The 102,758-nt window shown below is 36.4% G+C and overlaps 11 protein-coding genes, 1 long non-coding RNA gene and 1 pseudogene across 17 annotated transcripts; 11 read left to right on the forward strand and 2 right to left on the reverse strand.

The window, feature by feature from the left end:
- Window positions 1–6,069: 6,069 nt before the first annotated feature.
- Window positions 6,070–7,918, forward strand: LOC137741092 (uncharacterized). The gene is made up of 3 exons (XM_068480897.1): window positions 6,070–6,253; window positions 6,471–6,618; window positions 7,658–7,918. The coding sequence occupies exons 1-3, from the start codon at window positions 6,199–6,201 to the stop codon at window positions 7,728–7,730; spliced, it is 276 nt and encodes a 91-aa protein (XP_068336998.1). The 5' UTR covers window positions 6,070–6,198; the 3' UTR covers window positions 7,731–7,918.
- Window positions 7,919–8,537: 619 nt separating this feature from the next.
- Window positions 8,538–12,948, reverse strand: LOC137739016 (T-complex protein 1 subunit zeta 1). The gene is made up of 15 exons (XM_068478488.1): window positions 12,652–12,948; window positions 12,486–12,549; window positions 12,004–12,139; window positions 11,661–11,812; window positions 11,469–11,516; window positions 11,228–11,320; window positions 10,674–10,780; window positions 10,353–10,467; window positions 10,160–10,246; window positions 9,805–10,009; window positions 9,532–9,626; window positions 9,354–9,422; window positions 9,171–9,278; window positions 8,961–9,079; window positions 8,538–8,875 (listed from the first exon to the last, which is right to left on the reverse strand). Exons 1-15 carry the CDS (start codon window positions 12,783–12,785, stop codon window positions 8,800–8,802), a joined length of 1,608 nt encoding a protein of 535 aa, XP_068334589.1. The 5' UTR covers window positions 12,786–12,948; the 3' UTR covers window positions 8,538–8,799.
- A 3,792-nt stretch (window positions 12,949–16,740) lies between these two features.
- Window positions 16,741–17,877, forward strand: LOC137738867 (probable carboxylesterase 17). Its single transcript, XM_068478338.1, has one exon. The coding sequence runs from the start codon at window positions 16,753–16,755 to the stop codon at window positions 17,800–17,802; it is 1,050 nt and encodes a 349-aa protein (XP_068334439.1). The 5' UTR covers window positions 16,741–16,752; the 3' UTR covers window positions 17,803–17,877.
- A 4,313-nt stretch (window positions 17,878–22,190) lies between these two features.
- LOC137739407 (uncharacterized) lies at window positions 22,191–24,131 on the forward strand (annotated as a pseudogene).
- A 1,486-nt stretch (window positions 24,132–25,617) lies between these two features.
- Window positions 25,618–30,659, forward strand: LOC137739813 (DEAD-box ATP-dependent RNA helicase 42-like). The gene is made up of 4 exons (XM_068479529.1): window positions 25,618–25,684; window positions 25,922–29,231; window positions 30,227–30,273; window positions 30,463–30,659. The coding sequence occupies exon 2, from the start codon at window positions 25,959–25,961 to the stop codon at window positions 29,229–29,231; it is 3,273 nt and encodes a 1,090-aa protein (XP_068335630.1). The 5' UTR covers window positions 25,618–25,684; window positions 25,922–25,958; the 3' UTR covers window positions 30,227–30,273; window positions 30,463–30,659.
- Window positions 30,660–32,716: 2,057 nt separating this feature from the next.
- LOC137739409 (protein ALP1-like) lies at window positions 32,717–34,601 on the forward strand. The gene is made up of 3 exons (XM_068478977.1): window positions 32,717–32,722; window positions 33,833–34,058; window positions 34,135–34,601. Exons 1-3 carry the CDS (start codon window positions 32,717–32,719, stop codon window positions 34,599–34,601), a joined length of 699 nt encoding a protein of 232 aa, XP_068335078.1.
- An 18,639-nt stretch (window positions 34,602–53,240) lies between these two features.
- Window positions 53,241–82,525, forward strand: LOC137740222 (NADPH-dependent diflavin oxidoreductase 1). Of its 6 annotated transcripts, none has more exons than XM_068480062.1 (11): window positions 53,328–53,375; window positions 53,476–53,553; window positions 53,677–53,781; window positions 53,929–54,020; window positions 79,771–79,955; window positions 80,268–80,359; window positions 80,493–80,570; window positions 80,676–80,786; window positions 81,028–81,147; window positions 81,266–81,602; window positions 81,702–82,525. In XM_068480062.1, exons 2-11 carry the CDS (start codon window positions 53,548–53,550, stop codon window positions 82,229–82,231), a joined length of 1,656 nt encoding a protein of 551 aa, XP_068336163.1. In that variant the 5' UTR covers window positions 53,328–53,375; window positions 53,476–53,547; the 3' UTR covers window positions 82,232–82,525. The 6 variants fall into 6 exon arrangements, with proteins under 6 accessions (XP_068336162.1, XP_068336163.1, XP_068336164.1 ...); XM_068480059.1 differs by lacking the exons at window positions 53,328–53,375; window positions 53,476–53,553; window positions 53,677–53,781; window positions 53,929–54,020 and adding exons at window positions 78,795–79,022; window positions 79,117–79,194; window positions 79,318–79,422; window positions 79,569–79,660; XM_068480065.1 differs by lacking the exons at window positions 53,328–53,375; window positions 53,476–53,553; window positions 53,677–53,781; window positions 53,929–54,020 and adding exons at window positions 78,795–79,022; window positions 79,117–79,194; window positions 79,318–79,422; window positions 79,569–79,660 and having other exon boundaries at window positions 80,692–80,786; window positions 81,028–81,067.
- Window positions 54,944–56,096, forward strand: LOC137740227 (uncharacterized). Its single transcript, XR_011069148.1, has 3 exons — window positions 54,944–55,130; window positions 55,375–55,892; window positions 56,008–56,096. It is a non-coding gene; the product is annotated as an uncharacterized lncRNA (long non-coding RNA).
- Window positions 70,821–73,370, forward strand: LOC137740224 (uncharacterized). Its single transcript, XM_068480067.1, has 3 exons — window positions 70,821–71,249; window positions 71,400–71,561; window positions 73,116–73,370. Exons 1-3 carry the CDS (start codon window positions 70,958–70,960, stop codon window positions 73,295–73,297), a joined length of 636 nt encoding a protein of 211 aa, XP_068336168.1. The 5' UTR covers window positions 70,821–70,957; the 3' UTR covers window positions 73,298–73,370.
- A 418-nt stretch (window positions 82,526–82,943) lies between the features above and the next one.
- LOC137740225 (small ribosomal subunit protein cS23-like) lies at window positions 82,944–84,520 on the forward strand. Its single transcript, XM_068480068.1, has 2 exons — window positions 82,944–83,322; window positions 84,090–84,520. Exons 1-2 carry the CDS (start codon window positions 83,035–83,037, stop codon window positions 84,369–84,371), a joined length of 570 nt encoding a protein of 189 aa, XP_068336169.1. The 5' UTR covers window positions 82,944–83,034; the 3' UTR covers window positions 84,372–84,520.
- A 336-nt stretch (window positions 84,521–84,856) lies between these two features.
- LOC137740223 (ubiquitin receptor RAD23d-like) lies at window positions 84,857–89,442 on the reverse strand. The gene is made up of 11 exons (XM_068480066.1): window positions 89,220–89,442; window positions 88,402–88,563; window positions 87,958–88,011; window positions 87,502–87,590; window positions 86,770–86,992; window positions 85,991–86,146; window positions 85,845–85,910; window positions 85,705–85,752; window positions 85,501–85,610; window positions 85,321–85,399; window positions 84,857–85,213 (listed from the first exon to the last, which is right to left on the reverse strand). Exons 1-11 carry the CDS (start codon window positions 89,283–89,285, stop codon window positions 85,097–85,099), a joined length of 1,170 nt encoding a protein of 389 aa, XP_068336167.1. The 5' UTR covers window positions 89,286–89,442; the 3' UTR covers window positions 84,857–85,096.
- A 1,988-nt stretch (window positions 89,443–91,430) lies between these two features.
- Window positions 91,431–93,243, forward strand: LOC137739869 (uncharacterized). The gene is made up of 2 exons (XM_068479598.1): window positions 91,431–91,512; window positions 92,015–93,243. The coding sequence occupies exon 2, from the start codon at window positions 92,055–92,057 to the stop codon at window positions 93,054–93,056; it is 1,002 nt and encodes a 333-aa protein (XP_068335699.1). The 5' UTR covers window positions 91,431–91,512; window positions 92,015–92,054; the 3' UTR covers window positions 93,057–93,243.
- A 5,882-nt stretch (window positions 93,244–99,125) lies between these two features.
- Window positions 99,126–102,537, forward strand: LOC137738829 (cytokinin hydroxylase-like). Its single transcript, XM_068478302.1, has 5 exons — window positions 99,126–99,418; window positions 99,504–99,730; window positions 99,962–100,206; window positions 100,715–101,093; window positions 102,112–102,537. The coding sequence occupies exons 1-5, from the start codon at window positions 99,139–99,141 to the stop codon at window positions 102,535–102,537; spliced, it is 1,557 nt and encodes a 518-aa protein (XP_068334403.1). The 5' UTR covers window positions 99,126–99,138.
- Window positions 102,538–102,758: the final 221 nt, after the last annotated feature.

Genomic DNA, 102,758 nt, shown 5'->3' on the forward strand with positions numbered 1-102,758 from the left:
AGGTAAGCAACCAGACAAAGGTTTCAGGCAATCAGTTCCAGATCAGGAGCTTGATTCCATATGGTGACTAATTGCTCTTTTTCTCCTTATCATGCAAGTGAGAACAAAGACAAAAGAAAGGATAGGGAGATTGCATGATATGAGATACTCTTGCTCTCGTCCCTGATGATATAAGATATTATTGTTATGGTGTGACTTGTTTGAAGAGGTATTCTCGAAGAGGAAGAAAACTGAGTATTTCAAGGTACTTTGTTAAAGATGCATTATCGGAGCTGAGGAAAAGTTAGGTATTATTGCAGGTCTGCTTTGTTATGAAGAACAGAGGCCAACATATATAGAGATTTTCCAATAGCAAGTAGTGGTGTTGTGTCTTTACTCTTGTTAGCAATTGTGGTGTAATTAGAACAGTAAGATTTATCATTTTCAACTTTGTCAGAAATCTTTGACAAAGTTGCATGTGATATCTGGAAAGCTGAGATTACGTATGAGAAATGTTGATGAACCTTGATCCAGGAAATCCAGCTTTTGAAATTCGGAGAGCGGTGCCTTTTCGATCTCCGGACAAATGGCTATGTTGCCTCTTTTTTTTATAGAGGCATCAATTGTGCTCAAAATGTATGCTTGAAAAACTGCTGCGTGTAGAATTTTCCCCTTCTTGCACTTTAGAGATTTTATCTGACCTCATTTTTCCTTCATCATTTCTGAAAATGGCTTACCCATCTAACATTTGTTTAGATTTGAGTTTTAGGAGTGATACAGACGAGCAGCGTCAAGATAATAAATGGTGCTCGTCCTTCTTATCTTCTAATGGTCCTTTTACGGTTGGGGACTCTGTGATGAAAAATAACATAACCGTTACAGTGGTAACTAGGAATCTTCTCACTCCAAAGGATAACAGAATCCTTTCAAAACGATCTGATAAGTCGGCCGTTCAAGACTCATTGACTCTTAACGTTCAGTGTGCTGCTTCTATTTCCAATATGGGTCAACGCCTACTTGCTTGAACTCGTCAAGTTGAATCATTGATAGCTGAGATGGCAAGTCTTAAACAAGAGATCAGATGGCTCAAACACGAGAATAGAGTGTTACACATGCTTACAAATAATTACTCAACGAGCATAAAAAGAAAGCTTCACCAGCTGCTGGAATCCGAAAGTCTGACTCAAAGTGACAATCAGAGGTTCGAGGCTTTATTCTAATGGCACCTATTGCCTTCGTCATCCAGAGTTTTACCAAGTATAAAGGCTCCAAATAATCAACCTCCGGTGTCTCCCCTTTTTGGGGTACTTCCGAGTACTGAGGCATCACATAAGTAACCTTTGTGAAAGTTCCATCCTGTTTGTTTTAACTCATGTGTATGTACATGTCTGTAATTTCTCTGAGATATCAATAGATAAGTTTTATTTCATTCAATGTATTGTGCTAAATATAATAAAACATATACTTCACAAAGATATGGTACTTTTGGATTAAATATCAATTTATCTTTACCCTCGCGAAGATAAATGGTCATTCTTAGTGTCTAATTCATTTGAGTATTCAATTCATAATCTTCAATCCATATGATTCTTTAATATCATAAACATCATGGATAAAATTCGTGTTGGTAGATTGTTCGATCTGCAGTTCGAGATAATATTTCTCTCAACACTTTATAATATTTCTAAACTCTTCAGGAGTCCCAATCTAATGTCATCGACTATTGCAAGAGATTTTAGTATGTTGCAACAATATCATAGTGATAGTACTCACTAAGGCAATTTATACCATCCATTGGTATTAAGTACATAATTTATGTTTTACCTTTTTCAGGACTTTCTTCAATCAATTTGAATCATTCAGGGATTTTCTACACTTTATGACACATTTTCCTTTAGAATTTATACAGAGCAATTTGCTCCCATGTATTCTTGAGGGATTTACTTATAAAAATATGATATGGGCTACGTATAACCCTTTGTATATAATTCTCCATTCATAGGAACTCATTTACAACCTTGTGTCATATCATGTGAGTGTATTTCACGGTATTACAAATGCCCATATGTAACCTTCTAAGTTCAACATCTTTTGGCTATTTGTATTGTATTCAAGTATATAGGTCTATTTTTTCACGTTCTTACAAAATTGTAATGGAATTGCCTTTCTCCATTTTGGCCAATAATTTTGTTGACGGAAAAAGAACAGAACTCAATATCATATACCTTATTGATGAATTTAGTAGCTACTTATAAAAACCAACATTACCATTGGTTATCATCAATCTGTGATCTCATATTTTCATGTGCATGCATATGCATAAAAGCTTTTCATTTCTTTGGATATCCATTACCTCTTCAAGAGCATTACACTATCTTTTCTAAGATAATCATAATTTAGAGAATGCAGATCATAACCTCCTCTTAAGCGTTATAAATCTTGAATTTTAATCTCCACTTCAGGGGTTGAGTCATTGGAACATATACGTTTATTATGCTTCATGCATGAGACATCAACATTCTCATGTTCGCGGATTGTCTTTTGTGGGATGTGTATCTATACGGCAACTGGCATGCTTCCGGCATATAACAGTTATGCTACGAGAATGTAATAGTTTAGTAGTGTTATATTATTCTTCTTTCGAATGACTGAACCTTTTGAGTCTAAGGATTTACCATGCTTCAGGCATGCAACATATAAATCATTTACTGCATCATTATTATTATTTTTATTTTCAACAGGGACATCAATTCTTGTAGGCACATTTGCATCAAGTATATGTGATTTCATCACTTTTGTTGCATCATTAATCATTCTCACTTTATTTTTCTCATTGATTGTTTCGTGAATCAAAATAAGACAAATTCTCTTCGTTTTTCCAGAACGGTATTTTCTCATCATTCTTCTGGAATGATATTTTCTTTTCGTTCTTCTGAAACGATGTTATTTTCTCTCCCTAAACGGCAAGAAAATTGTCTTATCAAAATGATAGTCCGTAAACCACGTGGTAAACATACCCCAGTCAAGGGTTCTAAATATTGAATGATAAATGGTGTTCAACATCAATGCCCAATCTGCAATGATGCCTCATTTCAGTACGTTGTGCCAGTGCAATAGGCACATAGATAACACAACTAAAAACTCGTAAATATATAATGTTTCGTTGGTGCCTAAACACGAGTTGTACTAAAAAGTATTGATGGTTGACAACAGATCTTAACTGAACTAATACTGCATCATGCAAATAGCATGTGCTCATGTAAAAACTGGCAATTTTGTTTTCATAAGTAGAGCGCGAGTAATCAATTTCATCTGTTTAATGAATGCTTCTGCTAAACCATTTTTAGTATGGATATAAAGAACTTCTGGTGTGGACTGAGACTCTTCTGGTCTTTATTACAGTTAAGTTGAGGCACTGCGGCACTTTAAACTTACTTTACTCATTAAGGAACTTCATGTCCTGATTTGAGGATCAAAGGACTTCATGCCCAATATTTTTGTATGATGGCACTTTGGGACCAATCATTTTTATATGATGAGGATCAAAAAACTGCAAGTTCTGATCTGATTAAAGAACTTCGGATCCTTATTATACTCATCGTAACAAAAGATAAGTAAAATAAATAAATAAATAAAAGTAATATGCGGTAATTCCAGCCATAGTGAATAAATTGCATTTAAGCAAACAAAACTTGTGACAAGAGCTTTAATTTAACACCATTCACATAAATCAAAACTTAAAGAAGTAGGCGGTAATACCGTCCATGATAAATAAATTGCTTTAAAGTAAATAGAACTTGTGAAAGGGTTTTAAACCAACACCAATTCACATAAATAACAAGAAGTATCAGAGCTCCTTTTATTTATTATTATTCTTTCTTTTGTCAGCACTTATTCAAACCTTGTTATTATTACTTTTCTTATTGCTGCAACATAGTGCCATGCACCAATAGAAACCTTTATATTTGTTTTATTTTATTTATTATTTTGACCAAATGGTGTTGTGGACCCTTCAAATCCCTTTATATATATTTTTTTTTTCTTAGGGTGCAGTCAACACCACACATTTCCAAACCTTTTTTTTTTTTTTTTTTTTCACATGTGCCTTACCATTCCATCAATCCCCCTTTTCTATTATTTTTCTTCCTTCTCTGCCAGTCTCGAAATGCAGGGCCAGTTGGGTTGTTGTGGAGGTTGCCCAAATTCAATTCAATCCAAAAGGCAACCAGAGAATGACATTGTTCTTGCATGACCCAGGGAACATGGCATCGCAAAGCAAGAACCTCCATACAGAGACATAGATGACAACGAGGTTGATGAAAGCACAAAAGAGGGAATCCTGTGTGGATTCAGTCCTGCCATCACCATCTCAAACAACTGAGGATTCATGGGAGTCCTCGAGATCTGTTGAAAATAACGCGATCTGAGTTTCTAAGTTTGATGAGATTCTTCTGGATCTCTAGAAACCAGTTGTCAAGTATGAGTTTTCTCATCTCGTGACGACTGCAGGTTGTTGTAAATTTCAATTCTCACATGAATTTGGTGGGGCGTTTTTGGTGCGGTTGGAGAGACAGAAAATGGACATACATTTTATTCTGTGAGATTTTAGCTGACGGATGTGAGAAGTAGATACTTCACCGGATTTATGGCATTGTACTTTCCACTGACATGAGAGCTTCTCGTGCTAATAACTTGTTATAAAATCGACGGTGTGTGCAGTGGAATAAATAAAATAAGACACAAAATTTACGAGGTTCCTCTACAGTCAGTGTGATTGGAGTATGTCCTCGAAGCAGCAGCAGTGGTGCTTTCATTATAATTTAGAATAATAGAAGTACAAAATAACTCTCTCTGTTATCTCCTCTCATTTTCCTCTCTGTTATCTCATCTCCTCTTCCTCTCTTTTCTCTCTTCCTCTTCGTGAACTTATTGCTTTGATGTTGTGTGAAGTTTGTATTTTATAGAAAATATGGGTCGTATGAGGTAAGCTTTGGCAAATAGTGGAAGGGCCCATTATTTTATTCTTTGAGTGGACATCTACTGTTCTACAATAGGCACCTCTTTATTGTTTTCGTACTTTTCAATCATTTTTTTTTTTTGTCAATGATCAAATTTTCAATTGTAGCATTTGACTTCCCACTTGTTATGTAGATATGGTCAAGCAAATCAAAACACAATCCCATAAGCTCTAACTTAAATGAAAAGGCAAAAATTTTAAAAAAAAGAGAAAATTGGAAAAGTTGCAAATGGATGGCCACACTTGAACAACCGTGAAGACTTAATAGGATCCTAGTCAAGCAAACCAATCAAAGCAATTATTAGGCATCATCAAAAGAGGGAAACCATAATTCGAAAGGTTAGGGATCAATCACGGGTCGTTTAATCCCAAAGGCTAGTCAAAAACATAACTGCCCCTTTGCTTATTCTGTTGCTAAACTAAATATAAGATGTCTGGCCATATTGAGAGTGAACCTTGATGCGATGAAATGTTATTTTATTGTGACTGAAAAATCACATGTTGGCCTTTAGTTGCCCTCTAAATGTCTGGCCATATTGAGAGCAAGCCTTGACGCAATGAAATTATTTTATTGTGACTGAAAGGTCACATGTTGTCCTTTGGTTGCTCTTTAAATGTTTGGCCACATTATTGGTATAAAACCTCTTAAAAACATGAGACCTTTTATGTATTTTGTTGCCGTTCGAGCCCATGCAGTCCTATACAATACGATAGATTTTAGACTCGTTTAGAACTGCTTTTAAAATGGGTGAAGTGCTTTTGTAAAAATATTTTTAGAAGAAGTACATAACTGTTACTTCTTGTAGGAAGCACTTTAAATGCTTTCGGAATACAAAAAAAAATTCTTCTGAAAGCGCTTTTAGTCATTTTAAACGTACTTCCAAACGAACTATTCATAATTAAGCACCCTTGCTTATTTTTTTAATTACTTACTTTTTTCCCTTCCCTAACCCACAAAAAAAAAAAAAAAAAAAAAAACATATTGGGCCACCTGGTTTTAGGTTTTAGGTCCAATAAGAATGGATTCAGTGCAAAACAGGAGGCTGAAGAAGCCCACATGAAGCTCAGAGCCCTAGCATTTTAGACCTGGACTATCATCACCTGCCGGTAAAACTGCGAGCCCATCTCTGCCTTTTCGCCACCGCCATTCGGTACTGCTCAGTGCTCACCATCAAAGTCCGTCGTCCTCTAGAGAGTAATCAATGGGATACATACAGGAAGCACGTGAGAATCACGTGAAGAAGAAGGTTGAAGAAGGTACGGTTGATGTACGCAAAGCTCAAACTCTAGGACTCTGAGTCTCAACAACTATTTTTCTTTAATTTTGTGCTAAAAATGTATAATCTGTCGTTTTGTGCTAAAAAAACGTATAATTTGTTATTTTCCTCTTAATTTTTTGTGCTTAAAAATGCATAATTTGTTGTTATTGTGCTAAAAAATTCATAATTTGGTGTTTAAATTACTGTTGAAACAGCATTGCGGAGCAAAATGAAGCACAAGGCGCTGCAGGAGTGCAAGGATTTGGCGTCAAAGTACGCCGAGTGCTCGTACGGAAGAACCATATCGGTCGTTTGGCAGTGCCGGCAGCAAGCCAAGGAATTGAACGAGTGCCTTCACCAATTGTAAGCCCCAATTCCTTGATTAATTTATTAATTACTTTATAATTTCACCCTGGTGATTCAATTTTTTCACAAAAAAGAGCAAAGAAATGTTTTTTATTTTCAAACATGGTCTTATAAGAGTATGAATGTTAAATGTTCAATGTGGGAGTGCGCTTACCAGCATTGTAATGGCTTTGTTGATGAGGGTTTGGTGTGATGCATAAATTGTTGTACCACTTGGGAAATTAGTTGGCTCCGATGTTTCACGAATACAGATTTGAAGAATCGGATACAAATGGGGGATGTATTGGGGGTGTATCTTAGTGTCCGAGTATCCGGACATATCTAGGGTGGCTCTGTATTTCTTTTGTGTAGGATGAGTCTTGACGGGCCATTAGAAAAGTACCCGATGTATCATATTACTTGTTGTTGATATGGTGCTGCATAGTTTACTTAGTTTGGAACCAGTTGAGATGGTAGAGTGGTATTCTGGTTATGAGATTGGTAGTGGTGTTTGGGTTTGATTTCGATAAGTATGGTGACATTCTTCATTTCCCATGTTTTTCTCCTTTATTCAGAGTTAAATTTGGCTTTTGGGTTGTTTGCGTTGGTTTTCCAAAGTGTTTTCAGGCAACGGTTTTGGAAGCCTTGTGGGGAATTAGAGTGCTAGGCACAGTGTTGCATGAATTGTTTTCGTGTCCTATGTGCTGCAGTACCCATGAGTCGCGGAGATAGAAAAAGAATTCAGGGTTTCATGCAATCTGTTTCAACCGGGGTTTTGAATTTGATCCTTGGCATTGAATTGTAGAGGAAGGCACTCTAGTTATAGAACAGGAAAAGTATCCCGTCTTTCTTACATCTGTTTAAGAGAGCACGACGAGAGAGAAGAGAACTTATGTTCGGTTGGCGCAGAGATGCGCGCATGTTGTTTTTGTTGCTACTTATGACCCTTTTTGTAGTCTTTGAGTAAGAGAGACAATTTTGGATTGAACTTTACGCATATCCAACATACCTGTGCTTCTGCTGATGCATGTGAAATGCGTTGTTTTGATTTTTGCAGCACCAACGATGACGTCTTGGAGGAAATGAAGAGAGCGTACATGCTTCAACAAGACGGGAAGGTGCCTGCATAAGTCTCAGATCATCACTGGTTCATGATTTTGATGTAGAATTTTGTTATCGGAATTCTGGCAACGTCACTGGTTTTTTATTTTGATTTCTGTAATTCGGTTGATGCCAGGGGGTTGTGTTTGAAATATCCCCCGATGAACTTAATAAATGTAGAGATTTCACAGAGTAAATTGTAGCAATGATCTCTCAACTTTAATCCAATTGAAGCAATGGTCCTTTAACTAAAAATTCATTACCATTAAACCTTCAACTCATCAAAATGTGCGGCTATAGTTTCTCAGCTAAAAATTCATTATCAATGTTCCCTCAACTTTAATACAACTAGAAAAATGATTCCTCAACTTTAATCCAATTGGATAAATGGTCGTTTAACTTTAACCTAATTGTACCAATAGTCATTTCAACATAACTTATTTTGACAAAATTCTAATGAAGTTGACGAAAAAGATCATAGCTACACGTTTTGATGAGTTGAGAGACCAATAATAATGGATTTTTAGTTGAAGGGTCATTACTCCAATTTGATTAAAGTTAAGAGACCATTACTACAATTTACTCAGATTTCGCATCGATTGGGTAATATTTTCTCGAGTAATTTATCTAGAAATACATAAATAACTTCGTCTTGTATATATCGACTACTTTGAGTGCGAAAAATCCGAGCAATTCTGACTTAAAAAATTCTGCAAAACATCAAAACATGATCTAGCCGTTCGTTTGAACGACGTATCTCACACTACAATGCATGGTAGAAAAATGGACGGCTAGATTGAAAGACAGCATTGTACACAATGGTACAATTAACCCGAATAGTAAAAACTCGAAATTCTATTAATTGTTGAAAATTCAAGAACAGAGGCCAACAAAATCATATAATTCTTTTCCACCAGGGTTGAACCGATTCAACCTCGAAAACGAGTGGAAAATGCGAACCTCGAAAAGTTTTAGCCACAGCAGATGAATAAATTACACAAATTCATCATAAGAAAAAACCCAGAGCAGATGCAAATTCAGATTCCCTCTTTAACAATCCTCAACAACTGCCCTCGGTCAGTTGCATTAAGCTAGTGTTTAAGTTGGCTTCCGCATGTTACGCCCAGCACGAATTACTTCATCGACCAACAACAGCTGAGATGCAATTACGGGCCTGCATAATATAGAAACGAACACCAGTGAGTTGCATAAACCGAAAAAGATCCGAAGAAAATGAGTTTAAAAATCATGCCGCGTACCCTGAGTTTATAATCTGTCGCTTCACAGAGTAGTTGTCAAAGATACCCTCCATCTGTGGATCAAGCGGTTCTCCAGTGTTGTGATTTAGTCCCACGACATTTCCCCGATCATGCTCTCCCTGAACAGGAATCCACATGTAATTATATTTCAATCACCTCTGGCAGGATAACGAAATGAAAAACTGAGGAATTTTAAAGAAGTTAGTATACCGTAAGAGCAATTATCACATCTTGTGTATCGAGGCCAGAATTCTCAGCAAGTGTTTTGGGCACCACAAGAAGAGCATCAGCAAAAGCTTCAACACCGAGTTGAGCACGCTGTTTCAAATAGAAAGATAAGAGGAGCTTAAAAAATTAATTCCCATAAGGGAATTTAGGAAAATATTTACTTACCCCTTTAACAGTTTTCTTTACTTCATTCACTAAATATTGTCTGGCTGCAACTTCAAAAGCTCCAGCACCCTGATTCACATATGAAAAATGTTTCGCGCATCACAATCTGATGTACATTCCAGAAGCCAAACTTACTAAGAAAAAAGATACGATGGGGAACTTTCTAGCTCAAACTTACTAAGATGACAGCTTCATCTTCAACTGTGTTTTTAACTGCCCTCAGGCCATCACGAACAGCATCCTTAATCTGAGCAATTGTATGGTCATTAGGCCCTGCACCATTAAGAGGAAATAAGGATTACATCACCACAGGACTTGCCAAAGGAAATAGAATGACTTATATCACGTAATCCTTACTATGAGATGGGTGCAGCATAAATTACTAACTCCCGGGTAGAATAACCAAAGAATATTTATATTTTGCAGAATGGTGAAAATACCAATGGAGTACCTTTGATTAAGATTGTGCAAGAGTGGGGATTCTTCACATTTTCAACAAATGTATACTTCTCTTCACCAAGGACATGCTCGTATACAAGTCCAGCCCAACCAAGGCAATCAGGAGTTAAATCATCTACGGAGTTTACAGCCTCCCCGCCACAAGCCAAAACCAACCGTTCCATATTTCTCCTCTTTGCTCTTCTCAGGGCAATAATCTAAGAAACCGCGAAATTAGAAAAGTACCAAACAAGTTGCACTGAATCAGTGAGTGCAAAACGCAACACCAATAAAAAATGTGGTGTCTATCTGATATATATCTTGGAAAATAACTGGAAAGAAATCTAAAATAATGATCCATGACTTACCCCTGCCCTTGCGAGAAGGTCCAGAGATGGGGGATCAATCCCCTTCTGATTGATAACGACAAAGTTATTATCATTACCAGAGCAAACCTGCAAATCATCCAATGCAGGAAATATTTCAGAATATGTAATGTCGATACGCTAGGGTGAGTGCTAAATCAATATCAAGCAACCAGCATCAATAGCAACACTCTACCTTATTTTTCAGGTCAATGATTTTTTTAACTCTTTCGTCAACCTGGCGCCTTTCAGCTAAAACCATTGCTTCTCTCTGCTCCGCATTTGAATAGAAAAAGCCTGAGTTTACTTCACTGAGATGAAAGCCATCAAATTCATAATGATCAGGAAATCATATCCAATATTCAACACGCCTTTGGAAAAAAGCACAGTTACATAAAGACATATTCTAACATTATTGTGTTAGTGAAAGAGAATGAGTGTGAAAGTGAGAGGGGGAAGGGTGAAACTATTGATGAGAAAATCTAACTATCATTTGAACAAATTTCTCTATATTTACCTTTTGTCATATTCCAAAGATACATTGCTTGTCAAAATGAAACAATTCTCTGCTCTCCGCTTCATATCAGGATGCCTAGAACCGTGATCGAGAACAAGACCCTCAACCTACAAGACAACATGAATGAGATGAAAAACCACAGGATAATGACATTCTTCTATTTTGTAACCAAACCTATTGCACCATGTTCTTAAATTAAAACTTAAACTGGTCCTAGGCAGTACTATATCATAATTTACAATTTCATCATTGGTACTTGGAACTAAGAAAGAAAAACTAAAGCACTATGAAACCACCAACATAAGTAGAAAGGAGGTGAACAAATGAATATGCTTCTGCACAAATTATTATTCAATGTTACCACCAAAAGAAACAATTATAGCACTACGATACCATCAATTGACGCAAATAGTAACACCAGAAAATATACATATCATTTGCAAAGCCTTAGCAGAAGATTGAGGTCCCAATGTCCATATAACTGCCTCTTAGAATTCATCAAGAGATAAGGAGCATCTAAAAAGTAGAATAGAGGACATAAGATAATAACATACCAAGCGTGTGTCTACATCAAATTTGTGTCGCATGTGCATAATCTCCACCATGAACAGATCAATGGGCTCCTCAGGTTTGCGGATGCAAAGAACCTGTCATTTGTAAAACCCCACTTTTGTCAAACATCAAGATGCAAAGGTCTATGACCTATTCCAGATTCCACAAGAACGAATACAAAATTAGAAGCATGTGTGCAAAAGCAACCTTTCAAGTATTCTTACATAAACCACAAACACTCACCGAATTAACAACTATGTCAGTCAATTGATCTGCCAATGCTTCATACAACTGCACAACAGAATATGTCATATTCAATATATAATGTGTAAAAGAATTCCATTTTCTCTGAGCTGCATGAAAACCTAGGAGTAAACCTCACTCTGCCCAAAACCATTTAGACAGAAAGAATAATACAAACAAAATACTACATACCTTTGTTCGCAATGTTGTTCTTGCTACCATTTTCAAAATCTCTTTGTCAGGCTCATCGCCCATCACCACAGGAGTTTTGAATTTCTCAAGAAACTGCAGCGTTGCTCTTTTGGCTATCTCAAAACCATCAACCAGGACACGGGGATGCATCCCTGGAACAAACATAAACTCACTATTATGAAGTGCACAAAACATAAAAATAAGTAAATTAAATAAATAGACTGACTCGGGGAACATTTCAGAACCACAAGGTGCAAAGATATAGACTTTTATCCCTATATGAAGAACCAGGTCAAATTGTCCGTAAATGATTACAGGTAATGGTGAGTCTGTAGCAACCAACCTTCGTCAATATATCGTTCTGATTGTTTCATAAGCTCGCCAATGAACAAGACAGTAGACGTGGTGCCATCTCCGCTAATGTCATCTTGGGCAACAGCTGTACGCGCAATCATAATTGCCGTTGGGTTTTGAATTTGCTGCAACCATTTGACAGAACATCAATGAATACACCAAACGCAAAACATATCCAACAATAATAAACATATTTAACACTAAACCGCATACAACCAATTTCAGAAAACCCTAACCTCCGTCGAATGCACCTCTGTATTCTCACATTTGAAGCAATCAAGTCAATAACAAAAGCAATCAACTTTGAGAGTTTCGAAAACACATTAAACTTCTCAACAAAACCATACAGTGCCGTTGGATTTCGCATTTCAATCAAATCGATAAATCCTTAAACCCTAATTTTAGCACACTCCAAACAACTAATGACCGCACAAACCAAAGATCTACGGTTTCATAAACGAAAACCCATACCATTTCTTTGAGCAGAGTGTTGCCATCCTTAGTGAGCTTAATGTCTCCGGCTCCGCCAACAAGCCTAGAAAAATTATCAGAAAAATGTGAGAAAAATAGAAAAATTTAAATTAAAAAAAATTAAAAAAGAAAAAGAAAAAGAAAAAGCAGTGTGAGTTTTGCTCACATTTTGATGGTGCCCTTGGGGCCGAGGTTGGTCTTGAGGACGTCCTGCAAGCCCTTGGCGGCGTTGATGTTCATGTGTAGCGCCGCCGATTTGTTCAGCACCTCCGCATTCGGATTCAGCACTCGAATCGACATCCTTTTACTTCTCCTTCTCTTTCTTCTGCTCAGATGAAATCCAAGTGGCGGAAAGTGCGAGTTTCTGAAAGCTCTTGGGAGTTCCGGAAGAAGTAGAAGCTCGAAAACTGTATGCTTTTATGAATCGCAGAGTGCGGGATTTTTTTAGGGCTTTCTGGAGTGGGGTGTGTGTGTGTGGTTTTTTTTTTTTTTTTTTTTTTTTGAGTTTTCTTTTTAACTTTTTCCTTTTCTCAAAACGTTGCCGTTTACGCTTTTTTGTAACGGGCCAAATGGATCTTTCAGTTGGTTTACAGGCCGACTAAATAGACCGATCCAAAAATCCAAATTCCAAGGAAAAAATGGGCCACCAAAAAAAAAAAAACCCAATTCCTTCTCTCTTCCGATTCTCCTCTTTGTTTGTCAAGGCTTCGAAAGAACTGTTCGATCAACTCGATCATTTCATTCGTGACAACACAAATCTCTGCAAACTGTGGCTTTTTTTAAGAAGGAAGCCGTAGGACCGACGAAATATCTGTCGATATATCTGTAAATAGGGTTGCCCGGGTGAAGCAATATCCATACATTACATTTTTACCAAGAAAATTTGTTGTAAGGTAATTTTAATACTTGGCATTTTTGTTTAGATGTGTTGCAAGTGTACTGTTCAAAATTCGAAATTCAAAGGAGGACAAAGAAAATTTATGCATAAATTAAATTAGGGATCTCAATTAACTTTTATAACTTAATTGAGGGGTATGATGGGCATAAGATAAGAACCAAAACATTAATTAACAAATAAATGAATTGGGGTTTTCCCATAAACTACTGTTAAAATCCTTTTCCAAATTAGAAACCCTAATGTCGTCCCTAAAGATTGGAGTTGCTGTCACAAATCTAAAACCACCATAGACAATAGTAAGCGGAGAATGCTTGCAACCTTTTCATACATTCAGATATAAATCTTTTTCTACTTTTTTAATTTTTTTTTTTTTAACAATCCTACGATGTTGCTTGATGATAACAACTTAATCTGGTCTAATAATATCGTTCATGACATAGAATTTATCAGTATCCAGCTCCCTTCATTGCGTGATGCAATAGTGGGATGGGTCAAAAAGGAGGAGGAGAAGTGAAAGAGAGAGAATAACTTCAAAAGATAAAGATGGCTGCTCATCCATTCCTTCATGCATGGTGGGGGATGAGAAAGACTTGTTTCTGACTTTCTGTTAGGAATTTGAGGATGAAAGAATCTGAAACTTTGACCGCGAGTAATAATGCATGTGACTTATGAACAATGAGAATATGAACCATCGTGTGGAATCCGTGTACATAGATTTGCTGAGGTGGGAAGAGATTTACTCCGGATCTCTCCCACCAAATATCTTAGGGATCCAAAGATCTGGATTCATTAAATTTGGCTACAATTATTATAACTTTTAGAAAAGTCTCTGTTTGTAGTCGTTAGATCAAATTTTAAGAGTCTGAATGAAGAGATTCGGAAGGGATCTGTTCCCTGCTGAGTTATGTGGATTTATGACGACTCAGTTCAATGGGGTAGAATATAGGTTGTAAATATATATATATATACATATATATATACATATATATATATATATATATGTCTCTCTCTCTCTCATCAAAGGTTAGATTTTTCTGGCCTAGTAACCGACTTAATGTTGATCATTTTTTAAGGCAAGGTTCGTCTTGCTCGAAAATTCTGGAGTGGATACCAATCCTTATCATAGATTAGGTGCATGAACATCTGAATGTACCATGAGAGTGAATATTATATCAAGATTTTGACAACAAAAAATATCATATCAAGAAAAAGCATTTTACATGTGATTATAAGACAATAAAAAAATCTAACGGATAAGAATTCTGATAAATATTCTATTATCTGATCTATATTAGAAGGAAAAACCTCTCATTTTATTTTATGTATTTAGTAATTTTTAGATTTTCGGCTTTAAAATTTTGTCACATAGGACTCATATACTTTTGCAAAAAATAATTTTGTGTTATCATTTTAAATAATCTACAGTAACGAGCTTCGAACTTAAATATAGAAAATAGTCTATATTGTTGAGAATGAGTCCCACATTGATGAGATGAGCGACCTTGCATATGCTTATAAGAGGTTGGGTTACTTCCCATTATTGACAATTAGTTTTATGATGGAACCTCAATTTTCTTTATGGTATCAGAGCCAGGTTGTTCTACGTATGAAGCCAAACGGCCATCGACACTATGGGGAATAACTCAATCTCTTATAAGCTCATACAAGATTTCTCATTCCATCAATGTGAGATTTATTCTCTACATATACAATTTCTAAAATAATTGACTTAACTCAAGTAAAGTGTCTATAATTTCAAAAGAGAATTATCAATTGACAACTTTCAAATTTTCTATGAACCGTACGTTGTATATCACCATGCACGAGCTTTATATAAAAGTCTAATAGTACTGTGGAATAATAATGACGCGCATGCATAAAGATGGACGGACGGCAAATATTCCAGCTGAGGCAAGTACGATATATATATATAAAGAACAAAATCTTAATTCCAAGAAGTTCCTTCCAAATGGTATTGATTCCTTTCCACTTATGTGTTCTCTTCGGTCCTTTTCTTTTTTCCTTTTTTGGGACAACTTGAACAGAAAGATACAAATATACGTACGTGTTGTAGCTGCAAAAATTACAAATAGTCAACCAAAGTTCGATTTCCAAATTCCATAAACTGAAAGATTTATGGAAGAAATTCAAAATTGAAATTAAGAAAAATGAGATGATTAATTGCAATATTGCATGAAGTTACAGAGAACTCAGTTCCAATAATTACTCAATAAATTTGGAATTCTTTTTCCGTTAAACTCCAGTAGATTTCAAGTTAATAAAAAATGAGGGAATATAAGTTGAGCATAAAGACTAAAGAGTCAGAAAGCAAGTGATGAGAAGATGATAAGATATTTGAAGAATAAAATTGACTGGGCATTTGCATGTGGGTTGAATTTTAAGAATATTCATATTCTAGAAGGAAAAAAAAAACATTAATGAAAAATGTTTGAAAATTTTGAGTTTTAATGATAAGGACAAAATAAAGAGTAAAATGAATAGTACCAGGATTGACTTTTTAGTGTAAAAATATGATTTTTCGTTAAAGTGAACAGTACCATAAGTTTTTCGTTAAAGTTCCCAAAAAAATATGAAGCAAGGCAACTTTCCATTACCAAACAACCAGAGATTTCCAGGAAAAGGGTTAGTTTTAGTGCGTGTTTTTATCCTTTTTCCAAGAATTCTAATGCATGTTTTGTGTTTCGAGTTCACTAAAAAATTCCATGTTTTGATGAATTGTCCGACTCAATCGTCACTTGTCATCCCACTCTTGCAAACCACTTTCAGGTATCAACATGGCTGATTATTAGTTGACCTTTTATTTCAGTTTTTAGATAACTTAACGCTTTAATAAAATCAATGAAAAAGAAAACTTGGTGAGGGAAGTGATGATAACTTAACGCTTTAATAAAATCAACAAAAAAGAAAATGCTAACAGAATAATTGGACAGCATAAAGTAGAAGGCAATTTCGTTGTCTTAAAATATCGTTACCTTGGTGAGAAGTTTCATCCGTTGACTCTAGTCTCTTTATCTTTGACATCAATCATCAATGTGAGTTGGACCAGTTAATTACAATAGTGTGTTCGTCTTTACAAACAACTTTAAATCTCCCTCTATGTAAAACAAAATAAGAAATTTTTAATTTTGAGAGCTGACTAATTCTAGCTCAGATTGGATGAGAATAATCTGCATGACAACTAGCATATGCTGAGTTAAAATCCCACTTTGCAGATAAAAAGAAGGGAAATTTTAATTCTTAGGGAAACTTTAATTCTTTCAGATGAGTGATGCTTTCTCATTTTCTATATAAGGACCTTGTACGTGCCGAAGTAAACCACATTCACATCCCCTGATCCACAAACATCTTATGAAATTTAGAAGAAATATGGCAGCCATATCTCTTGATCCAAGGCTTAACCTCCAAGCAACTAAAAACCCTAACCAACATGGAGTTATACTCCAAGAAATCGAAGGCCTCATCCGAGTTCACAAAGACGGATACGTCGAAAGGCCTCTGATGATCCCAAGTGTCCCCAGCACTCTAGCTCTACCACCTGGTGTTACGGCCAAAGACGTTGTCATTGACAAATTTACCAATTTATGGGCACGCATTTATGTTCCAAGCCACCCGGGAAACCTCCCCGTGATTGTCTACTTCCATGGCGGCGGATTTTGTGTTGGATCTGCTGCTTGGAGCTGTTACCATGATTTCCTAGCCAAACTTGCTTCACAAGCAAGTTGTGTCATCATCTCTGTGAATTACCGTTTAGCCCCTGAAAGCCGTCTCCCTGCTGCTTATGATGACGGATTCAAAACCCTTATGTGGGTAAAACAACACGCTCTGAGTGAGTCTACTGAGCAAAAATGGTGGTTAAGTAAGTGCAACTTGTCCAGCTTGTTCATAGGTGGTGATAGTGCCGGGGCTAACATAGCTTACAATGTCACCACACAGGTAGGTTCATGTGACCCCTCCATTTTAAGGCCATTGAGTCTCAAAGGCACCGTCTTGATCCAACCCTTTTTCGGAGGAGAGGGTCGAACTTGGTCTGAAAAATGTGCAACTCAGCCACCATACTCCGCCCTAAGTCTGTCAAGTTCAGACACATATTGGCGGCTGTCTCTTCCGTTAGGGGCCAGCAGAGACCATCCGTGGTGCAACCCTCTAGTGAACGCCGGCGTGGCCAAATTGCGCGATTTAAGGCTCCCAAGCATGATGGTATCCGTATCAGAATTGGATATATTGAAGGATAGGAATTTTGAGTTGTGCAGCGCATTGAGTAGCATTGGGACAAGGGTGGAAACTGTACTGTACAAAGGAGTTGGCCATGCATTCCAAGTTCTGCATAACTCTCAGCTCTCTTATTCACGGACACAAGAATTGATATCTCACATCAAGGCCTTCATGATCAAGCAATAATAGCTATTTCATGGATTTCTTTTTCTAGCTATTTCATGGATTTCTTTTTCTAGTTTGATATTTTATTAGGGTATTGTTTGTATATTATGCTGAAAGTAACTTATTATTGAAACTTGTTAATTAATGTATTACATAATTTTCTTCTCATATACAAAAACATATGTATTATCTTCTATATATGCTTAATTATAATATAAACATTGGTCTCTTGATTCTTTTATTTTTATATTACATAGTCTTTACTTCGGATGCAAGAAAATAATATTTATGTCATATATGTCGATTAAATTGTTATTTCTTAAACAAAAGTGAGACTAAAAGTAATTAGTGGAAAGGTTTAGTGTCAAAATGTTTTGGTGGATCCAATGGTTTTGTTAATGATGGGTTTTGGCGGATCACACATGTATTATTTGCAAATTTATTAACGGTCCCTAAAATATTGTTTTATCCAAAATAGGCCCAAATTATTAAACCCAACAAAATAACCGACCATAAAATTCAAGGAAAACTTGATATAAGTCCAATTTTTTGAGCCAATAGTAGGAATAGTCCAATTTATTAAAATAAGTCCAATTCCTTAAATCTTATTATTCTATTATCAATAATTATCTCTTAAATGATAAGATTTATTATAAAAATCAAATTTCTTCCTAATTATCTCTTTGATTATTTATTTTTTTTGTTCTTTCTTGTTCTTTAACCCCTTTTGAAACCCCATTTATAGATTTTATTTTTTATTTTTATAATAAACCTATATCACAGGTTAATTATATTTATCTACCTATATGATATATTCTTTTTTATAATCAAGTAAGATTCATGTGTCTTGCTTGTAGATATATTATGTTTGTTTTCTACCTTTTAGTTAAGTTTCATATCTTACTTAGAGCAACTCCAGCGTTGGAGCCCTCCCCCTGGCAATACACTATTCAATCCACCTAATGAACAGTAACTGCCCTTAATGAACAGTAAGTAGCCCTGACAATAGAATTTGCATCTTCACCGTTACACTTCAATAGCCCTGGCAATAGGCAATAAAATATTAGTATTTTTTTTATTTATAAAATAATACAAAATAATTTTAATTGTGATATCGGATAAGATTTTTAATCGTTCTCGTTGCGCCACGTGTCATTATCCGAAGTATTATTAAATAATACAAAATAATACAATTATTGGTGATGGATTTCTGATAAGATTATTAACCAATCACGTCGCACCACGTGTCATAATCGGTTCACAATCTTTGAGGATAGATTTCCATTAGATTTTTAACGAATGACGGCATGCCACGTGTCATAATCTGTTCACAATCTTTGAGGATAGATTTCCATCAGATTTGTAACGAATGACGGCATGCCACGTGACATTATGCACAACCTAATCCTTTCTGAATCCTCTATATAATCCACCATCCATCCTCACAAATCTCACACCAAAATTCTCAAGATCTCTATCATTATTCATAGTTTCTGCTTCCTTATTCACAAAAATCTGTATCATTATTCATAGTTTCTGTTTCTTTCTTTCAATGTCTTCTTCTTCTTCCTCAAGGATGATGTGGGAATTCAATCAGGAAGAGGAAGAATTGTTTAACAAATCAGAAACAATGTTCAATCACCAGGGGATAAGAAATGAGAGGGAAGAGGATGAGGAGCGTCAAATGAGAGATGACGAAGTAAGAAGGGGCAGAGCCTCACATTCCCGTCGAATCATCCAAGCTGCGGCTCAGATCTGCAGGCCCAGCCGTTCCGGAAACCTTGATATAAGCAGGCAACGACGAGGTATGGAACTCTTGGATGATTATTTTGTTCATAATAGTGCATTCCCTGATACGTACTTTAGACGTCGTTTTAGAATGGAACGACATTTGTTCAACAAAATCATGATTGCTGTTTGCAACCATGATTCTTATTTTGTGCAAAAAAAAGATGCTTTTGGTTTTATGGGTCTACTGCCTGAGCAAAAAATTACTGCTGCCTTGCGGATGCTTGCATATGGAGCATTTGCAGACCAAGTGGATGAGATAACGATGATGGGGAAATCAACCATTCTTGAGTCCCTAATGAGGTTTTGCGGAGCAATTGAATCTATCTACACCGCTGAGTACCTCCGCAAACCTACACACATGGACTTGGAGCGGCTGTTGAAGAAGGCGGAGATGCGTGGCTTTCCTGGGATGATTGGAAGCATTGATTGTATGCACTGGACGTGGAAAAACTGTCCAAGTGCATGGCAAGGCGCTTACGGGGACAGAAAAGGAGCAAAAAGTATCATTCTGGAGGCGGTGGCATCTTTTGATACATGGATTTGACACGCTTTTTTCGGGGTCCCGGGAGCTCAAAATGACATCAACGTCCTTGCCCAATCCCCAATGTTCAACGATGTCCTGCAAGGAAAGGCACCAAAAGTTACGTATGAGGTCAACGGACGTATGTACGACGGGCCATACTACCTAGCTGACGGCATCTACCCGCGCTGGTCAATATTTGTCAAAACAGCGTCTTTCCACGTACTAAACGATTGGCTAAGTAATTTCCAATGACTGGACATCGATTCTTTGGTTCTTTTCCCACCAAGTTTCTCAAGAAAATTGGTATGAATAAGACTCCACATTTCTTGCAACTGCATCTCATTACCCGTAAGCGAACTACGAGTAACTTCAACCCAGCTAGTACACAACGCAACATCTTCAATAAGCGACCAATTCGTACATGCACCAGTGGTCATTTTGTTGAAAAAAAATGGATTCAAACTTTGAGACAAAGAAAGGAATGTGATTGAAAGTAGTTGAGAAAATATGAAATTGTTGTGTAAGGTAGATGATAATGAGAAGGTATTTATATAAAAGTAAAAACAATTTTTTTTACAATTTTTTTTCAGATTTTTCAGATATTTTTTTGAATTTTTTTGAATTTTTTACAATTTTTTTTAAATTTTTATTCAATTAATTAATCTCTGCCGTTGGATATAAAAAAATTTGAATTCCAACATTTCAGATTGTGCCATGTGTCACAACGGTAACTTTTCAGATTTTTAAAACTATTTTTTCATTTATTTTTTAATTTATAAAGCATTTTAATATCCACCGTTGATCTCAGATCAAACGGTGGATATTAAATCTGACTTATTATTTTTTTTTTACCGTTGAGATCTAACGGTCCACATTAAGTGACCGTTAAGATCTAACGGACCGTGGGAAGCCACGTGACTTCCCAACGGTAACTGACATTTTTTTTTTCTTCTGATTTTTGTGTCGGGACGCGCCCCCACGCGCGGGTGGGGTGCACGCGCTTGACACAAAAAAAATTAAATAATGCGCTGACGCCACCCTGGCGTCAGCCTTGCGTCACCCCACCTCGGGCTCAAGGGCTGGCAATCCCTCACGGGCCCTTTGCTCGGGCCTCCCCCTTCCATCGGGCTCCCCCACGCTGGAGCCATGCCACCGGCCCTCGGGCCATTGTTTTGGACCCCTTCCCCCGAGCAATACCCAATGCTGGGATTGCTCTTATAGGTATGATATACATTCATATATTTGTTACTTGAGTTAGGGTAGAATGATTTGCAGATAGATTTATATCAATATATTATTTTTTTTTGTTATAAGATATTAATTAAATTTTTTGGGGTTGAAAATTCATAATATTAGAAGATTCTAATTGATTTTTAATATTTTAAAAAAATATAAAATGAGCATTAAAAAAAAAAATACATATAATTAGGTAATTGGACTCACTCTTAAAAACCATCTATGTTTTTAGACCTAGATCTAAAAGCCCCAAAATTCAATTATTTGGAGACAAAGTAATCAATCTGTACCCTAAATCTCTGTGTTCCCCCTGTCGTGATCATCTTTTCAGTATCAATATATCAGGTAATCAATCTCTACGAATGGAATAAGATCTAAATTTAGAAAATAATATTCGAAGTCGTTTTACATCTGATTGAACTGGGATTTAGGGTTGTGTGTTTTTAGTGTTTCCTTGTCTGAATTGTCTCCTTTTGTTTTGAGTTCGTCTGAGTTGTATTTAAGTCAGAAAAAGGAGTGATTTGTTGTGTGTTACGTAAATTGCAGAGGATTATAGGTTATAGTAGGAGGAGCTCCAATGGTAACGAGGTTGAAGGTAATTCGTGCTTTTATTATCCGTATTCTGCTGTTTGAAATTTTTATTTTTCGGAATTGTTTTTGGACTGGGGGGATTGATTAGCATGGCTATGGCTAGTTGCAGATGGGTTTGCGGATAAAGACATCAACCAAATGATAAATGATAGGCGTTGGCAGACAACACCTTTGGATATCATGGAGAATATCGTGCCTCAACTTGCGTGATCGGATTCGCCTAACCTCTGCAAGTATTGGAGTTCGATTGCTATGCAAAGAGACATCCATGGACTGCTCCGCAATTGCCCTGGTTAGTACTCACCCAACGAAGTCCCGAATACTTAATGGCTTGTTTGGTATCCTATTTGAAATTTTTTATTATTAACATTTCTTGAAAACAATTTTCTGTAAGACTAAAAAACTTGATTGGTTTGCGATTTAAAAATTTTAAATCTTACAACTTAAACGAGATTTAAAAAGAGAGGTCACAGGAGAAGGAGAACGAGAAGAGAGGAGAAAAGAAAGTAAGAGATGATTGAAGGAAGGAGAAAAAAAAGAGGATCAGAAGTGATATAGAGGAAGAGGAGTGAGAGAAAGAATCAAGAATGAAGAGAGTGGATTGGAAGAGAGACGAAAAAGGTAAAAAAAAAAAAAAAAAAAAGAGGAGAGAGAAAGAAGAAAAGATAGAGAGATAGATTTGGAGTGAGAGGAGAGGAGGAAGACAAAGAAAGATGTGAGTTTAAGTTTAAAAACTCTAAAAACTCTTTTTATTTTTTATTTTTTATAATGTTTTTAGAGAATAAACTATATTTTTGAGTTAGTCTTGAGTTCAGTTTTTGAAAATAGTCTTACCAAACAAGTTTTAAGGCCTAAAACTTGAAAATTGTTTTTGAATTTAAAAAGTTGGATTCAAATAGAGTACCAAACAAGTCCTAGGAGTTCTCCAGCGCATATGAGCATAAACTTATCAAGTTAGGGTTGCCTAAGCGAAATGAAGGGCGGTTTCTTAGTTCCCGGCCCTAAAGGTTGGTTGATTATGGCCGAGGAAAATAACTATGAAGTATTTTTACTAAACCCTATTTCAAGAGCCAAACACAAACTTCCTTCCTTGAGAGAAATTTCATCTTTCCACAACCTTTGATTCTTATCCAAAAGCCATAAGTATCGTATTGATTCTTATCCAAAAGGCAACTGCTTTCTTCGTGAAATTGCCTTATCCAGTTCAAATATATCAGAATGTACAGTAGCAGCAATTTTTTCTTCTATGGAGATTGGTTTGTGCAGGCCAGGAGAAAAAAAGTTGGAGAATCTATCAGATGTTGGATTGTAAAAAGGATTCTCCTTCATCCCTATTCTTTTCGTCTTGTGGCATTCTATACGCCTAAAAATGATGAGATTAAGAGTGGACGCGTTATAACTCGCACATCACAGTTTGGAGATGATGATGATGAGTTGGAATTGAAGTTGGTTTATGACAACGAAGAACCACGGGACTACCGGTCATCATACTATGAATTTCGTTCACGTCGTAGTCCCTTGTTCGAGTTCGAGGACAAGTCATATTTGACAGAATCAACAACCAACAATGAAGTCTAGTTGATCCATCAGATGAAGGATCCATTCGTGTACAATATGCAAACTTGTTGAAAGACTTGTGATTTTTTAATTTACAAGATTGAGTCGAAGAATGGTGGCAACTTTCTCGTGTTACAGAGTTTTGGAAACCAAATATTGTTTGTAACAAGCCGAGGTTGTTCCTTGCCATTTCCAGTGAGTAATTCCGAAGGGTTGGGAGCGATAGCATTCATTTCGTAGGGTTAGGAGGAATTGAAAACGTGTTTGACCTTTCCCATCTTTTTGGATATAGTACCCAAGCCGCGTCTTCTACTTAGATGGTCGGAAATTCGGAAGATATATTGAAATTCATGATGCTTCAAAATCACCTAACCGTGAACAAGATTGTCGGAAATTTGGGATGGTTCAGTCCAAGTTTATAGTAACTAGAGATGACATGGTACAATTATTCTTTAATAATTCAAACTACTGAGTACTATACAAAATGAACGATCACGATTGAATTAAGAAAATACTATTTTCCATCGTCAATCTAATAAATAAAAAGCACGACAACCTAGCAGTCCGAACTAAAAACAAATCCGAGATGGTGAAGTTGAACGGTTTGCTTGAGAATTAACTTTTGTTCTTTTTGTTTCAGTGCATGCAGTAATAGTATTTACACGTTGCCAGTGTTAAACTCTTCAATTCATTGAATTAGTTTATACAACTACTATTTCTTGTATTTCTTTTTAGTTTGCAAGAGCATTGTGAAATCTCAGATGCAAATTTTTCAATTTTCAATTGGCAAACATGTACTCTCTCTAGATCTCTATGTTGACTCCAATTTCATTATCTTTTCACTGCTTGGTATTAATTATTAATTTGAGGAAGACTTGAATTAGACCAGTTAGTTTGGTCAGTGTGCCCGCTCATTGCATCCTATTGGAATCTACTTCTCTTTAAATTAAAGTAGTTTAGAAGATAGATAAGAACATTACATTGTCAAACAAAATACATTGTTAGATCTCACACTTCGCGCATAAAAAGTAGTGGAAAAACTTCAATTCTTTCACAACGAGCACGCCAGCCGTTCAATTTTCTTGTACAAGCTAAGTATATTATCCATCTTTGTTTAATTGTGATAAACATTGGTCTTTCCTTCTATATTCTGCAGTTTTAGAATCTAATGTTTCATAACAGTTTATCAAGCATTGTCGCAAGGGCTTCTACTTTTGGTGCTATGTAGCGTTAAATGCTACAAGCATTAGATGGTCTCGATAATAAAAGCAAACTCCTAACTAATCCAATCGATCAAATTTTCGTAGCATTTAATAGTTTGTAAGATGGAAAATTTTTCCGCAATGAACACAAAAAACTAGTTTTTCGCTTATCATCTGATTAAAGTGCAATAATTTATTCAAATAAACTGTTTTCCTACATTTGTGGTATGTCTTGTTTAACTTACCATATAAACATTTTTTTAATTTATTGATTTGCTTCATTTGGGTAATTTATTCTTAATGTTAAAAGAAGTTTGCTTATTAACTAGTAATACGGCATAGTGATATTCATGTTCACTTATAAGTGAGAGGTCTCAAAGTTCAACTCACGTGAATAACGATGACGTATTTACTTGTATTGAGTTCGATGCCTAATAAGTGGTTGATCACTCATTGTGTGGTCTAACTTGATCCCTTTAAATGTAGAATCATTGTATAAAAAAAGAAGTCCAAGTTCAAATTCTCCTTTCTACGATGATAAAAAAACCAACTTTACATAAGAAACTAATGAGTCATTAGGTAACCATTTCATTTTCAATTTTAGTTATTTGAAAACTAAAAATTGAAATTTTGTTTGGTAACTACTAACATGAAAGTTGAAAACCAAAAAGCGAAAACTTAATGCCAAATTTTGAAAACTTAAGAAAGTAGTTTTTCAGTTTTTTTATTTTTAAATTTAAAAACTGAAAATAATTACCTGAAAATGAGGCTCATAAGAGTTGATAAAAATAAAACTAAAAAAAGATGAACTTTGAGGAAATAGGACAGTGAGTCCATCAACATGTTTTTATCCAAAACCGGCCCAATTAAGAAACCCAACAAAATAACCGACCGACCGACCATTAGCCCAATTTTGATCAAATTCAATTAATTGGAGGCAAAGAAATCAGTCTGCCCTAACTCTGCGACTTCCCCCTTTCGCGAGCTTTTCTGTATCAACCAGGTAATCAATCTTTTCTGCATCGAGTTTTCTTAAATTTTGAAAAATATTATACGAATCTGTTTTCTCGAATTCGGTTTGCATTTAGGGTCTGCTTTTAGTGTCTTCCTTGTTTGAATTGGGTCCCGATCTGAATTGGTTTCCCGGTCTGAATTGGTTTCCCGTCGATTAGGTTGGTCTGAATTGTACAAAGTCGGAAAATTGAGTTATTTTTTGTGGGTTTTGTTGACTCAATTGCAGAGAAGTGTTGTTGTTGTTATACAAGGAACTGGAAGCAATGGTAGAGGGGGTCAAACATAAACCTAGGAAGGAGCGAGAATCGAAAAGGATTAGCGGTCATCGAGATGGCGAAAAGGAGAAGAATGGAGAGAGGAGACATAGGGGAAAAGATAGAGATTTTAAGAGAGATGGTGATTCTAGTCGTTCCGCGAGAGACAAGTTAGATAGAGATGAGAGAGATTGTGATTCTAGTCGTTCCACGAGAGACAAGTTTTGTGATTCTGAGGACGAGAGGTATGAGGTAGAGAAGCGGCATCGAGGAGATAGGGAGAGCGGTAGTCATAGGAGGACTAGAGATAAAGAGATGGAGAGGGAGAAAGACAAAGAGAGGGGGAAAAGAGAGAGGGCTAGAGAGAAGGAAAGGGACAGAGATCGAAAGAGAAGGGTGCGGAGTGATGATGTAGATGGGGAGGAGGAGGAGGAGGAGGAGGAGGAGGATGTTAGGGAGAGTGATAGGAAACGGCGTAAGAAAGATGACAAGGAGAATGCGGAGAGAGTGAGGGAAAGGAGTAACAGCAGGTCAGATAGACATAGGGATGGTCGAGTTGAGAGCCCGGTAAAGAAGAGTGATGAAGATGATTCAGTTAAGAAAGAGAAGAATCCGATCTCTGAGGTGGTGGAGGAGGATTTAGAGGATGAGCAGAGGAAATTAGATGAGGAAATGGAAAAGCGGAGGAGGAGAGTTCAGGAGTGGCAGGAGTTAAGAAGAAAGGAGAAAGAAGCTGAGGGAGAGAAGCACGTGGAAGGGGATGTTGATAAACACAAGTCTAAAAAGACCTGGACACTTGAGGGAGAATCTGATGATGAAGAAGAGACAGGTATGGACGTTGACGGAGAAGCCTATCTCACTGACAAAGAGGATGGAGCCGTCATGGAGGTTCATTCTGAGAATGAAACGGGTGCACCTGCTTTGCAGGATGATGAAATTGATCCATTAGATGCTTTTATGAATTCTACAGTGCTGCCTCAAGTTGAGAAGCTGGCCAATGCTGCAGATCAACCAGTAGTTGCTGGTGAAAAAGGTTCAAACAAATCTTTGGGCAGAATAATTCCTGGGGAGGATTCTGATTCGGATTATGGGGACTTTGAGAATGATGGCGATCCCTTAGAAGACGAAGACGATGATGAGTTCACAAAAAGGGTGACTAAGACAAAAGTGGATAAACTTTCTCTAGTGGATCACTCAAAGATAGATTATGAACCATTCAGGAAAAATTTCTACATTGAGGTGAAGGAGGTCTCAAAAATGACCCCAGAAGATGTGGGTGCATACCGAAAACAATTGGAATTGAAGATACATGGTAAGGATGTCCCAAAGCCCATTAAGACCTGGCACCAAACTGGACTTACAAATAAAATCTTGGAAATGATAAAGAAGCTCGACTATGAAAAGCCAATGCCAATTCAGGCTCAGGCAGTGCCTATAATTATGAGTGGACGAGACTGCATTGGCATTGCAAAAACTGGCTCAGGCAAAACCCTTGCATATGTGCTGCCAATGCTGAGGCATATCAAGGATCAGCCACCTGTGGTAGCTGGAGATGGGCCTATTGGCCTTATAATGGCACCAACGAGGGAGCTTGTTCAGCAGATTCACAGTGTTATAAACAAGTTTGCCAAGACACTGGGTCTCAGGTGTGTGCCTGTATATGGAGGTTCTGGTATTGCCCAACAGATTGGGGAGTTGAAGCGGGGTGCTGCAATTGTCGTCTGTACCCCCGGTAGGATGATTGACATACTTTGTACAAACGGAGGGAGGATAACAAATCTGCAGAGAGTAACTTACTTGGTTGTGGATGAAGCTGATCGAATGTTTGACTTGGGTTTTGAACCTCAAATCAATCGAATTGTTCAGAATATTCGGCCAGATCATCAGACTCTATTGTTTTCTGCCACGTTCCCTCACCAGGTTGAAGTCTTAGCACGTAAAGTCTTAAACAAACCTGTGCATATACAGGTTGGTGGTAAGAGTGTTGTAAACAAGGACATTACACAATTTGTTGAAGTGAGGTCCGAAAATGAAAGGTTTGTTAGATTATTAGAGATACTTGGGGAATGGTATGAGAGAGGAAAAATTCTGGTGTTTGCCAAAGCACATGCAACGTGTGACACTGTGCTTAGGGATCTGCTTAGGCATGGATATCCTTGTCTCTCGCTTCATGGGAACAAAGATCAAACAGATCGTGAATCCACCATATCTGATTTTAAGAGCGATGTGTGTAATTTGTTGATTGCAACTAGTCTTGCTTCTAGAGGGTTAGATGTTAAAGGGGTTGAGCTGGTGATCAACTTTGATACTCCAGATCACTACGAGGACTATGTTCACCGTGTTGGTCGTACAGGCCGAGCTGGCAAGAAAGGTTGTGCTATAACGTTCATCTCTGAGGAAGATGCTAAGTATGCGCCAGATCTTGTCAAAGCATTGGAACTCTCTGAGCAAGCTGTTCCAGATGATCTTAAATCTCTTGCTGATGGTTTCATGGCAAAAATAAAGCAGGGACTTGAGCAGGCCCATGGGACTGGTTACGGGGGCAGTGGCTATAAATTTAATGAAGAGGAAGATGAAGCAAGGAAAGCAGCAAAGAAAGCACAGGCCAAAGAATATGGTTTTGAGGATGACAAGTCAGATTCAGAAGATGAAGATGATGGTGTCAGAAAGGCTGGGGGTGACATTTCACAGCAGGCTGCCCTTGCTCAAATATCAGCTATTGCTGCTGCCTCTATTGGTGGTACGGCTTCAGTTCAGACCCCTGTCTCTGCTGCCCAACTGCTTCCTAATGGTGGATTACCTGTTTCTCTTCCCAGTGTCCTTGGTGGTGCAACATTGCTAGGAACAGCAGCTGTTTTTCCTGGGATGGGTCTGAATCTTGTTGGACATGAAGGGGCAGCTCGAGCAGCAGCAATTGCAGCTGCCATGAATTTGCAGCATAACCTAGCAAAGATTCAAGCTGATGCAATGCCCGAGCACTATGAAGCAGAGTTGGAAATAAATGATATTCCCCAGAATGCTCGATGGAAGGTTACCCACAAGGAAACTTTGGGCCCTATATCAGAGTTGACTGGAGCTGCCATTACTATTAGGGGTCAACATTTCCCACCAGGCAAGGTTCCAGGGCCAGGAGATCGCAAGCTTTATCTGTTTATTGAGGGTCCTACTGAACAATCTGTCAAGAGAGGTAAATCAGAACTAAAACGCAAGTTGGAAGAAATCATGAATCAGTCATTATCACTTCCCGGCGGCGCTCAGCAACGCAGATATCAAGTTATATAAGTGAGAACTTGATTCCAATTTACTTTATGCATAATTTTATCTGCTTATGCTGAACTCAACCTGACTCTCAGTTCTTTGTTTATTGTTTCGCAATCACCTAATGAGTTTCTATATTGAATTGTTCTGGTTAATAGAATATTTGTCTTTCCAAATGTCCTATCTATCCTGCTAATCTTTCATATCCAACTTGTACGAGAACCTGCCCTGTTAATCTCTAAATGAAATCTCAGTAATCTAATTACGGTTAACGATTGTTATTTAGAACTCGTTTTATTTTTACTTGGAATAGTCAGATACATGTTGGATTTTACTATGTACATAGTTATGATTTGTTGTCTTGCTTTGGACAATTTTCAGTCCCGCTTTTGATCTTTTTTCTTTTCTTTTGTTTGTCATTTCCCCTGGTGCGAGGGACATTATGTGCTTATGCTCGCATGTTCAATATTGTCTCTGCCCTTATGAAGCTGTCCAAAAGATGCGAACGTGGTGCGATTCTTCAGTTTGAAGGGATGTATGTGCTTTAGAATCTACTGGTGGATGTTGTTTTTATATGTTCCATGAGTTGTGGGACCAGTGAATTCATTCATTTGGGTTCTTTCCTTGGTGCTTATCCAGGTTTTGTTTGGGAGTTGCTGGAGCCGATCAGCTGCCCTATAAAATGGATTTGCTTTTGCGGTGCTATAACGGGTTACTGAGTTCTTTCAGAGATAACTAACCCTGCGCACTTTGCTGTAGTTTTGCCACTTTTGGACTTCACTTTTTGATTGTCATGGTTGTTTTATTTGTTGCAAATGCCTTTTATGATCTGAATTTCAAATCGCAGGCTATGCCTTTGCTTTCTAGTAAAGATTTTCAATTTTGGTTTGTTTTTACGTTCTCTTGATTTTCATTAGCAGGTTTAATTTGTCGTCTTTCTCGTGGAGGCGATCTTATAAGGAACATGGTAGTTGACCAACACATTGATGATATACTGATGTCCTTTTTGTTCTTTTCAGCTTGAACTAGCAATGGATCATAAGCCAGTGGAAATGTCATGCCAAAGGTCAGAAAACCCCCTCGTTAAGTATGCTATCATTAGATTGTTATAAGAAAAAAACAATCGAGAGTAAAATTAAATTATAATATAATTGGAAAGGAAAGGTCAAATATATATTGTAGTGGATTCTCTTATTATAATTTTGATCCTTACTTTCATGGAGTTCCATCTCATACATCAATGTTTTCGATGCAGTGGCCGCAGAAGACATCACGGGACTGAAACTTTAATTTCCATGGCAGCAATCTGTTTACCTGCGTTCTGAGGAGTGTTCTTTTATACTATATTTGGCATGTAAGATATCTTCACAATTTTTTGCAGAAACCCAAAATTTACTCAAAAGTGAAAGGTTCAATGTAAAATTCATAAATATGAATGTTTTAAGAAACAGCGTTCTTGTTCATACCGGTGGAGATTTTGAAATTCCGACTGTAGAAAAAAAAAAAAAAAAAAAAAAAAAAAACTTGTTTGATACGATGCAGGCATCTCCTATAAAACTTTTAGCGGCGAGTTTTTAGTCGCTGTGACAGATGACTTTAGTAGCGGCCGGCCACGAAATTTATCGTCGTTAAAAGCCTTTTTGCTGACTTAGCGGCATATTTTGGTCTCTAAGGGCGCGTTTGGTATGTGGGATGGGACGGAATGGAGTGGGACGGACGTCCTATGTTTGGTGCGCTAAATTATGTGGAACGCACTGTCTCAAGGAATGAAAATGGGTTAAATTTTCGTTCCACCTCCCCCGTCGTTCTGTCATGTGGAACACAAAAATCATAAAATTTTAAGACAAAAATACCCCCTAACTTTTTCAATATTTACACCATCTAAATCATACAACAAACCCTAACTATCATCTTCTCTTCTCTGCCACTGTGAACTTCTTCATCCCTGCATCTCCCATTCGCAACCTTCCTCCTCATCCTCTTATCCGTGAACTTCAGCTCTGCATCTCCGTTCTAGGTTTGATCTGATTGTGATTGTGTAGCCTCTCTTTCTCTCTTTCCTTGTATTTTGTAGTACTTTTTGTTTCTCTCTTGGTTTGGTGTTTGCTATTGCTTTGAGTATCTACATAGCTTTTAGTCCTCGTACCATTTTTTGGAGGCTTGTAGTCGGAAACCCCATCCACTTGGACTGATTGAAACTAAACCCCATACCATCCATGTGACAACTGTCGAAACTAAACCCCATACTCTTACAAATCCTCCAATCTTAACTTTAATTAATTTTGATGTAAATTTGAAGTGGCATTATTATTCTTTTCTGATTTGCTTGTTTCGATTTCATTAACACCCAGTTCCTAATTTTGTTGACTTTCTTTGTATTTTGTAGTGCTTCAATTTCTTTGTATTCTTTTCTGATTTGCTTGTTTTGATTTCTTTGTATTTGGTAGTGCTTCGATCTTCCCAATACTGCATCTGCAACCAAAGATCTGCCACTGTTTATCTGCTTCCACTCCTCCTATTGAGCAGTAATGCATTCAGAAGTATCTCTCTATCTGGATTCGTTTTTTCAGTGTTCAAGTTTTGATTTTTATGTGCTGAAATCTATAAATATGATGATGTCTTTAGGTTCTGTTGGATTGGATTGGATTGGGTTACATGTTTTGGATTTTCCTCTGTTGGATTGGGTTCTCTGTTGGATTTTCCTCTGTTGGTTCATTGCTGCTCAAAATATAGTCATTTTATATCGAGTTTTCTGTACATTGACCTTCTAAATGTTAAACAAAAAACACAGTGACTATTTTAATTGAACAAAGAATCGTAGTGCTCGATTTTGATTCCCCTCATCAATGTATATGATTGTTGAGGATAATTGCTTGGCTTAGAAGTTTTTGATTTCTAGGAAGGGGAAAAAGCTAGAGTTTCATTGGGGGAGAGAGAAACAGGAGAGTAGGGGTGGAAGAGAAAAATGGCTGGGGTATTTTATACTATTTTTTTAATTTTAATTTTTATTTATTTGAGGTTTTGTGATAAGGGAGGTTGCTCTACTGCAGCAATAGAAAAATTAAAAATTGTTTCAAGGAGGAGTGAAATGACTCCAATTTTAGGAAGTTTGTGCTTTTGGTTTGTCATGAGAAAGAGAGAACACGAAGTGGGAGATGAAGATACAAAATAGTAAGTTTAATTGTAATTTAAATTTTTTTTAGACTGTTAGTGGAGGAACCCACTGTTGGGTGAAGTGGTAAGTCTAAAAATGGATATCATCTAGTGGAAGAACCCATACGTGGTGTTTATTTTTACACAAGATGGGAAGATGTAAACAGTTGGAGGTTCATACCATTTTTCAAGTTCTTTATTAATGTGAATGTGTTATGTTATTCTGATTAGGAACTTAAGTGAATAAATCGTTTTCGAATTTGTAAACAAATAATTGCTTACAAATTCATAAAACTTTCCACCATAGTGAACTCCGATCTGCATCATAAATGCATGAACATATTAAAGGGGTAAAAATGCAGGTACTAATTGTTAGCAATAAAGGGCAAGGTTAGCTCCAACTTGGAAATTTCATGGATATATCCAATTCTTAATTTATCATGAGCAATTGTAGAATGCAAAGAAAGACGAGACTTTGTTTCATCTTCATCCATTTTCTTTATAATATGTTTAATGAAAAAATTTTAGAGAGACCAACACAAACATAACACGATCTTGAATGGCAAAGAAACCGCTCAAAGATAATTTAGCAAAATTTTACAATTTGCAACCCCATCTATATGTGAAATCCAAGCATCTTCGTGACTTCTAATTTGTTTGCTTGTTCTGACAATTAACTTAATTTTTAGGTAATCACAAATTAGAAACTTCTTTAATTACATTACAAGCTAATACTGATGCTGCACTCAGATTTTCAGTGTATGACAAAGTTGATGCTGCACTTTAAGAATTGCAATTAGGATATGAAGCTCCACTTTGTTTTACCATTTAATCATACACTTGGAATTGAATCCTGCTTATGTTGATGCTTCATTCATTCATGTGTGATGAATATGAGACTCAATTCTTTGTTCTTTTGAACGTTTGGATTATAATGGCACAAGTCTTTACTATGAATGCACAATTGTTGAGGTATAGACAACAACAAAGGAGACAACGGGAAAGAGCTAGTTTAGAGTAGAGGACATTTGTTAGACTTCACGTTAGGAGAGAGGAAATAAATCGTATCACGCGATTGAGTGATACTAACTATTTGTGGGAGCTGCGAATGGATAGGAATGCATTTGCAGTTTTATGTGATTTACTACAAATTTGTGGTGGGTTGGTAGATGATGGTCATGTTACAATAGAGGAGCAAGTAGCTACTTTTGTTAACATATTAGCCCACCACAATAAAAACAGGTCAATGCAAGTTAGATTCATTAGGTCTGGTGAAACTATTAGTCGGTATATCCGCAGAGTATTGTGTACGTTGCTCAATTTGCAAAACGTGTTGTTTGCAAAACCAACCCCTATCCCAGAGGATTGCACGGAATCGAGATGGAAATGCTTTAAGGTAAACATCATAGTAAAATCATTAATAACAAAAATATTTGTAGTTGGTAATTAATATAAGTTTTTCTTTTGTCTAGGGTTGCTTAGGAGCGCTAGATGGAACATACATAGAGGTCACTGTGCCTGAGGTCGATAGACCAAGATATAGAACAAGGAAGGGTCATATAACAACTAATGTGTTAGGTGTATGCACACATGACTTCAAATTTGTATATGTGTTATCCGGTTGGGAGGGATCATCTACTGATTTGAGAGTTCTTGGTGACGCTGTTACTAAAGCTAATGGCCTCAAGGTCCTAACCGGTAAGATAGACAAGTATCTAGTATTCTTCCTTACCTTTGTTGGCCAACAACTAAAATTTATAATCAACTAATATAGGTACATACTATTTGGTTGATTTCGGATATACGAATGGTGGGGGTTTTCTGGCACCGTATAGAGGCACTAGATACCATTTGCAAGAGTGGGAAGACAATTCACGTGCACCTAGGAATCATGAAGAATATTTTAATATGAAACGCTCACGTGCTAGGAATGTCATTAAGAGATGTTTTGGCCTCCTCAAAAGACGTTGGGCTATCTTGCGAAGTCCTTCCTACTATCCAATCAAGATTCAGGGACGAATGATCGCCGCATGTAGTTTACTTCATAATTTTATTAGAATGTATATGGCGGTTGATCCTAAGGAAAATGCAAGGCTTGCATTTGATGAATTGCCTATAGGGGAAGATTTACCAGAAATATTAGCCTACATTGAAACCGTTGAGTCAAGCCAGACATGGACTCAATGGAGGGATGATCTTGGAAGAGAAATATATGATAAGTGGAGAGGAAGGAGGACTTGAAAATTGGTTGACATGGTAGTTGTTGTAATTGTCTTTTATTGTTTGATGACATTTTACTGAGATGATTGCTGTAATTGTTTCTTATTGTTTGAAGACTATTGAGATGTTTGTTTTTTATTGCTCAAATTATCCGCAAGAAGAAAATATTAACAATAAAGTAAAAGACAAAGAATAAACATTTAGCAAAATAACTTGCAGCAAACTTTGCAATGGTCTTTTCATTTCTTCATATTGTAGAATCAAGCATATGAATATAAAAGACAAAAAAAAACGCTGGTTACAATGGCCTTTTCATTTCTTCGTTTTAGTCCCTTCTTACTTGCCGTAAGTTGTCTTACTAGCTAATACTGATGTTGCACCTATTTATGCTGCATCACTGATGCTTTCAGCCTACTGATGCTGCACCTACTGATGCTACATATGAAAACCAAAGAGTTGCAATACTGCCCAAAACAACACTGAAAAAAAAAACATATATATTGTTCACTAGATTACTTTTTCCACTAGGAAGTAATTTAGCTTTGTAAAAAGTTGTAGGCAGATATTAACTTAATTGCATCATGTTTGCTCCACTAACAATATGTTTCTTTGTTTTTCATATGTAATATTATGGCTTCTTTGATAGATTATAGGGCCACCTCACATAATTAGGATGTACTGCTTACCATCCTCGAGGAGATGGTAGTTGATGGTGTTAGGTGTGAGACCGGCAGATTTAAGGCTAGTACATTTGTAATGGTTGCCACCAACATGAGGGAGATGATTCCGGGCATTAATATAGAGCCAAAGCATATACAAAATAAGCTGAAGCATCTAAAAGAAAAGTATTCCTCTGCATATGACATGATGAATACCTCTGGATTTGGTTGGGATGACCAAAAAAAATGTGTTGTTGTGGATAGTGACGATGTACTTCAGCTGTGGGTGAAGGTACATTTTGTTTCTTATTCTTTTTCAATTAGTTGCTTTAAAAGTCATAACTTTGATTTCTTTGGGTTCTTATTGTAGAAACATCCTAATGCATCTTACAAACCAAATAAGCCATTTCCGTTGTATCCACGCTTGTGTACGGTGTTTGGGAGAGACCGAGCCACGAGTAGTATGGCTGAATCAGCAGCAGATGCAATCGAAAATATGAGATTGGAAAATGAGGATAGCGATGAGACATTCGAGATGCCTCCGACTTCACCTACCTCATCTCTTTCTATTGGTACATCCAGTGCATCTCAACCTATTAGGAAGAGGAAGAGGAAGAGGAAGAGGAAAAGGAATAAGAATGATGCTGATGTAAATATTGTAGCTGTTATCCGTGAAGGTTGGGATAAAGCAGTTACTGAAATGAAGAATTTAGGTGAAAGTTTTACTTTGAGAGAAGCAAAAGCCAGGTTACCTTCTCAGCTTCAGGCCATGGGTCTCCCATATGATCAGATGCTGAGAATTTCAATGAAATTAGTGAAAGATACTGATATGATGAGCATTTGGTGTACCCTGGATGACTTTCACAAGGCAGATTTCATTAAAATGTATATAGATGACATCTGAGCATTAGGGGGTTTACATCAACTTCTGGGGTTTAGTAAGACATTATCTTTTTTTTTTTCCTGAAGTTAGGATGAATGTTTAATTTGGGATTTCATGTTTAAGTTCTGGATATTTCATGTTTATTGCTTTAGCAAGATAATATCATTAAACTTATATATTTTTCATCCTTGAATGACAACCAATGCCATAGACATCCAATTGTCTCACAACTCAACTTATAATATACATATTGTTTGACACAATTTGCATTTCAATATGATAACGAAGAGATGAAAGCAGATTGTGTCAAAGATTCCAACATAGCCATTGCATCAATGGTTGTTCTACCACGCCAACCTCTTCATATGTAATTCATCCCATATACATAACCATATACATATTGTGGCTACATTGCCATGTGCCAAGTGCCAAGCCAATGGCATGCTCTCACCCTATTATTTTTTTAGATCACATAAAATTAATTGACGCATTATCCCACTAAATTAATTATATGAGCAACAAAGTACAAATACATGGCTCTTGTTTTCTGTTATACACGGTATGAAATATGAACACATCCAAGTATAGTGTACAAAATATATCATAGATAAGCCGTAGCAAGAAGAAGAAGAAAAAAAAAAATGTTCCGTCCTGTCCCAAACATTGTACCAAACAATAGACGGAATGGGGGTAAGTTAGTCATTTTAATGTTTGGGTTCCGTTCCGTCTTGCGCTTACCAAAAGTAAAACGGAACAACTCTCTTATTCTGTCCTGCGCATACCAAACATCACATGGAACCACTATTCTGTCCCATCCTGTCCCGTCCCATCCCGTCCCGTCCTGTCTCATTCCATCCCATCTGCGTACCAAACGGCCCCTCAAGGCTGAAAATCGTCACTACTCGCTGCAAAAGATACAAAATGATCCATCTTAGACACGAATTTTCCTTCTGTTTTCGGCAGAAGTTCACTTTCTTTGCCCTCATATACTACAGCCAATTCAATAACAGCAAGAAAACACAATTTGTTTGTCCATTTTTTAATGCAATCTACAATCATCAAGTATGTGCTCTTTCACATTAAGAAATGAACTTGTAACATTTTTATACCTTCCAGAATGAACTTAATTGCTACAATCGTAGAACAATTGAGAAGCAAGTGACTAATTGTAAAATCTACAAGCCACAACGAAAGTGTAATTTGACGAGTTTCGGGGTTTTTCATTTTCGAAAACCATGAATACCGAGACTAAAATTCTTAGCTATAGCAACCAAACGTTGGTGGTTTTCTGGGAATCATGAACCATTCGAATGAGTTCGTAGCTATAGCAATTAAAGTTTACGAAAGCTATACTGTATCAACTCCTAATCCTACTACTAGACGTCGCCTTATCGATTCTTGCAAATTTCATCTCTCTCTCTCTCTCTCTCGTTTTGTTGAATCTAGTCTAGTTTTTATTCCTGATTGTGTTTCGTTTTGGCGTAGGACTATGGAGGCGCCGAGGACCAAGAGAATAAGAGAGTGCAGCACGAGCAAGAGCATAAAACAGCTGATGGAGCTCCCCTAGTCAGGTGACCGTCTTTTGCTGCCATGCATGTACAAAATGCTGCTACTAGCAATGATGGAGATCCTCAAGTTGTGGTTCTGACCCACAGTAAAGATTGCTTCAGATTAATCACCTTCCCAACGTTGAACATGATATAACCGTTGGCTCATCGTGAGCAACCGAAAGTGATGATAATGAATTCTCCTCCAAAGTTTGCCTTGTGTTCGAGCAGGATATGACCTAATGTGTTCTTCTTGCGGTTTCCTTTTGTTTTTAAAGTCAGGGTCATTAGGAGGTTCATCATCATCTCGGTGAATTACCGTTTAGCCTCTGAAAGCCGTCTCGCCCGGCCTGCTCTTGCTTATGATGATAGGTTATTAGTGCGTTTGGATGAGTGTATTCACTTGGAATTTTGAAATATTTTAAAAGAGATTAAACATTTGATAAGCATTTAATTTATTTCCTTTCTGTCTTTCCTTTTCATATAACTTGTCACACATTAAGTTCTTACATCTATATGAGAATTGCAGATTAAGTTGAACTAAAGTCGATCAGTTTGTGATTATCACTTCGCATACCCAAAGAAAATATGAAGTCCTTGGCTTAACAAGGCACAAAAAAGAACTTAGCATAGATTTTACCTCTCTATGGCACAATCTCTTGATTAGATGCTCATCCCACTCGTGGCGCAAGTTTATAATCTAACAATAACATCATACTTATGAGGCTAAGCCCACCCTCTCCCCCTTAGTGTAAATAATAATATCGTTTGTTTAAAAAAAAAAAAAAATAACATCATACAATCTTTCTGTTGGTTTGAGCCCACAGTGGTACGCCTGAAAATATATAACAAATAACTCCACCATCAAATGTATCTAAGAAGGTTGTACATATATCACATGTACTACCGATTTCATGTGGAATATAATTTTCTCTGAAATTTGTAAAAGGAGAAAAGATAGGAGTCTTACAAGATAAGTAAACCAAGAAAAGAAAGACAACACATCAAATGTGAGATTATACTTGATCTTTTCTTTTGTGAGAATGTGATTCTTACTTGTCTTCGTAGTTGTTAACTTTCTCATTTGTTATCAATCAGGCACATTTGATGAAAGTGTGTCTTCCTCAAAAGAAGAAAATCAAACCGTATACATGATGGGAAAGCAAAGAAGGCTCCATTATCAAATGTATCCAAGAAGGTTGTATATATGTAACATTTACCACCAATTTCACGTGAAATATAATTTTCTCTAAAATTTGTAAAAAGAGATATGATATGGTCTCACTTTTATTACAAGTAGACCAAAGAAAAAATAGACAACACATCAAAGGTGAGTTTATACTTTGTTTTTTCTTTTTTTTCTTTTGTAAGAATGAGATTCTTACTTGTCTTCATAGTTGTTCAAGTTTCTCATTGATTATCAATTATGCACGATTGATGAAAGTGTGTCTTTCTCAAAAGAAGAAAATTAAACCAGCAAAGAAGGCACCACTATCAACGTATCCAAGAAGGTTGTACATATATAACATCTACCACCAATTTCACGTGGAATATAATTTTCTCTAGATTTTGTGAAAAGAGAAAAGATAGAGTCTTACTTGTCTTACAAGTAGACCAAAAAAAAAGAAAAAAAAAAAAAGAAGAAGAAAGACAACACATCAAAGGTGGGATTATACTTTGGTCCTTTTCTTATGTGAAAATGCGATTCTTACTTGTTTTCGTAATTGTCCAAGTATCTCATCTCACGTCAGAATGAAATTCTTCCTAGCCTCTTTAAATTTCTCTCCAATTTTCTCATTTGATTTCATTTTCTTTTCATCTTCCAAATCTTGTAATCATTTTGGAGGCTTATATTTTCAAAATCGTTGATATTTTGGATTGCAGGTTCTTCCTTGTCAGATCTGGACTTTGGTTTGTTTTCGTTCTTGGATCTTGTTTTGTTTGGTAGGAAGCGATTTGGTTCTCAGCTTTTGTTTTTATTTATTTTTTTTAAAACCAAAATGGTTATCAACTAGGACTCGTGCAAAGCGTTTAAGTTAGGTCATTTATTTTAGGATTCATTAGATATTGGTCCTGAAAAATCATGATTTCTAAATATAAACCCACATATAATTAAAAATCCAACAAAAATCCAAAAGTCAAATAAACTGCCACATAAGAATATAAGTAACCTACTAATACAAATTATTTACAATTTTTGCCACAACCCACACTTGAAAATTAGCTTCAATCAAGGGCCTTAAAATCTAATTAATCATCCTGACGTTTTTTCTATTTATTTATTTTTAATTTCTACAACAATCTAGTGCATTACTTTAAATAATGACTACATTATTATTCGGTGTAATTATTCTCCTTATATATAATAGTTAAACGTCCCTACTTTACCTATATAAATAATATCGCCCTATAGTCTGTCATTTACCTACAGTATATAAACAAAATATTCTCATATTTCTTTTGGCAATTTACCTATGATATATGCAAATAATATTCTCATGTTTTGTTGGCATTTTTCCTAAATTATGCAAGTAGGTAAATTAATATAATAGTAGGTAAAATATGCAAGCAGGTAAATTTCAATAATAGTAGGTAAAATATGCAAGCAGGTAAATTTCAATAATAGTAGGTAAATTATGCACACGTGATTTACCTACATTTTTTATGTGAATCAAATATCTAGACTGTATATGTAAATAATTTACCTATAGTTGGTTCTTTTCTTTTTCTTTGTCCTAAAATTACTTTACCTGCAATTTTTATCTCCTTTAATTTATATATTTTTACTTAAACAACAATTTTTTTTATATATTTTAAAGTACAATAATTTACCTATATATAATATGGACACGTTGTAATGGTAAATTGGAATTCGAGAGCCAAACTAACCAACAAATCCCTACATTTATATGCAAAATATTATTTTTGTAAAATCATTAATTCTCCTTTACAATTTACATAGAATTAATTGTGTACATTAAACATTCAATAAGGGTGTTTTAGGCATCCGAAAAATTTTAAATGGGTAAATCAAACATAATTAATGAATTTGCTTATGTGGAGTCTAGTCAATGGGTTTTATTTGAGCAAAAAAATTACGTCGGATTTTATGTGGAGAAAATTAAGTTCCAGGAGCTCAAGTCATATTTTCAGTTTATTTTATCCCCCTTCAGGCACGCTGTCTTTAGAAAGCTGAAAATCTTTGGTCTACAGTAGTTAGTTGAACTGGTTCATTGCATATAGAGAAAAACATTGGGTTCTGAAAGATTGGCAGGCTGGTAGGTTATGTTGGGTACTTTATTCTTTAACCTATTTTTGCATTCTGTTTTTCGCCGGTGAGAATTCTGGTGGTGGTGAAGAGGTTGGGCTGTTGGAACTGAAAAGAGGAAGGACGTGCATGTAGAAGAAAGACGAAAGACCATAGTTTCTGATTTTAAATTAAGAAATATTTGCTTCTTGTTTTTTCTTTCCACTTATGCGCCATTAACATAAAATCTCGTTGAATAAATGTACAGATTGAGCATGGCAGCTACAATTGTTCCTGCAGTTCTTAATCGTAGAAACTATGACAGTTGGAGTTCTCGGGTTAAAAGCTACTTGGTGGCCAATGGTCTTTGGGGAGTTGTCAAAGGCACCCATGACCAGTCAGGGGATTGGAGGTCGATGAATGACAGTGCCTTACATGCAATCCAGATTTCTTGCGGGGATGAAATGTTTAAATATATAAAGGACGAAACCAGGGCCGATAAAGCATGGGAGTTGTTAAAACCTTCGAGACCAGGATATGATCGATATAGTCGACGACAAGTTACAATAGGTATCTGCACACTGAATAAAGTTAAGGTTCTACAGTAAAACCAGTTAGCAAAATAAGGAGTAGCTCAACCTCTTATAAGCCCTTAAAAGATTTCACATTTTACGAATGTAGGAAGAAGATTTGTATGCATAGGAATTTGTACTATTTATACGCATAGGAATTTGTTAGGAATTGAATGACATCTATCATCTAAACATCAAGATTTTCATTATCAGATTCGAGGCCAATTCGTCAAGCAATGGAAGAAGAGCGCACTATAGGGATACATGGACGAGAGTTGGCAATGGAAGAAGGGCGCACTGGAGGTATATGTGTATATACCTTGATCCTAACAAATTGAGACTTGGATATAATTTTTATTTAATGATATCAACTTAGGGCCAACACCACACCTAGTAATAGGTGCTTAGTTAAGTTGAAGACACTATCGATGATTAGAGGTACAATCTCTCTTATATAGATCATATAACCTTTTCTGTTCCCGTATTTTTAATTATTCTGGTTTGTCCATTAGGTGGAAATGTAGGACTGCTACTAACAGCCTTATTTATCCATTCTCTTTTACTTCATCTACCGTAAAATTTCCCATTTGTCTTCAAATTATATTTAATTATTTTCATTCAAGTATGGGAAAGTTAGTAATTGACAAACATGGCAGGACATGGTGAGAGCAATGCCAACAATATCTGTAAAACTTTCATCAAATATGTGGAGTCTAAAGATTGGGATAATGCGATCAAGTTTCTTGGCGAACATCCCGGGCTGGGAAGTGCAAGAACTTCATCTAACGGCACAGCTCTTCACAAGGCAGTCCAGCCGTTTAACAAGTGCAGCGTGCCCAATATAGAACAGTTGGTGGAGTTAATGAAAAGGGAAGACTTGGAAATACAAGACTCTAAAGGTTATACAGCTCTTTATTATTTAGTAGAAGAAAGTCCAGAAAGGGTTGAAGTAGCCAAACGCATGATTGCAAAGAACGACAAATTACTTACCATTTTACCAAATCAGCAGTCTCTTGTTGTCCGCGCTGAGAGGCAGGAAGAAGGGGAAAGAATGGCTCGCTATCTCTATTCCCTCACTCCACGCGAAACACTAAGCGTTACAAATGGCGCTCACCTTATTTCTCTCGGTTTTCGTCTCAAGAGATTTGGTACAATTTTTCTCTGCATACTTGCAATATATAATGGTCGACTTTCAAACATGACCGATTATTAATGTCAATCTTTTCCCGTGTGATTTTTTTTTGTTACAATTTTTTTTTGCAGACTTACAATATTCTTTTGTTCACACTTCTATTATATATAGATATTGCGTGGGAGTTGATTCAATATTATCCACAATTGGCCGGGACTAGCAACTTCATAGGGAACCTTCCCTTAGCAACATTGGCCAGTAACCGTTTAGCATTCTTAAGTGGATGCCGGCTCAACTTATGGGAAAAATTGATCTATTACGGTTAGTCCAAATTACAATATTGCCCTTTATTTTATCGTCATATTTTACGTAACTGCAATATTCTAAAAGAAAAAACATGATATAAGTTCAATTTATGATTCACTATTAGGAATAGTCCACTTATGTAAAATACTCCACTTCACCGAGGAAGCCAATGAAGTGACATTTTCCGGCTAAAGAATCAAAGACTCATTACCAACTGAAACTTAGGATAGAACTAGTTGAAAGAGGCGAACTTGCTATTAACCAAATTGTCAAGACTCCTAAACCGAGACTTATGATAGATAACTCGTTGAAAGAGGAGAACTTGCTGTTAACCAACCTATCAAGACTCTTAAACCAAGTTAATTCTACTGACACCTGTGTTATTAAACCAAGTTTGTTCTCGGAGCTATCCAACGACTTAAATTTCATAAAACTATGGTGCAACACTGGGTCCAAACAGAGCACCAATTTCATAAACCTATTGCGAATGGTACTTATGTACATTTATGGATGCACTTCCTTATTCACCCAATTGTAAATATATATATATATATATATATATATATATATATATTGTCATTGTAAATGATGATTTTCATCATAGAAATATTTTGTTCATGTTTTTAGTCATTATCGAAGGGTCATATCCATAAAGCATCAATCAAATTTAAAAATTGTTTAGTCATTCATATATATAAAATGAATTAACAATTTGATAACAATTAACAACTCATGTTACTTAAGTATTCAATTAGAAGTAATGCATGAGTACGTAATTACATACAAATCTTGCTTCAGAAGAATATTTTTTTGAATTCAGATTGAGCTTGTGTTCTTACCTTGATAGGTATACGCATAAAACCTCTTCCTCCCACATCCAAAAGTGACCAGAGTGATCTAAGGCCTATCTCAAAGCAAAAAGAGAATCGAAGGCATCTCTTTTTCTCAGGTATTTTACTTGTCTGCAATGCAATTTGGTTTTTGTTAATGCCATAGTAAATTGTTCGATAATGCGACTACAAAAATATATGAACATCTCATTACATATTTCCTACTTAGGGTTATAAATAAGTCGAGCCAAACAAATATTAAACTGCTCGAGATTGGTTTATTTAACTTTTTAGAGCTCAAGTTAGAGTTAGACTTTCTTCTTGTTCGAGCTGAGCTAGAGTGCGCTTAAAAAACTCAAGCTTGATAACAAGTTCAAGCTGGTTTGAAACATTTACTATTCTAAGTTGGCCCAGTCTTGTAACAAAAATTCGCAACTTGACAATGCATTTTAATAAAATAATCTATAAACACAACGAGAATTGTTATTGACACTCTAAAATTTTCATTTGCACTCCAAACTTTCTATATTTAGAAAGAAAAATACACTTGTGAGAAGTGTCAAATGAGATTTTTAAAATGCCAATAATAGTTTCCAACACAAGGGAATAACACAAGATTTCCAAACATATACTTTGAGATAGTCATATAAACGTGTTTTTCTTTTGATTATTGGAGACCAGTAAGAGGCCAAATTAGCACGCCTGTAGTTTCTTTAAAAACTCAAGAAGACGAGGGGACATGATATCGATCTCTGCATTAAAAAGAAGTGAAACTGAAAATAGTCAATCTAATTTAGAAAAACAAAAAAGCAAACATAAATCTTCAAAAGTAAAATCTCGATCATGTTAACCCCCAGGGGTTGGTCAAGTGGAAACTGAACAAAGGTTTAGAACGCCCAATCGGCTAACCCAAGTTTGAACTCCCATAAATGCACTTATTGGGCCAGCAGTTCTGATTTTGCGTACATTTGACATGAGGGCTAAAAGTACAATGCCGCCTCATATGGTATCAGGGGTTTATAGGAAGGGGAACTAGACCATAATTAATGTATGGTGGAGATATACAAACTTTTTTAATAGAACCCAATTCAAGTTGTCTTGTAAAAAATATGAGCTCTTATAAGTCGAACATACCATTGTTCAAGCTTGACTTGTTTCTTATCGAACGCATATAAGCATAACTTAATTTTCTCATGAGCCAAGCTATGACAAGCGAACATGAGCCAAGCCCAATACAGTCTCAAACTGTTTGAACAGTTATACAATCTATTCCTATTGATGCAATATATTCACATCTTTGTTCCACTTTTTATATGAATTATACGTTCACACATGTGCTCCATTGTTTACAACTCAGTACCTTTGCTTTTTTGACGTATGTGGTAGACTTGTACCACTTCTTCAATAGAGGTAGGCACCACTAATATAAGTGGTTTTTATTGAAGAGGTGGTACAAATGTGAAATAAAAATGTGATAAGTGTAACATTTTTATAAGAAAAGAGAACAAAGTAATACACATAGGTGAGTACAAAAAAAAAACCAATATAGTACGAAGAATGACCCATTTATGTTAAATTAAATGTTTTGAAATTAAAGATTTGGCCCTTGATGATTGTGGAAGATTCCTCCCTAAAAAGAGAAGTGGCTTCCTCTTGTGTGTGTTTTTGGTAGGTATATGTATGTATCTAATAACCAATATTTGTTGGCCATCAAATTGGACTTGTAATGCAGTAATGGGTTTATACCGAGGGCTACTGACGAATCTCCAAAAACTTTTGGGTAGGCCACACATTCATATGGTTAATTGATTTTTCCTTTATTGTTTTATTAGCAGTCAATATTATTTTAAAATTATTGTAATTTTATATTTGTTTTCTTGAATGAACTTAGGAATCAATCGTGTATATGAGATGAAATTGATGCATGAACGGGTCCAGCAGTTTCTACCTCTCATGTGTAAAGCCAAAAAAACTAGAGGTGAAATTTTACCCTTACAAGCAGCACTGCGTATTGCAGTAGAACGAGGGCATGTGGAGTATATTACTCATTTCTGCATAAATGAGTTAAATGATGAGTCATATCCTATACATGTAGAGCAAATTGAGAACGAAAAACATCAGAGCTTGTTCCAAATTGCCGCTGAATGTCGTCACCACAAAGTTTATAATCTTATATATGTCTTCTATGAGTTGCTTCGAGATCAATATGGCCCAAATCGATCCGATCGACCACAGATCATAATGAGGCGGACAGATTACTATCGCAATAATATGCTACATACCGTAGCGAGTATTACCTCATTCTCACAAATTGATCACATTCGAGGTGCAGCTTTGCAAATGCAAAGAGAACTACAATGGTTCAAGGTATCTATCTATGCTTATATTTATGAAATATGTAGTTTATACATATTTTTGTGACTATATATTTACTCTCATTTTCTTCCACTCCCCTTCCTTATTTTGTTATTTTATTTATTCAAATATAGAAGAAAGAAAGAGAATGCATAATTTACTTCGTTTAGAAATAATCATGTAACTGCATACTAAACTATCATCTTATATAGCTTAATTAATGATTTGGGGTTATGTGGTGTCTCAAAGACCAAATGTTCTTTATACTCCCAAAAAACAAAAAAAAAAAACAAAAATTCTAGTCACTTCCCTAAAAATCTTTGTCGCCGAAAATGCAGGAGGTGGAGAGTGTTACAGATCCCAATGATTGTGAATCTATAAACGATGATTATATGACACCGCGAGAAGTATTTACGGAGAGCCACAAAGCAATGGGGAAAGAGGCAGAAAAGTCAATGAAGGAAATAGCAACTTCTTGTACAGTCGTGGGTTCTCTCATTATCACCATGATGTTTGCTGCAGCATTCACAGTTCCTGGTGGAAATGATGAAAAGACAGGTCTTCCTACATTCTTAACTAAAAACATATTTATAGTTTCAGATGCAATCTCGCTTTTTTCTTCAACAACTTCAGTTATCATGTTTCTCGGCATTCTCACGTCACGTTATTTTGAAGATGATTTTCTCAAATCCTTGCCCACAAAAATGATAATAGGCCTTTTTGCTCTCTTTTTGTCTATCGTTACCATGATGATCGTCTTTTCTTGCACCCTTTACATTATGCTTGACAGGAAATCAACGATTGTTATTCCAAGCATTTTGCTTGCTAGTGTTCCAGTTGCCTCTTTCATCTGGATGCAATTTCCGTTGTTTGTTGAGTTATTCATTTCTACTTTTGGACAAGGAATATTTGATAGGAAGCAGAAAAATTTGTTTTGAAGTCCTATGTTATCTTTCGTTTGGTTTGGGTTTGCTACTTTGTAAGAAACTTGTAAGGAGAATATGATGTACGCGCGTTCTATTTGGCCAATTATGTATGTGTTTTTCTTTGGTTAATAATGTATGTTCTTCGACCTTAAAAGAAATTCCAACTTCAATTTATAATTTTGTTTTCTTTTTTAGTGAATTACTATTTTGAGTTAGTTACTAAAACAAGCTCTCGCAATAGGCTCTATTTTTCGGTCAATAAAATGAATTCATTGAAGCACCCCCAAATGGGGGGAAAGTACAACTATGTTTTCTCAAGCAGGAAAAAAAAAATAACCCAGCAAGTAGAGGCTAACAAAACTAAGCCATATATGCATATACAAAAGGAGGGCAGTAAAGGCACTGCCGAGCCATAACAATTAAAATACGAGAGGACATGGTAATCCATCGCGTGATATAAGGAAAACAACCATAACAATCAAAATCTTAGGATAGTGAGAATGAGAAAAAACTACATGATATCTACCTTGACGACAAAAGTAAAAAGTGTTTTAGAATGAATCCCACATTAATGGGAGGAGTGACATTGTATGAACCTATAAGTAAGTAAGACTACTTCTCATGTTTATGATAGAACCTCAACTTTCTTCATGATATTATAACATTTTGGCTCGCGTGTGAAGCCCAATGGCCACACGTGCTCCGCGCTGTCCAATTTTCTGTTGTCCACGTTTTTTGCTTGAAAATTTGCCACACGTGAGAGGCGTGTGAGGATGTGAAGGCAAAAGAGTTTTACGTCGGTGGATTCTAACATCAAGTGGTCCTAATCATGATGCGATAGGCGCTAGTCGAGTGGCGGGTTAAGGCCTAACTCCTATGTGCCTAGACTGGGTCTAGGTAGACTAGGGAAATTTAAGTAAATTTATTATATATCATATGATAAATGCTTATTTACACATAAAAAATTATACTTGCATTGAGCATAGCTTTATTATTTAACATATATCATACAAAAATATTTGAATTTTTGCTTTAGCATTTTAGTGAATTTGATGGTATGAGATGAAGGTTCAAGTGATTCTGAGTACGTTGTGCTTTACAAAATATTATTCAGATTACGAGTGCGTTGTTCTTTACGAAATAGTATTCAAAAGTCGTATATGTATAATGATTTTTTTTTTAAAATAATTGTGTTAAACATATGGGTTGAGTAATACACCATCTCTTTATTAATTAAAATGCTAAGTGGCGCAACTTGATCGGACAACAATTAAAAAAAAAAAAAAAATTGGGAGTTGGTCAAGTGGGAAATGGAGAGAGAAAGTCTCTTCTTCTTTGGAACCAAGGTTCAAGAATAGTGTTAGGACCCGTTTCTGATTTTATGATATTTTAATACTAAAAAGGTAAAATGACCAAAATGCCTCTAGAGGTGAGAATGTTGACTTTCGTTAACCTCGTGTCGTGACACTTATGACCTAGTATTTTAATGTATTCTTATAGTACTTGATGTTATGAACACGTGAACGCAAGCAGAATCGAATTCGAAGTGATGATAATGAATTCGCCTTCGAAATTTTGTCTTGTGTTCGATCGAGCAGGATATGACCTAGTGTCTTCTTCTTGCGGTTTGCTTTGTTTTTAAAAGTGAGGATCATTAGGACCTTCAACCCTTTTATTCAATCCTCTTACAGGAGACTCTAAATATTCCGCCGCCGTGTAAAGTATATGATGAAGAGCTTAAGTATGAGTGGTATGGTATGGGATTCGACCCATTACTAGCACTCGCAGGAGACTCTATATTAAGGGTACAAGTTAGCAATATAATTAGCAAGTTTGTTAGTAGTTGGTTAGAGTTATTAGGCTTTCTAGTATAAAAACTGAGTGTGTAATCTTAATTCTTTTAAGTCAATATACAAGTCTCATATTTCTCTCTAGTTCAGCTTTCTCAATTACTCTTTCTTCTCCATTTTCTCTTCAATTCTCAAATATTTCAATGTAGTTAACACTCTAAAAATCATACTCTTCTTTGTTTCGTGGGTACTTACCGTACTTTGAGTTAATCTGTCGTAGGTGTTTGGGAGCATGGCATATTTTTCAAAGAGCACTAGTGTACTACTACTCTAAATTTGAACGTATTGTCTTCTTTTTCGATCTAAACCGTGGTAACATTAGAATTGTACAAGCTGGAACTTTGAACGGGAATTGCAATGTTATCCACTCGACATATTCAGTTATACGGTAAGCTTGAATCCTCTTCGTAAGTATGGTAATTTAATTGAAGCAGATGCAGGCCAGAGAAATCTCTTTGACATGGGAAAGTTACAGAAGTCTACTAGTGTGCCGCGGTATTTCAGGGAAGTTGGTGAGCAAGAGAAGCAGCACTGCAAGAAAAAACAGTTTTCGCAACGAAACATTTGGCCACTGAAGTAGGATTTCGACCCCAAAGGTATAGAAGGCATGTCAGTTGGCAGACTGAGAAGTAGAACAAGGGTTAACTGATAAGTAACTTCACTTGAATCTTTGGTTAACTACATGTACTTAATTACCATGTATCTTGCTTTTACTGCTCTTTGTTTGTGTTGATCTCACTTCTCCGATCATCCTCCATTAAAATCATTGTTTTCTCTTAACTAAATATTATGACTTTTCTCTAGCAACTTTCCAGAATCCAAAATGCTTGAATTTGATTACGCATAGGTAATCTTTATCTAAATTAAATCTGTAAGAACTTTCATGATAGTGTTGCCATTAATTAATTGAAAAATGTATAACATCTTTGCACTAATGTTTTGTAACTAATTCCATCATTGTGTAAATGCATTTTCGTTCCTTGTGGGAAAAGAACAGCTCGCACTGTTTTCATATTACTTTATGATTGTTATCAATCGGGCATGGTTGATGAAAGTGTGTTTTCCTCAGAAGAAGAAAATCAAACTTTATATCTGATGGGGAATGCAAATAAGGCTCCACTATTAAATGCATCCAAGAAGGCTGTACATACGTCAAGTCATTCACATCTACCACCAATTTGTAAAAACAGAAAAGATACAAGTCTTACTTGTCTTACAAATAGATCAAAAAAAAAAAAAAAAAGGATAACACATCAGATGTGAGATTATACTTTGGTCTTCTTCTTTTGTGAGAATGAGATTCTTTTATGTCTTCATAGTTCTTTTAAGTTTTTCATCAATTATCAATCAAGGAAGGTTGATGAGAGTGTGTTTTCCTCACAAAAAGAAGAAAATCAAACAATATACATTATGGGGAAAGCAAAGAAGGTTCCACTATTGAATGTATCCAAGAAGACTATTCTTGTATAACATCTACCACCGATTTTAAGAGGGATATGATTTTCTCTAGAATTTGTAAAAGTGAAAAGATACGAGTTTTACTTGTCTTACAAGTAGACCAAAAAAAAGAGAGCACATCAAATGTTAGATTATACTTTGGTCTTTTTCTTTTGTAAAAATGCGATTCTTACTTGTCTTCATAGTTGTTCAATTTTCTCATTTGTTATCAATTAGGTACGACTGATGAAAGTGTGTCCTTCTCAGACGAAAAAAAAATTAAACCGTATACATGATAGGGAAAGCTAAAAAAGCTCCACTATCAAATGTATCCAAGAAGGTTGTACATATTTAACATCTACCACAAATTTCATGTGGAATAAAATTTCCTCTAGAATTTGTAAAAAGAGAACAAGTAGAGTCTTACTTGTCTTACAAGTAGACCAGACAAAAAAATAAGACCACATCAAAAGGTGGGATTATACTTTGGTCTTTTTTCTTTCGTGAAAATGCGATTCTTACTTGTCTTCGTAATTGTTCAAATTTCTCATCTCACGTCGGAATGAGATTCTTCGAAGTCTCTTTAAATTTCTCTCCATTTTTCTCGTTTGATTTCATTTTCATTTCATCTTCCAAATCTTGTAATCATTTTGGGGACTTACACTTTCCAATTTGTTGATACCTTGGATTGCAGGTTCTTCCTTGTCAGATCGGAACTTGGGTTTGTTTTCGTTCTTGGATCTTGTTGCTTCCCCTTTGGTTACCCTTTGTTGAAAATCAGGTAAAAGGTGATCCAGTTGAGTTGCAAGTTAAAAATTCGAAATATAAACACACATACTATGATTTCTTCTCTTGTTCTTAGCTTACTAAAATCAGTGTCGTATCCATATCTTGAATATTTGTGTTTTCGTGAATCCGCGTCTCCCATCATATCTTATTGATGTATATAGAAACGTTTCCGTGCTTAACAGTGTTGAAATTTATTTGTTATTATTTTGTTAGTGAGCTTTATTTTTCAGTTTGAATATATTTTTTCCCTTCAGCTCTGCCTCTGCAGTCTTTAGAAACTCATAAGCTGAAAATCTTTGATCTACAGTAGTTACTTGAACTGGTTATGAAATATTGGTAGGCTAGTTGGTGATGTTGGGCACTTTATTAATCTAAAAACCTATCGTTGCATTCTGTTTTTCGCTGGCGAGAATAAATTTTTTTTCTTTCACATATGCTTGATTAACATAAAATCTCGTTGAATAAATGGACAGATAGAGCATGGTAGCTAAAGTTGTTCCTACACTTTTTAACTGCAAAAACTATGACATTTGGACTTCTCGGATTAAGAAATACTTGGCGGCCGAAAATCTTTGGGACATTGTCGAAGGCACCTATAAACCTCCTATATGAGAAGATGGTGAAACTGACCATGAGGCTTGGAGGAAGAAGAATGACAAGGCCTTATGTGCAATCCAGAATCCTTGAGAGGACGATACGTATATATTTATAAAGGACAAATCCAAGGCCAAACAAGCATGGGATACTTTGTATGTAGTTTCGGAACTATATAAAGCACGAACATCAGATAATCCATATAAGCCGCAACCATCGGATGAAATAGGTACATACTGAAGAAAGTTGAAATTACATCATAAAACCAATTGACAATGTGGGGAGTAGTTCAATCTCTTATAAGATCTTGCAAGGTTTCTCCTTTCACTAATGTTGGACTCTTTTATTTTCACATTCTTATATACATGAAAAGTTGAAGGAAAAAAGAAAGGGAATTGTTATTGGCACTCCAAAAATCTCATTCTACACTCCAAACTTTCTATATTTGGAAAGAAAAATATACTTGTAAGGAGTGTAGAATGAGATTTTTGGAGTAACAATAACACTTTCCAAAAGAAAAGCTGATAAAAGAGAATGAATTTTTATGGATTAAAGTATTCTCATAATTAATTACTCGAAAGTGTGGCGTATCAAAGTGTGCGCACAACAATAACTATATTTACATATAAAAGTTTGTACGAAGGGAGAAGAAAAGGAAAATTAGGAGGTGGAATGGCATCTATCATCGAAACATAAAGATTTTCAGTTTCAGATACGAGGACAATTGATGAAGCGTAAACTCCGACTCCGACTCCGACTGATCGTGATGCTAGGCCAGAGTTGGCAATGGAAGAAGGGCGCATTGGAGGTATATATATATATATATGTACATGCCTTGATCCTAACAAATTAAGACTTGTATATAATTCTATTTAATGATATAAATTTTAGGCTCAATATAGCTTACCACTAATATCATCGATACTGTCTTTAACTTTATTAAGCACATATTACTAAGTGTAGAATTTTATCACAAAATAACTCAATAATTTTAATATTATAGAATCTCTCTTATATAAATCACATAATCTTTTTCTCCTCCCGTATTTTTAATTATTTTGCTTTTGTCCATTATGTAGAAATGCAGGACTGCTAATAACAGCTTTATTAATAATCCATTCTCTTTTAATTCATCTGCCGTAGAATTTCCCTTTTGTCTTCAAATTGTATTTAACTATAGAGTTATATACCCAAATTCATATATAAACCTAACTTTCTGAGTACAATTTAAACAAAAAAAAAAAAAAGGACAATTGGTGGCGAACCACTCTTCCGAGCTTTGATGTGGTTAGTTGAGAGTTGCACTCTATTTGTGGCTACAATCAATCAGATCGAACTCAAAACCTCCTATTTTCATTTTGTTTAGGAAACTGTTGTCTGCATTATTTCACTAGGTGATTTGTTGTGGTTTTGCAAGTGCATTAAAATTGAGACTAACTTAACCCAAGCACATACGACACCGTTCCATTCTTACTCGGTACACAGAGCAGCTCCGTTAGCTTTGGACTTCGAGAGAGAGAGTTGGAGGAGGAGAGAGTGAGGAAGAAACTACTGATACTCTACGCCACCCAAACCGGAAACGCTTTAGACGTCGCCGAGCGAGTGAGCCCCGAAGCCGAGCGCAGAGGCTGCCCCGTCCACCTTCTCTCCCTCGACCAATACGACGCCGTAAGCAGCCCTCTCTTGCATTCAATTTTGTTCTTCTTCTGATTAAACCAATAATTGCATTACCTGAAGAATAATTTTCTAATTTTTCTGTTTTACTCAGAGATTCTTAGCTCAAGAGGGCACCGTAATTTTTGTTGTTTCAACCACTGGCCAGGGAGATACTCCTGATCCCATGAAGGTAAAAAGCTTTTGCTTTTTCATAGCAATTCAGTTAACTTGTTTATTTATTGTAATTCTCCCTTGTGGGTAATTTGATAAAGGTTAAATATGTGAAAAATATTGCATCTTCATGTGTATGCAGGGGTTTTGGAAAGATCTTCTGCAGAAAAATCTGAGTAGGCAATGGCTGGAGGGACTCCGTTACGCTGTTTTCGGATTGGGTGATTCCGGTTATCAGAAATTCAATGTATATTGTTTTGTGCCATTTCTTTATCTTCTGCACGATTGTTTGTTTGTTGCAGCCTGTTGTATGCTTGATGAGTATAAAGTGTTGCTTTTTGACCCGTATTATATGGAATTTATATGCTTGTGACGTTCGAGTTGTGGTTTGCAGTTTGTGGCAAAGAAGCTTGATAGGAGACTTTTGGACCTTGGGGCAACCCCGATTGTCCAAAGAGGTTTGGGAGACGATCAGCACCCGTCAGGGTACGATTTTGGTTCTTTTTTTTTTTTTAAATTTCAAAATTAGTTAATGAAATCTTGCTATATGTAGAAACTGGGACGATGTATTTTCTTTTACCGTTAACCGGTACCCTGCTGTGGATCTGTGGATGTCATCATTGTGGAATACGTTGAATAAAATCGATCCCAACTACTTCCCCAATGGCCCAGACTTTTTGATTCCATATGAAAATTTTATGGCGAAACCAAAGGTTCAGATTCTATATCACGACATTGACAAGGTGGATTCACAAGTTTCATCTAAATCAGGTAATTTGGCTATTCATAGTTCCCCTCTTTCTATAATTGTGTATTTGCAAATATCATTTTACGGACCAATGGTTAGAAATCATGTTTCCAAAAGCAGTAGGCATTTTACGACCGATAGGTTTTCAGATTCTATTAAATGGCATGTCACAATCCTTTTTATTTCCTTGCCTTTCCCCCTTTAAACCCAAATAAATTTAATGTTAAACAAGGAATGTTTGATACCATATGTGTATGTCATTTCTGTTGAGCTCATCCTTGCATACAGTTTATATGCAGTGTCTAATAAAGTCATGCCTCTGGGGTTTTCTCAGACTTGAATCACATTGCATTGCAGATTGAAAGGGCATGCAGAATGTCTCCTTTGAAGTTTTCTCTTGACAGGCCTGACTGCATTCTTAAATTGGTAATGTTAGAATGCTATGTTATCGTGTGTAGAAAATTCTGGTATTTCTAAATGCAGAAGAACCTGTGAATCTAAGTTGGTGATGTTTTTGTTTCATGCATTCCCCAGCTCGGTTAAACTTTTGTCTTGTAGGTAAAAAAATGGACCACTGACTAAATCAGGTTGTAAAGACAAAGAAGTGCATCACTTCGAATTTGAATTTGTTTCATCTGTAAGTTGCCTACTATGTGCTTGTTACCGGTTATTTTTTGTTTCAACCAATGTATTGTTACCGTTTGTTTCAAAGTGAATTGTTTCATTTGATATGCCAGCCTATTCCATATGAAGTTGGTGACGCACTTGAGGTTCTCCCCAGTCAAAATCCTGCTGCAGTGGATGCTTTCATACTTTGTTGTAATTTGGACCCTGAATCATTCATCACAGTGAGTATTTTCTTTTGTATATTGGTTGAAATGTTGAGTGGTGCTACCTTAAAATTTTTACTAAAATAAAATATTGAATTTTGTTGAATTTTTTTTCTTTTGACATAATTTACTTGTACTTCAAAAACAATTTTTTTGAAATCTGTTTACAAGAGAAAGGAAAAGGGAAACACATTGAAGGATTATTTATATAGTTCTTCTTTTTCTCATTTTTTATTCTTACTTTTGGCACTGTTGATTTCAGGTTCATCCTTCAGAAATGGAGAATCAGCTTCCTGATACTTGTATCCCCATCAAATTAAATACTTTTGTTGAATTGACAATGGATGTTGCATCAGCTTCTCCTCGACGCTGTTTCTTCGAGGCAAGAATATAGCATGTATATACACATGCTAATGCCATTCAATTGATCTTCCTTGAATATTTTTCAGGTCATGAGTATGTTTGCATCCGCTGAACATGAAAAAGAAAGACTTAAGTATTTTGTGTCACCAGAAGGAAGAGATGATCTATACCAATACAATCAGAGGGAACAACGGACTGTTCTGGAGGTTTTAGGGGATTTCCCCTCTGTTCAATTGCCATTCGAATGGCTGATACGGTTGGTTCCTCCTTTGAAAAGGAGGGCTTTCTCCATCTCTTCGTCCCCTTCTGCCCACCTCAATCAAGTTCACTTAACAGTTAATTTAGTATCATGGACAACACTGTTCAAAACAATTCGAGCAGGTCTCTGTTCAAATTGGCTATCCAAGCTTGATCAACGTACGTCATATGCTGTACATGTAAATCATATTATTAAACAATGCAAATTATACGAATTACCGTTTCGTGTCCTTGATTTTTGTTCTTCTGTAATAAGCGGATGTTTACGTTCCAGTGTGGTTTCAGAAAGGTTCCCTTCCTCCCCCACGACCATCACTTCCTCTCATTCTCATTGGACCTGGAACTGGCTGTGCGCCTTTTCGTAGTAGTATTAGTAGTAGAGAGTATCTATACAAAGAAAAAGATATGACAGGCCGGCTGGTTTAAGTTTTTATTAACATTCCCTTTGCATTAGGGTGTCAGAAATTGATTTTTGGGTAATAAACTATTTTTTATTAACATTAACGGTTGTCGAGGGGATTACACAAGTTAACTAACTAGTGCCATGATATTGCACAAAATGTTAATTGAGTGATTTTACTGATACGTGTATGATGTATAGGGGTGATGGGTCATCACTACTAAATGACTTGTGAATAAAACATGGTTCCACTATAAATGTGAGTTATGCCAGGTAGCTAAAACCGTGAGTCCGTCCTCTTATATCCGTGTTCAAATTCCCTGCCCAATAGAACGATCACCGAGATTTATTTCATCTTGGATCGGGTTTTGATTGGGCTATCAAGCTGCATTTAACTAGGCCTTTCAATCTTGGGCCTGGGTTACCTAACCATTCCCAAGAACCAGAAACAAACAAGGCAGGAGAGAAACTGGCACTTTATCCTCTCAGTCTCCAGATGAACAGATATCTCTGAGTCTCCACTCAAAGCCGAAGATAACAACCTAAAGGCCGCCGTATTGCGGCTGCAGCGGCCGCAGGTATTAAGTATACGAGAGTTATACTTTAATTGCAAGAGCTTGGTGGAGTGAGAGGCAGTTTAAAGACATTGCCCCAGACTTTGAGTGAATCTGTCGTAGGTGCTGTGCTTGGGGGCATGGCATCTTTTTGAAAGAGTACTACTCTAGGTTTGAATTATTTATTTATTATTATTATTATTTTTTTTTTCCAATCTAAACCGTGGTAACATTAGAATTGTACAAGCTGGAACTTCGAACGGGAATTGCAATGTCATCCAAATTTGTTCTTAATAATTTTATATTTTCACTACAATATATTTCAACTTGTAAAATTGTAACTCAAGCTTGTTTTCATTACAAGCAAATATTGATGTTCTAAGATACACTAATGAGATGAGAGAGTCAGAACTCGAAAAATAGTATGTTGAAGAGAAAGACATCAGCCATTAAGTAATTCACTATGTGTAGTTCAGACTTGTTTCTTTTTACTAGTTACCTGAAATTTTCTCTCTTTAATGATAAAAACTGCATCAAACTTATACAAGGCTTGGACTTTTTGAGCATGTAAGTCATTTTCGCACACTTGTGTTTACATTTTGTAAATCAAATGAGATTTACACGACAAAAATAAACATAAATGTACATAACAAAAGGAAAAAAAAAAAGGTCAGCGAAAATTATTTCCCTTTCAAGAATTGCCTAATTTGGTATTCCCACAACTTAATGTATGTGCATGGAAGCGGAAAAAGATATGAAACAGAATCCCAGCTTTAAGAAAGGTAAGCCTGCAGCAAGAAAGGGTTGGCCAAAATTATCAAATGGACAAGTCATCACCACCGGCCAGTGGGGTTTTATTTGGCACTGATTGAAAACCAAAATTTAACACGCACGAAATAGGGACGTGGCCTAATTGAAAACCAAAATTAATATTTTCCACTAAAAAAAAAAAAAAACAAAATCAGGCAAAGCCCCACTGCGCCCAGTTCATCTCTCTCCTCCCCCTCGAAGATAGGTGTTGGATGCTACAATTCTCCCTTCGCTGAGTGTGAACTTTGTGTCAATTTAAAAGTGTCCCTGGGGGCCTTGAGTAGGACTTTATTCACTGTTATTGTTTTTATTGTTTTTCAGGAGTACCATTGTTAATTTAGACCAACATATTGATTTGTATAATTTTATTGTTAGATAGTTAACTTACGCTAAATCGAACTTCTTGTCAACAAATTGAGCAATAAGTAAATCGAACTTTTTTTTAATGACCTGAGCTCGTGCACTGCTCCTTTATTCTTTAAAATTAAGGTACCTATTAGTGCTTGACAGTTGAGAATGAATGGATTCGGCCTCGCATAATTTTAGTCCAAACAACAGGCAACTCCAGTCGCCCGAGCAAGCAGCAACCACACTGTTTCTGCATCTGGTTCACTCCCTCTCCTGCGCTCTGATCTATTACGTAAAACCTTTTTCTCCCACTTCCCAAGAAACCCATAATCTTACTTGCTGATCTGTGCAATATTGATCCTCTCACTTCTCCGATCATCCTCCATTGAAATCAGTGTTTTCTCTTATCTAAAGATTATGACTTTTCTCTAGCAACTTCCCAGAATCCAAAATGCTTGAATTTGATTGCTAATAGGGTTCTCTTTATCTAAATTAAATCTGTAAGAACTCTCATGAATCATGATAGTGTTGCCATTAATTACTTGAAAAAGATATAACATCTTTGCACTAATGTTTTGTAAGTTTGTAACTAATCCCATTATTGTATGAATGTCTTTTCGCGCTTCATGATTGCTATCCATCAGTTGATTGAAGTGTGTTTTTCTCAGATGAAGAAAATCAAACCGTGTACCTGATGGGGAAAGTAAATAAGGCTCCACTATAAATGTGTTCAAGAAACTTGAAAGCTGTACATATATAACATCTACAACCAATTTTACGTGGAATATAATTTTCTCTAAAATTTGGAGAATGAGAAAAGATACAAGTCTTGCATGTCTTACGAGTAGATCAAGAAAAAAGAAAGGCAGCACATCATAATAGTTTGATCTTTTTCTTTTGTGAGAATGATTCTTGTCTTCGTAGTTGTTCAAGTTTCTCATCTGTTATCAATCAAGCACGGTTTATGAAAATGTGTCTTCCTCCGAAGAAAAAAATCAAACCCGTATGCATGATGGGGAAAGCAAAGAAGGCTCCACTATCAAATGTATCCAAGAAAGCTATAAATATCACATGATTCGCATCTACTAGCTATTTCATGTGGAATATTATTTTCTCTAGAACTATTAAAAAGAGAAAAGGTATGAGTCTTACTTGTCCTACAAGTAGACCATAAAAAAAGAGAAAGACAACACAGCAAAGGTGAGATTATGCTTTGGACTTTTTCTTTGGTGAGAATAAGATTTTTACTCGTCGTCATAGTACATTGTTTCAAGTTTTTCTTGTATTATCAATCAGGCAAAGTTGGTGAAAATGTGTCTTCCTCGGAAGAAGAAAATCAAACAGTATAGGTTATGGGGAAAGCAAAGAAGGCTCCACAATCAAATGTACCCAAGCAGGATGTACATATGTAACATCTACTACCGATTTCACGTGGAATATAATTTTCTCTAGAATTTGTAAAAGAGAAAAGATATGGTCTTACTTGTCTTACAAGTAGATCCAAAAAAAAAAGACAGCACATCAAATGTTAGATTATACTTTGTTCTTTTTCTTTTGTGAAAATGCAATTCTTACTTGTCTTTGTAGTTGTTCAAGTTTCTCATCTGTTATTAATCAAGCATGATTGATGAAAGTGTGTCTTCCTCGGAGGAATAAAATTAAACCATATACATGATAGGGAAAGCAAAGAAGCTCCACAATCAAATGTATCCAAGAAGTTTGTACATATATAACAACCAATACATAGAATATAATTCTCTCTATAATTTGTAAGAAGAGAAAAAATAGAGTCTTACTTTTCTAACAAGTAGACTAAAAAAAAAAAAAAATAAGGACAATACATCAAGGTGAGATTATACTTTGGTCTTTTTCTTATGTGAAAATGTGATTCTTACTTGTTTTCGTAGTTGTTCAATTTTCTCATTTCACATCAGAATGAGATTCTTCCCAAGTTTCTTTAAATTTCTCTCCATTTTTCTCATTTGATTTCATTTTCTTTTCATCTTCGAAAACTTGTAATGATTTAGGAGGCTTATATTTTCAAAATTGTTAAATATTTTGGATTGCAGGTTCTTCCTTGTTAGATCAGGACTTTGGTTTATTTTCGTTCTTGGATCTTGTTGCTTCCCCTTTGGTTACCCTTAGTTGAAAATCAGGTAAAAGGTGATCGAGTTGAGTTGGAAGTTAAAAATTCGGAAGATAAACACACGTACTATGATTTCTTCTCTTGTTCTTAGCTTAGTAAAATCAGTGTCGTATCCATATTCTTGGTATCTGAGTTTTCGTTAATCGGTGTCTCCTATCATATCTTATCGATGCCATTAGAAACTCATACATACACGTTTATGTGCTTCGTAGTGTGGAAATTTATTAGTTATTATTTTGTTAGTGGGCTCTGCCTCTGCACGGTGTCTTTAGAAACCCATAAGCTGAAAAGCTTTGGTCTGCACTCTGCAGTACCTAGTTAAACTGGTTCATTGCATATAGAGATCAAATGGGGTCCTGAAAGATTGGTAGGCTAGTAGGTCACTATATTCGTGCATTCTGTTTTTCGCCGGTGAGAATCCTGGCGGTGGTGAAGAGGTTGGGCAGTGGGAACTGAAAGGAGGAAGGACGCGCATGTAGAAGAAAGACCAAAAACCAAAGCTTCTTATTTAAATTTAAGAAATATTTGCTTCTTTGTTTTTCCACATATGCTCCATTAACAACAAATCTCCTTGAATAAATGGACAGATTAAATATGACAGCTACAATTGTTCATACAGTTCTTAATCGTAAAAATTATGATAGTTGGAGTTCTCGGGTTATGACCTACTTGTTGACCGAAGACCTTTAAGACATTGTCGAAGGCACTTATAAACCTCCTACAAGAGAAGGTAGCGAAACTGTCCATTAGACTTGGAGGAAGAAGGATGTCAAAGGGCCTTATATGCAATGCAGAGTTCTTTCAGGGATGAAACGGGTAAATTTATAAAAGACAAAATTACAGTCAAACAAGCATGGGATACTATGTTTAAAACTTTGAAATCACGACATAATCGATCATCAATTAAAAAAAGTACGTACTTACATAATGAAGAAAGTTAAACTTTCACTATAAAATCAATTGGCAGTATAAGAGTAGCAAAATCTTATACAACAATGGTTGAAGGAAAACAAAAAAAAGTTGATAAACATATATATATATATATATATATATATATATATATATGTATATGGCGCAATGGTTGCACCTTGTTGGTTATTCTGATTTTAGGAGGAATATTTTTGTAATTATAATGGATTACAGTATTCTCATAATTTGATGTGTGACATATTTAATATGGAATTGAAAGAGTGGCGTATCAAAGTATGCACAACAACCGTCTGAGTGATCACCTCATTAATCCCTCTTGAACCAAGTTGATGATGCGACTGCAGTGAAAAAAGATATTATCCTGTAACTTGGGCTTTCATCCTTCCCAAAAACACCAGAATGCCACCATGGAGTAGCTTTCCTCAGTAAAAACCGCCTGAGTGATCACTCAGTGTAAAAGGTTGTTCACTGACCCCAAACCCACGTTTAAGCACTTTTTTGAATGAGTTGAGCTCGCACGCTGTTTCTTTATGCTTTAAAATTAAAAATCCATTCGTGTTTACAATTAGAGGTATTCATCAATTTTCTTTCTAAACTTGTGATTATTAGCCAATTTCTCCCCTCAACTCTCATAATTAGTCAATTTCCCCCTCAACTCTCATAATTAGTCAATTTCCCCCCTCAACTTTAATTTAGCCAATTTCCCCCCTCAATTCTTATAATTAGTCAATTTGCACTCTACTGTTAATTTTTTAATTTGATCATAATTAAACAAGTGTGTGTAAGAAACTAAATAAGATGTATGTTAATCATGTTCCTATATCTTTATCCTATTACAAATAGATTAAAATTTAGAATTTTACAATTTATCATAGATAATATTATTAGTCATAATAAATCAGTATGGAGTAATTTTATTTGATTTTTGACTATACAAAATTGATAACAAAAAGGATTGATGTGTAAATTTTCATATGTGAATACAATTTTCTTTATAAAAGTGAAAGCTAAGTTCAAGTAAATTGCAAAGAATCGAGCTTTAGTGAAAAAATGGCTAGTCTATTCATAATTTTTGACTCTTATTAAGAATAACCCATTTTATTGAAATAGGTTTGATCCATGAGTTTAGGATTATTATTTCTTTTTGTTATTATTTCTTCTTCTACATGCTTTAAACCCGATTCATAACTTTTTCTTATAATCAACCCATATCACATACTAATTGTATTATGTTTTTGTACATTTTACCCTATATTATGCAAGTGAGTTTATGTTAATTTTAGTACTTTGTTGGAAGTTATTAGAAAGATTGAAAATTAAGAAAAGAATAGATGGAAAATTAAAATAAATAAAAAAGTAACAGTATGGTGCAAATTGACTAATTTTGAGAGTTGAGGGAGGAAATTGGCCAAATTAAAGTTGAAGGGGGAAATTGACTAATTATGAGAGTTGAGGGGAGAAATTGGCCAAAATTAAAGTTGATGGGGGGAAATTGACCAATGATCACAAGTTCAAGAGGAAAATTGATAAATACCTTTTACAATTAAAATGAACGGATCGGGCCTCGAACAAGTCCAATGCACAATTCAGTCCAAACAACAGGCACCTCCAGTCGCCCGAGCAAGCAGCAACCAAACTGGTTCTACATCTGGTTCTCTACCTCTCCTGAGCTCTGATATGGTAATTTGATTTGTGCAACATTGATTCTCTTACTTCTCCGATCATCCCCCATTAAAATATTTGTTCTCTCTTAACTAAAGATTATGACTTTTCTCTAGCAACTTCCCAGAAGCCAAAATTCTTGAATTTGATTGCTAATGGGGTTCCGTTTTTCTATTTAAATCTGTAAGAACTTTCATGAATCATGCTAGTGTTGCCATTAATTAATTGAAAAATATATAACACCTTCGCACTAATGTTTTGTAACTGTCTTTTCGTTCCTTGCCGCAAAAGAACAGCTCGCACTGTTTTCATATTACTTTATGATTGTTATCAATGAGGCAAAGTTGACGAAAGTGTATTCCTCAAAAGAAGAAAATTAAACAAAGTTGATGAAAGTGTATTCTGTTGAAAATCAATGTCAAAGTTAGGCAAGGAAAGTTAGGCAATGTTAGGTATGGTTGAATAAAAATTATTAGATGCAATTAATGTGTTTTGTGTGGTAATAAATAATCTTAGTTTAATCATTTGGTTTGCTATAAATACCCAAGTTCTCAAGCATTGTAAATCATCCAAGGAAAAACAAAGCCTAGAGCTAAATAAGAAAAGCTTTGCTAATTAGTTTGTTTTGTGAGCTTTCTTTAAGAGTGTGTTCTATTTTCTTCTTCTTGGGATCATTAGAGTTATCTTGGATACTCTTCTTATTCAACAATTGGTATCAGAGCCAAGTCGGTCAGGGATCGTTCTTGGTAGAGCATTGGTTGTAAAGTCTCTTGAAATTCCGAGTATGCTCTGTGGTTGCAGTTTTGACTGATCTTCCACATCAGAAAAGGTTTCTTGAGATTATTGCTGGGGTTATCACAAACCTTGAGAGGGAGCTTCTTTGTGTCGAGAGTAGTGTATTACTCTGCACGGTAGTCACTCAAGCTTGTTCGGTGTAGTCAAAGTCTTGCCGATACGATGGGTGATCTTCAAGTTGTTGGAGGAATCAAGAAGCTCAACAACCAAAACTATAACACGTGGGCAACGTGTATAGAGTCTTACCTTCAAGGTCAAGACTTGTGGGAGGTTGTCGGTGGTAGTGAAGTTACACAACCGGCAGCGGAAGATGCTAACGGCGTCTTGCGGAAGTGGAAAATTAAAGCAGGCAAAGCGATGTTTGCTTTAAAGACCACAATAGAAGAAGAAATGTTGGAGCACATTCGGGATGCTAAAACGCCAAAGGAAGCATGGGACACTTTTGTTACACTCTTTTCAAAGAGGAACGATACAAAATTGCAACTTCTTGAGAATGAGTTGCTATCGATGGTACAACGCGACATGACGATTGCCCAGTACTTTCACAAGGTGAAGTCGATATGCCGCGAAATTTCAGAATTAGATCCAACAACTCCTATTGGGGAAACCAGGATGAAGAGAATAATTATCCATGGTTTGAGACCCGAATATCGAGGGTTCATTGCCGCTATACAAGGATGGCCGACACAACCATCGCTTGTTGAGTTCGAGAATTTGCTTGCCGATCAAGAAGCTTTGGCAAAGCAAATGGGAGGGGTCTCGTTAAAAGGTGAGGAGGAAGCGCTCTACACCAAAAGTAAAGGCAGCTTTAAGCAGCGTGCTGGTGGTGGATCTAAAAGAAATGGTGACAAGGAAAAAGGTCATCAAGGAGGAGGGAGTTCTCGGTCAGGGGGAGCTCCGAAGTATCACGGCAACCGTGGTCAGTCCCAGAATAATAAAAGATTTGAGGGCAAGTGTTACAATTGTGGAAAGAATGGCCACATGGCGAAGGATTGCTGGTTCAAAAGGCCTGCAGAAAGTAATGTTGTCAACTTAGAGAAGAAAAGTGAAGATGATTGGGACGCCATAGCATATCTAGCTATGGATGAAGAATGGGATGATGAAGCATCTTCTTGGTGGTCCTTAGAGAAGGAGGTGCTACCAGACTCCAGAGAATTTGGAGAAAAGCTGCAACAGAAGATGGGGGAGCATACTATCCAACTCCAACCAAGTTCAGATGAATCAGGAGATCCAAATGGCGATGATGTCGAACAAAGAGTGGCTCAGAATCCTTGGCAAACTGGCGTGTATCAACAATCAAACGAAGAAGGTGGGCCGAGTGAAACGGAAGAATCAACTCCACAATCTCAACTCCGAAGGTCAACAAGAACACGAATGCCAAATCCCAAATACGCCAATGCAGCCATAATTGAAGAAGCAACAGAACCTGAGACGTTCGAAGAAGCATCGCAGAGTTCTGAGTGGATGACAGCTATGAAAGAAGAGCTTGATGCACTTCAGCAAAATCAGACTTGGGATCTCGTGCCAAAATCAAGAGATGTGAAACCCATATCCTGCAAGTGGGTTTACAAGATAAAGCGTCGTCCAGATGGGTCAATCGAAAGGTACAAGGCACGATTGGTAGCTCGTGGTTTCTCTCAACAGTACGGACTAGACTATGATGAAACGTTTAGTCCAGTAGCGAAGCTTACAACAGTACGAGTCTTACTTGCACTTGCAGCCAACAAAGACTGAAATTTGTGGCAAATGGATGTAAAGAATGTTTTTCTTCATGGAGAGCTAGATCGGGAGATCTACATGATGCAGCCAATGGGCTTTAAAAGCGAAGCTCATCCTGAGTACGTGTGCAAGTTAAGGAAAGCACTCTACGGTTTGAAACAAGCACCAAGAGCGTGGTACGGTAAGATTGCAGAGTTTCTAACACAAAGTGGTTATTCAGTAACACCTGCAGATTCCAGCTTGTTTGTCAAAGCCAATGAAGGAAAGCTAGCTATCGTGCTAGTGTATGTGGATGACTTGATCATAACCGGTGATGATGAGGCAGAAATTCTTCGGACGAAGGAGAATTTATCAGTCCGTTTCCAGATGAAGGAACTTGGTCAACTCAAGCATTTCCTTGGTCTAGAGGTTGATCGCACACAAGAAGGAATATTTCTCTGTCAACAGAAGTATTCCAAAGATTTATTGAAGAGGTTCGGAATGCTCGAATGCAAGCTGATCTCTACGCCGATGGAGCCAAATGTCAAAATGAGTGCACATGAAGGAAAAGATTTGGAAGATGCGACGATGTATCGACAATTGGTAGGTAGTCTGATCTACTTAACCTTGACTCGACCTGACATTTCTTATGCAGTTGGTGTGATGAGTCGGTACATGCAAAATCCAAAGAAGCCTCACTTGGAAGCAGTTCGACGAATACTGAGATATGTGAATAGTACAATTGACTATGGTCTTTTGTACAAGAAAGTTGAAGACTGCAAGTTAGTTGGTTACTGTGATGCTGACTATGCGGGAGATCATGACACCAGGAGATCAACAACTGGGTATGTGTTTAAGCTTGGTTCTGGAACCATCTCTTGGTGTAGCAAGAGACAGCCAACGGTATCTTTGTCAACCACAGAAGCAGAGTATAGAGCAGCAACAATGGCAGCTCAAGAGAATGCATGGTTGGTACAGTTGATGAGTGATCTACATCAACCAGTAGATTATCCAGTACCATTGTACTGCGATAACCAATCGGCCATTCGCTTGGCGGAAAATCCAGTCTTTCATGCAAGAACTAAACATGTGGAAGTGCACTACCACTTTATCAGAGAAAATGTTCTACAAGAAGAGATTGAGATGAGACAAGTCAAGACGAATGATCAAGTTGCGGACTTGTTCACAAAAAGTTTAAGTACAGGCAAGCTCGAAAATTTTCGCTGTCTGCTCAGCACAGTGCAAAGAATGAGAGCTGACATTGAGGGGGAGTGTTGAAAATCAATGTCAAAGTTAGGCAAGGAAAGTTAGGCAATGTTAGGTATGGTTGAATAAAAATTATTAGATGCAATTAATGTGTTTTGTGTGGTAATAAATAATCTTAGTTTAATCATTTGGTTTGCTATAAATACCCAAGTTCTCAAGCATTGTAAATCATCCAAGGAAAAACAAAGCCTAGAGCTAAATAAGAAAAGCTTTGCTAATTAGTTTGTTTTGTGAGCTTTCTTTAAGAGTGTGTTCTATTTTCTTCTTCTTGGGATCATTAGAGTTATCTTGGATACTCTTCTTATTCAACATATTCCTCATAAGAAGAGAATGAAACAGTATTGATTATGGGAAAAGCAAAGAAGGCCCCACTATCAAATGCATCGAAGAAGGCTGTATATGTATAAAATCTATCATTGATTTCATGTGGAATATAATTTTTTCTAAAATTTGTAAAAGAGATGAGAAAAGATATGAGTCTTACTTGTCTTACAAGTTGGCCAAAAAAAAGAGAGGTTAATTATACTTTGGTCATTTTTTTTTGTGAAAATGCTATTTTTACTTGTCTTCGTAGGTTGATTAAATTTCTCTTCATTTTTCTCATTTTATTTCATTTTCTTTTCACCGAAATTTACGTGTCTACATCTTTATTTTTACTTTTCAATAGGAATTACTTTTCCGAATACCTTCAATTTGATATTAGAGACCATTGGATGTATAATCATTTCATTTTAGGTTTGATAAGAAGCCATTCGATAAATATTTTGTTTTTAATTCTCAACTATTGTGTTTATTTATTAAAAAAAATAAAAAAAAATAAAAAAACCAGAACGGTTATCGAATAGGACATTGTACAAAGCGTTTAATTTTGTACTACTTTTGTATCTTTCTTGGTACCAAGCCTCTTTTAATTGTTGATATTTTAGTATAGACATAGAATAGAAAACTTGATATCAACCCACAAGCATTAGCACGTTTTAGGAAAAACCCTGAATTGAAATTCGAAACTTTGATCATTCTTTCAGATAAGCAGACTTTCCATTTTAGAGGTGATTGAGCAGTTTGAGTTACAGTTTTCTATTTTTTTCTTACGTATTTTTCCTTTCGACAGCTATTATGCATGTATTTAATTGTACACATTTTCAAATGCACATGAACAAGATCACTCCCTATTATTGTTGAACTGAAAGATTGGTCGGCTAGTAGGTCATGGTGGGCGGTTTATTCAGAAACCTATTTTGCATTCTTTTTTTCGCCGGTGAGAATTCTGGCGGTGGTGAATAGGTTGGGCAGTGGGAACTGAAAAGAGGAAGGGCGTGCATGTAGAAGAAAGACGAAAGACCAAAGCTTCACTACTAGAATTCTAGCTAAGTAGCTATAGGACACCATTTTTAACACACTGCAGACACCGAAGAACACTATCGGCGGGCTTTGAAACTCGGACACCGAAGATCAGCGTCGTTAAGCAAATGTATTCGAGGTTGTGCCTTGGTGGTAACTTTTCCTGTTTCCTATACAAATATTTTCTTGTTCTTGTGCTTTATCATTCAGATATCTTCAAAGGCTTTTTATGTTCTTTTTCTTTTCTGTAATTTGCCCCACACCAAACACTTTCTCTCAAACAAAACAATCTTCTCTCTCACTCTCCGTCACCCTTTTCTCTCACTCCCTCTCTTCCTCACGAAGGCTCTTCACCGAGTCTCTCTCTATCTCCCGCAGATACAAAAACCCACCATCACCAACACCACCTATGCATCACCAACAATCCCTCTCTCTCTGTCTCTCTCTTCCTTTTTGCTTCAGATCAGATTTGGGTTTTTCCAAACCGCCTTAGATCTGATTTTTTTTTTTCTTTTCGGTTTGAGTTCATATTCTTTGAGATCTGAATTGTATATTTTCAGATCTTGCATGGGCCTTCATGTGTTAGAGATTAGAATTTTTGTTTTTTGTTGTTAATAATTGTCGTTGCATGCAATTTTTTGATAATTCATATGATGGATTGTTGTTCTGCAGTGATGAGTGTTGAGTACAACAAGGTTTTGTAGTGAGGAGGACGCACAGACATGTATTACTATTCTCCTTTTCTCTATCTTCATTTTCGTTTTCTTTATGCTTATTAAAAACTTCATTTTGTTGCTCTTGTAAGTAATTTATGATGTTTATTTGTGGTATTTATGCATTGTTAACTTTTATGGTGTGCCAGAACGAAAAAAATGAAAAAGGTGATTTACTAATCGATCTGGTCAGAGATAAAAATAGAGTTTAATCAGTGTTAGTTTTTATTATTTCAAGTTTGTATAATTAACATGTATTATCTTACAAGTTTTTGTAATGAATTTTTATCACATATGGTCCTTAAAATGAAAAATTGATTGATGTAAATCTTGAAAATGAATACTTCAGATCAATGTGGTTTGTCTGTAATAATTTTGCCAAAAATTTTGTCATGCGCAATCCTGGCACATATTTGGATTCTACAAATTTAATAAAATATTGCCAAATTATAGATGATTCAAAATATAAAGATGATTTGAAATGGACCCATCAGCTCAGCCTCTCCAGCTCAACCCCTCACGACTACCATAGAAGAACAGACCCATCGTACGGCTTGGACCTAGCCGCGGTGATGAGAAGACGAAGGAGGAAACGTTGTCGTTCTTCACAACGTGCCGTTCTTTGAGATCTTGTCGTGTCGGTCGGATGGTGATTTTTGCGGCCTCGATGGAGGTGGTCACTGGAAACACTTCGTCGATCGATGAAAAGAAAATGGAGACGGAGGGGATTGCAAAGCAGCTTAGGTGTGTATGGTTGCGTTACATGTGCGACGGGGTGGGGTGGGGTGGGGTCTGTAGTGGTTGCTCGGGTGGGACGGGAAGAAAGAAGATGATTTTTTCTTTTTCTTTTATTTTTCTATTTTTTAAGTTTATAATTATACAAAACTATTTTTTATTATTTAAATCTTTTTAATCCACATGGTCATAATTTGACCGATATTGAATTGTGAAATATTCAACTCACAGACTAGACCGAGGTTAATTGAATATATGAGCTTCTACCATTTCTTTGTACACCGATATATAGAAATGGTGGTGTTTGTCACTAGTTCTTGTAGGGCTTCTTATTTAAAATTAAGAAATATTTGCTTTTTTTTACTTTCTTCCTTCCACATATGCCCGACTAACATAAAATCTCGTTGAATGAATGGACAGATTGAACATGACAGCTCCAATTGTTCATACACTTCTTAACCGTAAAAACTATGAAAGTTGGAGTTCTCGGATTGAGAGCTACTTGATGGCCGAAGATCTTTGGGACGTTGTCGAAGACACCTATGACTTTGAAAACGAGGCTTTGAGGAAGAAGGATGTCAAAGCCTTATATGCAATCAAGAATTCTTGTGGGGATGATACGTATAAACTGATAAAGGACCTAGACTCGGCCAAAGACGCATGGGATACTTTGTCTGAAAATTTTAAACTTGGATATAATCGATATAATCAATCATTAGGTGAAATAGGTACGTACGTATATATTGAAGAAAGTTGAGACTTTACTGTAAAACCAATTGACAATATGAGAAGTAGACCAATCTCTTATGATCCCTTGCAAGATTTCTTCGTTTTAGAATTCTTTTATCTTCACATTCTCACATGCATAAAAAATTCAAGGAGTGATCTATTTTGATTTGAGGGGGAATATTTTGTAATTATTATGGATTAAGTATTCTCATAATTTGATGTGTTACATAATTAATATATATGCACTCGAAAAGTGTGGTGTATCACAGTACGCACAACAATGATTTCTTCAGTACTATTTTTAAACATAGGAATTTGGACGAAGAGACGAAAAGGACAAAAAGGAATTGAAAAAAAACGAAAAATAGGAATTGAATGGCATCCATCATCTAAACATCAAGATTTTCATTCTCAGATAAGAGGACAATTCTTCAAGCGTATCCGACTCCGACTGATCGTGATGCTAGGCCAGAGTTGAAAATGGAAGAAGGGCACACTGGAGGTATATATGTATATACCTTGATCCTAACAAATTAAGACATCTATTTAATGATAGAAAGTTTAAGCCTAACATGGCACACCACTATCAACACTGGTAGTGTCTTTTACTTAATCAAGCACCTATTACTAGGTGTGAAGTTTATCACAAAATACTTCAGTGATATTATAATTAGAATCTCTGTTATATAAGTTATGTAACTTTTTCTCTTCCCGTATTTTGAATGATTTGGTTTTGTCCATTAGGTAGAAATGCAGGACTGCTACTAACAGCTTTATTAATCCATTTTCTTTTAGTTCATCTGCCGCAGAATTTCCCATTTGTTTTAAAATTGTATTTAATTATTTTCATTCAAGTATGGGAAAGTTAGCAATTGCCAAACATGGCAGGACATGATGAGAGCAATGCCAACAATATCCATGAAACTTTCGTCAAATATGTGGAGTCTAAAGATTGGGATAAAGCGATCAAGTTTCTTCGCGATCGCCAACATCGCCAGGTACGAAGTGCAAGAATTTTTTACGGTACGGCCCATCACTTCGCAGTCAAAAGGTTAAGCAAGTGCAGCGTGCGCAATATAGAAGAGTTGGTGGACTTAATGGAAAAGGAAGACCTGGAAATACAAGACAGACATGGTTATACAGCTTTGTTTCATTTAGTGAGAGAATATCCAGAAATGGTTGAAGTAGCCAAACGCATGGTTGCAAAGAACCACAATTTACTTACAAATTTACCTGATGATGACACCCAGAACCCTCTAGTTATCCACGCTGAGAGGGAGGAAAAAGGGGAAAGAATGGCTCGCTATCTCTATTCCTTCACTCGTGAAACACTAAGAGTTGTCGATGGTGCTGAACTTATTTCTCTCGGTTTTCGTCGCAGAAGATTTGGTACAATTTTGGTCAAGTTTCAAGCATGGCCAATTATTAATGTCAATCTTTTCCTGTGTGAATTTTTTTTTTTTTTTTTTTGTGTTACAAATTTTTTTTCTTACAGTGTTCTTTTTTTCATTTTTTTTTTCACACTTCTATTATATACAGATATTGTGTGGGATTTGATTCAACGTTACCCGCAATTGGCTGTGGTTAAAGACTACAACATGGACTACAACAGGGATATTCCCTTAGCAACATTGGCCAGTAATCGTTCAACATTTTTAAGTGGAAGCCGGCTCAGTTTATGGGAAAATTTGATCTATTACGGTTAGTACAAATTAAAATATTGCTTTTTTATTTTCTCATCATATTTTGAGTAACTGCAATTTTTCTAAATGAAAAAACTTGATATAAGTTCAATTTTGTGATTCACTATTAGGAATAGTCCACTTATGTAAAATTGGTCCAGTGATTAGGATTACACATCGGTATCCCAATTCTTCTTTTTTCTTTCTCCTTGAACACCATTACTAGTTCAAAATCTTGTGTGGTTTTTGCTGGATTCAAGATCAAATCTTCTGCAACCAAAATAGATGTGGTCTCTTTGTAGCCTCACTCATTGTTTGACACATATTAAGTTTATGACAATGAAGTTAATAAAAGTTGAGTTTATAAACACATGTCAGTCAATGATTGAGGCTACAAAGAGGTTACACCCATTTGGTCTCCACTGTTGGTTGTTGGCTCGGTTGTCGAATTTTTTTTTTTTCTCATTTAAAAGAATGAATTGTTTTGTATAATCCATGTGGCACTATTTATTAGACTTGTAGACCACATATGTGTGCCATGTCAACACACTAACATAATAAGTGACATAATTCTAACGGAATGACCAAATTGATGCGTGACACTCAATTTTAAGGACGACATTGATCAATTTTGAAATTTATGACCACAACGACGAGTTAGTTCAATTTCAAATACCATTAAAAACCCTTTCCAAAATGGATCACAAGGTTTCAATTTTCTCACATTGCTCCTAAGTTTTGAAATCGTAGTAATTTACACCTTTTGTCTAACGAGTTATTTGAATCTTTGTTAAATTTGATGACATGGGGAGCATGAACCCCATAATTGAATTGATATGTAATTAACATTTACACCACATTGACTAAAAAACTCATCAATTTAATGAATAATTAGACATTCAATTATACAAAATGTGTAAATTGATACAATTTTAAAAATTTAGGGTGTAATGTGAGAAAATTGAAACCTTATGGCTCATTAAAAAATCACATCAAACTTTGAGGATGTAAAATGTAGTTATCCCTTACAATTATTACTCAAATTCCAACTTGATTGAAATACAATTTTGCATCTTCTTAAGGTAGAGTCCCGCTTTTAAATCTAGGGTTACACCTAAAATCAAATATGACTTTTGACTCCAAAATTTGGAGAGCCTAATGAAATTTGAAATTCGTGTCTTTACTTTGCTACCATAAAGATAAGGGTAATTCTATTGCGAATAATTTTCATGTAAACTTGTGGGTGCACTTCCTTATTCATCCAATTGTAAATATTGATTTTTTTTTTTTTGGTTATTGTAAATAATGATTTTTATCATAGAAATGTTACAATCGAAGTCGTTCATATTTTTAATAATTATCTGAAAGTCATCTCCACAAAACAACAATCAAATTGAAAATTGTTTAGTCATTCATACGTAAATGAATCAACGGTTTGATAACAATTAACATTCTCAAGTTACGTAATTATTCAGTTAGAAGTAATGCATGAATACGTAGTTAACATACAAATCTTGCTTCATAAGAATATTTCTTTGAATTAATGGTTGGGCTTGTATTCTTATCTTAATAGGTATACGCATAAAACCTCTTCTTCCCATTAAGGAAAGTGACCAGAGTGATCAAAGGCATCTCTCAAACAAAAAAGAGAATCAAAGCCCTCTGTCAAACCAAAATGAGAATCAATGGCATCTCAATTCCTCAGGTATTTTACATGTCTGCAATGCAATTTGGCTTTTGTTAATGCCATGGTAATTTGTTCCATAGTGCTACTACAAAAATATATGAACATCTTCATTCCATAATTCCTACTTAGGGTTATAAATAAGTCGACCAAACGAAATGTCACACTGCTCAAGCTTGATTTATTTAACTTTTTTAGAGCTCAAGCCAGGCTTGACTTTCTTGTGATTCGAGCTGAGCTAGAGTGAGCTTAAAAAATTCAAGCTTGATACCAAGCTCAAGCTGTTTTGATTGAGCCATTTACTATTCTAAGTTGGCCCGGTCGTGTAACAAAACTTAACAACTTGACAACGTATTGTAATAAAACAATATATAAAACACAATTAAATGTTATAGAGATCAAAATTTTAAATCAAATTTGGAAATCAAATGATATGTCATCAATATGAAGTAAACATGTTAATCACTACTTAAATAATAATTCAATCATTAACATTCACATTATTTGGTTTACAAAATTTAATTTAAAATTTTAATATTCCTAACATTACCCTTACTATAACACAAAATTTCCAAACATGTTCCTTAAGATAGTCATATAAACACGTGTTTTTCTTTTGATAATTGGAAATCAGCAGGAGGCCAATTCATTATGCCTGTAGTTTCTTTAAAAAACCAAGAGGACGAGGGGACATGATATCGATCTCGGCATTAAAAGGAAGGGAAACTGAATATAGTCAATCTAATTTAGAAAAAAAAAAAAAAAAAAAAAAAAGAAGAAGAAGTAAACATAATTCTTCAAAAGTAAATCTTGAACATGAAAACCCCAAGGGGTTGGTCACCGTGGAAAATGAACAAAGGTTTAGAACGCCAAACCTGTTAACTTGAGTTCAAACTTCCACAATTGCACTCTTTGGGACCATCAAATCTAATTTGGCGTACCGTTTTGACTTGAGGAATCCTCCTCGAAAAGAGATGTGGCTTACTCTTGTGTGTATTAAGCAAAGAACAATCCTCTGTTTCCTTGTTTTGTAGTCGTAATATATATTCTCTCAATAATAGTGTGCGCGTGCGTGTGTACATATATTTGGTAGGTATATGTATGTGTCTAATTGGACTTGTAATGCAGTAATGGGTTTGTTCCGACGACTAGTGACGAATCTTCAAAAACTTTTGGGTAGGTCACGCATTCATATTGTTAATTGATATTTTTTTATGATTATTTTATTAAAATTAAAATTATTTTAAACTAATTGTAGTTTTATATTTGTTTTCTTGAATGAACTTAGGAATCAATCATATATATGAGATGAAATTGATGCATGAGCAGGTCCAACAGTTTCTACCCCTCATGTGTAAAGCCACAAAAAATACAGATGAAACTAAAGCCTTTAAGGTAGCACTGTGCGTTGCAGTAGAACGAGGGCATGTGGAGTATATTACTCATTTATGTAGAAATGAATTAAATGATGAGTCATTTCCTATACCTGCAAGTTACATTACGAGCAAAAACTATCAAAGCTTGTTCCAAATTGCCGCTGAATGTCGTCGCCACAAAGTTTATAATCTTATATATGTCCCTTATGAGTTGTTACATGAACAAGATAACAATGCTGGCCACGGTCTAATACAAGACATAGTAGGGTGGAGAAATTATTTTGGCAATAATATGCTACACACAGTGGCAAGTATTACCCCATTGTCACAGATTGATCACATTCGAGGTGCAGCTTTGCAAATGCAAAGAGAACTACAGTGGTTTCAGGTGACTATTTATCTGTCTATCTACCTCTATATACATATGTGCCTATATTTATGAATTATATATTTTGTCTATATGTTGTTTATACATATTTTTGTGGCTATAGTTTTACTCTCATTTTCTCCTATTCCCCTCCCTTATTTTGTTATTTTATTTATTCAATTTCAAAGAAAAAACAGAGAATGCAGAATTACTCAGAAATAAAAAATAATAATAAAAAGTAAAAGATTGTCTACGTGCACAAGCATGATAGGAAAATATTGAAATTAAAAGGAAAAACATTATTATGTATTACGTACTATACTATCATCCTATGTAACTTAACTAGTGATTTAGGGTTATGTGGTGTCTCAAAGACCAAATGTTCAAGGATTAATATGAAGAGATAAGGATTTCATAGTCACTTCCCTAAATATCTTTTGTCGCCAACAATGCAGGAGGTGGAGAGCCATGCATATCCAAGGGATCGGGAATCTGTAAACCGAGATAATATGACACCGCGAGAAGTATTTATGGAGAATCACAAAGAAATGGGAAAAGAGGCAGAAAAGTCAATGAAGGAAACATCAACTTCTTGTACAGTTGTAGGTGCTCTTATTGTCACCATAATGTTTGCTGCAGCATTCACAGTTCCAGGTGGAAATGATGAAAATACAGGCCTTCCTAAATTCTTAACTAAAAAGGTATTCACAACATTTATAGTTTCAGATGCAATCTCGCTCTTTTCTTCAACAACTTCAGTTATCATGTTTCTAGGCATTCTCACATCACGTTATTCTGAAGATGATTTCCGCAAATCATTGCCCACAAAAATGATAATAGGCCTTTTCACCCTCTTCTTATCTATCGCCACCATGATGATTGTCTTTTCTTATGCCCTTTACATTATACTTGACGGGAAATCATCGACTGTTATTCCAATCGTTTTGCTTGCCAGCGTTCCAGTTGCCTCCTTCATCTGGATGCAATTTCCGTTGCTTGTTGCATTATTCATTTCTACTTTTGGACAGGGAATATTTGATAAGAAACCATATAAAAAGTTGTTGAATTCCAATGTTATCTTTACTTAAGTTTGGATTTGCTACTTATTAAGAAACTTGCAAAGAGAATCCAATGTATATGCTTTCTATCAGTATTTGGCCAATTACGAATGTGATTTTTCCTTGGTTAATAATGTATTTTCTTTGATCATTAAAGAAAATTCCAACTTCAATTTATATTTTTTAGTTTTCTTTTTTGGTGAATTTCTATTTTGAGTTTGTTTCTAAGACAAACTCTTTCTATGAGCTCTATTTTTTGGTCGATAAAATGAATTGATTGAAGCAATCCCAAAAAGGGGAAAAGTTCAACAATGTTATCTCTAGTAGAAAAAAAAAATATATATAACCCAGCAAGCAGAGAATAACAAAACTAAGCCATACAGGCATACAAAAGGAAGGCAGTAGAAGGCACTGTCGAGCCACAATAAATACAGTACCGAAGGACATGGTAATCCATCACGTGATATAAAGAAAACAACCGTTCCTTATCAACCAATAAAATCAAAACCTCAGTATGGTGAGAATAAGTAAAAAACTACTTGATATTTATGTTGACGACATAAGTAAAAAGTGTTGATAATGAATCTCACATTGATTGGAGGATTGACCTTCCATTGACTTATACGTAAGTTTGGCTACTCATCATATTGTCAATCGATTTTATAGTGGAACCTCAACTTTCTTATGATATAAGAGCAGATTGGCCTACGTGTGAAGGCCAATGGTCACACATGCTCTACATCACTCAATTCGTGTTGCTCATGTGTTTAGCTTGAAAATTCACCATACGTGAGGGGCCTGTGAGGATGTGAAGATAAAAGAATCCTACAATGATAAAAGGAGAAACCTTGCAAAAAAGAAGAGTGGAGATAACCTTTGTTCTCCTATTTGCTGCATTATGGACCATGTTGATACTGGTAAAACTAAGTTGCTGGATTGTTCTCCTATTTTCTGATGGGAACATCCGTGAGAGGACCGAGGAACCGAAAGCTGATGCGAAGATGAAGGTCCTTGGTCTTTTGGTCATTGACACCTCCGGGCACGGCGTTCAGGTTTATGTGATATTGCTATGCTGGTTGTTGACATTATGCATGGCTCAGAGCCTTGGACAATAGAGTCACTCAATCTTTTTAAAATGCGGAATACGGAATTCATTGTTGCATTGAATAAGGTGGACAGACTCTACGGGTGGAGAACCTGCCGCAATGCACCGATTGTGAAAGCAATGAAGAAACAATCTAAGGATGTACAAAATAAGTTCAATATGAAGCTCGCTACAAGTGCCGTTAGCGGTGAAGGGATTCCAGATTTGCTATTATTATTGCTTCAGTGGACGCAGAAAACTATGGTTGAGAAACTCACTTTCAGCAGTAAAATGGTTAAGGTTACAGAAGGCCTTGGGACAACAATTGGTGTTGTATTGGTTAATGGTGCGCTTCATGAAGGTGATCAAATAGTTGTTGGCGGCCACTCCCCCTGACCTCACGCCGACCACTCCTTCTCGGCCTTTACTTACCTCCTCTCCCCTCCCGTGCTTCTCTCTCACCATTTTGTAAGCAGCTTCCCATGGATAAGTCTTATACCCAGATTCGGGTCATGCCCTTTCAAGATTTCTTCTTTGATTTGGCGCTCGATTTCTTGGTGTGGGGTTGGATTTGTGGCTGCAGGTGGGTTGGATCCACCATCGTTAGCTTGTTTCTATGGTGATGTCACCTTCTTCGCCTAGTTTTTGTGGCTGCACTGACATGTGCACTCAGATTTGGCGGCTCGTCTTGTACATCTCGACTTGTGCGGCCCAGCTTGATGTGGCAACTCGGCTAGTGCGTCTCGGACCTGGCGAATTTGCTGCCTGTTACGGCTAGCTATTATGGTGTTCGATGTGTGGATGTCGGATTCTCACTAGTCTGGTGAATTTGTAGGTGGCCTTGGCATGAGTGCCTCCTCCCCCACTGTGTTGAGTTGACCAGCGGATCCCTTCTCGGGGTAGTGTAGTTGTGTTTCAGGTTGCCTTGTGAGCACTGTGGTGGCGCTGTTGTATTGGCTAGATTGGTCTTTGACTTTGTGCTATGAGTTATGTAGTCTCGTCTGTCAACGATGACTTGATGTTGTCTTGCTCTACCGCGATGACTTTATGTGGCCTTGCTATTCAGCGATGATCAATGTAGATGCTTGTGTTTCTCTGTTGCGTCCATCGTTTATTATGACAGATTTATACTGGCGGCAGTTGTGCACTTGCCGATTGTGTGTTTGTGCTTGTGGTAGCCTACTAAGGGGTTTACTTTTTATTTGTCTATTTGTGCAAATTCACTCCAGGTCAATTTATTGGTCACTGGAGCTATGTACCCAATGGCACTCTTGTATTTGTTTGTGATGATTAATGAAATACCACGCTATCGTTTCTTGTAAATAAAAAAAAAAGATTTGAAGTTCGATTCCCATAATATTCATTTATATTAAAAAGAAATAGTCAAGTTTAACCTTTTTTTAACAAAAAAATATTATCTATTTGACAAAAAAAAAAAAATTATCTAAGTGAGCTTCGTCTCACAATTAGTTAGCAAAAATATGATTTAAATTCGCTTTTAGTAAGAATCGAACTTAAAATCTTTCATTTACTAATGAAGATGAATACCACTAAACTATGGTAATCAAATTTAACTTTTAAATATTAACTCTTAAGCATTACTTTTTAACTATAGAGTCATATACCCAAATTCATATATGAACCTACTTAACCAAGCACATACGACACCGTTCCATTCTCACTCCCGCACAGACGACGACACAATCTGAGACGCTCTCTCGTCCATCCACAGGACCACAGCAGCTTCGTTAGCTTTGGAGAGAGATGGAGGAGGAGAGGGCGAGGAAGAAACTACTGATACTCTACGCCACCCAAACCGGAAACGCTTTAGACGTCGCCGAGCGAGTGGGCCGCGAAGCCGAGCGCAGAGGCTGCCCCGTCCACCTTCTCTCCCTCGACCAATACGACGCTGTAAGTAGTCCTCCCTTGCATTCAATTTTGTTCTTCTTCTGAACAATAATTGCATTACCTGAAGAATAATTTCTAATTTTTCTGTTTTACTTAGAGATGCTTAGTTCAAGAGGGCACTGTAATTTTTGTTGTTTCAACCACTGGCCAGGGAGATACTCCTGATCCCATGAAGGTAAAAAGCTTTTGCTTTTTCTTAGCAATTCAGTTAACTTGTTTATTTACTGTAATTCTCCCATGTGGGTAATGTGATAAAGGTTAAATATGTGAAAAAGATTGCATCTTTATGCGTATGCAGGGGTTTTGGAAAGATCTTCTGCAGAAAAATCTGAGTAGGCAATGGCTGGAGGGACTCCGTTACGCTGTTTTCGGATTGGGTGATTCTGGTTACCAGAAATTCAATGTATATTGTTTTGTGCCATTTCTTTATCTTGTGCACGATTGGTTGTTGCAGCCTGTTGTATGCTTGATGAGTATAAAATGTTGCTTTTTGACCCGTTAATTTATATGGAATTTATATGCTTGTGACGTTCGAGTTGTGGTTTGCAGTTTGTGGCAAAGAAGCTTGATAGGAGACTTTTGGACCTTGGGGCAACCCCGATTGTCCAAAGAGGTTTGGGAGACGATCAGCACACGTCAGGGTTCGATTTTGATTCTTTTTTTTATTATTATTTTTTATTTTCAAAATTAGTTAATGAAATCTTGCTATATGTAGAAACTGGTATGATGTATTTTCTTTTACCGTTAACAGTTACGAGGCTGCTCTGGATCCTTGGATGGCATCATTGTGGAATATGTTGAATAAAATCGATCCCAACTACTTCCCCAATGGCCCAGACTTTTTTATTCCATATGAAAATTTTATGGCGAAACCAAAGGTTCGGATTCTATATCACGACATTGACAAGGTGGATTCACAAGTTTCATCTAAATCAGGTAATTTGGCTGTTTATAGTTCCCTTCTTTCTATAATCGTGTATTTGCATATATCATTTTACGGACCAATAGTTAGAAATCTTGTTTCCAAAAGCAGTAGGCATTTTACAGACCGATAAGTTTTCAGATTCTATTAAATGGCATGTCACAATCCTCTTTATTTCCCTGCCTTTCCCCCTTTAAACCCAAATAAATTTAATGTTAAATAAGGAATGTTTGATTCCAGATGTGTATGTCATTTCTGTTGAGCTCATCCTTGCATAGATTTTGTATGTAGTGTCTGATTAAGTCATGCCTCTGGGGTTTTCTCAGACTTGAATCACGTTGTGCAGCAGATTGAAAGGGCACGCAGAATGTCTCCTGTGAAGTTTTCTTTTGACAAGCCTGACTGCATTCTTAAATTGGTAATGTTAGAATGCTAATATTACTGTGTGTCGAAAAATCTGGTATTTCTAAATTCAGAAGGACCTGTTAATTTAAGTTCGTGATGTTTTTGTTTCATGCATTCCTTAGCTCAGTTAAACTTTTGTCTTGTAGGTAAAAAATGAACCACTGACTAAATCAGGTTTTAAAGACAAAGAGGTGCATCACTTCGAATTTGAATTTGTTACATCTGTAAGTTGCCTCCTATGTGCTTGTTACCATTTATTTTTGTTTCAACCAATGTATAGCATATTATTCTGTTTGTTTCAAAGTGAAAAGTTTCATTTGATATGCCAGCCTATTCCCTATGAAGTTGGTGACGTCCTTGAGGTTCTCCCCAGTCAAAATCCTGCTGCAGTGGATGTTTTCATACGTCGTTGTAATTTGGACCCTGAATCATTCATCACAGTGAGTATTTTCATTTGTATATTGGTTGAAATTTTGAGCCGTGCTACCTTAAAATTCTTACTAAATAAACTATTGAACTTTGTTGGAACTTTTTTTTTCTTTTGATTGATGTACTTATACTTCGAAAACAATTTTTAGAAATCTGTTTACAAGAGAAAGGAAACACGTTGAAGGATTGTTTATACAATTCTCCATCGTCTCACTTTTTGTTCTTAAATACTTTTGGCACCGTTGATTTCAGGTTCATCCTTCAGAAATGGAGAATCAACTCCTTGATACTTGTATCCCCATCAAACTAAAAACTTTTGTTGAATTGACAATGGATGTTGCATCCGCTTCTCCTCGACGCTATTTCTTTGAGGCAAGAATCTAGCATGTAACTCATGGATTTCTATTAGCAAATTTCTGATAAAAAGTACCCACTTCCTGTTTATACACATGTTAGTGCCTTCAGTTGATCTTCCTTGAATATGTTTCAGGTCATGAGTATGTTTGCAACCGCTGAACATGAAAAAGAAAGACTTCAGTATTTTATCTCACCTGAAGGAAGAGATGATCTATACCAATACAATCAGAGGGAACAAAGGACTGTTCTGGAGGTTTTAGAGGATTTCCCCTCTGTTCAAATGCCATTTGAATGGCTGGTACAGTTGGTTCCTCCTTTGAAAACAAGGGCTTTCTCCATCTCTTCGTCCCCGTCCGCCCACCTCAATCAAGTTCACTTAACAGTTAATGTAGTATCATGGACAACGCCGTTCAAAAGAATTCGAGCAGGTCTCTGCTCAAATTGGCTATCCAAGCTTGATCCTGAGCAAGGTATGTCATATGCTGTACATGTAAAGCATATTATTAACAATGCAAATGATTAGAATTACCATTTCAAGTCCTTGATTTTTGTTCTTTTGTGATAAGCAGGTGTTTATGTTCCAGTGTGGTTTCGGAAAGGTTCCCTTCCTTCTCCACGACCATCACTTCCTCTCATTCTCATTGGACCTGGAACCGGTTGTGCGCCTTTTCGTGGATTTGTGGAGGAAAGAGCCATACAAAGTTTGACCGAATCAACTGCTCCAGTGCTGTTCTTCTTTGGATGCAGAAACGAGGACAATGATTTTTTGTACAAAGATTTTTGGTTATCCAATTCGCAAGATGGTGGGGTACTTTCAGAAGCAAAGGGCGGGGGCTTTTATGTTGCCTTCTCAAGAGACCAGCCACAGAAGGTCTACGTGCAGGATAAGATGAGGGAACATAGTGAGAAGGTGTGGAAGCTGCTGATGGAGGGGGCGGCTATTTACGTTGCAGGTTCTTCTACAAAAATGCCAGCAGATGTATTATTAGCCTTTGAGGAGATTGTTTCCAAAGAAAGTGAGCTTCCTCAGGAATCGGCAGCGAGATGGCTTAGAGAACTGGAAAACGCTGGCAGATACCATGTTGAAGCGTGGAGTTGAGCGTCGCTGGAATCATGACTTTGGAATCTTCCGGTGAGAACCAAGGATTGAATTTTTCACGAAACTTAATGGTTTGAATTTGAGTATGGTCGCGGAGATTTGCTAGTAGTAGTCGTAGTAGTAGAGATAATATCTATTCAATGAGAAAGATTTGAATTACTCTCTCCTCATATTGTACTGTATTGAGAAAAACTCTCTGCCTTTCACTTCTCACTTCCTCCTTGCCATCTTATTCGGGGTGAACGCGTTATTGCACTTGATATTAACATTTCAAAGTGAGATATGTTTGGTTAATAGTGCTTTTTATTAACATTAACAGTTGTCGAGGGGATTACTCTAGTTAACTGTACAAAATGTTAACTGGGTGATTGTACTGAAATGTGTATGATATATATAGTAATAAGAGTCGACGTAATCACGTGTAAACAGAAAACACACAGAGATGGCGGATGATCACTACTAAATGACTTGTGAATAAAACATGGTATCACTATGTCGGGGGACTGAAACCGTGTGTCCGCCCTCTTATACTCAAGTTCAAATTCCCCTCCCAATCGAACTATCTATCACCGAGTTCTCTTTTGTCTTGGGCCGGGTTTTGATTGGGCTATCCAGATAGATTTACTCTAGGCCCTTCAACCTTGGGCCTGAGTTACCTAACCAGCCCAAGAAGCAGAAACAAACAAGGCAGGAGAGAAACAGATATCTCTTCACATGAACAGATATCTCTGTCCGTCTCTGAGTCTCCACTCAAAGCGGAAGATAAGAACTTCAGAAGAAGGAAGAAGAAGAAGAAGAAGAAGATGTTATCTTTGGGAATGGGAATCGAGTGCCAGGCGAACCTAAACGCCGCCGCGTTGCGGCTGAAGCTGCCGCAGCAGAAGCTTCTTTTTGTCAACAGTGTTAATCAAAGAGCATTGAATTTCAAGCCGAAGGCTTCTTCTTTCTCTGTTTCTCACTCGCTCCCGGAACTGAGGCTCGGACTTACCCTCGCCGCAAGAAACGTAAGGCTCTCCGCCGCCGCAGAGTCTCTGGTCGCTGAAGAAACGGCCACCGATGACGAGGCCGCCGACACCGCCCCGGAAAAAGAGGTTTGTTTTTTTCTTATCCTCAGTATCTCTGTTGAGTTGGTGTGTTCGTTGTATGTCTTCTTTTGTAATTGAGAATTGTTCTGCTTTTTTACTGGGTTCTGTTTGGTTGCTGAGAAAATGTAGCCATAGGCTAGAAAGTGGAAACTCAGCTCTGTAACATTGTAATTTTCTTTTTTGGTTTAACATAATTGTGTTTATCAACATTTATAAGCATGAAGCTGTAGTTATGGATTGTTCTAAGAGGGCTAAAAGCGTTTTCTGATGACTAAAATCGCTTCTAATCTAAGGGGGGTTTGGTATTGACGTGCTGTGGAAAAAAACTGCTTTTAATGTGCTGTGAAAATAAGTAGCCGTGAAATAAAGCAGCAAAGTGTTTGGTAAACTTTTTTGTAAAAGTGCTTTTGAAGAAAAAAAAAAACAGCATTATAGTGTTTGGTAAATTTTTATGTAAAACAGATGTGAAAAAAAGCCGATTTTTCAAAGCTGGGTTTTACAGCTTCTTTGTTTTTGGCTTTTTTTCACAGTCGAAAACTGTGAAAAAAAGTTGAAGCTGAATGTTTACCAAACACAAAAACAGCTCTCAGCTTTTTTCAGAATCACCTCAGTACCAAACCCAGCCTAAGAGTCTCCAGCAGAAGTGCTTACTAGAGAGACAGTCCCAAACTGCTTGTCACATTCTTTCCATTGGTTTCCGTTTGGTTTCATACATCTGCAATTTCCAAATGGTCATGTAGTTAAACTTGTGTTTCGGTTTTTGGATGATGTAGAAGCTGGGAGTGGTTGTGAAGCCATTTGAGAAACCGAGGCTCGTATTGAAGTTCATTTGGATGGAAAAGAACATCGGCATTGCACTCGACCAGATGATACCTGGTCACGGCTCCATCCCTCTCAGCCCCTATTACTTCTGGCCGAGGAAAGATGCGTGGGAGGAGCTCAAGGTCTTGCTCGAGAGCAAACCTTGGATTTCTCAGAAGCAGATGATTATCCTTCTCAACCAGGCTACCGATATCATCAATCTGTGGCAGCAGAGCGGCGGAAACTTGGCATAAGATTTCATGTAAAAAAAAATTATGAGTTTTGAGCTGCTTTGTGTTATACTTAGCAATTCTCTTTTGTAGCACATTGTGGTTATTTCTGAACCACATTTTGTTAAGTTTGAATTAAATATGGACTGTATCCTCGGATGATACGACTGTTATCTTCCGATCACATTGTTTCGGTCGAAATTCTGTTCGTGTTTGCGACTGAATCGTGCAGTTCAATGCGTTGGCATGCATCAATCGATCCCAAGCTACGGTTCTGCAGGAGATCCTTCCGGCAAAGTGCATTGCAAAGAGATCTTTTGGTTCTGAGCTGAAGGAGTCGAGATGGACGTTCGCGTCCATTTACTTGAACACTCTTCATCCATCTCAGTTAAAGATGCATAAGCTACACGTCGATAACAGATTTCGCAGCTACTTCTGCATAGGCATCTTCCGAGTACTTAAAACACGAATATGAATTACGAAAATCATAAGGGTTAGGTACAAAAATATAAAACCGAAATCACCCACTTTTTTGCAAGAGAAAAATTCTGTATAAAATATGGTAACCAATATTTAGAAACAGAGAAATTATGCCATCCAAAACATAAAAAGGGGGATCGACACCGTCTGCTGGGAGATATAAGACAAGTAGCTGAATAAGAGTATAAGAAACCCTATTAAACTTAAACCAACATGGCAAAGAGTTGAGACACTGAAAAGATAGACCAAAGCAAACCCAGTTGCCATCATCATTCCTCAAACTCGTGCATGTGATCGAGAAGATAGTTGGCCGCCAGCTCCTCGTTCTTGTTGCATGCAAAGTATACCTCCAGCACTAGCGCCCGATCGAAACCCATAGCTTCTAGCTGCAAGAAAAAGTTTTGGATTGTCAATCATGACCTAAACAATGATATTTCACACATACCAAGTGGAACAAATGCACTTGTCACATGTGCAGAGAAATAACACTTACGCGTTCAATGGCCTCTCGCTCTTCAGGGGTGACGGTCACAGCCTGCGGCACTGCTGCACCCAACTGCTCCAAAAGGTTCCTGAAACATACAGAGTTCAATAACTTAGAACCCTGTGTATTTTAATTATCAACAAAGATTTTTTAATTGCTTCAATGGACAAGTAGGGCAGATTTTCTAACCCTTCACCCCCTTCAACGGGTTCATTAATCAAGCGTAAGAAGTCAGCTTGATGAGCTTGAATGAGCTGCATTAGATGTGGATTTTGTTTCCCCAACTCTTGAAGCATTGGCTGCAGCAAGATAAACCATCGTGAGTCCTCAAATTATAATTAAAAACGACAAGCTTGGCCAAAGTGAGAAAATTAAAGGAGAACAAAATAATACCTGTAGAATTTGGGGGTTGGCTTGCACCATAGCTCGCAAGGCTTGGAACTGAAATAATGAGTTGGAAGCTCAGATACCTTTCTCAATCATGCATATAAACAATAAGCGGATTCACAAATAAAAAAATGCTATATACATACCTGGGGACTGTTGCGTAGGAAATCCAAATTGCCCGCACCGGCATTTGCACCCATGTTGGGAAGGCCCTGATTCAACAAGAACAGTTATTCACTTGGACAGTATAGGATATAAAGAGGTACATAGATTACTAATTAACAGCCTCTACCTGTGGAAAAAGATCAAGTGGGTTTGCATTGGGCCCACCAGTAGGTGCTACTGGTTGTGGAGCCTGCGCCGGAGGATTTGCGACCGGAGGATTTGCTGCCTGTTCACCAGCAGGAACTTGGGCCGCTGGTGGGGCTTCAGCTTGCTCAGGAATGCCCTGACATGTGTATCAATATCAGTTTCTGTGTCAATCCGACAGTAACATCCAAACATGCTTCCTATGCATGTAGGAATACTTTATATGGAATCAAAACAATTAGCTGACGAGGAGTAAAAGACCAACAAAGTAAAAGTTTTCATTTTCGAATTTTAAACGAGGTCATGACAACAAATATGTACTAAAAAAAATTACAATATATGGCACTAACATCTGACGGACATCAATCAATAATCTGTCTTATTTTCATTTTGGATGTTCTTTTGAACAGGAGATAGACTATAATCCAACTCAAATCACCCGCCAATTTCAATGGTCTATGTAGTTGTGCGAGGGAATGGATCATACCCAACACCATTGAGCACCATTGTTATAAAAGAGAATATCACAATGTACAAGGTGTTTATCAACAGAAAGCTTAATGGTCAACAAAACAGAGAGACAAATAATTTCTCTACTGCTAAATGACACAGGTGTTAGGTAGAAAAACAGAGGCATTACCTCCAATTAATCAAAATTAACATATGTTTTCTTCCTCATTTTCAGTAATCAAACTTCTTCTATCTACATTGCCCAACTAACATCAAAACAAAAGAATCAAAATATCAAAGTTGAGTACTCACAGAATATAGGTACTCAACAGCCCTTTCAGGGTTGTTAAAAGCAGCCCGTAAAGCACGGACAACGGTTTCCCGATCCCAACTTCCTCCACCCATATCTAGAATCTGCTGAACGGTAGACTCTAAAGTAGTTCCTGCAACTAGGTTTGATGCAGCTTGGCCATACACATCTGATCTTGAATCAGTAGGAGCTACAACAGCAGCAGTTTGAGCGGCGGGCTGTGGTCTGGACCAAAGAATGTAATAAAATTATCAAATATAAAAGATGAAATTCAGGTTTAACAGTGAACAATCAAGACGGCCTTAATGAGTTAAAACAAATTAAATTATATATAACTCAGAATACTTCTTAACTAGAGGCCATAAATGAAAATTAACACACTTACAAACGAGCCATTTATTGGTAACACAAAAATTATTTAAATGATAAATAAAACAATTTAAAATTGAAAAAATTTACGATAAGCAACGGATAAAAGTATATTGTACACTCAAAACCATAAGCAAGTCAAAAGTATATTGTACTCTACTTTGGTAAAACTATATAATATGACAAAAATATGTGGTTCTCACTAAATTGAAATGATAGTATACTTCATATTGCACTGATCAGACTGAAAAAATGTTGTTTCGCATGCTAAGGAAATACCAGAAAGCTAACAGTTATAAGTCTTCCATCCAAACAATTTTAGATGAGTGATTCAAAAGAAAAAATAGGTGTGACAGTATACGCACTCTGCCACAACTGGTGCAGGAGCTGGAGCAGGAGCTGGAGCTGCTGGGGGTGGTGCGGCAGAAGTAGGAGCAGTACCAGCAGTTTGGGCCTGCAAAATAGTAGACATAATACTGATAATTTTTTTATTGTATACCTCATAATAAGGTTCTTGGCAGGAATGAGGAACTATATAATGAACATCTATATGACTACAATTCACCCACGAAGTATATGCAACTTCATGAGTACAATTCCCCAACAAGAATCCCCCATACATCATTCTGCCCATATTCACAAAAAACCTTTTCCAAGCCAAAGAAATAAAGATATGTTCCTTCGGATTATTAAGGAAAAAAAATGATTTTTTTGTATCCATGTGGTCTAATAAAAAGATTACCAAAATCACATGCACTACCAATGTGAAAAAAGGTCATTCCAAAACAATAATACTAAATACAGAAACTGAGCTGATTTACCTGACTTGTGGCTGCACCTTGCTTACTGGAGGCTCCGGCTGGTGAGGCCTTAGGCTGCAATTGATAATTAGAACATAATTAAGTAATTAGGATCTGTAGTTTCATTAAAATTGCAAGTGTTTCAGCATGTAAGTTTATTAAAAACACCACCTTGCTACAAGATTATAGTAATACAATTAATAGAAACAAAAGACAACTCATAATACAAAACAACATAAACCAATCAAAAAGGGATAATTAATGGCTATCGCATAAACCAACTTCACGCTTTAATATTTTCTTTAAGATTATCAAGCCCGCTTAGAAATTCTTTCTTTTAAAGATTGAATAAAATAGTAAATATGAGCACAGTTTCACATCTTGCAATTACAAATCCTGTAAAAAAAAATTACAACCCAGTCGTTTCTTAAGTAATCCCAACAACAGTAAGAAAAGCAAACTCACCTTGGTTAACATTATCACGATAAAACTATTTTCAGCAACATTATTTTGTTCTAGAGTTGTGTCATCCTTAAGAACTTTCCCCTGATGAATAAGCATCTGTTGTGGGGCAGGGTACACATCTGCACCCTGTGCCGTCTCTATAATTGTCTTGACATCAGCAACCTGGGAGAAACAATTAACACTATAATTACCACAATGAACTGAAAATCGTAAAATGGGATACAAAAAAAGTTGTTGAGGAACCAAAAGTATGTGCACGAGTTGCTTAGTGTCAGTGCATATGAAGTGCGCTACGTAACGAAACAGGCACTTGAAATTAATCGGTTCGATCATTCTTCCAATCCTATCTAGGATTCAGATTACCAATTCACTATAGACCATGAATTCGAATCAACGCAAATAGGATAAAAGATTACAGATTGAGTCCAAATTAACTACAAAACTAAACGCCCATGGAGGTGCAACCATAATCCAATTAACATGCACCTCTCCGAGTGATCAAAGCTGAAAAATTCCGCAATAATGCCAATGTTTGACTATAACACTAACGCCAAAGCAAAATAATTTGCACAATTGAACAATAAATTCACTAAAACTTCAACCAAATTCTACAATTATGCAAACTAAAACAGCGAACAATCAAACAATCTGAACTCCAACAATATCGGGGCGCGAAAAGCCCTAATTAGCATTCGCCCCAAAACCCTAATTACCCAAAACTGAAGCGATTAACATCACGAATTAAGCACCAAATCAATTGAATTTTCAGTCGCAGATGGTTAAAATAATTTAAGATACGTATATGCATGTTTTTATACCGTCTCCTCGAGTTTCACTTCGATCTCGAAGTTTGTGCCCTTCAAAGTCTTGACAAAAACCTTCATCGTTTTCTCCGACTTGCACGATTCGGGCCAATTCGTAGAGTTCCGATTCTCCGGCGAGACTCCGATCTCCGGTTGGCGCCGGTCACAATTTCCAGAGAGAGAGGAGAGAAACGAGAGAGAGAGCACGAAGTCACTGTGATGACGAAAAGCAGTAGTCTTTGTTCTCTTGGTAATAAAGTAGCGCTACAGAATGGAGGAGGTCCGATCCAGTAAACTGGTGATTTCTCGTGTTGTAGTTTTATGGCCAATGAAAATATGCCACGTATACCGTATGTGTTATCTATCGGTGAGGATTGAGGGACTGAGGATTGAGAGATGGTATAGTTTGGAGAGGATACGAGTTTTTGGCTTCGTGAAGAAGTAAGGGAAGATTTGGATTTGGTATATTTTTTCTGAAGAAAATAAAAACATTTACAAGATGATATTCTAAATTATACTAATCAATACTATCCAAAAAAAAATATACATACATATATATACTAATCAATATGTAGGAGGATTCAACTTTTGTAATCCTCTTAGGGTGTGTTTATTGTACCGGATTATCTCAAACTGAACTAGCTTCGGGGACTAAGTTAGACTGACTTAGATTAGACTAAGCCAAACTCATTTAGTGAAGCATTCAGTGTTGGCCAAAAAAACAGAATAATTAATAAATTATAATATTATAATATTTAATATATATCTAATAATATCTTATTATGAATTCAACATTTTCCTTCTAAAAATTCTAGACACTCTTCTACACTACCCTCTCTAGAGAGTACTTTCCTCCTCTTTGGTTTCTTCGCCTATTATTTCATTTCCTCCCATCTTTTTTCCTTCAAAATGTTTCAAAGTTCAAATCCATTTTTTCTGCAGAAAACTTCAAAACCATTTTTCTTGCAAAATCGTCGCAAAGCTACTCTCTCCTCCCTTTCCGTCTCTCCATCTCTTTTTATCTCCAAAGTTACTCTCTCCCATTCTTTATCCATTTTTCTCTGAAAAAGAAAATTATCGGGGAAATTTCTGGGAAGTTTCGGGAATAAGGAAGAATTATTCTACTGAAATTGTTATTGTTATTGTCTTGCTTTATTTTTTTTTTTTTTATTTTTTTGAACTTTGGTGGCTGGATTTTGAGATTTAGGTTGTGGGTGGGATTGGGTTTTAGATCAGGGCATGGGTGGGCAAACAGAGTTGCCCAGAATCATGCTTGCAGACATCGTATGCAGTTCTGGAAACGGGAATAGCAATCCCATGATTTTTGAGGGGGTTCGCTAAGACCGGCTAATCCCATGGTTAGTCGAGGCGAGTGAAGGTTAGTGGCATTAATGTTAGTCACAGTGGGTAACAAACAAGGGACTGGACTAACCCTTAGTCCAGTCCAATCTAGTGAGAGTTAGCGAGGGCAAACAAACACCCCCTTCAAGAAGCAAATCCCAAGAAACGAGTCTAAATTATAATCCACATTTGCAAAATTTTTACGAGTTGGGTGATTAGAAATGACTTTAAGTGCTTTTAATGAAAAGCATGATAATTTTCTTATTTAGTTACCAGAATGATATTCTAAATTATACTAATCGATATTAATGAGGTTTCTAAATAAGTCCGCTAAATTAACAACTCATCGATGAAATAGAGAACTTGAGATCTGATGCAAGGGAAGAACCCAGAACTCGATCTACGGCCAAATAGCAACTAGTACGTAAGCATACACATTTCAAGCAAAACTCAAAGTGATCATAGCGATGATCCCTTTACCTACATAGCCATTCTTGCAAATCCGATTCAGGCATACTATGTTTGATGGTTGAAGCATCCCTTCTCGATCAAAACGAGCATATGACACTTCTAAGGGACATTCACACTTTGACTCGGGAGCTACTTCGCGAATATTGTGCAAAGGGGAAATGGTGGTTGTCTGCGCACTCTTCGAAAATGACAGAACTATACTCCAGTAACACAAAGGCAATAATGTCTTTCATAACCCTTTCTCCTGGTATTTGTGAAAAAGAGTGATGAATCCATTTTTTTTTGTTGGTCATAGGTTGGTCCAAAGAACGAAAGTCGGCTTCCTTAAGTCCGTTGTTCCTTTGACTAGCTCTCGTAACGGAGGCCCAGCCCATCAACACAAAACCTAGGAATTAAAGTAACAAGCGTCCTCGAAAAGAAAAAAACCAAAGCTTTCGCATTTCTCGACTCTTCCTGCAACGTTAGCTCAAGGTTGTAGCCTCTGAACTCAATTCAGGTACGCATATTCTCTCTGCTTTGATTTTTCTCATCACTTTTTCGATTGCGCACCGACAAAGTTTCGAACTGGAAATCATTAAATTAGTTCGCAACCTCGCATGTTGTCTTGTCTTCCACCACCTGAGGAACTGATAGAAATCTAGGACTGCCATTTAACTTACTCAGCTCAAATCTTCTGAAATACCCTCGATTTTTGTTTGTTTGTTGATTGTGTTTCAAGTGTCCTATGTTTTGGATTTGTTAGTGTTTAATGTTTGCCGTAGTTGTTGTCTCTGTAACTGATTTCATGCAGGAAACGTTTGACTGGTGAAAGAATGTTGTTTAATGTTTGATGCTGAATTGTATTACTGATGATGTTTCTTCATCGGGGTTTTGATTTAGTTGATGTTCATTGGATGGAGTTATAATAATTTTTCATAAAAACCCTTTTTTTTTTCGATCTTCGATATATATATTTTTTATATTAAAAGAGAGAATTTTTATGATAATTTGTACTACAGGAAGTGTTTGATCTGTATACATATACACTGAGCAAAAAAAATGGAGGAGGAAGAAGTGAATCGATGCCAGATACAGGAATGGTACCCAAAGTTTAAATCTTTGTCTATCAAAACCCGAATTCATGAACTTCCGGAATCCTTTGTCCAATACCTTCTCGACGATTCAGGGCCCTTCCTTCTCCCTGTTTCGATCTCAAATGACGATGCATTCCCCAACAGAATTCATAATCCGGAGGAGGAAGACGACTATCAAGTATCAGAAGGGTCTGGTGATGAGTCCGAGCAGCCTTCTATGCCACCCTCTTTCCCCGAACTTGAGTTGGAGGTCAAGGAATCGATTAAGTCCCTTGGAGGTTCTGTGTTCCCTAAGCTAAACTGGAGTGCACCAAAAGACTCGGCTTGGATCAGCACAACTGGGAGCCTCAAGTGCTCTTCGTTCAGTGAGATTGCGCTCTTGCTACGATCATCTGACTCATTGGTCCATGATCTGTGTCACGCATATGATTCCTGCAGTGACAAAACCTCAACAAGGCCTAAGAGTTTCTTCCTTGCGCTACGGAAATGGTACCAGTCCCTCAAGCCAGAGATGGAGTTCCGTTGCTTTGTACGAAATCATAATTTAGTTGGAATTTCACAACGTGAGGTCACTACTTGTTATCCTGCTCTGCTTGAAAAGAAACACAGCCTTCAAGCGTTGATCGAAGACTTTTTCGTGGATAATTTGATGTCCAGATTTGAATCAGAAAATTACACCTTTGATGTATATGTGACACAGGATGATCGCATTAAGGTTGTGGATTTCAACCCATGGGGCGCATTTACGCTACCTCTAATGTTTACATGGGAGGAATTGGATCAGATTCGAGGGGATGGTGTTGAAGTCAGAATTGTAGAGAGTCAGTTATCTGTTAGGCCAGGTCTGAAGACAGCCGTGCCGTTTGATTTTTTGGACACAAGTGCTGGGAGTGGCTGGGACCAAGTTATCAGAAATGCTGATGAAGAGTTGCAGCAGCAAACTAGGAACGGTCAAGCAGGTGCTTAAGGTCATCACTGTTTTGACCGTTCGGATTAAACTCTAAGATGCTGTTTCACATATCAACTGTACTTGCCAGGTTGAGTATGGAGCTTGGATATTCCATTCGAGGCCGTGCCTAAGCAAGAAACAAAAAATTTGCAGCACGTTTATGTATTTATTACTTTTATCCTCGAGCTTTATCAATGCCATTGATGCAAAAATGATCAGTGAATTGGCCAAATATCTATGTCTTCGTACTCGCTCTTTCGTTGCTGCAGCGTTAGGTATAAAGGAATTCGCTTAAGATGGGTAAGTTTGAGTTCTTAAATTTCTTGTTGGATTCGGTCAGTTTAGTTCGAAATTTGTTTGTGGTTTCATGGCTCCTACTTCCTCTGCCTCCTGATCTGCAATACGTGCTCGTATATTAGCCCGAATTCTCGTCAACTTACGAGAGCTGATTTTCACACATCCGTTTTAGTTTTTCACACAGCTTTTTTCACTTATTGCCAAACAACCAACATGATTAAACAAGGGTATGTTGGAGGACAAGAGAGTTTGTTTATCATTTCCCTATACAATTCCAAATGCTTGTGATCCTTTTAAAGTTTTAATCTAGCCTCCCCCTTCTTTAATTTAGCCAAAATTTCAACTGTTACTATTTGACAGAAATGAAGACGTTGAGATCGATACTCGGACTGGAAACTACTTGGCTACTTAGTCCGTACGGTCAATGATTCATTTCTCATTGCCTGCAAATCACAGATTGATATACGTAGGTAACTTATTAAAAACACAAAAGAAAATGTGTTTGCATAGGTAAAGTTTTGAGCCGAGTGGAAACTGGTTAAGCTAAAATGATCTCTTAACACATTCGTGTACAAGTGATGGGCTCTCTAATTGACTCAAGCTGGAACTTTTAGGTGGGCTTATTGTATACAATATATCCAGTTCTTGATGAACCAACTCTCCATCTTTTTATGTTGCAAATGGACCTTAAAAATGGAAAGGTGGATCATGGAAAATATTGCATTTTTACACACTTAATGGAAGGTTCTAAAATTTTAGTGAATTTTGTTGCCAAAATTAGGAATTGGCAATTTCAGACAAGACATGTTATACTACATAAAAGTTACACAAATATGACCGTAGAAAGCATCTATACTAACCACTTGATGTACGGAATTCAAATGTCATGGTTTTGTTCTCCACTTCATAAGCTCTATATCTTTTGTGGATCATGGCCTTAATTGTAAGGGCAACCTGCCCCATAAGAATATGTTCCATTTTTCTTGCTTTCCTAACCTGTATATTTTCTCCCTTCCCATACTTTTTGACTCATACAGTCAACAATTCCTCTCTAATCTCTATCATCCCTTTCTTAAAGTAATGGTAATTTAATCATGATCAGATTATGATTCTGCAATTCCTTTCCGCTAACGATGACAATTTTTAATCTTAGTTTAAACAGTAATTAAACATTTGGATTTGTATTATGCACCGACGAACCAATCATTAACGTCCGATAAGGGTACTGCAAATTGATGGAACATATCCAAAGATTCTTTGGAAACTGTTAATTAAGCTAACTACCTCTTTTAGCAGGTCTTGATCAACTTTTTAATGCAGATGTCTATGTACTAGTTTAATTTGATCAATTCTTAATCGAGATACCTAAAATATCTAAACTTGTTTACTTTCGGTTGGGTTCCCTCAACCCCACTTGGGTATCGGGGAGATATCTAATTAAACAGATTAGAAGATTCGGTGTGCATGCTTAGAACACACTAATGTCAACGACCAAAGCTGATCGAATACTTACACTGGTGGCTGTGCACGTTAATTAAACTTTACTTAGTGTTCATACTTCATCCATCATCAATCTGCATGTGCTATGCACGTCTATGCATTATTGTGAATTTTATTCAGACTGTCAATTTGAATCATTGATAATGTTGATTGTGACATGAACGTGTGATATTCATGTTCGCTTATAGTCGAGGAGTCTCAAACAATCACAAACAAGTACCAAAAATATACGACATGTGATTCGTGTAATTAGTCATATATATCCATATTTTTGTGATTATCAGGTTTAGTATCTATAAATATTGATGACGCATGGACAATATTTACAACTGCACCGGTTCTGTATATTATAATGCAGAATTTGTAACACCTTTCGAATTATTTTCGACCTGCAGCCTGGAGACACCATCTACAAGAGCAAGGAGAAGAGTATGAGAAGAAAGCTGCTGTGTACGATGGTGGAAGGGCATGTGCAAGCCAATAAGGAATTAGGAAGAAGCACTGCACCTGCACGAGGCAAATAATGATAATGTTATTAACTGATGCAAAGCATACAATGCAATGTGATGAAATTCATGTATATAATCTACCTGCATATACAAAAGCTTTACATACGCATATATTTATGTAGAAGTTGTTTCACGAATCACAAGTTGCAGGAGAGATATACAGATTATGCATTATTAATCTTGATCCATGCACCATGAACTCGATTAATCGTACGTTTTAAGCAAAGATTAACAAAAGAATTAGCCCTCATTCGATACTTTAACTTTGATCCCACCTGACAACTTGCTCTTGGTTTTTTTTGGCATGCAGGGGATGATAAATTCCACATCACACTCACACTATAGTCAGAGCAGCATCTTCTTTGGATTTATTTTTTATTTTAACTTTCTTTTAGTAGTCACCTGTGGAATTAAAATTGACTCAAAAGGTCCACCAAGTCAAGGTAGTCTATTGAAGAACGCAATGGCTGAAAACCCCTAGTCACACTTGGATTTCACATATATTTTAGATTAAGTTATCATTAGCAGTACTTAAACCAAATATGACATGGAAAGGTATTGCATCAAAACTCGATGTGTATATATTAAACTAAGTAAATCAAATGAAAGAATCATGTGATAAATCCTGTTATGAAATGAAATTTGTGCTTTTTATTTGTATCGTGTCACCTTTTTTAAATTCGTCTAACTTTTTGAAGAGCAACGATAAAATTTAAAAACAAAAAAAGTTTGAGGTTACAGCAATTAAGCACAAAGAGGGACAGAGCACCCAAACACAAATCAACCCAAACATTCAATTACAAGTAAGTCCGCCAAAAAATCAGGAGGTTCCTCGAACCAAGATCGAGAACCATCACTGCGAAGGGCAAATCTTGCAAGACGATGGGCCATTTCGTTGGCCTGATGACGAATAGGGGCTGGAACAACTCCAGTGATTGCCGACATGAAAGCTTTGGTATCCTCAATAACAAACCTGATGAAAGACCTATCGGTTGAATGTCCCTGCAATGTAGTCGTAATCTGAAGAGAATCACACTCTAAAATGATGCTGGACAAGCCACTTTCAACAATCATCGCCAAGCCCTCCCTAGCTGCCAGAGCCTCCGCATGTGCCGGAGAGCACACATTGTCAAAACGGACAACCCGAGCAGCTACGAACTGACCATGCTCATCTCTTGCTATAATGCCCACTCCACCTTTTTATGGATGTTGTACATAAACCTTAGCTATATAATATATGTGTATATGTAATATATAGTCTGATCGTTTAATTTTCACCCAATTAAGTAGCGAATGTAACACAAATATTATAAAGGTCATCATCATTTATGTGAGTTAAATTAGAAATCTCTCATTTATAAGTAAATAAAAATACTATTAAACCGTAGTACTAGTTTGTTAAATACATGAAGACATTAGAAATCCCATTTACTTGTACAGAAGGCTAGTGAGTGTATGCAGGGATTGGGGAACAAAACCTGGCAGATTGTGGGAGGGAAAATGGAGATTGGAGATCCCGTCACTCATTGGATGAATTTGACGGTAGGATTCCCTTCTATAATTAAAGAGATATTACATCTCATTTTTTATTTTCAACTTCTGGAGAAAATAATTGGAATTAATACAATTAGCTACCCAGTAGCACCCACCTACCTGTGAAACATGAATCCCCTTTATATTAGACCTACTTGTCGATTTGCTCTCCGCACTTGTATAGAGCTATCAATCTATTTCTTAAGCTTTAATTTTAGCCGGTTATTCCCCTTAAATTTTTACAAATAGCCAATTTTCCCCCATGATATTAGATTTTGAAAAATTTCTTCTAACTTTCCATCAATTTTGGTCACGTGGACAACACATGTCAACTGTATGAGAGCAAAAGTAATTTTGTTTTGGTAAATTGGGTGCAAAGTCATTACTTTGCAGCTGCTAATTGGACTCTCATAACTAATTCAAACAGAAAGCGTATGAAGTCAACTAGCAGAAGAGAAGAAAGAAGGAAAAAAAAAGAAAAAAAAAAGCAATCTGTTGTCCACATTAGGGACCTAAAATTATTTATTACCCTCAAACATTTGTCATGTACCCAAAATGGATAGGAAACTGAATGGAAATTTTCAAATTCTAACACCATGAGGAAAATTGATTAATTATAAAAGCTTAGAGAGGTAATCGACTAAAATTAAAATTTAAGAGAAAATTAACCACTTCTTATAAGTTCAGAAGAGGAGAAGCAAGCTCAGAAGAGGAGAAGTCGACAAATATCTCTTTATATTAAGGCCTTTCTAGGGTCCGCATGGCCTCCACTGGGCATGCGTGGGAATATAGACCTACCTCTCAAATCACAAATGTTTAAGAAACTTCTAAAATGTGGTGGTGTTTTAATTTCTGTTTTGGTTGTGCTTCTATCAAGCCAAAAGATTTGAAAAAAAAAAAAAAACATTTTTTTATAATTAAAAATAAATGCTGTGTGCTGCTAATAGAAAGTCGTGCTTTATAAGAATTTTACAAATGAAAATGCGTGTCATGTGTTGGGTATATGAACACTTTTATCTATAAAAGTGAATCCGTATAATTTTTCAAACTTTTTTACATCGATAAGATGTTATGCTCAAAATTATATCATGTATTACACCGAGCTTGTTGTTTTCTGTTTGATTGAACAACTTTTTTGTTTATAGGTTAGGTTTGTTGGGTTATTACCTACTCGTTTCGGGTTTGAAATTCTCTAATTTCCTAAATTATTGTAATAATTTCGAGCTTTCCCTCCTCCCCTATTATTGAATTCGATCAACATTCATGAAACATTTAGCCTGATCCTATCATTGGATTTTTTTTTTTTTCGATACAATGTATTTGTATTTGATTGAATCAAAAGTTCGACGCACAGTTTCGTCTTTTGGGAAAAAATTAAAAGGAAAGAAGCATTCATGCCAGATTAGATTTGTATGCCACCGATTCAAATTAATTACAAAGAATTTATGATAGATTACTTTCCTAATTGTTGCTTATACGCTCGTTAATTATAGTAGTAAATATTGAAGGAAAGTTATATATGGTGACGAATTTCTCTAGATAATGCATATATGGCATTTTCTTGAACAGATTTACTATATTAGTTCGGTATTTTATATATTTATTTTTGGTTGGATAGTTTGGTTGGATTGCCTAGTTAGTCACTTGGTGAACTTTGCAAAATGTGAGTGTCAATCGACCGACCGCATATCGACGCTCACATTTTGGTACATCCGCACTGTGGAAAACCTCAATTCCCCAGTCCCTGGAAAATCACTGGGAAAAAAAGGTCAACCCAGGACAACTACCGAACGAGTAACCCCCACATGTGTTTGACAATTGACATGCATGTTCTTCCCTGCCGTTAAATTGAATCCCGAACAAATTCCACTTTCCAGTTTTAGTAAAACTAAGGATTCGATTTTAACAAGATATATGGTTAAAAATTAAAATGCAAGCACTACAATTCCCCCTTGCTCCAACCAACCAAAGAATATTTCACCCAATTTCCTTCTTATTTTATGAATATTTTCGCCTTTTTATTTTACTTTATATATATTAATAAAATAAAAAGAAAAGCTAGCGTTACACTACACATATTTCCTAATTAAAAATTGCTGACAGGCCTTCCTCTTGGCCATTATAAATTGGGTTGTCGCGGCTACCTTCACATTAAAACATCACACACTCCCTCACTCTTTTGTTTGAGTGTGGGACGTCAGAAATTTGCAACAAAAAAAAATCCTCTGTTTTTCTTCTCCTTGTTTTGTTTGATCACCACCATGGCTGCGGTGCTCCTAACAACTCTGCTGGTCATATTTCTTGGCTTATTACTAAGAGTTGCTTACGACACTCTCTCATGCTACTTCCTAACCCCAAGACGCATCAAGAGAACCATGGAAAAACAAGGAGTGCGAGGCCCTAAACCCCGCCCTCTCAACGGCAACATCTTGGACATGGCCACCCTCGTCGCGAAATCAACCTCTCACGACATGCACACAATCGACCACGACATCGTCGGTCGCCTCCTGCCCCATTATGTCGCATGGTCCAAACAATATGGTTCGCAAAATCTTTCAATTTGATCACCACATCGATCACTATATAAGGCTTATGTGTTTTTTCTGATAACTTTGTTGGGTTTTAGGAAAAAGATTCATATATTGGAATGGAATTGAACCCCGGATGTGCTTGTCGGAGACAGAATTGATCAAGGAGCTTCTGTCCAAGTACAGCACCATCTCCGGCAAGTCATGGCTTCAACAGCAAGGCTCCAAGCATTTCATCGGCCGCGGATTACTGATGGCCAACGGCGAAGATTGGTACCATCAGCGCCACATCGTTGCACCGGCATTCACAGGAGATAGACTCAAGGTATGAATACGATGATTCTTAATGTTTCTGTAAATTTTTAGAATAATGGTACGGTATATGTTATTAGTATTTCAAAAAAAGTCATTATACAGTTCTCTCTAGCAAAAAACAAAAAAGAAAATAAAAATGCATAATGACTATTTTACCGTGCTAATAACAATTTCTTGAATTGAATTATCATGATTCAATAATAATTGTGATTTTGATTAATTTTGGTGCGATTTTCATTAGAGCTATGCGGGGTACATGGTGGAATGCACTAAAGAGATGCTCCAATCGCTGAAAAATGAGATAGAGACTTCAGGGAAAAGGGAGTTTGAGATTGGAGAATACATGACAAGGCTCACAGCCGACATAATTTCGAGGACAGAGTTCGATAGCAGCTACGAGAAAGGGAAGCAGATATTTCGACTGCTCACTGTTCTGCAGCATCTATGCGCCCAAGCAAGCAGGCACTTGTGCCTTCCCGGAAGCCGGTAAGTAGTATACAGAAATATTTGAGGTGCATTTTAGGGAGGATATTTAATTGGATTCGTTTATGTTTTTATAAATAAAGGAAAACTAATAAAATGGTTTGAAAATTTTGAGTTTTAATCAAAAGAACAAAAATGTGTTGTAAGTGAATGGTATCAGAAGTGATTTTTTAGAGTAAAAATATCATTTTCGTAAAAAATGACCAGTATCAGAAATGTTTAATTGAAACTCCTATAAATAATAAAAAGAGCCAATATACTTCTTTTACGTGGTCACGCTTTCTTATTCTTAATTTCTTTAGCAGAGTCTATGTTTTTCCACTAAGCATCTCTTTGTATTTTATTAGGTTTGTTTCTATTTATTTTATAAGTTATCATAGTTTTTTTTTTTGTCAATTGTAAATCACTTTCAAGAGTAAGTTGTTGAACGGCTTCAAAATCATGACATATGTGCAAATTATTTTTTTAGGTCATACTAATTTATTTCAGATGCTGAAATTTTTTAATTCAGGTTTTTCCCAAGTAAATACAACAGAGAAATAAAATCTCTGAAAATGGAGGTGGAGAGGCTGCTGATGGAGATAATCCAGAGCCGAAGGGACTGTGTTGAGATCGGTCGGAGTAGTTCTTATGGAAATGATTTGCTGGGGATGTTGCTCAATGAGATGCAAAAAAAAAGAGGGGATGGTTTCAGCTTAAACTTGCAACTAATCATGGATGAATGCAAGACATTCTTCTTTGCAGGACATGAAACAACTGCCCTTTTACTCACTTGGACTGTCATGTTACTAGCCAGCAATCCCTCTTGGCAAGAAAAGGTTAGGGCTGAGGTGAAGCAAGTGTGCAATGGTGGAACACCATCTGTTGATCATCTTTCCAAGCTCACTTTGGTAAGCAAGCTTACTCTGTATCTTTAAAATTATTGTAATTAGCTTTTAGTTCTTTTGGTGGTTTGGTATCGTGGGCATTTGGACCATGAAATTACTAAAAGTTCAGTGAGAAGGGACAAGATATTAGAGCCACTAAGAAATGCTTCCAAATTTTTTTAAACAAATATAGATTTTTTGGCATGGTCTTAAAGGCTAAAACTTCACAGATACCTGTAAACCTAAGTTTGGATTTTACTAAGTTGTATTAAACTAATTGACTAGCAATTTTAATAAATTTTCAGTGTACTACACTTCCTAATAAAATATTTAATTTTGAATGCAAACAACTGAATAATGTGTCCAAACTAGCACCCAATTAAGTTAGTAGTATAAACAATTTTACTACATTTTTAACTCTTCATGTTGGCATTACTCCTATCCGTAGTCCGTGGCACACCATCTTAGTTTTGTGGTTCTACTTAATTACCAAAAGCCTAATTTAAAAAAATTTAAAATTTAAAAATTTAAAATAAAAATAAAAAAAAAAAAAAAAAAAACCAGAACACCAAATTGAAGTTTTTTAAAAGGAGATTAGCTGGTAATAGAGATCGAATTAGTCAAAAGCAGGTCCAAAGGCTTGGCAATGGCAATGTCTTGCATGTCTAGTAATAAAAAAAACTTTAACAAGCCTTACCAAGCTAGCTAGGTCACGCCTATTATTATATCTTAAATTTATGCGTTCTTTTCCTAACAGGATCCTTTTCGGATCCTTTTGGTAAGGATCTATGAATCGTGTATGTTCATCGTACATTATACGGTCAGTTTTTGTCAGGTATTGTTTGTGTATAATTTTAAATAAAAATATTTCAGATGATTTCTAACCGTACGATATATGATAAACGGATACGATTCACAAATTTCCGAGATCCTTACAAAGAGGATTTGGCGAGGATCCGTATTCGTTCTTTTCCGAGCCATTTTCCTAGAGTTTTAGTCTGAGCTTATTGGTCACATTATTTTTTTCTTTGATTCTTTGCAGTTAAATAGGGTAATAAATGAATCACTGAGGCTGTATCCACCAGCAACTGTTCTACCTCGAATGGCTTTTGAGGACATCAAACTTGGTGACTTACATATTCCAAAGGGGCTATCGATATGGATTCCAGTGTTGGCTATTCACCACAGTGAAGAGTTATGGGGTAAAGATGCAAATGAGTTCAACCCTGAAAGATTTGCTTCTAAGTCCTTCACACCCGGGAGGTTCATTCCATTTGCTACCGGTCCAAGAAATTGTATTGGTCAATCTTTCGCTATGATGGAAGCTAAAATCATATTAGCGATGTTAATTTCGCAATTTAGCTTTACTGTTTCGCCTAATTATCGTCACGCTCCAGTTGTTGTCCTCACCATCAAACCCAAGTATGGTGTTCAAGTATGCTTGACCCCCATAGACCCTTCAAATTAGCATACTGATTTTGGGATTAGCGTTTGTCGTTTGAGGAGCTAGGGAGCTTGAGATGGAATTTTGGTCAACTTTATCTTTCTAATTTTCGTTTCTTGAGTTATAAATAGTGAAGAGAATGGGATTGATATGATGTTTGAGCGGATTAACCAAACAAGTAAATGTCAATAAAAATGTATCACAATGATTATTCTCTCTAAGCCATCTTTGATGCATATATTCTC

The sequence above is a fragment of the Pyrus communis genome, chromosome 7 (assembly GCF_963583255.1).
Source record: "Pyrus communis chromosome 7, drPyrComm1.1, whole genome shotgun sequence".
Classification (NCBI taxonomy): Eukaryota; Viridiplantae; Streptophyta; class Magnoliopsida; order Rosales; family Rosaceae; genus Pyrus; species Pyrus communis.

Excerpts from the sequence above, each read along its gene's own strand:
- LOC137739813 (XM_068479529.1), top strand. The coding sequence starts at position 25,959 with ATGGTAGAGGGGGTCAAACATAAACCTAGGAAGGAGCGAGAATCGAAA.
- LOC137740224 (XM_068480067.1), top strand. The coding sequence starts at position 70,958 with ATGGAAAAGGAAGACCTGGAAATACAAGACAGACATGGTTATACAGCT. Across the intron at positions 71,250-71,399 it reads TTTTCGTCGCAGAAGATTTG|ATATTGTGTGGGATTTGATT; the intron begins GTACAATTTTGG and ends TATTATATACAG. Across the intron at positions 71,562-73,115 it reads GGAAAATTTGATCTATTACG|GTATACGCATAAAACCTCTT; the intron begins GTTAGTACAAAT and ends TTATCTTAATAG.
- LOC137740225 (XM_068480068.1), top strand. The coding sequence starts at position 83,035 with ATGTTATCTTTGGGAATGGGAATCGAGTGCCAGGCGAACCTAAACGCC. Across the intron at positions 83,323-84,089 it reads ACACCGCCCCGGAAAAAGAG|AAGCTGGGAGTGGTTGTGAA; the intron begins GTTTGTTTTTTT and ends TGGATGATGTAG.
- LOC137738867 (XM_068478338.1), top strand. The coding sequence starts at position 16,753 with ATGAAATTTAGAAGAAATATGGCAGCCATATCTCTTGATCCAAGGCTT.
- LOC137739869 (XM_068479598.1), top strand. The coding sequence starts at position 92,055 with ATGGAGGAGGAAGAAGTGAATCGATGCCAGATACAGGAATGGTACCCA.
- LOC137739016 (XM_068478488.1), bottom strand. The coding sequence starts at position 12,785 with ATGTCGATTCGAGTGCTGAATCCGAATGCGGAGGTGCTGAACAAATCG. Across the intron at positions 12,140-12,485 it reads ACACTCTGCTCAAAGAAATG|CAAATTCAAAACCCAACGGC; the intron begins GTATGGGTTTTC and ends AAATGGTTGCAG. Across the intron at positions 10,247-10,352 it reads TCATTGACCTGAAAAATAAG|GTTTGCTCTGGTAATGATAA; the intron begins GTAGAGTGTTGC and ends GATGATTTGCAG.
- LOC137739409 (XM_068478977.1), top strand. Across the intron at positions 34,059-34,134 it reads TGGCCTCAAGGTCCTAACCG|GTACATACTATTTGGTTGAT; the intron begins GTAAGATAGACA and ends CAACTAATATAG.
- LOC137740223 (XM_068480066.1), bottom strand. The coding sequence starts at position 89,285 with ATGAAGGTTTTTGTCAAGACTTTGAAGGGCACAAACTTCGAGATCGAA. Across the intron at positions 86,147-86,769 it reads CTGTTGAGTACCTATATTCT|GGCATTCCTGAGCAAGCTGA; the intron begins GTGAGTACTCAA and ends TACACATGTCAG. Across the intron at positions 85,400-85,500 it reads CCCGTTGAAGGGGGTGAAGG|GAACCTTTTGGAGCAGTTGG; the intron begins GTTAGAAAATCT and ends TGTATGTTTCAG.
- LOC137738829 (XM_068478302.1), top strand. The coding sequence starts at position 99,139 with ATGGCTGCGGTGCTCCTAACAACTCTGCTGGTCATATTTCTTGGCTTA. Across the intron at positions 99,419-99,503 it reads CGCATGGTCCAAACAATATG|GAAAAAGATTCATATATTGG; the intron begins GTTCGCAAAATC and ends GTTGGGTTTTAG. Across the intron at positions 101,094-102,111 it reads ATCTTTCCAAGCTCACTTTG|TTAAATAGGGTAATAAATGA; the intron begins GTAAGCAAGCTT and ends GATTCTTTGCAG.
- LOC137740222 (XM_068480059.1), top strand. The coding sequence starts at position 78,876 with ATGGAGGAGGAGAGGGCGAGGAAGAAACTACTGATACTCTACGCCACC. Across the intron at positions 79,661-79,770 it reads GACGATCAGCACACGTCAGG|TTACGAGGCTGCTCTGGATC; the intron begins GTTCGATTTTGA and ends TACCGTTAACAG. Across the intron at positions 81,603-81,701 it reads CAAGCTTGATCCTGAGCAAG|GTGTTTATGTTCCAGTGTGG; the intron begins GTATGTCATATG and ends TGTGATAAGCAG.
- LOC137741092 (XM_068480897.1), top strand. The coding sequence starts at position 6,199 with ATGGGATACATACAGGAAGCACGTGAGAATCACGTGAAGAAGAAGGTT. Across the intron at positions 6,254-6,470 it reads GAAGAAGAAGGTTGAAGAAG|CATTGCGGAGCAAAATGAAG; the intron begins GTACGGTTGATG and ends CTGTTGAAACAG. Across the intron at positions 6,619-7,657 it reads AACGAGTGCCTTCACCAATT|CACCAACGATGACGTCTTGG; the intron begins GTAAGCCCCAAT and ends TGATTTTTGCAG.